This window comes from Lissotriton helveticus, chromosome 3_1, assembly GCF_964261635.1.
Source record: "Lissotriton helveticus chromosome 3_1, aLisHel1.1, whole genome shotgun sequence".
NCBI lineage: Eukaryota > Metazoa > Chordata > Amphibia > Caudata > Salamandridae > Lissotriton > Lissotriton helveticus.
In genome coordinates this window covers 2,012,937,654-2,013,081,832 of record NC_136061.1, presented here as the reverse complement: position 1 = coordinate 2,013,081,832, position 144,179 = coordinate 2,012,937,654, and positions in this window count along the sequence as shown.

Here is a 144,179-nt window from a genome sequence, read left to right as displayed (position 1 = left end):
TGATGAAGAATGTGATAATGTGGTGGTCAGACCAGTCACAGAGTTGGATTGACTCGAGTTGGATGGAGTCGTCTTTGGAAATGATTAGATCCAGGATAGAGCCTTTATCGTGGGTGGGGCTGTTGCAAATTTGGGTGAGTTCTAAGGCACTGAGGACGTTTTTGAGACTATTGACCACAGAGTCGTTGTGATCGTTCCAATGGAGATTGAAATCACCAAGGGATATTTGTGTGTGTTGTCGTCCAGAGTTCGTTGTGACCAGGTCCATGAGGTGTTCAGTAAAGGTTAGGTTGTCTCCTGGTGGGTGGTAGATAATATGTAGGGAGCATACAGGATTGCCTTCGCTGTTGATGTCAAGTCAGAAGTGTTCACAGGAGGAGAATATAGGGGATATGGCTCTAATTACTGAGAGGTTGCTCCGGTGAATACATGCGATTCCACCCCCTATCTTGCCAATCCCGTCCAATCTGATGATGTAGTAATTAGGGGGAATTAGAATGTCAATGAGTGGCGAGGAAGATTCTGTTTCCCAGGTTTCGGTGAGCATGGTCAGGTCTAGGTCATGTGCAATTATGAGGTTGGCAATGTCTGATGCATGTCTAGGGGCCGATCAACAGTTAAAAAGTGTGCATTTAAGCCTGGGAGTGATAAGGGAGGAGGAGGGATCAGGAGTGAGTGTGACTTTTTTAAGATTATTGGCAACGATACCTCTATCATTCTGTGTGGAGGACCTTTGAGGGTTGGGAAGGATAGTAGGGATGGGAAGGTGTGTGGGGGCTATGTGGGTCGAGAGTGCGAGATCATAGGAGTGCAGGAGGGAGCGTATGTCGTACGCCGAAAGTGGGTTAAAGCTCCGCAGAGGACGGGTGGCAGAATTAGAGGAGGGAATGGAGGTCCAGTAAGCAGGATTCTGTTTGTATGAAAGTGGAGGGTGGGTGGTGGGCTTGTTGGGTGAGAGGGTTCTGGGGGTGTGGGGTGCCTGGGTTGTTTCGAGATCAACTCTTTGAAAGTATGAAGTTCATCTTTAATTTGGAGAAGAGTGAACATAATCTTGTCCAAAGTGTTGTTTGGAACGGTAGTGGTGGTAGACCAAGGTATGAGTTGGGGAGGTTTGGCTCGGTTAGGTGTGAAATCTGATGAAGGCAAGGGAGGGGAAGGGGGGTGATGAGTAGAGTGTTGTGCACATAGTTGGCATGGATGTAAGGGAAGTGGGAATGGTTAGTGGTGGGAGAAGAGGTGTGGTAGGTATGTCCAGGAGTGTAGTATGCTCTGGTTTAGTAATTGGTGGAAACGTATGAGAGGGTGTAGCGTGTGTGATTAGAGGGGTTGTAAATGCAGCTAAATGGGTAGTGGGTGCATTAGGTAGGGGAAGGCAGGTGAGAGGAGTAATAGGGGGAGTGAAATGTTTTAAAGGCGAGTTAGAGGGGGGTGGGACGAACATTGAGTGGTCGTGGTGTGGAGACCTTTTATACACCACCTGGTGATCACAGGGGTGTTGAGTGGGATGGAGGGGATCAGAGTTCAAGGTGACCACGTGGAATATGGAAGGAGCAGGGGAAGGTGCAGGGGAAGAGAGAGTTAAGGTGGGAGAGTTGTTAGAAGGGGAGTGGTCTCTGAATGGAACCGGTGGGGTAACAACTTATATTGAGGGTGCGTGAGTGGTTTCATTACTGGGTTGAGGGAGGAAGAAGGTGTTGTTGTGGGGTAGGGGGGAGGTAGGGGGAAGGATGGTGATGGAGGAGGAGGGACTAGAGGTGGGGGGCTGTGGGCGTTACGGGGAACCTAACAGATTGGGTAAGAGGTGAGTTAGTTGTTACAGTCGAGCAAGTAGGAAGTATGTGAGGGTTAGGTGAAGAGAGGAGACGTGTGTTGGAGGGTAGGGTAGAACAGTTGAGGGAGGTGTAAGGCTCAGAGCTCCATGCTGGCAGGGGGTAGGGGGTGGGAGGGTGGCAAAAAGGGTAGGAGTTGCGGTATCCGGGGTGCTAGGTGTGAAGGTCAGTTGGGTGGAAATAGGTGGATTAGATACATGCTCTTTGATAATAGCGAAGATGTTATCAAATAGGTTTAGACTGCGGTCCTTGGACTGAATGAGAATAGTTCTGTTGTTGTAAATGGTGATGGTGGCTGTCGCTTGGAACAGTTGTGATGGTGCAGTGTAGATCATTAGACCATGTGCGGATTTCCTCGTGGAGGAAATCGCGAGTAAGGCTAAGAAGGCTTTCCTCCATTGAGCTCTACGTTTAGTGAAGAAAATGATGTCAGTGGTCGTGATCCCATTGTGTAGTGAGAAATATGGGTTAGCAAAGGGCGTTTCTGGGTGAGATTTTAAAAAGTTGTGTTTAAAGCGTTTGGCAGATTTTTTAGTGAGTTTGAGGGGGTAGATGATTTTGTAGGTGTGAGTGACTGTAGGTTCCATGCTGTGAGCTGTGGTGTAGGTGAGGGGAGTGTGTTGTGGTGTCAATTGTGGTGTAGGCTAGAGAGTCAAAGCTGGCTGGGGTAGGTGTTACGTCAGGGCTAAAGTAATAGGGCTGTTGAAGTGGTTGAGTCAGTCTGAAATAATAAGGGCATTCTTAAATACCAGCAGGGATAGGACGAGCCAAAAATAGGGGAGGCAATGCACTGAGGTTCTGATCTAAGGTGAGCAGGAGGTGAAGTCGGTAGCCGAAGAGCTGAAGAAGCTAAGATTTGGGGACTAGTCTAAAATGGCCGACTTCTTAGGAGAGCTAAGGAATGGCTGTGTAGTCCACTGTTTGTTTTCATGGATTACGAGATAGAGTATTGTCCTGATTCGCTTTCTATCCTGGGGCTGAGGGGATAAGTCCTGTTTCAGTTTGGATGATTAGGTCAAGAGGAAGAGGAGTCAAGACCTATTTCAGTATTGATGATTAAAGGTCAAAAAATATCTATAACACTGGCTTAGTAACAATCATTGTAGTTTATGATCCCAGCCATTTTGAGCCACTGCCATCGTGGAAAGTGCTTAGTCAAATGATTTTTTTTTTTTTTTAAACCTCTATGCAGTCCTCTTTCTATTTCCATTGACCATGTGAGACCCTGAGTAGTGCTGTTTCGATGAGCATGAAACAATGAGGGATTGTGGTCCTACTTCAGTTGTTCCGATTTGGGAGACAGAGGTTGTTAATGCAGTCCTCTTTCTATTTCCATTGATCATGTGAGACCCAGAGTAGTCCTGTTTTGATGAGCATGAAACAGTGAGGGATTGTGGTCATACTTCAGTTGTTCTGATTTGGGACAGAAGGTTGTTAATTATCCCTCAAAGGAATGCCCTGTGGCTGGAGATGGCCCCCTTGGCTTTGTTATACAAACAAGCGGCCATTTTGTGTGTGAATTGACCAAAAGTCACTGACCTCAAAAAGCGCAAAGTACAATAGGACAAAAGAGCAAACTAAAACAGTCACTAAGCAAAAAATAGACATGAACCAACAATGCAACCAAGATGTGCCCATCGTCGTCGCAGCCAGCACAGACCAATTGGGCCACTGGCTGCTTCCTGGCCACCCCCCTGGTGACCGAGGGTCAAGTACCCGAGGCGCCATGTTTGCCGTCAGCAAACAACTGTGCAGCAAAAACTTCGGGAAATGGATCCAAAAACAGACGCACTATCGGCGTCGTTGTGGAGGCGGGGCAGAGATGCGACTCGGCCCTGTGTCCACAATCGGCTGGCGCTCTATTAATTAGTGACTGCATGTATAAATAATTCTGTTGTTGAATGGGTAGTTGTGTGTGTCGACTTAGGAATCAGTGAGTGGGTATGTAGTAACTGGTATTAGTGTGTCAATGGTTTCAAATATGGTACTGTATTTTACAGTGAGTGATGAAAGGTTATACTAGTGTATGATGAGGTGTATCAGATTGTCACGTGGATGATGTCATCAGTGATGTCACTAACCATGTCTTGAATGATGCAATATGTGACATCATCAGCAGTGCATTGGGGCGCGCGAGTTATAGTTAGCTGTACTAACTATAACGGGGGGACATGTGAAGAAAGAAGAAAAAAACACAGAGAGAAGAAAAAGAAATGCAGAAAGAAGCAACAGAAGTCCACAAAGACGAAGAAAAGTGCAGGAAGAAGGAAGACGTGCAGAAAGAATAAACAGAGGAGCAAAAAGAAGCCTTGTTGCAAAATCATCCTGTACCTCAACTTTTTCAGTTGGATACTGGTGGTAACTACTCTGACTAACCAGTCCTAAAGCCAGTGCTATGCTAAAAGACACTTAGAATACAGTTAAAACACCTACATACACTAGGGAACAATATGCGTTGGAGTACCCCCTGTGATTACCATGGCCTCCTCTGTAAGCCCCTAGTACATAATAGGGCAGGGGGATTAAAACTACCTCTTAAAACGCGCCACAGGGCGCGTTTGCACACTGGTGAAGGGAGGGGGGGCTGAGCTGACATATGCAAACACACTCTGTGGCTGTTTTAATTGGGTGCATAAAGTCCCCTTGAATCCTGAGTCTTCCTTGGATACAACTAGCCCACCAGGTATTTCCAGTTAGCGCCATAGAGCTGAGTTGCAGAGAGGTGTAAAAAGGGGCACGGCCTGGACCACCTCTCTGCAACGCAGCGTAGTGGCGCTTACTGGAAGCATCTGGTGGGCTAGTTGGCCCCCCCATGGCCCCCTGGACTGAAGGGGAATTATTTCCCCAACTTAAAACACGCCACAGTGTGTGTTTGCACACATCACCTCAGGCCCGTCCCCTTTCTTCACCACTGTGTAAACACGCCCTGTGGCCATTTTAAGTTGGAAGATTAAGTCCTCTTGAATCCTGAAGGTCCCTAGGGTCAAACTACCCACTAGGTACCTCCAGTAAGCGCCGTTGCAGAGAGGTGTGAAAAGGGGTAAGGCCTGGACCACCTCTCTGCAACGCAGCGTACTGGTGCTTACTGGAATCACCTGGTGGGCTAGTTGGCTCCCAGGGGCACTCAGGATTGAAGGGTAATTATTTCCCCAACTTCAAAAACACGCGACACAGGGCGTGTTTGCACACGCCACCTCAGGCCCCTTTCCCTCCCTTCGCCCATGTGTAAACACACCCTGTGTCCATTTTAAGTTGGGAGATTAAGTCCCCTTGAACCCTGAGGGTCCCTAGCGTCAAACTAGCCCACTAGGTACCTCCAGTAAGTGCCACAGAGCTGCATTGCAGAGAGTTGTAAAAAGGCCGTGGCCTCTGAACACCTCTCTGCAACTCAGTTCCTGGGCGCATACTGGAGATACCTGGTGGGCTAGTTGGCCCTCAGGGACCCTCCGTTTTGAAGAGGAATCAATTCCCCAAATTTCAACTCGCCAAGGGGCGTGTTTTCACAATGGTGAAGGAAGGGGGCGGGCCTGAGGTGACATGTCTGCAAACACGCTTTGTGGCGTGTTTTAAGTTGGGGGATCAACTCCCCTTGAATCCTGAGGGTCCCAGGGGTGCAACTAGCCCACCGGGTACCTCCATTAAGCGCCACAGAGCTGCGTAGCAGAGAGGTGTAAAAAGGGATGTGGCCTCAGAACACCTCTCTGCAACGCAGCTCCCTGGCACATACTGGAGGGTACTGGTGGGCTAGTTGGCCCTCAGGGACCTCCAGTATTCAAGGGGGGAGGCAGGCAGTATTCAAGAGGGGAGGTGGGGTGGAAGCCGCGAGGCTCTCACCCTGCCATAGCAAGCAGCAGTGTCCCAAGGTGGGCACCCCGGGACACTGCAGGAGCCGACCCTAGGGAGTGGTGGTCCCCAGGACCGTGCGGCCTCCCTCCCAACATTCCTAAAGCCCCGGGGAGGTGGTGGTCCCCGGGGCTGGCGGGTCTGTCACAGACCCCAATATTTTAATATTTAGAGCCCCGGGGAGGTGGCAGTCCCTGGGCGTTTGGGGGGACTCAAGCCCCCACACAGGTTTTTTTTTTATGAAACACAAACCCCGGTGGGTGGCGGTCCCTGGGGCTGTGTGCCCCCCGCAAATATATTCTTAAAGCCCGGGGTGGCGGTCCCCAGGGGTTGGGGGGCCTTTGAGCCCCACACCTATGTTTTTGTGAAGCCCCGGGGGGTGGCGGTCCCCCGGGCCTGGTGGGGCCTTTAAGCCCCCCACCTATTTATTTTTGAAGACCCACGGGGTGGCGGTCTCCGGGGCTTTGGGGCCTCTCTGGGCCCCCCACTACAATTAAAATATTACCCCCGGGACTTGGCCCACCTGGGGGCTAAATAGCAACGAAGCGCAGGAGCCCGCTCTTCGGTTTTTTTTCCGCGGCCGGATCCATCGCGCATTTTGCCGATTTAAAAAAAAATAAAAACCATTTGGGCCCTGGGGGTCCTTGTGAGACATAGGGGGTCAGGGTGTTTCTACACTGCCCCCTTTTTGCGTTTTGCGCACATGTTTGACTGATTTCATGTGCCTCAGGTTCTACTGAGGCACAAGATGGCTACCAACACTTCCTGGTTTGGAGTGTTGACAGCCAATTAGCATAAAGCTCGTGATCAGGAGTGTGCGCGTATCCTGCGCGGCCATAGATATCGAAACTGTTTTAATTTTGATTTTCTCAGCAACTACTGAACAGATTTACACCATTTAACAAAAAGGCATCTTTCTGAACCAAGAGCTACCGTCTTGCCAAATTTGGTGTAATTCCGTTCAGCAGTTCGGGCTGTAGCTGTGTCTAAAGTTTCCATTTTTCTCGACCCCTGCTTGACGAATCACCCCGAGACTTTGAAGATAGGATCGGACCGGAACGCCCCACGAGTTTTGAAAATTTAGTGAAAATTCGTCAATTGGTGCTAAAGTTATTACCGCCAGTATGTGTTATATAAATATAAATATATATATATATATATTCACTGAAAAAACCATAGGTTATAGACCATATATAGTTAGGAATTTGCATTTACAAAACCTTGAAAATTCACTGAAAAAAACATAGGTTAGAGACCATATATAGTTAGCTGGACATTTTATTGACATAAAACCAATGAAATTCCATATATAGTTAGTTGCACTAACTATATATCGCGCACCCGCAATCCACTGCTGATGATGTCACATATTACATCATTCACGACATGGTCAGTGGCATCACTGATGACATCACTGATGACATCTCAAATGACATCACTGATGACATCACTGATGACATCTCAAATGACATCACTGATGACATCATCTAGTGTCTGTGTGTTTTTGTAAAGTTTAAATATGTTTTACATATTGAAGAATGAGTGGATGTATGGAAGACTGAGTGTGTGTGTGGCTGGCTGGGAGGTGTGTGACTCTGTGCATATCAATGTGTACTTGTATCAGTGATTGTATAAGAGAGTAAGTATGTGTTAGTATATGTGTGAAAAGTATGGTGTTCTGTGTTTAACTGTATAGATGAGGAAATCGAAGTGTGATTGATTCTTCACAGGACTGACTAGGTGTATGAGTGCATATGATAGTGTTGTAATAATGAGTAACTGTATGTATGAGTGATTGTATGGGTGAATGAGTGAATGTGTGTGTAGACGTAGGAATCAGTGAGTGCGTATGTAGTAACTGGTATTGGTGTGTCATGATGTCATCAGTGATGTCATTTGAGATGTCATCAGTGATGTCATTTGAGATGTCATCAGTGATGTCATCAGTGATGTCACTGAAGTATGGTGTTCTGTGTTTAACTGTATAGATGAAGAAATGGAAGTGTGATTGATTCTTTACAGGACTGACTAGGTGTGTGAGTAACTCCATGGATGAGTGGCAGTGTGTGAGTGTCTGCATAGGTGTATGAGTGCATATGATAGTGTTGTAATAATGAGTGACTGTATGTATGAGTGATTGTATGTGTGAATGAGTGAATGTGTGTGTAGACGTAGGAATCAGTGAGTGCGTATGTAGTAACTGGTATTGGTGTGTCATGATGTCATCAGTGATGTCATTTGAGATGTCATCAGTGATGTCATCAGTGATGTCATTTGAGATGTCATCAGTGATGTCATCAGTGATGTCACTGACCATGTCATGAATGATGTAATATGTGACATCATCAGCAGTGGATTGCGGGTGCGCGATATATAGTTAGTGCAACTAACTATATATGGAATTTCATTGGTTTTATGTCAATAAAATGTCCAGCTAACTATATATGGTCTCTAACCTATGGTTTTTTCAGTGAATTTTCAAGGTTTTGTAAATGCAAATTCCTAACTATATATGGTCTATAACCTATGGTTTTTTCAGTGAATTTCATTGGTTTTTTAAAAGCTAATATCTATAGCTGTAAAATATATTCTTTATTACGTGACGTATCACGTAGCCACGTGAGACGCCTCATGACGCGTCGCAACTCGCATAACCGTGACGTATCGGCTCTGCAGCGCAAACAAAACCCGTAACGTAAGCGTGCCGGAGCACGCTTACAGATATATATATTTCTGTTAACCTTAATTAGACAAAATCCACACGTGCACATATCTTGAGGCCTTGCAAAGGCACATCAAACAAACAGTCCCTACAATTTTGCCAAGTTTGCTGGAAATCTATTCCCTTACTTTTTTTTTTACTGTTTCTCTTGGTTTTCCCCTTGTTACGCTTACCGGGACGCTACCCGGTACGCGAACCGGACGCTCCAAAAACACAAGATGGCGGACTCCCGTTACGCTGCCGGTTAGCTGCCCGGTTCGCGTACCGGGAAGCGCCTCTACCGTGAAAAATCGCGGGGGACTTTAATATCCCCCTCATCAATCCTAGGGGGTCAGGAGGGGTTTACCTTGCCCCCTTTCCTTCATTTCCCCCTTCTTTTTTCACCACATCTTGTCTCTCGAACCTACCGAGAGACAAGATGGCGGCCACTCCGGACTGTTTACAATGTTGACAGCTACGCTGCCGGTTAGCTGCCCGGTTAGCTGCCCGGTGAGCTGCCCGGTGAGCTGCCCGGTTCACGTACCGGGACGCGCCTCTACGGCGTAAAATCGCAAAAAAAAAAGAAAATTTAATTTTTTGCCCTGCGGGGCACTTTAATATCCCCCTCATCAATCCTAGGGGGTCAGGAGTGGTCTACCTTGCCCCCTTTCCTTCATTTCCCCCTTCGTTTTTCACCACATCTTGTCTCTCGATCGTACCGAGAGACAAGATGGCGGCCGCTCCGGACTGTTTAGAATGTTGACAGACACCGGAGAGCCAATCAGCTTCGCTTCGCGAAGTTCCGTTACGCGTCAGGTACGCGAACCGGGGCGCTAACCGGAGCGCTGTCACAGATATATATATTTTTTTAAACGTTAATTTCTCAAAATCCACTGGAGCACATATATTGAGACATAGCAAAGGCACGTCGGGCAAACCATATCTACAATTTTGCCAAGTTTCATGTAAATCTATTCAGCCGTTCGAGCTAAAAGTGAGTCCAACCGCCCTATGGAAAAATGAATGGGAAAAACGCGTTTTGGGACCCCCCTTTTTTCTCGGCCCCCCCTTGGCAAAACCCCCCCAAATTTTCAGGGGCTGCTCAGAAACAAGATGTGCCATTTTCCTGAAAATTGCAGCCAATTCCGTCCACAAACGCCAAAGTTATTAGACATAGAATTTTCAGAAACCCCATAGAGAAAAAATCCTAACTATATATACCCACTGGCTATCGCCAGTAGGTAATATACATATATAAACATATATAATCTGCATATCTATATAAATATAAATGCATGCATACATATACATATATGCATACATATGCATGTTATTTACATGAAAGTTTTAAAAACACAAATAAAAGCAAAGCTAAAAAGCCACCTCATTACAAACAGAATGGCTTTAACTTAAATGAGGGCGAGATCTATTGCATTTTCAATGCTTGTTTACATTGGTTCTATCAAGAAGGCATTCAGATGTGTCACACATTTGCCATAAATTCTGAATGTTAGCACTCTGGTTGCTCATTAGATCACTGTAGTAAAGCTAGTGCTCACCAGGGAAGTCTGCTGCTAATCATGGTTTGCAGCCATTTTCCTGCATTTTTTATCCCGCAGACTTTCAGTCCGCATACCATTATCCCGCAAGGTCATTGACCTCGCATACCATTATCCCGCATTTTTTAAAAACGCATGTGCATTTATCGCGCATGCCTTTACAAAGAATTACGTTTTAAAGGCATGTATGGTAAATGCATTTGCGTTGTGAAAACCACGATGACGAGAGAGATAAGTGGGTTTGTGTTAATTTTTTCGTGGGTTAGTGATTGTGTAGTGTAGTGTAGTGTTGTGTAGTGTAGTGTTGTGTTAGTGTAGTGTAGAGTTGTGGTGGTTGTTTAGTGTAGGGTCATGCTGGGGGTAGTGTTTTAGGGTTTAGGGTTGTGTTGTAGTGTTTGCGTAGTGTAGGGTCATGCTGGGGGTAGTGTTTTAGGGTTTTGGGTAGTGTTGTAGTGTTTGCGTAGTGTAGGGTCATGCTGGGGGGTAGTGTTTTAGGGTTTTGGGTAGTGTTGTAGTGTTTGCGTAGTGTAGGGTCATGCTGGGGGTAGTGTTTTAGGGTTTTGGGTAGTGTTGTAGTGTTTGCGTAGTGTAGGGTCATGCTGGGGGTAGTGTTTTAGGGTTTAGGGTAGTGTTGTAGTGTTTGCGTAGTGTAGGGTCATGCTGGGGGTAGTGTTTTAGGGTTTAGGGTTGTGTTGTAGTGTTTGCGTAGTGTAGGGTCATGCTGGGGCTAGTGTTTTAGGGTTTAGGGTAGTGTTGTAGTGTTTGCGTAGTGTAGGGTCATGCTGGGCGTAGTGTTTTAGGGTTTAGGATAGTGTTGTTGTGTTTGCGTAGTGTAGGGTCATGCTGGGGGTAGTGTTTTAGGGTTTTGGGTAGTGTTGTAGTGTTTGCGTAGTGTAGGGTCATGCTGGGGTGTAGTATTTTAGGGTTTAGGGTAGTGTTGTAGTGTTTGCGTAGTGTAGGGTCATGCTGGGGGTAGTGTTTTAGGGTTTTGGGTAGTGTTGTAGTGTTTGCGTAGTGTAGGGTCATGCTGGGGGTAGTGTTTTAGGGTTTTGGGTAGTGTTGTAGTGTTTGCGTAGTGTAGGGTCATGCTGGGGTGTAGTGTTTTAGGGTTTTGGGTAGTGTTGTAGTGTTTGCGTAGTGTAGGGTCATGCTGGGGTGTAGTGTTTTAGGGTTTTGGGTAGTGTTGTAATGTTTGCGTAGTGTAGGGTCATGCTGGGGGTAGTGTTTTAGGGTTTTGGGTAGTGTTGTAGTGTTTGCGTAGTGTAGGGTCATGCTGGGGGTAGTGTTTTAGGGTTTTGGGTAGCGTTGTAGTGTTTGCGTAGTGTAGGGTCATGCTGGGGGTAGTGTTTTAGGGTTTAGGGTAGCGTTGTAGTGTTTGCGTAGTGTAGGGTCATGCTGGGGGTAGTGTTTTAGGGTTTAGGGTAGCGTTGTAGTGTTTGCGTAGTGTAGGGTCATGCTGGGGGTAGTGTTTTAGGGTTTAGGGTAGTGTTTTAGTGTTTGCGTAGTGTAGGGTCATGCTGGGGGTAGTGTTTTAGGGTTTAGGGTAGTGTTGTAGTGTTTGCGTAGTGTAGGGTCATGCTGGGGTGTAGTGTTTTAGGGTTTTGGGTAGTTTTGTAGTGTTTGCGTAGTGTAGGGTCATGCTGGGGGTAGTGTTTTAGGGTTTAGGGTAGTGTTGTAGTGTTTGCGTAGTGTAAGATCATGCTGGGGTGTAGTGTTTTAGGGTTTTGGGTAGTGTTGTAGTGTTTGCGTAGTGTAGGGTCATGCTGGGGGTAGTGTTTTAGGGTTTAGGGTAGTGTTGTAGTGTTTGCGTAGTGTAGGGTCATGCTGGGGGTAGTGTTTTAGGGTTTAGGGTTGTGTTGTAGTGTTTGCGTAGTGTAGGGTCATGCTGGGGGTAGTGTTTTAGGGTTTAGGGTTGTGTTGTAGTGTTTGTGTAGTGTAGGGTCATGCTGGGGGTAGTGTTTTAGGGTTTAGGGTAGTGTTGTAGTGTTTGCGTAGTGTAGGGTCATGCTGGGGTGTAGTGTTTTAGGGTTTTGGGTAGTGTTGTAGTGTTTGCGTAGTGTAGGGTCATGCTGGGGGTAGTGTTTTAGGGTTTAGGGTAGTGTTGTAGTGTTTGTGTAGTGTAGGGTCATGCTGGGGGTAGTGTTTTAGGGTTTAGGGTAGTGTTGTACTGTTTGTGTAGTGTAGGGTCATGCTGGGGGTAGTGTTTTAGGGTTTAGGGTAGTTTAGTTGTTTAGTGTATGCTAAAGGCATATTCATTCTAAAAGTTTTCGTTATTTTAATTTGCGGCCTAATAGTACATGCGGGATTTTTTTTGCGGACTGATGGTATGTGGGATTTCGTCATATATTCGCTAATCATACTTTCTATGGCAAAATGAACCCCCTCATTTTGTTCCTTTTTAAATTAAATGTTTTAAGAGTTACCACTTTATTCCAATCAAGATGGCTTCAGGTGTGCCATACCTTTGTAATAAGTAGGACTGTTAGCACTCTAGTTGTTCTTTAGAACACTCTGGGACATTCTGTCATTGGGCTATAGTTGGGCTACATCTGGCTGATATTTGGGCTACATTTGTTTTTTTTTGTCTCTGGTGGCCATCTTTGGGCTACATTGGGCTACATTGGGCTACATTGGGCTACATTTGGGCTCCAACATATATATAGCCCAATGTAGCCCAATATATATTTTTCAAAGTTGATTTTCGTAAAAACCACTGGAGCCTATATCTTGAGACATAGCAAAGGCACATCGGGCTACCAGTCCCTACAATTTTGCCAAGTTTGGTGTAAATCCATTCAGCCGTTCAGGCTAAAAGTGAGGCCAACCGCCCTATGGAAAATTGCATGGGAAAAACACGTTTTGGGACCCCCCTTTTTTCTCGGCCCCCCCTTGACGAAACCCCCCCAACTTTTCAGGGGCTGCTCAGAAACAAAATGTTCCATTTTCCTGAAAATTTCAGCCAATTCTGTCCTCAAACGCCAAAGTTATTCGACATAGAATTTTCAAAAATCCCATAGGAAAAAAATCCTAACTATATATACCTACTGGCTATCGCCAGTAGGTAATATATATATATAGATATATTACCTACTGGCGCTCGCCAGTAGGTATATATAGTTAGGATTTTTTCTCTATGGGATTTTTGAAAATTCTATGTCTAATAACTTTGGCGTTTGTGGACGGAATTGGCTGAAATTTTCAGGAACATGGCACATTTTGTTTCTGAGCAGCCCTTGAAAATTTGGGGGGGGTTCGTCAAGGGGGGCCGAGAAAAAAGGGGGGTCCCAAAACATGTTTTTAACATTGAGTTTTCCATAGGGCGGTTGGCCTCACTTTTAGCCCGAACGGCTGAATGGATTTGCACAAAACTTGGCAAAATTGTAGGGACTGGTAGCCCGATGTGCCTTTGCTAGGTCTCAATATATGTGCTCCAGTGGATTTTGAGAAATTAACGTTCAAAAAAAGATATATATCTGTAACAGCGGACCGGGCAGCGCTCCGGTTCGCGGACTTTTCGCGGTACGGAGCTTTGTGAAGCGGAGCTGATTGGTTCTCCGGCGTCTGTGAACATTCCAAACAGTCCGTAGCGGCCGCCATCTTGTCTCTCGGTAGGATCGAGAGACAAGAGGACGCCAAAGCGAAGGGTCAAATGACCATAAGGGGGCATAGTAGATCCTCGCTGACCCCCTAGGTTTGATGTGGAGGTTTTAAAAGGGTCCCGCGGGGCAAAAAAAAATAATAATAATAATAATCGAACGGCTGAATGGATTTGCACAAAACTTGGTAAAATATTAGGGACTGGTAGCCCGATGTGCCTTTGCTAGGTCTCAATATATGTGCTCCAGTGGATTTTGAGAAATTAACGTTCAAAAAAAGATATATATCTGTAACAGCGCTCCGCTTCGCGTAACGGAGGTTTGCGAACCTGATTGGTTCTCCGGCGGCTGTAAACATTGCAAACAGTCCGTAGCGGCCGCCATCTTGTCTCTCGGTAGGATCGAGAGACAAGAGGAGGCCAAAGCGAAGGGGCAAATGACCATAAGGGGGCATAGTAGATCCACCTTGACCTCTTAGGTTTGATGTGGAGGTTTTAAAAGGGCCCCGCGGGGCAAAAAAAATAATAATAATAATAATCGAACGGCTGAATGGATTTGCACGAAACTTGGCAAAATTGTAGGGACTGGTAGCTCGATGTGCCTTTGCTAGGTCTCAATATATGTGCTTCAGTGGATTTTGAGAAATTAACGTTCAAAAACAAGATATATATCTGTAACAGCGCTCCGCTTCGCGGAGATAAAATTATATCTGTATTACCTAGCTGTTGCTAACACCAGTTAGCGACGGCTAGTAGGAGATAGCGACCATCTTGGGCCCCACTTTGCATGTGAGTGATATTTATCACTAATGACATGCAAAGTGGGCATGCCAAGATGTTAGAGACTGGAAACAGTCGCTAACATCGCTATCTCCTATTATCAACTTTTGGAAATATTCGCGATAAGCGCGAATATCTCCAAAAGCTAGCACCTGCCCTGAGCAGTTCTTAGCCATGTTATCCAATGGGAGGTGGATAACATGGCTAAGAGCATTAGCTCGGTAATGCATGAATATCGCTGAGTTTTCAGCGATATTAATGCATTGCGGTCGTTTTTTATCGTATTTGCGATAAACCTTGATAATAGCAAGGTTTATCTGCGATAATTTCTGACGATGCTTAGCGGTAAAAAAATCGTTGCTAAGCATCGTTAGGGATAAATATCGCTTAACTTTGGTAATATGCCCCAACGTCTGTTAACGTTCGATTCGAAGGAAATCAGGAAGTGTTGAAAAACATTGTCTGCGCATCTTGTCTTTTTTCAAATGCCACACTTTTGTCGTGCACGGCAGTCATTTTAGATGCCTTGACCAGACCCACTCTGTGCACGCTGTCGATCCTTAGCATGGCTCCCCACCCTCGCAAGCATCTCCCCCAGGCAGTGGTCACCCCCGCTCTCTGTCTTATGCATGGGTAATAAACCTCCCTCCATCTGCGCTGCTCTTCCCTGAGAATCACACCCTGTGCCCGCCCGACACCTCCCTTTCGCCCTATTCACTACCGCACCCTCTGACACTCCTTTTCCTCTGTGTCCGATTGTCCAGGCCGGTGCTAGGGTATCAGCTAGCCCTGCAGATGTAGTTTATGGCCCCAGCTGTAAAGAATCACCCCTCTTCAAAGGAGTTATAGTAGATCAAGGCCCACACTCGATGAGATCTGTCACAGCAGACGCGTTCCTATTATCTGAAAACCATCCTGTATTGTGATTGGGGAGGGGACCGAGCCTGAAGCGGAAGATTCCAGGGATGACTCTTTGTACATCAAAGTTTTTACAATTATGTGTCACATTAAAAATATATAGCACTCCGACAAAGTAGTAAGATTATAAAACTTTAATAACTTATAAATATATACAAGAAAACAAAAACAGTAATAACATATAAACATTTTTAGGGAAAAACAACGAAGTAGCGGTCGGCTGTGCGAATAGTCCCAACGCAGCACAACGTCCAGATTTCTGGCGTGGGGCGTCGCGGGGGGTGGGTCATCAGTAGCAAACTGTTGTGCGAATAGTTCCAAGGCAGCAGAACGATGGCACCAAGGTGATGTCCAGTAAGTTGCCGCACTGGTTTTGGTATCCTACAATGCTGCTCCGAATAACGGCGTGGGGCGCCCCGGGGGAGGCGGCGTGAACGGGCCTCTCCAGGTGGAGTCTCATCTGTTGTAGTGGGGCGCCCCTTTACCGTTTCAGTTGCCATTCCGTCCGTTTTTGGTCCACTGTGTCAAAAGCCGCAATTCAGCTGAGTTGCGCCCACTCTTGCGGTGCAGCGATAGGCGGCTGTCACAGGACTCTCAAAATGGCGGCAGGCTGTTTCCTTTTTGGGCCTGGTCCACTGAAATGGCCCTGGGACACCTTGGAAATCGGACGCTTGTCTGCTAGGTCTTGGACCCCATTCTCGAAAGCGTCCCCTCTGCCTTGAGGATTCATCAAAAGTTTTGGGGGCCCCCGACTCCTGTAGGCTTCTGGTGGGGAGCGGCTGCCATGATTGCTCGCGGAATGACCACGACGGAGCTACGAGATGGTGGTGCTCTCATGCTGACGCCAGCTTCAGTCTGAAACATCCAGAAACAAAGTGGGGCTTTCATCGTTTGGGAAAAAAAAAAAGTTTTCATCCAATGAAAAGTGTTGTTTTTAGGTCACATGATCAAGCCTTCCATCATTAGGAAACCAAAAGTAAAATGAACCAATGAAAAGTTTTATAAACAAGTCACATGACCTGTTATGCGGCATAGGGTATAAAATGCGGAGAAAATACGTTGGCCTGTGAGTTTGCGTCAGTAGCGGACCGATGTGCGAATAGGCCGAAGGCAGCACAACGCGCCAAGATCCGGATGGCACCGAGGTTGTGTCTAGTAAGTTGCCGCACTGGTGTGGCCATCCTACAATGTTGAAAGTCGGCGTGGGGCGCCCCGTTGGCCTGTGAGATGGCGTCAGTAGCGGACCGATGTGCGAATGGGGCCAAAGGCAGCGCAACAATATTTTCGGAATAGAAGACACCACAAGGCGCTGAGATGCCAAGATCCGGATGGCACCGAGGTGGTGTCTAGCAAGTTGTGGCACTGGTGTGGCCATCCTACAATGGTAAAAGTCGGCGTGGGGCGCCCTGTTGGCCTGTGAGATGGTGTCAGTAGCGGACTGATGTGCGAATGGGGCCAAAGGCAGCGCAACAATATTTTCTGACTGACACCACAAGGCGCTGAGATGCCAAGATCCGGATGGCACCGAGGTGATGTCTAGGAAGTTGCTGTACTGGTGTGGCCATCCTACAATGGTAAAAGTCGGCGTGGGGCGCCCTGTTGGCCTGTGAGATGGTGTCAGTTGCGGACCGATGTGCGAATGGGGCCAAAGGCAGCGCAGCAATATTTTCTGTATGGAAGATACCACTAGGCGTTAAGATGCCAAGATCCGGATGGCACCGAGGTGATGTCTAGCAAGTTGCTGTACTGGTGTGGTCATCCTACAATGCTGAAACTCGGCGTGGGGCGCCCCATTAGCCTGTGAGATGGCGTCAGTAGCGGACCGATGTGTGAATAGGCCGGAACCAGCACAAGGCGCCAAGATCCGGATGTCACCGTGGTGGTTTCATAGTTGAGAGGCACTTCATCTGCAGTGGGGCGCCGAGATCCGGATGGCACCGAGGTGATGTCTAGCAAGTTGCTGTACTGGTGTGGTCATCCTACAATGCTGAAACTCTGCGTGGGGCGCCCCATTAGTCTGTGAGATGGCGTCAGTAGCGGACCGATGTGCGAATAGGCCGAAGGCAGCACAACGCGCCAAGATCCGGATGTCACCGTGGTGGTTTCATAGTTGAGAGGCACTTCATCTGCAGTGGGGCGCCGAGATCCGGATGGCACCGAGGTGATGTCTAGCAAGTTGCTGTACTGGTGTGGTCATCCTACAATGCTGAAACTCGGCGTGGGGCGCCCCATTAGCCTGTGAGATGGCGTCAGTAGCGGACCGATGTGCGAATAGGCCGAAGGCAGCACAACGCGCCAAGATCCGGATGTCACCGTGGTGGTTTCATAGTTGAGAGGCACTTCATCTGCAGTGGGGCGCCGAGATCCGGATGGCACCGAGGTGATGTCTAGCAAGTTGCTGTACTGGTGTGGTCATCCTACAATGCTGAAACTCGGCGTGGGGCACCCCATTAGCCTGTGAGTTCGCGTCAGTAGCGGACCGATGTGCGAATAGGCCGAAGGCAGCACAACGCGCCAAGATCCGGATGGCACCGAGGTGGTGTCTAGTAAGGTGCACTGGTGTGGACATCCTACAATGCTGAAAGTCGGCGTGGGGCGCCCCGTTGGCCTGTGAGATGTCGGCAGTAGCGGACCGATGTGCGAATGGGGCCAAAGGCAGCGCAACAATTTTTTGGAAATAGAAGAGACCACAAGGCGCTGAGATTCGGTTAGCACCGAGGTGGTGTCTAGCAAGCTATGCAGCTGAGTTGCGTGCGCACTTGCGGCGAATAGGTCGAAGGCAGCATAACAATGTTTTCTGAATAGAAGACACCACAAGGCGTTGAAATTCGGTTACCACCGAGGTGATGTCTAGCAAGTTGCCGCACTGGTGTGGCCATCCTACAATACTGCTCCGAATAACGGCGTGGGGTGCCCGAAGGGGGGGGGGGAGGCGGCGTGAACGGGCCTTCCTAGGTGGAGGCTTGTCTGCTGTAGTGGGGCGCCCCTTTACCGTTTCAGTTGCCATTCAGCTGAGTTTCGGCTGCTCTTGATGCTACAGCGACAGGCGGCTGCAACAGGACTCTCAAAATGGCGGCCTGTTCTTTGGATTTGGGCCTGGTCCACTAAAATGGCCCTGGGACACCTTAGAACTCGGACGCTCGATTTTTTTTTCCTTTCCTGTACATGCAAAAAAAGGTAAATGCCCGGTACGTTACACGCTTCATCTGCCACGATGAACTCTCCAGAGGAACCGAAAAAAAATATAGTTATGGTAACTATACCATGCATCGTCATATGGAGAGGTGGCACCAATTAATTATAGTGCTGCATAAAAGAGAGATTTGGAGGAGAACCCCTGACCTGCTAGTACATTCATCAAAGAAGTGGCACTGACAGCATCAGAGGCAAGGGAAACGGTCCCAAATATTTAGAAGAACTTTGGAAAGATTAAAATTACATGTTTAGATTGTGGCAAATTAATTTCATGTGGACAGATGAGTGTTACCCTAATAAATACAGCATATGAACATCATCATAGTCGATGGTTGGTAGAGACATTTTGACTATATCCTGGACCTGCCCGTCCTCGCCCAAAATGGCGCCGGAATAAATGGGACTCGTAACTCCTTGTTGTGTACTGGTTGCAGAACCTTGAAATCACGAGATACGTATGCAGTTTTGAAGCACATGGCGGGCGGGGACGAGAATTGATTGAATATTTCGACATCCCTATTGATATTAAGTTCTGATGTGTTATTGATTACTGTACTATTGAAAGTTCGAATTAACGTCACCCATGGTACTTGCCCGCAAATGTATATCTAGATAATTTTATTGTAACTGGCCCTGTCGTATTTTAATTATAAAATGTACGTCCACCGATTCCGTAACTGTTAGACACCTTAGTTCTTGCAACCTAATGGCCCGCCCGTTACGTTCCTCTACAGTGTAAATGTCTACTCATCATATACGATTACAGTTTGCTCCGTGGCCGGCCCACGTGGTTATAGGCTCGTATTTGTATAATGAAATTTTCACAATAAAGGTTTTTAAAAGAAAACATGGTAGTAGTATATACATTGGTAAAGTTTTTAATAATAGTCACTGTTTTAGAATCATTAAAAGGCAAGTGAAATAAAGCAGACCAATTACATGAAGGGTAAAAGGTATAATACGAAGGAACGCAGTAAAGATAAATGGTCAAGGGCTGTTGTGTTTTCTATTCCTGCAACATAAAGTGATCGATAAGAATCTCATATTCAGGCGTATCGGCGACTAAGACAGCAGGTCGACCCTCTTTTGCTCAACGGCTCCGTCATGGGACGAAGAAACGGTCTTTTTCTCGAAAAAAGAATATATTTTACTTGCAGGACAGTTGTAAATTTTCTGGGAAAGTACATTAGCCTGGAACATTATAACATATATTTAAGAAAAAATAATGTTCGGAAGTAATAAAAAGCGTAATTTTTAGGTCATATGACCAAGCCTTTCATCATTAGAATAAGAAAAGTAAAATGAACCAATGAAAAGTTTTATTAACAAGTCACATGACTTGTTATGCTTACGTTACACGCTGCGCGCCCCGGATGACTTCCGGATGCGCTAACGCGGCGCGTCATATGACGCATTACGCGACAACGCAGGTCCAGAATATAGTCAAAATGTCTCCACCAACCAGCGGTCGGAACACAACCCCTTTCAGCAGGCTAAATAGTTCTTTTAAATGACAACAGAAGGGACAGGCAACAAGAACCATTAGTCAAAGAGGGGAGGGCTAGTTCTTCTCTACCGGGTTACATTGGGGCGCTACCGGAACTGATCGAATTGGTAGTCTACAGTGTTTCTGGATGTTTCAGACTGAAGCTGGGGTTAGCATGAGAGCAGCACCATTTCGTAGCTCCGTCGTGGCCATTCCGCAACCAATCATGGCAGCCGCTCTTTATCGTTATTTTGGGCGGGGTGGGTGGCGGAGCCGAGCTGTTTTGCAGCCATCATTGTGTGGAGTTCAGTTCATTTCACTAGTTTTGTATTTGTCATGAGGGGTTGTTCCTAATGTTTCTATTTTAGCGAGGTCAAAAAGAGATCCCATTAGTGGCCTACTGATTTTGCTCGATTCCTTTTCTTTTTTTTTTACACGATTTTTCGTTATCTGCAAAGACTAAACAGAGTATTGCGACTCTGTGTTTGTTTGTAAATAGAGAATGAACCAAAGAGAACCAATTCTAAAACAGTAAATACTTGGATAACAATCAATCAAATGGAGAGAGAAGCAGGCACGACGTATTACAACGGGGGCAAAGGCCTGCGTTAACTACCCTTCACTATGTGCAAAGAGAGAGTACTCCTAATAGAAATGAGGGGGGGGGCACCATTCAAAGCAGATCAGTGTGCATAAACACGAAAATGTTTTCACTTACCACGTACTTGACATTCGACAGCTTATGATATTTGCTATTAAAAAACCATTGAAATTCTCTGAAAAAAACATAGGTTATAGACCATATATAGTTAGGAATTAGCATTTACAAAACCTTGAAAATTCACTGAAAAAACCATAGGTTATAGACCATATATAGTTAGGAATTAGCATTTAAAAAACCTTATTTTACTCACACAAAACCATTGAAATTCCATATATAGTTAGTTGCACTAACTATATATCGCACACCCGCAATCCACTGCTGATGATGTCACATATTACATCATTCATGACATGGTCAGTGACATCACTGATGACATCACTGATGACATCTCAAATGACATCACTGATGACATCACTGATGACATCTCATTTGACATCAATGACCACATCACTGATGATATCATTCATGTGACAATACAATGCATCTCCTCACATTTTAATATAACCTCTGTTTCACCCAGTGTTAAATACAGAGTATAATTTTTGAAACCATTGACACACCAATACTAGTTACTACATATGTACTCACTGATTCCTACGTCTACACACACATTCACTCATTCACCCATACAATCATTCATACATACAATCACTCATCTTTACAACACTATCATATGCACTCATACACCTATACAGACACTCACACTCTGCCACTCATCCATGGAGTTACTCACACACCTAGTCAGTCCTGTAAAGAATCAATCACACTTCCATTTTCTTGTCTATACAGTTAAACATAGAGCACCTTACATTTTCAAACATATACTAACACATACTTACCTTGTTATACAATCATTGATATAAGTACACATTGATCTGCACAGAGTCACACACTTCCCAGCCAGCCACACACACACTCAGTCTCCCATACAAATACTTGGACAATCAATCAGTAACCCATATAGTTAATCATATAGCTACTGATCAACACATGTAGCAGTTTACAGAACAACAGACATAATGATGCACAAATTAAGACACTTTAGTCACTAACCCATGCACTCAGTGAGACACATTTAATCACTCACTCATACATTCAGTCATGCACCTACTAAATCCTTTGTCCAGACACTTATACTTCCACTCATTCTTCAATATGTAAGACACATTTTAACTTTACAGAAACATACAGTCACTGGATGTTGTCATCAGTGATGTCATCAGTGATGTCATTTGAGATGTCATCAGTGATGTCATCAGTGATGTCACTGACCATGTCATGAATGATGTAATATGTGACATCATCAGCAGTGGATTGCGGGTGTGCGATATATAGTTAGTGCAACTAACTATATATGGAATTTCAATGGTTTTGTGTGAGTAAAATAAGGTTTTTTAAATGCTAATTCCTAACTATATATGGTCTATAACCTATGGTTTTTTCAGTGAATATATATATATATATATATATATATATATATATATATTCCCATAGCAGCCCAGGTTAACACCAGAACGTGGGCTGCTATGGGAATTCACAAGGACATATTATCAAGCCCATTATCGCAGTTCTTGATAATATGCCCCTCAGTGACTGGTTGGCAACATTTCAATCTCATTGTAGATGGAATTTTTGTGTGGAATCTTAATTTTCTTTTGTGCCAAGAAATGTGTCTAATGAGTCACTGTGCAAACATGGCGCCTAGAATGGTTTGCAGAATTCTTACCTCTTCAATATTATTAAGGACGTGTGTCCATTTGCAAATCCCTCCGAGAATGCAAGAACGGTGGCGTGGGAGGAACCGTTGACATTTTCAGAAGTCTGCCATTTCTCCATCAAGCATGAGAGAAGTCATGTACAAAAAACAAATGTGAATTCCTGCAAATGGACATGTGGGCGAGAATGCAACTGTCTGCAGTATGGCCCATATTATGATGCAAGCTGCGATTAACAGTGTGCATCACAAACTGCTTCCACTTTGTAAATCCCTACCACTTAATTTGACATGTTGGTAAAATGCCAATGGTTTCCTACTGCAAATGGTGCAACAAAGGTTCGACATTTGGCACAGGGAATTACAAGAAATGGGTGACACCTCTTTCACGAACCTTTATCTTTGCGAATCACATGGAGTTGAAATGTTTATACTGTCCGTCAGAAAGTCATTTCTGAATGACAATGGACTTTTGACACGTGGCAAATTGTCTTTTTGTGTACGCAAAGCTTCTGATTCTGTGAATCACAGGATGTAACTGTAAGAAGGCTTTTTACATCAGGTGCTATGTCAATTGCTTTCGACGTTCTCCTCACACGGAGCAAAAAAAGGAAAACAAATCACGAAAAGAATATTCCTTGCTGGACAACAGTGAGGCAGTTTGTTAGATGGACAACAAACCTAATGAGAAACACCTGCGGGAGCGGAGCAAAGGCTTGCCTGATCAGAAAGATGCCCATGACACTCCTCTGAAGTGGATGAAAAAGTAATATTATTCTGCATCATTCGCACACCAGCTGAATTCCAGGAACTCCAGATGTTGTCCAGGGCATATGAGGCTGGCTGAATGGAATTTCGTTTTGAAAAATGAAAAAATAAATCTGAGAGTTTGACAGAGTGTAAAGTTGGAAAACTCAAGATCAGAAAACATATGCAGCGCCTGTTTAACGGTTTTGTGAATTGGCCAGTTGCTCTATCGAAGATTTTAGATAGCAGGATAGAACAGATGAATTTTGCTACTGAAAAGAACAGAGATGGCCCATGGCAAATGCGTCTATGGCTGATGTTCAGCAGTTTTATATGTAAGTGCTAATTCATAACGTATAAAATATTATTTTTTTAGGTCGAAGATAAAGTTGTAGTATGAGCTAACTACCATTGAAAAGCCCACGCTTGTGGGTCTTTCTAAACTATGTATTGCTGTGAGGCTCACTGTCAAACCATAATTCTCATCCTACCATGTTATGTAGAAACAGAGATGTATCCCTTCTTATTGTTGCCTACACACGAAACATGGGTTACATTTAAACAACTGAAATTAAGGAGGGGTTTAAGCAATTAACATTATTTGCTGCAGGACAGTAGATAACTGAGACTGAAAATGCTTCTAACACTTGTTGTGTAGGTTAAATTAACTTTTGAATATTCGTGCAAATAAATTTTTAGCAATAGAGTTCATAAGTAAAGCTTGTACCCAGGAATAAATTATACTACTTATAAGAATCGAGAATATCACATCCCTTAATTTGAGGAAGTGACCTGCCAAAGTGCCTACAACCAGTTCACTTTTCAACCTCAATGTGACCATTTGTAAGTAGATGGCTGAAGCTCTATCTTTATGTAACCATACTGAACAATGCAAACATAAAAGACTCATGCAGCATTGAAGGATCACTTTATGTGACAGGTTTACCTAATTATAATGTAAGAATGTTATAGAGAAAAGAAAGACACAGTAAAGCAGATTCATTCACATCTTCGACCTCTGCTGTTTCATGTGCCTCACATGTGGGTGGTGGTGTTCTGTCCCCAGCACTGTGTGGCAGTGACACCACTAGGGCTGGAGGTGGAATGTCTGCCGCACTGTGTGGCACTGACACTTCAGGGGGCAGAGATGTGGATGGAGTGGTAGCAGCAACAGTCATCCGCTCCAGGCCTTGAGCCATTAATGCCATGAGGAGGGTCTGCAGGGCACGGAAGAATCCAGCTACCTCTCGCTGGTGTGCAGCCATGGCAGCCGTTCTTTCCACCTGCACCCGCTCCATATTCTCCATGATGCTCGGCATGTGTCCCAACTCCCGGGTGACATCGCTGGAGCCACTCTGACTAGACAGTTGTTCTTGTCTCAGAGTCAGGACTCAAGCGATGTCAGCCATGGATCATTGGAGAGCATGGAGGGACTTTGGGTGTCTGGTAGGGACTGTGAGTGGTCCCTGATGGGACTTAGACACCCACGTATGGCATCTAGTTTGGCTGCCATGTGGTCAAACTCCACCCGCACCTGTTCAGCCATCTGCTCCTGGCACCCCAACACATGGCGTTGAAAGGCTATGTGTTGTTTGTGGGGGTCCTGGGAGGCACCCGTGGTGGTGGGTGCTGCCTGCTGTGTGGTCCTCGCAGGGGATGGGGTCTCATCGATGCAGCTGGGCTGCCCTGCTCCTAGAGGTGGTTGACGTAGCTGTCAATGAACTCTTGGAGGGCGTCGGTGTCGAAGGTGTGGAGGTCCTCTTCGTCATTAGAGAAGAGAGGTTTGGGCTGCTTTGCAGGAGGAGTTGGGTTTCCCTCTGCAATGTGAAGGGGAGATGCAGTTTAACATTGTGTTCACATGTATGTTGACGCATTGCACATGTTCACATGCAGACTGCATGACATGGTACATTGTGACTGTTTGGGAGGAGCTGCCTATTTGATGCAGGAGAGTGGACATTTCGTAAACATCACGGATGTGTGTTTGTACATTATCAACTCACATTTCCCTGCTATGCCAAATGTGATTGGCCAGTTTCTACACACAAGCAGCAGCAGTTGTGCCCTCTGTTCTGTTGTGGACGTTTTGCAGTTTGTACCACATTGTTGTCAATGTTGATGTGCTCTGCATGTTATGTGTGTTTGCTGCTCTTTGGGACAGTCGACCCTGCAGCTCTGATTTTGCTGCCCCCTTTTTATTTTTTTTATTTTTATTGAAGTCCATTAGTAACATTATTGATCAAAAATACAGAAACAAAATTCATCATATAACGTCTGCATCCAGGAAAAACAATCATCAATTTACAGTTCACAAAAATCAATCAAAGTACCATCGCCAAATGCTATCAAATTTTCTTACCCCCCCTACCCTTAACACATACATTTGTTCACTTTTCCTAACTCTCCTCATTTTCTGTAGCCATTCAGGCATGGATGGGCTCTGTTCTGACCGCCAATTCTGCAAAAGCAAAGATCTGGCCACTGCCATTGCAATGTATAATAATTTAGCCAACGAGTCAGAGAGCTTGAGATCCGAATCAAAACCATAAAGCATTAGTTTTACATTTGAGGAAATCGCAATCTTACAATAAGTTGAAAAAAAAGCGAAAATATCATCCCAAACCACCCTGATTTTAGTGCAGTGGACCATTACATGGATCCAATTGGCGGGAGCATATTGTAAACATCTGAAACAGTTGGGTGAATGATTAACATGCATTTTAGCAATTACCGCGGGTGTACGATACAATAACCATTTACCAAAAAATAGCATTCTACGCCAGTTGGCCCCCCGCAATGTATTAAAATTTAATTTATTAATAGTCATCCAGGTGTGCAGGGATAATACATGATTTTCTTGATCATGCCATTTTCTAATTGCTTTATGGCCTAGATCCACCTCCCTGCTCTGTGCGAGGGAGCGCTTCCACTCCCCGGGTTTCCTTGACCCTTCATTCACAAAAAGGTTGTTGACCAGCTGGGCAGGCTGAATAAACTGTATGGGATCCAATTGCCCCAAACATTTATAAATCAAATTATAAGACCCGACCAATAAAAAATTCCCATGAATTAACCGTGCCATCTCTATCCGGGTTATCCATAATCTATTTCTTAAAACATCTATTCATTTAGTAAATCCTGCCCTAGTACAGTTATCAACTATCTCTGGCCCTACTTTAATCCCTATGAACGGAAATATACTAGATAACAGGGTTGTTGAGTTAAAGAGGGGAAGAGAATATATTTTGATCATAGCGCAACGTTTTTTTTAAAACCAGAGTAGTGTCTTATAACGCACTAATTTGGGAGATTTGAGTACCTGCAGTGGAGGAGGTATCTCAGTTTCAAGGCAAATTAAATCAAAGAAGAAATTTATAAATAAACTTTGACCATGAGTTTGATTTTTAAATCTAGACAAATACTGTGCAAAATATGCATTATAGTAATCCCTAAGATTTGGTAGAGAAAGACCTCCTTCATCTGATTCCTCATAAAGAGTGCTCATTGCGAATTGGGGAGTTTTTTTCGCTCAAACAAAAGATGAAAACAAAGATTCCACTTTAGAAAAGAAGACACCTGGCAAAAAGCAAGAAATAGCGGAAAACAAAAAATTGAATAAAGGGAGAATGGACATTCTTAGCAACGCGACCCTGCCAAGATTCGATAATGGCAATGCGTTCCACCGTGCGAGTATTATACGAATCTTTTGAAGAAGGGGGTCAAAATTAAGCTTATACAGATCATTAACTGAGGCTGAAAAAAAACCAAGGTATCTTTTAGGTTTAGTATTAATACAGCAGCTTTTGTCAGGATGCAATTCTGGATCTGTGCCTCCACATACCAGAATTTAGGTTTTCTTTTTATTGATCTGATATCCCCCAGAGCCTAAAATTCCTCAAAAATCTGAAGTACCCTTGTTTGTGATTGTAATTCGGGTTTGATAAACAACATAATATCATCAGCGTATAGCTTGATCTTAGCCATTAAAGGAACGGGAGGGAGGATACTCGCACAATTCCGGATTGCAACTGCTAAGGGTTCAATGAAAACGCAAAAAGAACAGGTGATAATGGGCAGCCTTACCTCGTGCCGCGCTTGACTAAAACTGACCCGACCATTACTGAATTAATAATGACATTGGCTTTGGCCCCAGTGTAGAGATTCCGGATGAGATTTATAATTTTATCTGGAATACCAAAATACTGCAAAATAATAAAAAGTGTCGCCCAAACCACCAAATCAAAAGCTTTTTCAGCATCTAATAACAAAACTAAAGCTGGAATCCCCCGTGTCTCAAAATAATCTAAAGCTTCAATTAAATAATGTGTCTTCGTGCTCAGTGCCTGCCTGCAATGAAACCATTCTGATCAGGATGGATCAAATCTATTGATATTTGGTTAAAGTGCATTGAAAGTAATTGTGTAGCAATTTTATAATCGGAATTTAATAAGGTGATGGGTCGATGCGAATTTGGATCTTTGGCGTCTTTCCCCTTCTTCAAAAAGCTCACCACCGTTCCTTCCCAAAAGGAATCTGGTATTGGGTCTCCTTCCAACATAGAGTTTAATAATTGCAAAACAATATCGGAAAAAGCAGAAAACAAAACTTTTAAAAACTCAGCCGGTAGACCGTCTGAGCCCCAGGCCTTGCCATTCGGGAGGTCTTTTACTACCAACTCTATTTCTTCCATAGAAAATGGATTTGCCATTATCAATTGTCGAGTTTCAGAGAGAGACGGCAATACGAACTTTTCTAAGAAGTTTATTAACTTTTGCTGGTCTATGCTATGTTGATGACTGTAAATATTGTTATAATGAGTGAGCATTATCTTCCCTATCTCAGCCGAGTCTACTGTATTAATATGTGTCACTGGGCACCTTAGACCTCTGATAAAGTTTGCGGCAGCTTGCTCTCTTACCTGCCAAGCTAAAACCTTCCCAGTAAAGTTGCTCTCTTCATAAATTTTCTGGGATTGAATCCGAAAAATCTCTTCACTCTGGGCACAGAAATTTTCACTAAGTTCCCGTTTTGCTTCATTTAGTTGATTTTGGATGCTACTAGAGGGGTTACGTTGCCTTCAATCGGTTAGAACTTGTATTCTTCGCCCCTTATCCCTTTCATGCGGTGTGCCTTTGACTTCTGTGCTTATACAGTGCTGAGATGTTGCAGACTTGGGTACATTGTTCTCTTGGTGGGAGTGTGGAGTCTGGGGAATGGTTTGTCCGCAGATGTATTGTTGATGTCAGGGGTTGTTTGTGCATGTGGATGTGTTAGAGTGTGACCTGCTCCTTTACGGATGTGGTCCACACTTAGTCACCTCAGTGTTATGGCGAGCAAAAATTTCATGATATATTGACTGCAGCAATGCTATTCATCATGCAGTGTCACTTGCATTGTCAGTGTTGCTCACAGACACGCCAATTTTTTGGATTTAGCACATGTGCATGGGTTGGTTGTGAGATTGGTGGTGTATTGGAAGTGCCCTCGCTGGTCACTTAGTCGACGGGGGCCTACTTGCTGTTTCTAGGTGTTCTGCAGTGTTCCATGGGGGGTCAGGGACATGATCCGGAGTCATTGTGGGTGTGCACTGTGCTATACTTACTTGTGCCATTGTGCCCATCTTCCGCTGTACCCTCAGTCTCTGGTCGTTACTCACCCTGTTGCTGTTGTGTCAGGTCATGTTGAGCAGTGTCTGGCCCCCCAACTCCTGCCACCATCTCCACACTAGTGACTGTGGACACCATTTCCTCCATCTCATCCAGCTCTTCCTGTGGCACTGGACTCCCACCTCCAGTCTGCATTGCTGCCTTCTGGTTGTTGGCGAGTTTCTGCTTGGTTCTGTGCTTCACATCATTCCAGCACCTCTTGACCTCTTCCAATGTCCTCATCAGCACTCCGACTGCATTCACCTTGGCCAAGATGGACTGCCTTATTCCATCTTTTGTTGACAATGACACAGTGGAGGTGACGAACAGTAGTTGATGGTGTTCTATCACCTCCGTTATCAGAATCTTGTTTCCTGCGGACTGAACTGTGTATTCCTCTTCTATTGTCCTTGCCCTTCCCTGACCCCGAGGTCCCAGGCTGGTCCTCCGTGGGGCTTGTGGGGTTCTGGTTCTCCTCTGTACTTCCTCCGGCTACCTCCATTGTGCTTCGAAGTTGTTTTGCTTCTGTTTGTATTTTTTTTCCTACTTTTATAGTGATTTTTCCCACCTGACTGTGTGACTTGCAGGCCTGGTGCAGCTTATCGCTGAATTTTTTATCACGGTTGGGCCCATCGCTACTATTTTTGCATTGGGGTTAAGATTTTTATTGCCGTCCCGATGACTTTATCGCGGACATTTGACACGTTATCTGGATAATATTGCATGTTACCGCCGTATTGTGAATAGGACGTTAACACAGAGTTATTTTCCCGCGATATGAAACATTGTGTTAATCGATTTTGGCAATGTTTATCGCACGTTCTTGAGAATATCCGCCAATGTATTTTAATGACATACTAATGTATAACACGCATTTGTTACATATATTCATGTATAATTTCATATTTAGACTGACCATAATGTGTGACCTTTACATTAATAATTAAGTGTAGTTAAAGTGTATTAATGCTAATTTAGCAGATATCATTGTCTCGTTCCAAGAGCTGCTGTCATCTTGTTAACAGTATTGTTATTGTTAGAATTCTGTGTGAAGGTCATGGCTGCTGCATTTTTAGGACCTTAACAGTGATTCGCAGCACCTTATTGAGAAGGGAGACAGAGAAAAATAATACTAACTATAATTTGAGATTTAGACTGAAATTCATGTGTGACTTTTACGTTTCTAGTTAACTGTAGTTAGAGTGTGTTCATGCTAGTCTAGCAGGAGTAATTGTAGGCCTGGAAGGACTGGCTCCATTTTAATTAAAATGTTCAATTTTTTTACTTGTTGTGCATAACTTTTTATAATTTCAGGCAGAGTTGCCATGATCTTGTTAATAGTATTGTTTTTTTAGAATTGTGTGGTTACAATGAAACACTGAATAGTTTAGAGGAGGACGTCTCTTTTGCTACTCTTAAGACGCCATGCATCTTTTAGCCCTGCTCATAGGGATAGTTTCTTGAGCAAGCCCATTTCTTCCTATTCTGCTTGGAACCTCAATTTGGTTCTATTTTAGATATTATATTTGCTGACACCTGCTGCTTATGAGTTTCCCGACTTTGGCCACCACTTTAGTTTAATACCACGGAGTATTCCATCAGGGGAACTGAATCTGTTATAATTTGCATATTCTATCTTCAAATAACTCAACTTTGCATTTCCTATTAGCCCATCTGGTTTATAGTCACAAACCCTGTATTCAGGTGATTATTGATTTACGACTACATTGATTTCATTTGAAACTGTAACTTTACTAATTCTTTAATAAAGCTTCTTGGTTTGCAAATGGACTTCTCTCTGTTGGTACTGTGGGGCAAAATAGGCTTCACTGTCAATATTATGTTGTTATATTTGATGCTTTAAGCCTCAGAGTGATATAAAGTTCCATCCAAGTAGGCATGCCCGAGTTTTGAATCTGCACCGAGTTTGGACAGTGTAAACACCATCTTTTCATTCCGTTATCAAGATGGTAGCAAAGAATGATTTTCAATGAGGTGTAGAGAGTTAGAATTTGCCACAGAAACATTTTGGATCTTCACCAACCCATGTGGTGTCCCTGAGGATTCCATGGTTCGGTTTGGAGAAGTGACAATGTTCTGGCATTCCTGAAGCAGTTGCGGTGTCGCAGGAGTGTGAGTATAGTAGGGTCATGCATCTTTGATTGTGTGTTTCGAGCATTACGGTGTTTGGAGGTTTTGATGAGTTAGTGTGTTGTGTGGTGTGGTCTACATTTTAAGTTTAGAATGGCTCTGTGGTATAGTGAGAGTTGTGATGCTGTCTGTTGCATATTGGTCTGCATATGAAGAGAAATGTGCTTGCTGCAAGAGTTGAAGTTTTGGTTATCAGACTTGTCGAAGTATAAAATCTCGGGAAAAAAAATTGAAGGACATATTTATGAAAATAGTGGTGGAGGGCAGTGCAGCAAGTCACCTTGCTGTGCTACCCTGCATCACTGCATCACTGGTAAAGGGCTGGAATGCGCTGTATTTATCCAATGCAGCACATTTCTCTCCACTCCCCTTGCACCCGTGGTATTTTGGCAACCTAGAGCCAAAGCAGGTACCTTGCATCATGGGGCAAGGGTGTCTCCGTTGCATGCAGGATGGTTTTTGGGCAAGAAGGGACCCGTCCTGCGCAAAAACAATCCTGAGAGGCATTTTCTTCTATGTGTGCTGACGAATAACTGTTGATACAAAGTGGATCATTGTGGAGTGGGAGCTACTGTGAGTAGCATCACAAGGTACCACGCTGTTATTGGTCTGTCAGTGTGTGTGCTTGGTTATTATGCCAGAGGGTGCCATGCTGTGAGTGGACAGTTCTGTGATGTCATGCTGAGATTAGAAGTTAGTGTTGATTCCTTTTATTTCGCTATTTGGTGAGGACCATCACGTTTTTCAATTGACGATCATTGCATTTGTGTTGTGTCAACTATGGAGAAAAGATAAAGTTTTTCAGGAAATGAAGAGCTTTACCTACTGATGATGCAAGAATGCCTTGCACTTGAAGGCAAGGATGCCCTTCCCAATGGCACACCTGCTCATTACATGACAACCAACATTGGGTTACATAATTTTATCTTATCACTGTGAACAAACGGTCCTTGCAGATTCCTCCTTATGGTACTTCCGTTTTGAGAATAATCGAACATTTGTGGCAAGTGTTGTATGAAATGAATCCACCACTTAGACCTGCCCAGTAAGAATCCTTGAATGCATGGGAGCACACAGTAGATGTGAAGGAGAATAACAAATATGAGAATAAGGTCAATAGGCAATTCTTTTTTGGGTGTATGCAAAGTGGGATAGAGAAAAGCAGTGATGGAGAGTAGATGAGATTGTGGGACTAGTTTGTACTCCATCCTAACTAGTGGAAGTCCTTGGAAAAAGAACACACAATAGGGGTTTGAGACAGAAGCAAAGAATGATAAAGTTTCCAACAGTGACCCTAGTGATGGCTGTTTGGATGGTTTGTCAGCTTCTCTTACCTAGTTTATAATGCTGCCCAGCTGGTAGGAGGAAATTAGCCACTTTTAGGTAATCAAACTGTGGTGGGACCTCTGCTCATTGTTGGCCTGGGTGTGAGTGCAGCAGCAGAATAAGTTCCCCTAGAGATAGGGTTGCCCATCGTTACAGATATGACTTTGGTTGCACCAGCCTCACAATAGTGCCTTCGACCACCGCTTTTGTCACCTTAGAAGGCATCCTCAGACCCTATCTCACCTCTCAGGTGAACTTACCTTCTGCTCCGATTCAATCTACCCTGCATCTTTCCGTCCTACTCCCCCCCTCCCTGCCCCAGAGGTCTCGCCTCCCCAAGCCCTGCTAGGATGCCCCCGGCCTCGCAATTGGACATGCATCTTTACCCCTCTCCTAACCACCTATCTCCTCAAGGGCAGAACTCCTTTGCCATAACATTCCCACCCACCCTCTCCTTCAAAGCCAAAAAACACTTCAAACAAAATGTAATCAGACAACACCCCGAAACGCTAGTTGTTGACACCTACCACTGCGCAACTAGAAGACAGAGGAAAATGGACTTCATTTTCCACACCAACAGACCTAACGTATGGGTTACGATCGTTAACTCATTCCTCCCCGTCTCCAAAACCACCTTCACTGAACTTAACCGCAAACTAACTATCGCCCCCCTGATCCAACAGTCACTGACAGGAGACATCTCCATCACCATTTATGCCAATGGCACCATTCTAATTCAGGCGAAAGACGAGAACCTAGAGTTCTTCGACTCTCTCTTCCCCTCACTCAAAATGGCTACTGCTCATTACCTGAGGAGGTCATAAATATTACCGTAGCCACAAGCACTAGTTCTATTGCAAATCTTGGAGAGAGGACACAAGTGGTGTAGCCCCAATTTCTAGTGTGCCTGTTATGGAGGTTGGTGAAAGCACCGAGTCAGACACTACGGAGGATGAAGAGACCCATTGAGGGTGTTAGATATTGTGAAAACAAAGATTGAGTTTGAAAAAATCTAAAGGGGTCGCTGAAGTTGGAATTTATAAATGGATATGCCAAGGAAGAAATATTGTTTATTTGCCAAGAGGCTGGTAGGCATGCAGGGGAGGATCACAAAGCTTTAGAACGAATAGCTGTAGAAGATGGGGTTGATTTGTCTAAGAGTCAAATTTTGCAGAAGAACGTAATATTGTTTATGACTGAGGACATTCTCAACAATATGCAAGTGATTCTCAATAGCTAAAAGAACTGTGGGATAATATGGTGAGGGTGAAGAAGGCCAATTACACTAAGGGGCTAAATGGTGATGATAGCAAAAGTGACTTAGCGGTTAGGACCTATCACTTGAGAGAGGTACATAGGAGTGACTATGTGCATATTCCTTGGAGTAGTGGTGATCTTTTCACATTTACAAATCAATTTCCAGAATTGAGAGAATACCCTGATTTGTGGTATTCAAATGTGGAAAGATGTGTGAAAACTTTGAAGGTGCTTGGAGGATCTGAATACCTTCTGTACAGTGGCTGAATGCAGAACCACTGAGGGATGCAGCACACATAGAAAAAGCAAAAACGAGTTGAAGTAAAGCATTTCGCCTCGTTTCGCCAAGTTAAGACCAGGTTTTCCCTGTACTTATGTTGATATTGCCAAAATATTGTCCATGTTATGCTGATAATAATTGTAACACATATTACATTACATTAGATTTCAGTTTATAAAGCGCTAGATTGCCGAGGCGTCTTGGCGCTAGGAGTGAGAAAGGAAGATCAAGCGTGATTACCACTAATCAGTTAAGCCCCCGGAAACAGCCAAGTTTTTAATTGCTTCTTAAAAACTAACAAATTTGGTTGAAGTCTAAGTGTAATGGGCAATTGGTTCCACAGCCTGGCAGCACAATATGACAAGGTTCTCCCTCCCCATCTGACTCTGCGGACTTTAGCGGTACAAATGAGGCCGGAGTTAGCCGATCTAAGATCTCTGTTGGGGATGTACCACTGAAAGATGTTTCGCAAATCGGCATCCCCTCCACCGTATAAAGTCTTCTGCACAAGGCATAAGGCCTTGAAGTCCATGCTTTGCTGTATTGGAAGCCAGTTTAATGCCTTAATGGCCGCCGAAGTAGGGTGCGCTTTTGGGATATTCAGGAGTATTCGTGCAGCCACATTTTGAATGGACTGCAATTTGTTCGTCTGTGCCTTGTAAATACCTACAAAATGCGCATTGCATTAATCTAGTTGAGTTAGCACTAAGGCCACAACGACAGTTTTACGAAGCTCCTGAGGAATAAAGGGGAACACCTCCCGTAGTAGCTTCAAAATGTAGAAGCAAGTGGAGGTTACATGGCTGATCTGCGCAGAGAACCACAGTTGATTGTAAAAGATAATCCCCAGAATCTTATCTTTCGTGGATGGTACTGGGCATACGCCTGCCTCAACCGGCCACCAAGTATGATCCCGCAGGGACGGACAGCCACCAAACTCCATGACCTCAGTCTTATCCTTATTGATCTTAAGGAAATTGTTACTCATCCAGCTCATGATGTTCCCCAGACACGAATGGAATAGAGCCACTGCCTGTTCCCCCTGTTTTGATACTGAGATGATGATTTGAGTATCATCGGAGTAGGACACAAACGAGAACCCATGCTGCCTATTGAGACTGGCGAAAGGGGTCACATAGATATTAAAGAGCATTGGTGACAGTGCCGAACCCTGTGGGACTCCACATGGCAGATGGAAGGTTTCTGACTGTAAACTCTCCCAGAGTAGAGTTTGTACTCTATCTACTAGGAAAGAGGAGAGGAGGGAAAGAGCAGCCTCCCCAATTCCCACCGCCTTCAGCCTTTGCACCAACACCGTATGATTTACGGTGTCGAATGCTGCTGATAGGTCGAGGAGGATGAGGATCACTCTCCTCACCCCATCTACCTGTCTACGGATCTCCTCCGTTGCCATAACCAGCGCCGTCTCGGTAGAGTGACCTGACCGGAACAATGCTGACTGCAATCCAGTAGGTTATTGCTGACTAGGTAAAATGTTAGCTCCTGGTTAATTGCCCTCTCCATGATTTTTGCAGCCATCGGTAGGCACGAGATAGGGCGATAGTTCTTAACCTCTAATGAGTCTAGTGTAGGTTTTTTCAAGATGGGTCTGATACGTGCTTTTTTCCAGACCATTGGATAACTCCCAGTAGTAATAGCCTGATTGAGAATTGGAGTTAGATGTATACTAATGGACTGGGACACCTCATGTATCACGGTCGGAGGACAGGGTGATCCCGACTTGGTGGCACATATGGATTTATTTACTTCACTAGGCAAGAGAGGGCGAAACGCATTCAACTGACAATACAATGGCGTATCCTCTGTGGCATCAGATGGACCAACAACGTCTACCTGCCTGTTATTCCGTAGTTTACCATAGATCAAAATGATCCTATTTTGAAAGAAATTAGCCAATTTGTTGCAAAAAGCAGAATCAGGACTAAAGCGGGTGCTCTGACGCGATTTCGATAGTACTTCTACATTATTTTTAAGTTGCTTGGTAGAGTTACTAACCTCTGCTATTTTTACTGAGTAATAAGCAGTTTTTGCTAAAACTATGTCTTCTTTATATTGTTGTAGCGTGGTATTGTAGGATATATTTTATGTTCCACCCTATATTCCGTTCTCCAGGTACGTTCGGCTTTCCTACATAGAACTTTCAGATTTTTCATTTCCGGACCGTACCATGGAGATGATGCCAGCACTCTTCTAGGTTTAATTTCTTTCAATGGGGCCACTTTATTTACCGCCTTTGCTCGCCAGCTGTAAAATTGGCTAGCAGCTGCGTTGTTATCAGGGACCTGATCTGGGGGGGGGGGCAACTATGCAGTGCCTGCTCAAATTCAGTGCCTACGATTTTATTCCACTGCCTGATCATTATGCTCGCTGGTTTTTTCCTATCTGGCTGAGCAGGATGTGAAAATGGGGGTTGAAATTAATTGCATACTGGTCCATCCAGGGAAGTGGAACGGGATTACTAAGTGTGACACCAAGATTAGTAGAAAAGATCCCATAAAGTGTATTGCCTGCCAGATGTGTGGGGCGCACCACTTTTTGATGGAGACAATAACCTGATAAATTATCAAGAAGCCGGCTGGTATCGGGATTATTGTTAAGTTCCAGATGGAAGTTGAAATCACCCAAAATAATGAGTGAATTGGAATCAGTACATGATTCAAGCAGAGTCTGTAAAGCCAGGGAGAAGGGGGCTCTAGGGCCCGGAGGTCTGTAAAGAAGTATCCCCTGTAATGAGGAAGCATTATTAATTTTCACCACAAAACGTAAGGCCTCAGCAGGCAGTTGTGTTATAGTTTCACTTTACACCTTCAGGTTATCACGGTGAATTATAGCTATCCCACTACCTGTACTCTCAATCCTGTCCTGACTGACTACCAAATATCTTGCCGGGAGGGTGCTATTCAAGTCCAGGTTAGAGGCCTGACTAGTCCAAGTCTCTGTGAGGAAGACTAAGTCTGGTGCAGAGACCTGGAGCAGGCATTCAAGATCATACTTATGCTTGCACAGCAATCTCATGTTAAGCAGTAAGCATTTTAACAGCTGTGCCTGCCCCCCTACCCCATAGCCGTCTACTAGACTATTGCTGCTGCTTGCAGATTTCCCAACAGAGAGAAAAGATGGCAGGAAGCCACAAACCCTACATGAGAACTCCTCACACTCCTTACTGAGATCCAGTTTATGGCCACAGCACTCCCAACTTCTAAGCGCCATAATCTGTGCTCTGACAGACAAATGGGATCCAAAACAGACAGGGGCTCTGGCGCTGGACGCGCTCTGGGCTCAGACAGGTTTGCCTTTAGCGCGCTTGCTGAGCACGTCCGCTGCTCAGTAAAACATAAAATATTGTTGTCAGCAGGGAATCAAGCAAACCCCACTTCCAATTCCAGCTTTCCCTGTTTACAAAAATGTGTGTACCTGCCTTCCTGGTCAAATTGCTTTCATGCAATTTGGGAAACACAGCTGGCTAAACTGTTAAGCGCCATGTGCAACAAAAGCAGACCATTCAATTCAGCGCACAGAATCACATTACTTCGTTTAGTTTTTGTAGGTAAGTGTGGCCATTCAAACACTGAAGGTATGCAGGCAGTGGAATGTCCAATGGGGATTAAACAGTCCAAGATGATGACTTTTTTTGTTTATTTCATAGTAAATTTATGAGCGTTTGTATTGCGACGTTTTAGCAGCAGTTTCCTGCCACTAAAACGGTGATAATTTTAATGAGGTTCTTGCTAATATGCCCCCATAATATTTAGTTCATTTCATTGAAAGTTTGTGTGTTTGGTAAAGCCCCACTTGCCAGCAAGGCTGCTTCCTAGTGATGAAGTGCCCTGGCTCAAATTAAGGAGAGAACACAACATGCACAAGGTAGGCATGGTGCAACACCGCCTCGTAGGAATACGCCTTCTGGTGCACAAAGTGTACCTCCTACAGGGGCATATTATCAACAGATGGCAATCGCTGGATGGCTATCGCTGGATGTTATCGCCCGGTTAGCGCGTTATTAACAACGCTAATCTCTGAGGAGATAATTAATCCAGTAAAAGCGGCGGAATGCGGGTATATTGCTGGAAATCCAGCGATGGGGAATTCCTTGTTGATAGGCCATGATGGACCTAGCCTGATGATCCACCTCCCTTTATACATATAGCTAAGTCTGAAATTTAGCAGACGTTAGCTTCCAGTGATAACCGCGGTTAGCGCAGCTTATAATATCGCTATGGGTGTCCAGGACCGGCATGTTAATACCGTGTAGTACAGTGAGCGATCTTTTGCATGTTGTTTTGTAAAGGAATGCCTACTTTGCATCTCATTAGCGATGCAAGGCGAGGAGTGGGGAAAACAGCTGCTAACATGCGCTAATGCATGTTAGAGCCGCCTTGTTAGTAGGACGATAATATTATCTCTGCTTTTTTGGCTTTTAAAGCCAAAAAAGCGGAGATATGGCCCTTGATAATATGCCCCTAAATGTATTTGTGTGCGAGGGTAGTCCACAGCATCTAGCAGCGCTTTTGGTGCTCTAAGCAGGCACATGAACTGACTTTGGAGAATTGCACTTGCCTAAGAATCAAATAAGTCAGGCAAACAGAACACTTTTGTTCATGGAAAATGGTGCTTCAAAGGGACTTAACAGTGCTGAAACCATTTCCTGCTGACTTATTACATTTGAATAAGATTTAACAAAACATACCTGATAAATCTCTTGAAGAGGGATATCATCATGACATGCATGCATGTAAATTCACAACTGGGATTCTGAAAGACAAATCTTCTTGCAAAAAAGGGCACAGAGCTATGCTGCACAGAGAAAGTATGTTATGTGTGATGGGAGCTTCCTAATTTAGTCATGAGACTGTGTACTGATTGTACTGGAAGCTAGAAACTGCTGAATCTCTGTGAGAAATGTACTGTTTGCATATAGAGTGCAGGCCGCATGAAGGATTTTTTAAAATAGCTCTCTTTAAACAATGTAAACAAGTTTATTACAACAGAAATATACTGTTTTGACCATCAATCCTGAGTAATTATGTTAGAACCATCAGAAGGCGGGGCAGAGGGGGCAATATTTGACCCAGAGCCCTGTGCTTTTTCAGAGCCCACACTCTGCTGCATGCAGCTCCCATTACCGCCCACTCTTAAGCCTGAGACAAAAAGCCTCTGCCATGCAAACTGTACATTGCAGGAGATCTTTTTGCATCCTGTGTGACGGTCCAGGACTGCAAGTCTTCCAATACAGTAAGTACTCACTGCCTTGATCCCAGAAAGCTGATGCTGAATGCAGATTCAGACAAAAAGTGGCAATAACTCACTACACGAAGCTCTGCTTCCCGCAGGTCCAAAGTGTTTGAGCAGGCAGTAGGGAGAATGCTGGGTGCACTTTCCACTTTAACCTTTCAGGGCATGTGCACCCATCTTATTGTGGACTTGAAATCAAAAACAAACCAATCCATCTTAAAAGAAGCAAAAACAAAAAGCACATCCTAACAAAGGAAGCGCAAGGTATGCCTGAATCCACAAAACTAGGGGTTTGGGGCCGATAAACTCAACCACACAGAGCTTATGAAGGAAGTGGCACAATTAGGGTGCCCGGGTCACTAATGACCACCTCTCGGGCCTTCCATACCAAATGAAGAGTTGGTCAGACAATAGAGAATACGAACCAATTTCTGTTATTCATATACACTCATAGTGGAGTCCAGCCTGCCCAGTCGCTAGGAGTGCTGCAGAGGGACTGAAATCAACAAGCATGAAGATACACTATTGTACATTTCGTAACTTGTCTAAAACACGCTCACAGTGGTGTTTTCCAGGAAGATGCAATTGAACAGTGAAATACAAAAAAAAAGGTTTCAGCACTCATATCTTACACAAAGTTACAGAGTCCAAGGTTGTTCCATTCGGTCCCGCCACCAGACAAGTGGGAGAGGGCCTCTATCTAGTGAGAAAGGTATGTGCTAATAGGAACAGTATACTCATTATCAGAACAGGTCTACATGGCAAAAAACTAAACCTATAATGGAACATTTCTCGGAATCAAACTAGATCAGTATCAAACAGCCTAAAAATTGTGCTGCAAAGAAAATGGCGCAGCAAATGCTATCTAACATAGGGCAATGTGCAAACGTGAACATTTCTAGTCTAACAGACCCTCATTTTAGCATGAGCTAAAGCATTTTCTAACGGCAACAAGGAAAACAGGAGACCATAAGCAATAAAACAAATTCAGACCAATAGTGCCTTATGAGCACTCCATGTTTTCAACCTCAGAAAAGGAAACAATGAAGCGAGAAGAATTCTCGAAAATGTCCTCATTGATATTCATGAGGTCCTCTATTTCTTTCTGTACCATTATTGCAGCATGGTATCATGAATTGATATTTACCATTTAGGGGCGAGAATAGTGGTGCAATAGGAGCAACAGGGAAGACACTGATTAAGAGCACAGCAAAGCACCAATATCACAAACATGTAAATCACCTTTACAAGAGTCCAGCCCCAACTATCAAAAAGAGGCCAACTCCTATTTCCACTTTCCATTCCCTTGACATTCTCGAGGATGTCGAGAATATGCTTGGTAATATTCTTTTCCATATTCTTTAGCCCGACCACACACTGATCTCCCATTACCACGCATACACCACCACTCTTAGCTAAGATACAATCAACTGCGTACCTAGTCTGTTCTGAATATATTCGCATACTCTCCAACTGTGTGGTGATGTCGCGTAAAGCTGCCACAGTAGTATTAGATAACATTTGGAATGTGCACCCAAAATATTCTCTCACTTTTTCATCCCAGGCCATTGAAGTGTCACCTAAAGTGAAAATAGAAGAAAGGATTTATCCGAAAGTGATCCTGTTACTATAATTATTAACTTCTACATCGGTCACTCCCTTACAGAATTCTTTGGTCAGAGTCCTATTAACCCAACAAACATTAGGCTTAGCATATTTACAGGGCACGCCTAAGGCTAACACCATCCGGAGAGCCACATCGTCTGTGCCATTATGAACATTGGAATATGTACCGTTAGAGTAAAAGTAAAACCTGGGTGTGCATAAATTGGTTCTTCAGAATCTACTGCAGCATATCTAGTGTTCATTCCGAAAGTACTTGGATCTTTGTCATTCACTTAAGGGATTGTATTTTTATACAACACTATTCCTGAGCAATTGATATACAAAGAAATGTCTGTGCTATTCCCAATAGGACAGCAAGCAGGATAAGAACCAGCCTCCTGGGTGACTATCGATTCCTTGTAATGCCAAGCCACCAGTGTGACATTCTGTTCTTCCATATAAAAGTTGTCCCAATATGTGTTCTTATCACAACCTGGCTAACCCATTCCCAGTGGCTTTCTATAATATAAACAAGGTCCTGGATCGCCAAAACCAAAAAATCCCTTCACATCTGTAAATTGCGGTGGACGAGTATATGTATAATTTACAAGTGATCACGGATATGCAGTCCATAAACTAGTGACAGATTCAGTGGGGTAGCAAGCGGTCTCTTCTCCAAAGAATCCTTTTCTTTCTTGTCGGAGGAATAACCTTACCCTTGTTACGTAAAGATACATCCTGATCTTTTTCCGAAACCCATAACACCCCACACAATATTATTAGCAACAGAACCACAAGAGTAACACATATTACTTTCTGTTTGCGTTTCCACACTATATTATGCTGGGTGACAAGAATCACTGGCTGCTCTTCCTCAGCAACCGGTCTACCAAATGGATGCATAACAAATAATGAAAAGGGGGCAAAATGCAAAGGAAATATGCAAGTTCCCAGTGTCCGTCAGAGCCTCACTGGCACAGGATCCTATTGTTCATCAATAAGTTGGTGCTCTTGAGCACCGGCGGTGGAGCTTGCTCAGTCCTAAGCTCTTTAATGGATCCCACGTCGATCAATATGGTATACCTCCAAAGTATACTTTGGTCTTCCCTAACTGTTCAAACAACTTGAATAAACCAAGCACAAATCCTTCACTAATCTCAACTAACTCTGTTGGTACCATAACTCGATACAACCTTTCTTACGCAGTCCATCCCTAATCTCTTTTCTCCTTAGACGCTATTTCCCTCAGATGAGGGCTCAAATTGTACCTGATACACCCAGGCACCGCGTAATCAGCTAACAAAGGCTCTTGGATAGCTCATTTTTCTGGGGGAACAGCCTCGTTCAGCACATTCTCATTTTCTTTATCCGTTTGCGTTCAAGTTAGCTGTGCATCTCTGAAAGATACAAACCTGGGCACCTGCTCGCACTCCGTGTCCCCAATGCCGTCTTTGACCCACTGATCATAGGGTAAGGGTAAAGGAATCCTCAGTGGGTCACAAGGACCCAGTTCTTATGGCAAGCAACCTTCCCAGCAGTATGTGTCACCAACAAAACCTGCTCAGGTCCTTTCTAGCCTGGCTCCAAACTTTTCTTCCTCTGGAAATTGCGCAAAAGGACAAAGTCACCAGGTTGGATATTGTGGCTGGGTCCCTCTGGTGTTGAAGGTAGGGACTCTCGCACCTGTTGTTGAATAAATCGCAAACTTTCTGTTAACTGGCAAGGTAATCAAGCAACACAGGGTTCTCAATATCAGAGAACCTACGGGACGCGGGATGCCGAAGACATTTGCCGGGAACCCAAACACGACCTCATAAGGAGACAATCCTCTCCTAGAAGTTGCTGTAGTTCTTGTTGACAAAAGTGTTAACGGTAAAGCATATGGCCACTTTAACTCTGTGGTCTCTTGAATTGTTGCCAATTTCAGTTTGAGAGTACCATTGTACTTTTCAACCAAACCCGCTAACTGTAGATGATTAGCAACATGGAATTTTTGTTTTACGTGGAGACTCTCACAAATTAATTGAAACAATTTTGCATTATAATGACTTCCGTTGTCACTCCAGATAACTCAGGGAAAGATGAAACTAGGAAAGAACTCCTACAGGAATACCTCTGCAGTCATAATGGCTTTATTATCTTTAGTGGGGTAAGTCTCAACCCATTTACTAAATGCACATACAACCACCAAACGTGCTTCAGATTATTGCATCCCTCCAATTCCATATAGTTCATTTGATGGACTTCAAAAGGAAAAGAGGGCGTTTCAAAATTACCAGGTGGTGTATGGGTACCCTTCCCTGGATTATGCCTAATACAAACCATGCAGTATTTCACAAAATGCGCGGCTGTCTTAGAGAGATTGTCATTCTGCCATACAGGGGCTAAGAGCTTTCAAATGCCTGTTGCACTAATATGAGCAGGACCATGTGCCATAGTAACCACAGGAAGAACATATGCATCCAGCAACATCCATCTCTGCTTCCCTGATTTATCAATCCAACATCCTTCCTCATTTAACTGTGCTGCACTTTCCTGCCACTCTGCTAATTCTTCCATGGTGGCTTCACTTTGTATCTTCTTTACACTTTCAAGGGTATTCTCAAACATGATAACTTCAGGGACCCACCTAGCTGGACCTGCTACAAACATGCGTTTCATCTTTGTGCGGGCCGTTTCCTCAGCTGTCTGATCTGTAAATGCATTTCCTCTACCCACGCCATCAGTAACCTTCCTGTGGGCACTACATTTAATTATTGCCAATTTCTTGGGTAGCGTTAAAGCTGACAAAAGCCTCAATATGAGGGGCCCCTACTGAATCTTGGTGCCATGGGAAGTAAGGAACCCTCTCTCTGCCCAGAGTCACCCAAAATGATGCGCGATCCTGAAGGCATACTTGCTGTCAGTATAGATGTTGACAACCAGTCCCTTGCTCAATTCACAATCTTGGATAAGAGCAGCGAGCTCAGCAGCTTGAGCTGACTGTTAGGGAACCTGTGATGTCTCTACCGTCATACGCAATGTAGTGACAGCATAGGCTGTTGTTGTGGTGCCATCTGGTAATTTAAAACAAGAGCCATCAACATATAGTTCTCCTTGGGAGTCAGATAAGGGAACATCAGTCAGGTCTACTCATCCCTTCGCCTCTTCTTCCATCCGGTAGATACGATCATGTTGATCAACTGCATCGTTCTCAGAAGGGAGGGGTAGTAATGTTGCCGGAATCAGAGTAGCACATCTTTTAACTGTAATATGCTTAGCAAAGAGGGTCAATTCATAGCCGGTATGACGTGCACTGGTGAGGTACTGTGTCTTTGTCTTATTCAAAAGTGTATCCACTGCTTGGGGTACCATAACTGTGCAGTATCAAGCATGAGCCCAGCCTATTGTCTTATTGATGTAGCCACAGCCGCGACCACTCTCAGGCAACTCTGGAGGGCCCTTGTGACGGTATCAAGCACAGCAGAGAAATAGGCACACAGCCATTGCGTATCCCCAAATTTTTGCATTAGAACAGATAGCACGCAGCTAGCCATCTTGTGGACATAGAGCACAAACGGTTTGCCATAGGAGCCGAACAAAGTGCGTTTTCAATTGCTCAAAAGACTGCTGGTATTCGGGCACTGAAGGCAAAGGCTCCTTCACTTTGTTAATGCAAGCAAAGGTTTAATTAGCAGGGAATAGTTAGCTATCCATTGACGGCAATAGGAAGTGATACTTATAAAAGCACGCACATCTTTCTGAGTTTGTGGAATGGCCATTTTAACAATGGTACTGATGCGCTCAGGGGTCAACCTCCTACCCTCCTTCGACAGTAGGTGACCTAAGTAGGTGAGCTCCTGTCAACAATACTGAAATTTAGAAAGGGAAACCTTATGCCCATGATGGGCCAAATGCAACAACAATTTTACTGTACTATGTGTACAACCCTGTTCCGTATCAGATGCAATAAGGAGGTCATCGACATACTGCACTAATACATTACCTGGAGGAAGCGATAGTGAATCCAATTAACCCTTTAATGCTTGACTATCAATACTAGGACTTGCCCTATAGCTCTGAGGAGCGCAACAGAATCTAAAACTCCTACAAGCCAGTGTGAACCCAAAGAAATATCTACTGTCTGGCTGGATAGGAATGCTAAAGGAAAACATTTTCAAATCAACAACAGAGAAAAATTTAGCGGTAGAAGGAATCATCATCAAAACTGCAGTAATATCAGGAACTATAGGGAACTGTGGAAACACTATTTTATTAACCAAGCGCAGATCAATCACAAATTGATAAACATCATTAGCATCCTCAGAGGACCCTGAGGGGGCCCTTTTAAGAATAGGTCTATTACAAATATTACCAGGTGTTTCCTCAACTACTCCTTTTTGTATCAAATCCTGAATAATCCGAAGAAGAGCCCGTTCTGCTGCCTGCGGTATCTTATACTGAGGAATACAAAGCAAAACAACATTCTCTTTAACATGTATAGAAACTGGTGGTATATGCAACAATCCTACATCCGTGTCACCATTGGCCCATAGAGTGAGTGGGACATCAACAAATTCGGCTGGGAGGGGTGCATCCTGAGACAAACACTTTTTAGTACTCACATTCGGAACCATAGTGATATAGACACCAGCAGGAAAGCAATAGATAGTAGCATGCAACTTCTTCAGCAAATCCAAATCCATCAAATTCTCACTACAGTTGGATGTCAACAAAAATGGAAATTCCAAAGTAAAAGGGCCAACAGTCAATGCAAGGGGGCGTGAAGTGAGGCTTACAACCGGTACACCTGAGAAACCTACCAAAACATTATAGTGGCCAGACAGGGCTGCCCCAGGAACCATATGTTGAGAAACAGAACTCTTTGTTGCACCGGTGTCCACCAAAAATTCCTTAGTCGAGCCTTGCAAATCTGCTGTGACATAAGGACCACACTGATCTACAGGTATCTGAACTGGTCCCTCTCCCTGTCCCTGGCTGTCCTAACTACAGGATATACCTGTCACCTCATCCATATCATAATCATCATGATAATACTGGCCATCATGAGGGTCATCAAAGAATTTATTATCAGAGCGACCCTGCAAAACTGTTGCATTCTGAGCTGTCTCAGTCCCACAACATCTCCCACTAGAACCTCGCCCTCTAGGAGCTGCAACTTTCTTTAAGGCACTGGCTATGCCAATGACCCTCCTCCTTATAATATACACACACTGATTTGACCCTAAAGGTGTTGTTGAAGGCTGCCTGCTAGTATGTGGAAGCTGTCTAGATGGATCCCCTGGTCCCCTATTATTTCCCCTAAATGCTTGTTGCAATTACACCTTTGTTTTCAACTGCTTGTTTTTCTAATCAGTCCTATCCTTTTCCTCCTGATCTCGGTGTTCATAATACTGGGCCATATTCAAAATAGCAGAGGGGCAAGAGGTGGAGCAAGTACTCTCAGACGCCTGTAAACAAATCGTAATTTTAGGAAGAAGGTTAGAAACAAATCTGTCAACAAACAATCAAACTCCTCCCTCGATAGACATATCCTGCCCACTATAGTCCAAAAACGTATCTTCAAACCAGGTAACGAAATCAGACACACTTCATCCTTCTTCTGTCGACGAGCCATCAATTTGATCCAGCTCACCTTCTTCAGCGGAATAAGGGAATGTATGTTTGTAATAATAGAACCTGGCAAAGCAAGTATCTCGGCTCGGGGTATCTAACCTGACTTCCTCTCCTGTTCCCAACCCTTAATCACATCCGTAGTACCACCCAATTCCGTGACATGATCTTAAGTATGAACCTTTCTCCAAACATCAATTGGAACAAGAAGATAAAAAAACATTTCAATATCAGAGTCATTATAGTAGAAGAGGCAGGCCCTGTTAATTCTTCATAATAAGCAGTAGGTTTTTTCCTAAGGTCAGGCAAATGAATCTTAAGGGCTACAACCTCCTTCCTTTTCCACAGAATATGAACCCATTGCTCCTGGAAATGGGCAGTGACAGCCGGCCTAGTAACGTTACCACGCTGATCCATTACCTCAGGTATTTCTGGGTGATATATGGGGTGAACCTCTCGCATTGGAAAATGAGTTATCTGGGTATGGCTCCTCCCATGCAGTCTACCCCTATAGGTAACTAAAGTTGTAACATTCCCAAATACTTGGCCTGGCTCCAAGTCAGTAGCAGACACACAATCTCTAATATCAAATATATTTTGTGGCGCTTCTGTCCCAATGTGTTTTTGCCAAAGACTAATCGATGTAGCAGACATATGCTTAACGGCATGTTGCTGTATAAAGGGTTCAAAATGTTGCATGACTTCCCAAACATCCTCTACACTATAGATCGCATTACGAGCCCACTGCGCAGCCTGGTCAGCTATAACTTGTTTTTCTTCATCCCTTACCCCAGACTGCGCTAACGGGCCAATTCGCTTCTTGAATTTCGTCCAATCTCTTTCCATAACCCACGTACTGGCATCTCAGCATTCAAAGGATGACCATAGTGTCGTGGCCAGGACTCCTCAGGATCATACGTTGCTCGAATGGTCAACCTCTTGACACCACCATGGTCTGAACGTAATTACACAGACTCAATGGAGTGGTCAAGCGGAGGAAGGGAAGGAAGAGGACAGCAGGGAGGGAGACCTTATAAGAGAACAAGACAGGTATAATCGAAAAGACAACCTTACAGTTTCTTCCTTTCCTACCCTGACCCCTCTTGGATGGTGTATAGAACACTAAGAGCTGCACCTGTAAAGAAAGAAAACCTTCTCTTCTTCTCTGCGATTCATATATGGTGGGTAGTGGCTCTCAGCTAGATCTGGAGATGAAATATAACAATCAGCAAGTTTGTCAGCACCACTTAAATCAATGTCTGAGGGTTCACAGAGGAGTAGTCCAACCTACAAAAATAGGCAATCCGATTTGCTGAGACAGGGGTGCGGAAGAGCCGTCCTCCTGCTCACTCTCTGTACCCCTGCTACTGGACACATAAAGAAACATACATGACTCAATTGACCCCTGTTGTATGAACACCATTTAATTCAGAAAGCAAATTCAGCCCTCTGCCTCAATACGTCTTGGATAGAGGCTGAGTTCACATGGGTACAATGAACAAGGAGTTCTCATAACAGTCTCACTCTCCTATGTTCTCCTATGAATGTGCCCCCTTCTGAGTTAAACACCTCTCTTGATGTTCACCTGACAACATAAATATGAAGTAAAGTGCCCAATGCTCCGGGCAGTAATATCGAAGGTAACTGAGCATTCCTTCTATGAAATCTCCAAGTCACATGATAAGGGCTATAGAAGAAAGGAACGCTTCCCCCACATGAACCGATGTCGATTCGCCAACAAGGGAAAATGTATCTGGACTCGCTTGCCCAGAAATCCTGTATTAGCCCGCTAGTTTAGTGCATTTCAGAGAAAGCCCCCCTTAACCCCTTGACCGCGGCGAAAATTCCGCCGTGGTGCGGGTGATTTACGACGTGGGCATGGTTCGGACGGCCCCCGGCCGTCCTCCGCACACGCCCACTGTGACGTCGGACGGCCGCCGGCCGTCCGACGCATGAAAGGGGTTAAGAATCCAGAACGGGTCTTTTCTCTATGCGAAACGCCGGAAAGAGGCTCTGCTGCAGAGTTGCTCCGCAAGGAACCTGCAATGTGGTTCCGCCAACGGAGCAACTTGACAAAGCAGCGCAAATGCCCCCACAATCGCCACTACAGGGAAATGAGCTCATGGTCTGCGACCCAGGAGTAATAGACGTTTTGGTACTCTAAACACCCTTACCAGCCTCCTCTTCTTCGCAGCAATGGCTCCTCATGGGAAAAGTAAGCGGCGTCTCTCTGATGCTTCAGGAGTTCTTTCAAGGAAACGCCTCAGGCGCGTGCTGACGTCACCGACATCAGTACCGCCAAGGCTCATGGCGTTTGTAGTTTTTGCTGCGGATCTCGCGCTCTAGCGTGCTGATGCAGTGTTATTTTGGTGCCCTTCGGGTGGGATGCATCAGTACATCCCTCTTCGGAAGAAACACTGACAGAGTCATGGTTTCTCGGGGAAGCGCTTGTTGAACAGTTTGACATAATGCGGTTCATGAACCTCTGCTGCAGGCTCCCAGTTGTTCTCCTCATCTCCGTATCCCTTCCAAGCTATTAGGTACCATAACCTGGTTCGGTATATCTTGGAATCTAGGATACCCCTCACCTCATGTTCCAGGTCCTCGTTTATCACCACCGGAGGCGGACCTCTTCTGGCAGCTGAACGAGAGGGTTTCAGAAGTGAGATGTGTAAAGATGGATGAATCCTCAGGGAGGAGGGCAAGGCCAATCTAACTGCTACTGGATTGATCTTCACCACCTTGTATAGACCGATGTATTTAGGATTGATAATGCTATGCCTCTTGAACCTTATGTTCTTGGTGGAGAGCCATACGTAATCCCCCAATTTATAGACGGGACCAGGACCCCTATGTTTGTCTGCGTATGCCTTGTAGTGCTATTTTGCCTCTCTCAACCTGTCCTCTGTTTCTTTCAGGGTTCTCTGGATGTGTAGCACTCTCTCCCTAACCTCTTGTAGGGCCTCAGTCTTCACTGGATGCAAAAAGGGATTGAGCCTAGGCTGGAAACCAAAAGTGCAGAAAAAAGGTTAGTGTGTAGTGAAGCTGTGTGTAGCACTGTTGTAGGCAATCTCTGCTAACCATAAACCGTCTACCCAGACTTTGGTGGTGTTATCCACATTGCACTTTAGGTACTGCTTTAAGGATTGGTTCACCCTCTCAGTTTGACCATCTGTTTGTGTGTGAAAACTTGTAGACGTGTTAGGTGTTATCTTGAGGGCTGCACACCACGCCGTCCAAAATCTGGCTGTGAACTGAGGTCCACGGTCTGAAACTACCACTTGCGGGAGCCCATGCAACCTCAACACATGCACCAGTAGCAGTTGGGCTAACTGGTCTGCAGTGGGCATGGTTTTGCAGGTGATAAAATGTGCCATTTTAGTTAGGTAGTCTACTACAACCAGGATTGTCGTGTAGCCTTTGTCTGACGGCATTCCCACAATGAAGTCCAGGGATATGTTTTCCCATGGAAGGTCCAGGGTTGGCAAATATTGCAGAAGTCCTGCCTTTCTGGCATGCGAGGTCTTCATTTGATTACACGTTACACTCTCCATGACCAAAGGACAGATGTCTGTTCTCACGGTGGGCCACCAAAACTGGCGCAACACTCTCTCAGTGGTTTTCTCTATCCCGTTATGTCCTGCGCTTGGAAGGGTATGACACCGGGTAAAAACACGTCTCTGTAATGAATAGATAGGGATCAACAGCTGTTTCCGTTGTATCAGAAGGCCTTCTTTTAGCTTCCACTCTGGATGTCTCGCCCACCACGTTTTCCATTCTGTAGTGCGAACTTTCTGCGCAACGCTTTTGAGGAAGTGCTCCGTTACTGTAGTGAAATTATGTGTTGAGGCTCAATAATGGCTTTCTCTGCCTGTTCTTCCAAAGGTTGAGTGTGTGTTTGACGCGTTATGGCGTTGGCTTTCTTGTTGTCTTTTCCGGGTCGATACGAGACCAGAAAGTTATACTCAGCAAAGAACAGGGTCCATCTCAGTTGCCGTGGGGAGAGATGGCGGGCACCCGTCATAAACTGGAGATTACGGTGGTCCATGTAAACCATGATAATGTGTCTAGCTCCTTTCAGGAAGTGTTGCCACTCTTGGAAGGCATCTTTAATAGCAAGAAGCTCCTTTTCGGCTATCGTGTAGTTGTGCTCTGCTGATTTTAGTTTCCTTGACCTGTATGCCACCAGATGTAACTGGCCCGTCTCGCAATGGCGTTGTGACAGCACTGCTCCCTGACGCATGCGCCTCCAGGATGTAGGGTTGGTCAGGATCAGCGTGCACTAAGACTGGGGCAGATGCAAATGCCTCCTTCAAGGCCTAAAACCCTTTTTGTGTCTCCTTGGTTCATTGAAAGGAAACTTTTTCTGTAGCAAGCGTGTCAGGGGAACCACCAGTGATGAAAAGTGGCAGTTGAATCAGCGGTAGAAATTGGCGAAGCCTAGAAAGCATTGGATGTCTCTGACATTTGCTGGTGTTGGCCAGTCTTTTACTGCGGATATCTTCTTTTCTGCTATTTCTTGTCCCCTAGGGGTCAGCATCACACCTAGAAATTCCACAGTGATGACTCCAAACTCACACTTACTGATTTTACAGTAGAGATGATGTTCCTGCAGGGTGCGTAGGATGGCACGCACATGAGTGGTGTGGCTCTCGATGGTAGGTGAGTAGATAAGAATATCATCGATGTACACCACAACAAAGTGATCCAAGTATTCGCGCAGTACATCGTTCAGGAAAAACTGGAAGGCAGCGAGCAAGTTGCATAGACCAAAGGGCATGACAAGGTATTCATACAGGCCATATTGTGTCTTAAAGGCTGTTTTCCACTCATCTCCCTTGCGCATCCTCACCAGATGGTAGGCCCCTTTTAGATCCAGCCGCGTATATATGACAGCCCTTTTTACCTGCTCCAGTCAGACCGGGATCAGTTGTAAAGGATACCGGTTCTTCACTGTAAGGGCGTTTAACGCCCAGAAATCTATGCAGGCACGCAGATCGCCATTAGCTTTGGGGATAAAAACTGTGGGGAAGCCGGGAGACATGGAATTGTGGATAAACCCCAACGCCAAATACTTGTCCAGATATGCCCTTAGGTGGTTGTTCTCGGGTTCAGTCAAAGCGTATACCCGTCCTGTGGGAACGAAAACCCCTGGTATCAAATCGATCTGGCAATCATATTGCCTATGGGGCGGGAGTCCCTCGGGTTTGGCATCGTTGAATACATCGGCATAATCCTGATATTTACTGGGTAGCATTACCGGGAGTTCAGCCGCGGTGGCTATGTGGTGAAGCGTAGCTATCACTTGAGACGGGCTGTGGGTTGGGGGAACACAATGGGTTGAACAAAATACGCAGGTAAATCGTACCGTCTTCTCCACCCAATCCAACTGACGGTTGTGCAGCCTTAACCCCTTCACTGCTAGGCCTTTTCCCCTCCTGTGCTAAGCCTTTTTTTGGCTATTTGGGGTAGTGCGCCCTTAGGCCCCTGTAACTTTTTGACCACATAAGGTATCCTCACCAATTTTGTGTCCTTTTCTTCCAACATCATGGGAATTCTAAAGGTTCCCAAGGTTTGTGGATTCCTTTGGAGGGGTCCCAGAAATTAGCCAAAATACTGTAACATTTTTGTTTTTTTCAGAAAAATGGGAAAAACGGGCTACAAATGAAAGCGTCTGCGTTTTTTCCTGCAAATGTTATCAAGACAGGGTTGGGGGGCTGAAATCACCATTTTCTCACCTTTTACAGAATGACAGTCTTTTGTCAGAGAACCATAATTTTTTTGACAGTTTTGGAATTTTTCTGGGACATAGCCTATTTTTACTATTTTAAGTGATTTCAACCTTCTTCCTGATAATGGTAAAAATGAGTATGAAAGCAATAATGGATCCTGGACAGCTATACATTTTAGAAAAGTAGATACAATTCTGAATTCAGAAAGGGGTCATTTGTGTAGATCCATCAGGGTTTCTTTATAGAAACTAACAGTTAAATATTGGAAAAATTGAAAATTAGTTGTAAACAACAGCCTTTTGTGTCAACGTTTTCACATGTAACTTCTTGTAATTATGACATTTCTTTGAAAGAAATATACCGTTCCATCCGCTGGACCTTCCTGGTTGTGAGGATATATAGGTTCACCAAGAACCAGACGAACCCAGAGTCAAAAACTGAGTAGCAATTTGAAAAGGCTTTTTATTATGTACCGGGTCTATAGCAATTATTGTGTGAAAATGTATACATGGAAAAATCGGTATGAAAGACACCTATGTATTTCTGAAATGGGTTTAAATTATAGAGTTTAGAAAAAGTATATATTTGCACATTTCCAAAATCGGGAATACTCATACTAGCATGGGAATTATTGGTCATTTTTCAAAATGACTTCTTTTCTACACAATGTCTTTCATTTGGAAGGCAGAAATGCATCAAAACTCAATAGATAATAACAGTTACTTTACAAATCTGAATTACCCTAAGTCTCCTGATAAAAATGGTACCTCACTTGTGTGGGTAGGCATAGTGTCCACGACCGGAAAGGGCTCAAAACCCAAAGTGAACACACTACATTTTCACAATGAAAATGTACTCTTTTTTTGTGAAGTGTGTAGCTGTCGTTTTTGAACCCTAGCTCTGCCAGCACCTAGGGAAACCTAGCACACCCATACATTTTTGAAAACTGGACACACAGGGGAATCCAGGATGGTGTAATTTGACTACCTGCCACCAGGTTCTGTTACCTAGAATCTCTTGCAAACCTAAAAAATTGTCAAAAAAGCCACATTTTCCCCAAATTTCTGTTGTGGAAAAGTTTTGGAATCTGCGTGGATCCACACATTTCTACCCACTCTGCGTTTCTCAAAGTCTTACGAGAAAAACAGTACCTCACTTGTGTGGGTTGGCCTAATGCCCGCGACAGGAAATGGCGCAAAACGCAACGTGGACACACCTCAATCTCGCAGTGAAAAATGACCCTTTTTTGGCGAAGTGTCTAGCTGTAGTTTTTGTACCCTAGCTCTGCCGCCACCTAGGGAAACCTAGCAAACCTATACATTCTTGAAAACTAGGCACCGAGGGGGATCCAATATGGGGGGACTTGACTGCCTCCCACTAGGTTCTGTTACCGAGAATCCCATGCAAACCTAAAAAATTGTCCAAAAAAACACATTTCTCCTACATTTCTTTGATGGAAAGTACTGGAATCTGTGGGGATCCACAAATTTCCTTCCACCCTGCGTTCTCCAAAGCCTTCCGAGAAAAATGGCACCTCACTTGTGTGGGGCGGCCTAGTGCCCGCAACAGGAAACGGCGTAAAACGTAACATGGTCACATCTCAATTTCGCAGTGAAAAATGACCCTTTTTTGGCAAAGTGCCTAGCTGTAGTTTTTGAACCCTAGCTCTGCCGGCACCTAAGGAAGCCTAGCAAACATATACATTTTTGAAAACTAGACACCCAGGATGGGGTGACTTGACTGCCTGCCACCAGGTTATGTTACCCAGAAACCCTTGCAAACCTAAAAAATTGTCAAACAAAACACATTTTCTCCACATTTCTGTGGTGGAAAGTTCTGGAATCTGTGTGGATCCACAAATGTCCTTCAACCTCGCGTCCCCCAAAGTCTTCCGAGAAAAACGGTACCCCACTTGTGTGGATCAGCCCAGTGCCTGCGACAGGAAACGGCGCAAAACACAACATGGTCACACCTCAATTTCGCAGTGAAAAATTACCCTTTTTTGGCAAAGTGCCTAGCTGTAGTTTTTTAACCCTAGCTCTGCCGGCACCTAAGGTGACCTAGAAAACCTATACATTTTTAAAAACTAGACACCCAGGGAAATCCAGGATGGGGTGACTTGACTGCCACCCACCAGGTTCTGTTACCCCAAATCCCTTGTAAACCTAAACTATTGACAAAACAAAACACATTTTCCCCACATTTCTGTGGTGGAAAGTTCTGGAATCTGTGTGGATCCACAAATTTTCACCTACCCCGCGTTCCCCAAAGTCTTTTGAGAAAAATGGTACCTCACTTGTGTGAGTGGGCCTAGTACCTGCGATAAGAAACTGCACAAAACACAACGTGGTCACACCTCAATTTCATAGTTAAAAATGACCCTTTTTTGGCAAAGTCCCTAGCTGTAGTTTTTTAACCCTAGCTCTGCCGGCACCTAGAGAAACCTAGCAAACCTATACATTTTTAAAAACTAGACACCCAGGGAAATCCAGGATGGGGTGACTTGACTGCCACCCACCAGGTTCTGTTACCCAGAAAAAATTTGTGAATCCACATAGATTCCAGAACTTTCCCACACAGAAATTTGAGAAGTGTTTTTTTTCAGCTAAATTTGAGGTTTGCAGGGGATTCTGGGTAGGAAAACGTTGGGAGACCCATGCAAGCCATACCTCACTGGACTCTCCCGGGAATTAAGTTTTCAGAAATGTGTAGGTTTGGTAGGTTTCCCTAGATGGCCGCCAAGCCCGGGGCCAAAAACTCATGAGAACCCCCTTGCAAAACCAGGGTGTTTTGTTATAGGTAATTTTGATGTCGCCTCAATAGGTTTTGGGCCCTTGCCTGTCGCAGGCACTAGGTCTACCCTCACAAGTGAGGTTACATTTTTCTCGGTAGGCTTTGGGGGACGTGGGGTGGGTGGAAATTTGTGGATCCACGCAGATTCCAGAACTTTCCACCACAGAAATGTGAGGAAAATGTGTTTTTTGGGACACATTTTTAGGTATGCAAGGGATTCTGGGTAACAGAACCTGGTGAGAGCCAGTCAAGTTACCCCATCCTGGATTGTCCTGGGTGTCTAGTTTGTACACATGTACAGGTTTGCTAGGTTTTCCTATGTGCCTGCTGCGCTAGGGCCCAAAATCCACAGGTAAGCATATTGCTAAAAACAAATCAGTGCCTAGTCGGCTTTCTGCTGCCCTGGTGGGGGGGATATCGGGGTGGGGTTGCCCGATAATCCCCCAAGGGGGGCAGAAACACTGTGGCTAGTTTTTCTGGGGGGTGGGGGCATTGGTATGCCCTTTCTGGGCAGGCCGCACCCCTACACATAAAAAAGCCAGGGTAATCGTTGGTGCCTAGTGGACTTTTCACCCCCAGGGGGGCAGATCGGGGGCTACTGGCCCCATCTGCCCTCAGGGGGGGCAGGAAGGCTTTTATTTTTTCAGGGGAGGGGGTGGGGGGCATGGGCATGCCCATTTTTGGAGCCCCCACCATAATTCAAATTTGCCTCAACAAAATCCCTGGCTTTTTGCACCCCCCCAGGGGGGGGGCAGATTGGGGGGCTATTTCCCCATCTTCCCCCCAGGGGTGACAGGAAGGTTTTTATTTTTACAGGGGAGAGGATGGGGGCATGGGCATGCCCATTTTGGGAGCCCCCACCCTAATTCAAATTTGCCCCCAAAAAACCGTGGCGTCTAGTGGGCTCTTTGCCCCCCCCAGCAGGGCAGATTAGGGGCTAATGCCCCCATCTGCCCCCCAAGGGGGTAGAAATTCCACTAGACTGCAGGGAGTTTTTTGGGCACATTTTAATTAGGGTGGGGCTTCCCAAAACGGGCATGTCAATGCCCCCACCCTAATTAAAATTTGCCCCAAAAAATACCCGGCGTCTAGTGGCCTTTTTGCCCCCCCGTGGGGGCAGATTGGGGGATACTGCCCCATCTGCCATCCAGGTGGGGCAGGAAGGCTCTCCATTTTGGGAGCCCCCACCCTATTTCAAATTTGCGCCAAAACTTCCCTGGCGTCTTGTGGGCTTTATGCCCCCCCTCCCGGTAGGGCAGATTAGGGGCTAATGCCCCCATCTGCCTCCCAGGGGGGGGGCAGAAAGTCCACTAGATGCCAGGGAGTTTTTTGGGCAAATTTGAATTAGGGTGGGGGCTGCCCAAAACAGGCATGACAATGCCCCCTGCCTAATTAAAATGTGCCCCCAAAAAATCCCTGGCCTTTTTGCCCCCCGGGGTGGCTCATTGGAGGCTACTGCCCCATCTGCCATCCGGCGGGGCAGGAAGGCTGTTATTTTTGCGGGGGTGGAGTGGGGGCATGGGCATGCCCGTTTTGGGAGCCCCCACCCTAAATCAAATTTGCCTCAAAAAAATCCCTGGCATCTAGTGGGCTTTATGCTCCCCCCACCCCGCCCCCCGGCGGAGCAGATTGGGGAATAATACCCCCATCTGCCCGGGCAGAAAGTCCACTAGACGTCCAGGAATTTTTTGGGCAAAATTTAAGCTTGTCATGAGCACCCAAGGGGTTAACCAGGGTAACCCCAATATAACCCCGTATTTAGGGGCTTGAATTACGTTGAAGGCGAGCCTTTCCACGTGGTCGTGCCCTTGGCGTACTTCCATGGCATCAGTTTGGAACCGGATAGGACCAGCTTCTAGACATCTCCCATCCACTGCGAACACTATTTCTGGTGTGTCTTTTTCATGCAGAACCAACCCTAATGATAATGCCTGTTCTTGGTCCATAAAACACCCAGTAGCACCAGAGTCCAACATGGCTGATACCGGACACCACTCCCCTTTCACCAGCAGGGAAAGGTCTATGAAGAAGTGTTGTCTGGTACACGGGGTGTCTCCAATCAATGAAGGTATGTATGTCTCCCTTGAAGAAATCCCTTCCCTTGTCCTCAAGCTCGGTCGTTCCCACTGTACCCTCGGATTTAGCTGCCAATTGTTTGCGCCGTTCCGTGCGTGGGTATCTCGTTCTCAGGGTGCACTCTTTGATGAAGTGGTCTTTCTTTCCACAGTAGATACAAAGACCTTTCTTTCACCTCTATTCTTGTTACTCGTGGGTAAGGTTGGAACAGACTGCTCCTATTTCCATAGGCTCATGTTTGTGTGCTGACAGGCTTTCAGAGGTCTTTGGTTGGTCCATTCGCTGGAGGTTCGTTCCCTCCGTTTGTTTTATCCCCGTCTCTCGCTGAGGCGATGGTCCAAACGGAGAACCAGGCTGATCAGGTCTTCGCAGGTCACAGGCTGTGGTTTGATTTGGGCCAAGACGTCCTTCATCTCTTCTCGAAGACCCCGATGAAAGATGGTGGCCTGTTTGGCCTCAGGCCATTCGGTCCCAGTAATGAGCCGGCGGAAGTCATTGAGAAAAGCTATGAGATTCCTATTCCTCTGTCGAAGCTCCAACATGTCTTTGTCTGCAAAGAGTGTGGCTGTCTGACGGTTGAAAGTTCTTTCGAAGTCCTGGATGAATGAATCCCAATCATAGAGCAAGGGATCGTCCCTCTGTACGAAAGGAACCGCCCATTGTGCCGCGTCCCCGGCTAGATAAGAAATCAAGAAGGCTACTCTTGCATGGTTGGTAGTAAACGCTTTGGGTTTACATGAGAAGTGTAGTAGCACCTGAGTAAGGAAGACCTGTACCTTACTGCTCTCCCCATCGATCCTCTCGGGGGTGGCTAAAGGAACGGGGGTTGGTATCTCCACCACCATAGGGGCAGAATGGGATGCTAGAGGCATGCCTGTGTTGAAAGGGTTTCTTTGCATTCTGTCTACTGTGGCGTGTAGTGGCTGTTTCTGCATTGTGGCTGCCAACTCTGTCTGTACTACCTGTACCGCAGCGATCACGTTGTCTAAGGTGGCCATATCTAACGTACGACCGGGAGGAGTACAATCCTTGGGCCGCTTACTCTGTCGTGGCCGGGACTCCTCAGGATCCTAGGTTGCTCGAATGGTCCAGCTCTTGACGCCACCACGGTATGAACGTAATTACACAGACTCAATGGAGTGGTCAAGCCGGGGAAGGGAAGGAAGGAAGCAGCAAGGAGGGAGACCTGTAAGAGAACAAGACAGGTATAAACGAAAAGAAAACCTTACAGTTTCTTCCTTTCCTACCTTGACCTCTCTTGAATGGTGTTTAGGACACTCAGAGATGTACCTGTAAAGAAAGAAAACCTTCTCTTCTGCTCTGCGATTCACATATGGCGGGTAGTGGATCTCAGCTAGATCTGGAGGTGAAATATAACAATCAGTAAGTTTATCAGCACCACTTAAATCAATGTCTGAGGGTTCACAGAGGAGTAGTCCAGCCTACCAAAATAGTCAATCCGATTTGCTGAGACAGGGGTGCGGAAGAGCCGTCCACCTGCTCACTCTCTGTACCCCTACTACTGGACACATAAAGAAACATACATGACTCAATTAACCACTGTTGCATGAACAACATTTAATTCAGGAAGCAAATTCCGCCATCTGCGTCAATACGTCTTGGATAGAGGCTGAGTTCACATGGGTACAATGAACAAGGAGTTCTCATAACAGTCTCACTCTCCTATGTTCTCCTATGAATTAGCCCCCTTCTGAGGAATAGTTAAACACCACTCTTGATGTTCACCAGACAACATAAACATGAAGTAAAGTGCCCAATGCTCCGGGCAGTAATATCGAAGGTAACTGAGTGTTCATTCTACGAAATCTCCAAGTCACATGATGAGGGCTATAGAAGAAAGGAACATTTTTCCTGCATGAACCAATGCCGGTTTGCCAATGAGAGAAAATACATCTGGACTCGCTTGCCCAGAAATCCTGTATTAGCCCGCTAGTTTAGTGCATTTCAGAGAAAGCCCCCTTAAGAATTCACAACGGGTCTTTTCTCTATGTGAAACACGGAAAGAGGCTCCACTGCAGAGTTGCTCCGTAAGGAACCTGCAAAGTGGTTCCGCCAATGGAGCAACTTGACAAAGCAGCGCAAATGCCCCCACAATCGCCACTACAGGGAAATGAGCTCACGGTCTGCGACCCAGGAGTAATAGAAGTTTTGGTGCTCTAAGCACCCTTACCAGCCTCCTCTTCTTCACAGAGATGGCTCCTCACAGGAAAAGTAAGCAGCGTGTCTCCGTTGCCCCAGGAGTTCTTTCAAGGAAACGCCTCAGGCGCATGCTGACCTCACCGACGTCAGTACTGCTGAGGCTCAGGGGGTTAGTAGTTTTTGCTGCGGATCTCGGGCTCTAGCACGCCGATGCAGTTTTCTTTTGGTGCCCTTCGGGTGGGACGCAACACATAGAGGGAGAAGCAACAGATGTAAGAGGCATAATCATTAACGCTTGCACCGGAGAAGAAAGGACGTTAAATAGAGGAGTTAAAACAGTAGAGGTGCTAGTGTCATAGTTGTCAAAGATGGCGAGGGCAAAGAAGAAGCGGGAGGTACCCTAGGCAAAGACATCGAAACAAGAGCCGGAGATACGGTAACATCCGCAGCAGACTTAACAGGCTGCTGTGACTCTAGGGAAATGGCGGGATATATCTTCTGCGGGCATAAAGAGTCAGGGGTTGAGTATCTAGCAACTCCTCTACAAAGGTATTGTCTTCTTCTTTGGCCAAAAAAGACTTATCAATATGCAACTGAAATCTCCTATCTTCACATTCAATTCCAGACTCTTGTTTTTCTCTATCATATGCCAAAGCTTTCTGTGTCAATGTTTGCATTTTCCCTTTCCATGCATCTCTGTCTAGCCTCCTTCTGCCAGGTCCTGAGGGAGTCAAACATGGACTATCTACTTCTTTTCTTAAATAATTGCTCCGTAAAAACTCAACATTTTTTCATCACATTTGGCCATCAACGGCCACTGCAACTCGGCATTGTCCCTCGTATATTTGTGCCATAATGTGCTCAACATAATAGGGCCAAGACCATGCTTCACATTCATATCAAAATTAGGGCTGCCTTCAGGAGGCGCTGGCTGAGCTTCTTCCAATCGAGCATCTGCAGGACAACAGCAACAACACGAATACAAGATTTTACTAAGACCAGGCATTTTAAAAGGAAAACAAGTTCATTATTTTTACCTGGCAAAGTACTTGCAGATACTTTTATCAAAAAAGTCCTCAGACAGTACCAAACACAAACCTCAATGGTACCATATCCACAAAGAACCAAAACAATATCACCTGATATCAGTAGCAAAAGTGAATAAGTTCCCCACTGCCAACTCTTCAGACCAAATGGTCAGCTCCAAGGTTTTTGCCATTTATGACTCCAGTGGGTATGACCACTGGCTGAGGCACCGTCTGGCAGGACAGAAGGGGCAGCCTCGAGTAACAGAAAGTCTTCATGCAGGGATCCCTGAACCGCCAGTCTGACCCGACAATCCCCTTGGCCTCCCCCGTCTGTGGAAAGGGGATGGATCAATCTCCAGAAGGAGTCGCTGTTCGGGCGCCAACTAAAGGAAGTGGCTCAATTAGTGTCCCCCGGGTCACTAATGACCACCTCGCAGCCTTCCATACCAAATGAAGAGTCGGTCAGACAGTAGAGAAAGTTATGTCAAGACAAATTTGTAAAGCGCACATACACCGAGGTGGTTTCTTGGCGCTACCATGTCTTCAGGACCCAAGTTCGAGAGCAAAATTAAAAAGCTTGGCGAAATAGCCAGGTTTAAAGACAGCTTCTAAATTTAGAAAGAGTATGACAGAAGCGTATGTCAGAGGGGAGAGAGTTCCATAGCATGGGCGCCAGGACAGTAAACCTGGCACCGCCAGTACGTTTCAGTCTGTAGGAAGGTGACGATAGCAAAAGTTTGTCGGCTGAGCGGAGGTTGAGGGAAGGTGCATGCCTATGAATCAGTTTTTTCACAAATTTAGGACTTTTCTCATTAAGGGTCTTGTAAATGAGGCAACCAATCTTAAAGGCACAGCACTGGATTATAGGTACCCAGTGAAGTTGTTTCAGGAGAGGGGTGATATGGAGATGTCTGGGGTGACAAGTAATCAGGCGAGCCGCCTGATTCTGAACCATTCGGAGGCGGTTGGAAAGATAAATGGGAATGCCATGATATAAAGAATTAGCATAATCAACAAGAGACATGATCATAGCAAGAATCACCTGGATTCGTGCTTCATAGGTGAGAAACCTGCAGATCTTTTTTAGTTTCCTGAGTTGGAAAAAGCAGGTGGAAATCACTGAGCCGATCTGGGGCTTCAGCGTGAGATCCTGGCAGATATTGACCCCTAGGCTTTTGGCCGTGGACGATGAGGATGGAGCTTGGCCAAGTTCCCTGGGCCAAAAATGAGGGCCCCAGGGGTTCTTGATGATACCTCCTGTAAGGACAAGCTCTGTCTTATCCGGGTTGAGCTTAAGATGATTACTGTTCATCCACTGACTGATGAACAGCATAGTGGACTGAAAAGTGAAGGCAGATTCCGGGGAGTTGCTGATGGGAAAGATGAGTTGGAAGTCGTCTGCATAGATGAAGGTGCAGACTTCACGTTCTCTCAACGCTCGGATGAGCGGAAGAAGGTATAGATTAAATAACACGGGAGAGAGTGAGGAACCCTGAGGGACCCCACAGGAAATGCTCACTCTAGGAGCAGTAAAGGGTGTGGTGCTGACTGCCTGGAATTGATTCTCCAAAAAAGAGTTAATCCAGTTAAGGGCAGGTCCCGTGATTCCCGCGTCTCTGACACGGTCAATCAAAAAATGATGGTCGCCCGTGTCAAAGGCCGCGGAGAGGTCAAACAGGACCAGGGCCTGCGGAGAGCCGGAGTCAACCTTGTCACGCAGATGGTCTAGAACTGAGAGGATCCCAGCTAAGCATGGGCGGATTTTGCGGATCCACGATTCGCGGATTTAGCGGATCCACGGATCGTGGATCCGCAAAATCCGCGGATTTAGCGGATTTGCGGATTTGGGGGCGGGGCTTCATCGAGTGTGTGGGCGGGGCCAAACGGACGGGGCTTCCACGCGAGCGCACATGCCTCTTGTGTGTCTAAAAGGTCAGAGACCGATCAGAGCAGCATCACAGCGGATTTTCGATGATATATTTGGGAAGAAGGCACATCTGCCCAGCCTCCCAACGCTCACGATTTTTTTTGGGCTGATTAATGAGTCACTGCATTTGCGCTTCAACTAGTTCCAGCGACCAAGTGTGTGTTACTATGCAATCGCGCCGAAGTGCGCAGGGGTCCCTTGAGTGAAATGTCCATCATAGTGGGTAAATGGCGGGAAGACGGTGCACACCTCGAGTGTGTGGGCGGGGCCAAACGGACGGGGCGTCCATGCGAGCATGCCTCTTGTGTGTATAAAAGGGCAGAGACCGATCAGAGCAGCAGATTAATTTTTGGGCTGATGAATGAGTCACTGAATTTAAGCTTCAACTAGGGCACATGCTTTATTGATATCTGCAAGTGTTTCCTGTTGAGGTTTATTTTTTTGTGCCAGGACCGTCGTGCCCGAATGAACCCTGCCCTTCATATTTATTCAAGAAGACACCACCGTTGAAATAATTTACGATGGCGCCGGCAAGCTGCCAGCGCCATCCTGCAATAGTTACTTAATTAGCTTCAACAGGAAGCTCCAACTGTTAAAATAAAGCAGGCGCTCGAGCCCCTGCTGTATCTTATCTATTAGAGCTTCCTGTTGAAGCTAATTAAGTAACTATTGCAGGATGGCGCTGGCAGCTTGCCGGCGCCATCGTTAATTAGGCTCGCTTGAACTTTTGACCACAAAATCCGCTCCGATCGCGGATTGCGGATTTTCGGTAAATCCGCGAGAGTTCGCGGATCGCGGATTCACCGAAAATCCGCAAAATCCGCGATCGGAGCGGATTTTGCGCTCATGCTTAATCCCAGCCTCATTAGAGTGAGCCGGGAGAAACCTAGCTTGGTTGGAATCAAGAAAATCACAATCTTCCAGAAACTCAGTGAGACATCTTGTGACATGCGTTTCCAGGACCTTGGCAAGAAAGGGTAAGAGGGAGATCGGGCGATAATTTGTTAATAGTTGGGGGTCAGCCCCGGGGCTTCTTCAGAAGGGGAATGACAATGGCCTCCTTAAAGGTGGTAGGGACGACACCCTGAGTGAGTGATAAGTTTAAAAGATGAAGTGCAGGGCTAGGAAGGGTAGTGAAGATTTCTTTCAGGATGCTAGCAGGGCAGCAGTCTGTAGGAGAGCCTGACTTGACTTTAGAGAGTAGGTCCAAGAAAGCCAGCTCGGTGATGCTGGGAAATTGCGAAATGGTGGAATGGTTTTGGACCACGATGGGACAGAGCGGGGTGTTAATGTGAGAAGGAATGCTAGCCTTTATCAATGCCATTTTTTTGATAAAAAAGGAGTTCAGGGAGTTACAGAACTTTTGCGAAGGGACGGGTCTAATGGAGACTCTGTCAGGGTTGGACAACTCATTTACTATAGAAAAGATCTCTTTAGTACGTTTGGAGGTGGACAACATTTTGGAGAAATAAGTGGGTTTGGCAGTCAAGATGGATTTTTTATAGAATAGATAGTTGATATATAAGTATTTGTCTTCAGGAAGATACTTGCGTCTCCAAGTTCTTTCTAATTGCCTTAAGCCTAATTTCTGAGTTTTTAATTCATCAGAAAACTACTTATGAGCGTCATGACGACGAGGGGCAAGTGCTTTCTTGAGGGGCGCAAATTGATTGCTAGTGGCAAGCAGCCAGCCGGTGAGCTGTTCGGCAGCTAGATTGAGAGAGGAATTAAGAGAAGGAAGGGAGTTGGTAAGAAAGCTATGAAAGGATGTTTTATCATTTATCTTCCAGTTTCTGTAAGTGCCTCCTCCAGGGCGAGATGATTTGACCGAGAAATTGTCAAAAATTGTGAATTTAATAATATAGTGGTCGGACCAAGTGCAGGGGAATACAGACACAGGCAACAAGGCTAAATTAACAGACCAAACTTGGTCAAGAATCTGCCCCTTCATGTGGGTGGCCGTGGTCACTTGTTGTGTCGTGTATTTCTATAGGTTCTGAATCAGTCCCCCTATTCCTGACCCTATTCTGGTTAAACTAACTATCAAGTTAACTAACAGTCAGCCCATGAGGCAAGAAATCCCCCATGATGCAGATACCGTTATCTGACGCAGTCACACTACGGCACAGGAACGTGTTATCTGATTAGGTCATAACGCTTGAGATCTAATTAGACAAGCGACATTCCTCCAGCCCCTGATAAGGCATACGACGTTCTCATAACAAATCAAACCTATGACAACCTGGAAAATCCGTGCGGCCATTGTTTTGATTTCACAGAGAACTTTTGCAAAAGAATGTGCTAACGAGCAAGTCGTATGACATCTTTATTGACGTACCTATGTCCATCCGTACGTCAATCTCGGCACCTTTAAGGTATAAATATTGCCGACCTTGCCCTATGCAAGCAACACGCGTGGTGACAAGACGGAGCAGCCATACTTGCCGAAGCCGAGAGCAGAAGCAGACCCCGCTGGCGCAGCCCCGCCTTCCTGACGCGCTGAGAGACGCGCTGCTATCTCAAGCCGAGAGACCCAGCACCGGCGCTTCTGGGTAGCCCTCGCAGGCAGCCTGGAATATCGAGAGCAGAGAAAGAGATACCATTCCTCATTCATCCTAAATTCCAGGTACAGAACTGAATAACCCCTCACAGAGAATTCTTTAGTTATTCACTTGGCAAAAACAAACTTAACTTAAACTGTAACTTTCTATTCCCGCCCACGCATTAGACTTAGGTCAGGTACACGGGGTAGGCGTATTTAGAAACACCAGTTGAGTACGTTTAGTCAAATGTATATGTGTATGTAAATATATTTTAATCATTTTTAACATCATATGGCTCAGAAACCATATCAATGTTTTTACAGTATTATTTTATACTATAGCTTTTAATGTATGCACTTTACTTAACTATAAGTATTGCAATAATATCGATCCATTTCTCATGTATGAGAAAAGAGACTGATCAATAAATAACATCTTTTATTGAACACGCCCGTCTCTTCCTTTTCTCTACATTCTGATGAGACTAAGAATGCACGTACTGACTGAGTAAAATAATTGCCTTGTGCTCACACGACTCTTGAGATTGACTCTTGATTAGGGGAGAGCAAAGTTGTCATGTTCTATGGTTGTCAGAAACTAAATCCCTTCTTGTCTAATCAGGGGAGTTAATTCCTTCCTTGAACATTCGAGAAAGTTTCTAGCGAACTCTGAGCTTAGCTGGCAAACCCAAAAATTAAGTCTAGCATCGACAGTAGTAGACCTAGTTAACGTCTGGCCTAGGCCTTTACTGCTGTAGGTACTATTCCAATGCGCAGAGCCTATTGGGAAAATAGGAGCTACACTACATGGCGCCCAACGTGTTTGGAAAGGGCGATAAAACTAACGTAAGACATTTAGAGTAACTCAGTCGTGCTCTCTCACTCAGACCCCTTTTCCCAAATACTCCAAAGACGTCTGGAGTGGGTGAAAGGTTATATCCTCCAAAACCTCGCAGGAGGGAACTCCGATGTATGGTTCTTGGTCAAGTCAACGTTGAAGGATAAACAGTTCCAAAATATTGTGCATCAAATCTTTGTTCCATAAAGAAACCTGATCTGCAAATAGACATAATATCATCCTGTCTGTAAAATGGGAGACAGTGATGAAGAAAGAGAGGCAGTTAGATTAGCAGCTGAAATAGCAGCAGCAGATACTGCACTAAAGGATGCAGACGCGGATATAATACTCATTCCGGTCAGCAAAAGAAGATCTATAACCTTAAAACTTATAGAAAATGGACTGACACCTAGAGGTGGCACAGTCATATTCGTAATCGAGGCACATGAATATCGGCAGACAGAGGTATACTATACATGGATACATTTTCCAGCAGCAAATGCTGTAACAAAGTACTTCCACTATTACAAAATAGAGGTTCCACCCGACATTTACACTCCTTTCGAGGAGGTGGAAGTACCACTCAAATTCCAAGAGCATTTGCTCTTATTTGATGGCGCCCTAATACATAACAATCACATTACAAGGCTCGGTCCTTTAGGAAGACCAGGAGCAACGTGGCCGGTCTTAGCCGGATACACACCACGCCCAGACATCGAAGGAATGTCTACAGCAGAGCTGTTAATACAGCTAAAACAACTACTAAAAATTCATAGACAATTAGTTCAGTATGTAATGCGGACTTCAACAATTCAGCCAGCGATTAAACTTCCACAGCTGACCCCTCACCAGGGGAACACAAATAAAATTACACCACAGAACATCCAATCCTGCCTAGGTAAAGTTCCAGCTAAACGGGAACAAATACCATTCTGGTTGGCACAGAAAATCACCCAAATAGAGGCGGTGTTTCCTGACACCACCCCGCTGGAAAAACACAGGATTCTGACTATATGTCTCCCAATGGGAATCGCACCACACATTGAGGACTGTGACACTTGGGGTACAGTCTTTGCTTCCATCTACACAAAAACGCACGGTGTTCCATCCATTTCGGTAATACCAGATGTGCTAAAACAAATTCAAGATGAATACGGTCCAGAACCTGCTTTAACTCTTGGTATGAAATTACTAAAAGACTTCAAACAGGTCTCGGCTATATTACTAGCCAACATAAAAGGTGAAGCAGCAAACGTGGCGATCCGCCAGAGGTTAAAAGAGACAGATATAGCAGACCAACCAGCTGAAATTGCCAGAATCATAGAAAAATCCTATGAAGAACTAGGCAGAGATAGTCTAGGTGGAATACCAGTAAAACCGCAACTGACTACAAGTCCAGAAAAAATATGTTTTAATAATAATAATTCACCAAAAAAAAACTGGGATGGAAACAAACAATCCAATCCTAAAGAAAAGAAATTCCAGTCCAGAGGAAGGTCTCCTAGGCGAAGAGAGAAATCTCCAAACCAAAGACAGAGGTCACCGCAGAGTGACCCCTCTGGGAATAGATATAACCTTAGAAATAGGGATAATATTAAAAAACCTGATAGATATCAAGACATTGATACACGTCCCTCTCAATCTTTTCAGACTTCCTCGCAGAAATCGGAAAGAAGAGGACGATCAGAAGAGCACGCCAAGTCCAAAGACAAGGAACCTGCTCAACTTAAAAAGAAATTACAATTTCCAAAAAAGAAGGTAGCCAGTATCAAGGTAGTTAAAATGCCGAGAATACTGAGGACACAACTGAAAAACGGAGAGTGGGCTCAGACAATGCTAGACAGCGCAGCAGAGGTGAGCATAGCTCGCAAAGTCCTTATGAATCATCTGGAGACAGTGGACACGAATGAATACCTTCAAGTGGAAACTGCAGACACCAGAGTTAGCAAGCCCCACAAGATATACGAGATAACATTACGTATAGAGGGAGATAAGACTAGGAAAATAAGGGGAATATTTTGGGATAACCTCTCAAAGGGTTATGACATCCTTCTAGCTGAAAAAGACTGGCCACCAGAGTTTGTCAGGGAGTGCCCTCATGGCGAAGAAGTAATTATGCCTGCCTTCTCGAATCAAATACCGATTCATAAAAAATACACACTTGCTAGAAAGTGGGCAGTGGCCTTAGCACCTGCTTTATATAAAAATCATGTAGGATGGGATGAGGATTCTTCTCCTCACAAAATCCAGTTAAAATCACAACCAACTGCACAAAGGCAGTATCCAATTAAGCAAGAAGCTAAAAAAAAAGTAAATGAAATACTAGATCAGCTAGAATACCAGGGGGTGATTGAAACTTGCACCTCACAAATGAACAATCCTTTGTTTCCGGTCTCCAAACCAGACAATTCATATCGTCTAGTTTTGGATTACCGACACCTTAACACATGTTGCAAAACCTTTGCAGTGCAAAACTCACACAGTGCTGCACTAATGAATAACATAGTGCGCAAAAAATACAAAACTACCTTGGACATTTCCAATGGATTCTTTTGTCAAAACATAGCACCAGAGAGCAGATCTTTAACTGCATTCTCAGTAAATGGCACTCAAAAACAATTCTGTCGGTTAGCCCAGGGGTACAAGAACAGCCCGGGGGTATTCTCAGCGAGAGTAACAGAATTACTACAACTATATGATGATGAAGCATTATCTTATGTCGATGACATTTACTTAACAGATGATGACTTGGAGACTCACTTGAAAAGGGTGAACACCATAATACTTGGGTTCGCTGCAGAGGGTTACAAATTCAACTTCAAAAAGTCCAGAATTGCCCATCTGACGGTCCTATTCTTAGGATATGAGTTATCAAGTAAAGGTAAAAGCCTGGCAGACAATTTCCTAGAGAAATGTGCCGTAATCCAAGCTCCTAAAACACTAAAAAACCTACAGTCAATTCTAGGCTTCCTAAATTTCGGAAGAACATACATTGCAAATTACGCAGAAAGGGTCAAACCCCTTTATGATCTAATTAAACCAGACTTTAAAAGATCCAGTTGGACTCAAACACACACAGAAATTTTGAGATCCTTACAAACAGACATGCTAATTAAAACAAAATTAGAAACACGTGATAACACACGCAACCTTGTGATCCGAGTCATCCCAGGGAGATGCGGATTCACATACCTGACTTCTAATGAAGGAGAAAAGGTACCAATTGCATTCAAATCACACTTGTATACAGAAGCTGAACAGAAATTCAGTAATACAGAAAAAATAATTCGTGCAGTTCAAACCGCAATAGCTAGAGAAAAAGACATAGCTGACGGTAGACATATCACAGTCAGAACAGCAGAATCAGCCTTTGAGGCACTAACAACACTGTGTAATTTACCAACAACAACATTGAATCCGGAATGGATACAATGGGTGAATTCAATCACAACGGACAAAGTATACTACTACTTTGATCCAGAACTAGAAGAATTGAAAAATCTAAAATATGAAAAGACGTATCCTCTGCCAATCGACATTCTGCCTCTACGACATTACGCCTGTGTAATCTATACAGACGGACATGCTCAACCCTCCGTTTGGGGAGAACATGCATACAATCCCACATGTGAGATTACAAAAGAAGTGTGGCGCGGAGGTAAACTAAGACCTCTATTAACAAAATCACACTCAGTAGAAACTAATTCAGAACTACAAACTGAAATAATAGCTTTGAAAATGGCGCTAGATAATGCGGATCGCGAATTCCCGACACTTATAGTGTCAGATTCATATTACTGCGTCAAAGCATATAATAAGGATTTGCAGACATGGATTCAGAACGGTTACAAAGATGACACAGATGCACCAATAAAGCAGAGACTACTCTGGGAACAAGTAGCTCTTTTGAAAAAAGAACTACCAAAGACTCACGTGACACACTCACTGAGTCATCAGCGTGATGGCGTTCACGTTGTGGGGAATTCATTGGCTGAAGCAGCCGCAGCGGCAGCCACTAAATCGGCTCCCGTAGATCGAAAAAAGCGTACATTAAAATACATTGACGGTGAAACATTGCTGGCAGTGAAAACGTCATCAAACGGCGACTGCTCAGCACTACAGATCAACTATCCACTCAATTATACATACATAATCGATGCAAACTCCGTCCCTTTTGCTCGAATCCCTGGAGTGGGGGATAGAGTGATTCCAAACATGGACAGGAGAAACTTGTTAATCGCAGACGCACACATGGGCGAGGGTCACAGACACCTTAAATTAAAAGATTCTCTGGAAGAATTACAATCACGGTACTGGTGGCCAGGCATGAGCCTGCACTACACCATGTTTGTAAAAAACTGCCCAAACTGCAACAGAGATCGCAGTGGGGAGAGAAGCAGTTTAATACCTCGTCGAATCAAGGCAGATAATATTACCCGCAAAAAGAATGGCTTGCGATTAACATATACAGGCTAGTTTCCACTTATAATGTAGATCCACAGCACTCGGCTGACGTCCGTACTATTATACAAGATTTGCGAGTCTAAATGGCATATACGCTAAGAGCATGCTACGTTCGACCATTGTTTTCACTCAGGCAATCCAGTCTGGGGGGGAAACATGGCCAAATGAGCACAGCCCAGCGGGAATCTTATCACTTCCTTCCTGAGGGTATGGGATGGTGTAAAGAAAAAACCAAGGCAGAAAGCAATCTATAATAGAAAGGATATTAGGTTCGGGAGCTGGGTGGGTCAAACATCTAATAAGTGTCCAACGTAGTCTAAATAACTTGCCAAGAAATTCTCTGAAGGGATTCAGTCCGTACGAATTATTATTCGGAACTAGGATGTTGATCTCTGACCTTGATAGTCAGACTTCAGTGGTAATAGAAAAAACCTTTGATGTCAAAGACCGTTTGGCTATTTTGCAGGACTTAAACAAAACAAGAAAAGACCTGAGCAACATACAGTTGAAACAACAGCCAACAACCACTGAAGAATCACCACCTGTCCCAGCAAGACCTGTCTGGATTCCAAAAGTCGGGGATCTAGTCAGGGAGAAGATCGCGGTAAAGAAGGAATTTGGGCCTTCTTACAGAAAAGCAGTTCCTGTCTTGTCTGTCAACGGGACAAGATCAGTTGTACTACCGCCACTTGCTGGTAAAAAGGAGAACCGAGTTGTATCCATCGACCTGGTAAAACCACAACATGTGGGCGATAACAAACAGTAGGCCAAGTGGACTCCCAATAAGTAGTAGAACACCAAGGTTTGCTACCAGTACAGAGGTCCTATCAAAGAGGCTCATCACATTCGAAACGCCTACAGAAGAACAACAAGGACTATGCAACAATGCAATAGAACTAAGACCTCTGAAAACCCAAATAAAAACATTTAGCAGAGACACACCAATCTATACTGAAGTACCAAGTGACAATGCAAAAAACAAAAATCCTGAACCAATTGGAACAATTGACAGAACTGCATCTGGTTACTTCATCAACTTCGATGATTCCTCTGAAGGCTTCAGTGAACCAAAGACACAGCCATCATCAAAATCCTTTAAAGACAAAGCTAAGGAACTTTTGAAACAACTGAAAGAAACATATCTGGTTTCTCCATGGATTGAATTTTGGGTGGGTTTTGGTGCATTTATCCTCATACTTTGGCTCATCATGGTATTTACTTTGGGACGCTTCATTGAGGGAAAATATGCTAAAATGGACACAGCAAGTCAGAACATCAACTTGGTCCTCAAACCACACACATCTTCACACGTCGAGAAAAGAGAACTTTCTCCAGAACTTTCTTCAGCCAACTTCACAGCCAATCCGATACCTGGTGGGGTAGCCTGGGACAACACTGACTATGAAATTTATGGTCCGGTCGAGATCCTGAAATATCCACACCAAATCAAGATCTCCTTGAGTGACTTTGCAAAACCAAACTCATTTGCTGATGATTGGGACTTTGAAAGTATTAACAATATGATGTCTGACTTAGTAATGTCTGCTAAATTTACAAAACATGATTATTTGCAAGGTTCTACAAATTATGATAGTATGTATTGCTATAACCATTATGGTAACCATTTCTTGCATAAATCTGCACAACCTAGAAATGTTTTAAATTATAATCAATGGGAACATTGTGCTACACCTCCAAAAGGGAGCTCTAGAACCGTTTATGACAAATATTCATATTTTTCAGGTTTTAACATAACTAATGCTGAAACATTTTATTACAAATTGTCAAACAAGACAGGGATGAAAACCATGATAACCAACACAAAATTGATATATTCAGATTCATTCTTTGAAAAAATGAATACTTTTGGATTTGATTATTGGGACAAAAATGTTGATTTGAAAAGTGTTTGGGGTACAAAAGAATGGCAAGTACAGGGTTTAGAAGCTTTGTTTAGAGCCTGCATGATCCCAGAACAAATGATATTTTTAAATGACACTGTTCAACAAACCACCTGTCTTGGCTTAGCCAAAATCAAAGATTTAATTAAACCGTCTATTCCAAAGCCAACAATGTTTAGCAATAGCTCTGATACAGATGAAGAGATAGACGTAAACCATATACTAAACCAAAACAGAACACATCCTGATTGGAAACAATGGTTGATCTGGCCCACAGATACAAATAACTGTCAAGATAGATTCCTGAATAAAACACAGGGTTTCAAAATGACCAGGCCAGACCCTAGATATCCCCAAAGACATCACCCAGGGATAATAACAACCTACAGTGTGGGCAAATTATGCCTTCAATGGCTACAGACTTCCACACTGCCTGAAATTAAGCAACACCTAACTTTACTTACTGATGGTGCTGACTTGCGTGATTTCATACTGGGACCACGCAAACAGCGTCAAAAGCGTTTCATAGCAGCCTCTGTATATGCAGCATACAATGAGGCCTGGAAGGTTACTCAAATTGAGACAGCAGAAAGAATACGGGAAATTGACCGTATCAATTTGGAAAAATCACTTTCTGTAGTGGACAATGGGTTAATGACTCTGTCCTCCAGAATTTTTTCATTGGACAGCATTGTGTCTTCAGCAATCGATATATTATCGCAAGACTTACTGTTATTACAACATGGTCAGTCACAATTGCGTTCCATTGTACAGCTTGGCTGGACGTTACAAAATCTGCGTTCAGGCTATGTGCCTTGGCGTTTAATCAACACAACGTCACTATTCCAAATCTTTAACCTTACTGATAGACAAATCGGTATGGCGCAAAAGGGTGCTGATTATACAATCTTGAGCATTGAAAAACTAGAAAGATTACCAATGACAATGTCAGAACGACCTGTCAGTGAATGGATAATACACGGAATCATAAATATTCCAATCTCAACCTTCAGGTTTCAATACTGCCAAAAATATATACAGGCTGGCATGTACGAGAAATTGGGAAAGGGGTACCTTAAAACAACTTGGAACCTGCCCTATTCACATGCATGTGTCAGTAATAAAGGACAGAAAGTGTTTCTTAGTGGCAACAATTGTGCTATGTCACTAAGCGGCACGCTTCTGTGTAACGGAATTAGTTTGCATGGAGCCTGTGAAGGGAATTCATACAACCTTTCATGTCACCAGCAAGGCGCACCTGCAACTGAAATAGAACCATTCTTTCAAAGACTCTATAATGGGAGTTACATTCTTATTGTAGACCGCAGATGTTGCAGTCTTATGCCCGGGACTCCTTATCAAGTAACTACAACAGCGAAGGTCAAGTGCTGTGGACGTTCTTTGTTCCCCAGCTCCTTTCCAGACAGGGAGGCAAGGGCATGGCCCAGTTTGAAAATTACTTCTATTCGAATAGACACTTTAAGCAGAATGAAAACAGTGCTTCTTCAGACGCCTACAAGGCTCACGTCATCAAAAGAAACGTATGATCTACAAGTCGCAAGGACGACTGCAGAGATACATACATTTTTATCAACTAATTCCCCCGTACATTTCGCGGAAATCCTGAGCGAAATCTTAAATATTTCTGATACCACTGGGGTCTCAAAGGTATTTAAGACAGTATTTTCGATGGCATTAACACCATTCAAAGCCATACTGGGTATTTTTCCAGATTTCGTCCATTCGATTTTTGGCGGACTTCTCCTGATCCTGGGACTAATTGCAGGAATCCTATTCCTAGTCCTTATTTTTCGTTATGGCAACCCATGTCACAGATCAAACTCTCGCGACAATGGAAGATACGATCCTAGCCATTGGATACCGGGACCGGATATCAAAAATCCTGGGACTTTCCCGGCTTAGAGACCTAAACATGACTTGGTTTCTATCATTTCGACCAATGTGGCAAAGGTGTGTTTTACCTGTACTAAGGTGTCTGCTATGCGGAGAAGAATGCGTGTTAGACACCTGTCTGACGCTACAATCGGATGCGCCGGTGGATGCAGATACACTGTTGGTTCCTACCAAGGTTCACGCTTTGTGCTGCCCTCAAAGGCTGCCAATCCTGATGACGGCATTCCTGGAATCTTCACCACTACGATTGAAGAGTAGTGAAGTTCAAGATGAAAGCAACATCGAACAGGTACGACCTTCTGTCAGCAATGCAAATCAGAATGTCAATGGAGACAATCATGCGCACGAATGCATGGTTACCCCTATTTCCGACTTAGTGGAACTTTCCCATGAAGCTGTTGACAGTTTTTTCGAAAGCCTGAATGATATGATGTTCTCTCCGGAACAGAAATAGAGACTTTTGAGTAAACTCGCACACGGCGTTCCCTGAATTCGGCCTTCAACTTTAAAAATAAAGTCACATGAACAATTACCATCCAGTTCACGGACAGCAATTTTTTCAGCATGCCCCTTAAAATATTTTTCTACATATTTTTTCCCGGGACACTGATCTTCTGCTTAAAGTAAGAAACTATTCCTAGAGAAATAAGATTTCTATTTTTAGATACTTTATATAGACTTTAGCTGCCCGCTGGTAGGTTCACAAATATTTTATTATGTGATGAAATGGTCTCGGACTTCCTTTCTGTATAGCCATATTAAGAGCCATTTCATGTGTATTCCTCATATACCAAAAGCAATAATGCATAACAATGCGTGTTTACTTTTGCATTTAATTCATAGCTTAAGTGCATACAATATATATGACTGCAATTTTTCAGTATATTTGAAAATTTCGAAATGCATTTATGTATTTTGGGGTGGTAAGGTATACACTATACTCTATAGTATGTTGTACTATGTTATACTATGCATAGATTAGTAGATATGACCATAGTTAGCGTGGAGTGGGTGTCGTGTATTTCTATAGGTTCTGAATCAGTCCCCCTATTCCTGACCCTATTCTGGTTAAACTAACTATCAAGTTAACTAACAGTCAGCCCATGAGGCAAGAAATCCCCCATGATGCAGATACCGTTATCTGACGCAGTCACACTACGGCACAGGAACGTGTTATCTGATTAGGTCATAACGCTTGAGATCTAATTAGACAAGCGACATTCCTCCAGCCCCTGATAAGGCATACGACGTTCTCATAACAAATCAAACCTATGACAACCTGGAAAATCCGTGCGGCCATTGTTTTGATTTCACAGAGAACTTTTGCAAAAGAATGTGCTAACGAGCAAGTCGTATGACATCTTTATTGACGTACCTATGTCCATCCTTACGTCAATCTCGGCACCTTTAAGGTATAAATATTGCCGACCTTGCCCTATGCAAGCAACACGCGTGGTGACAAGATGGAGCAGCCATACTTGCCGAAGCCGAGAGCAGAAGCAGACCCTGCTGGCGCAGCCCCGCCTTCCTGACGCGCTGAGAGACGCGCTGCTATCTCAAGCCGAGAGACCCAGCACCGGCGCTTCTGGGTAGCCCTCGCAGGCAGCCTGGAATATCGAGAGCAGAGAAAGAGATACCATTCCTCATTCATCCTAAATTCCAGGTACAGAACTGAATAACCCCTCACAGAGAATTCTTTAGTTATTCACTTGGCAAAAACAAACTTAACTTAAACTGTAACTTTCTATTCCCGCCCACGCATTAGACTTAGGTCAGGTACACGGGGTAGGCGTATTTAGAAACACCAGTTGAGTACGTTTAGTCAAATGTATATGTGTATGTAAATATATTTTAATCATTTTTAACATCATATGGCTCAGAAACCATATCAATGTTTTTACAGTATTATTTTATACTATAGCTTTTAATGTATGCACTTTACTTAACTATAAGTATTGCAATAATATCGATCCATTTCTCATGTATGAGAAAAGAGACTGATCAATAAATAACATCTTTTATTGAACACGCCCGTCTCTTCCTTTTCTCTACATTCTGATGAGACTAAGAATGCACGTACTGACTGAGTAAAATAATTGCCTTGTGCTCACACGACTCTTGAGATTGACTCTTGATTAGGGGGGAGCAAAGTTGTCATGTTCTATGGTTGTCAGAAACTAAATCCCTTCTTGTCTAATCAGGGGAGTTAATTCCTTCCTTGAACATTCGAGAAAGTTTCTAGCGAACTCTGAGCTTAGCTGGCAAACCCAAAAATTAAGTCTAGTATCGACAGTAGTAGACCTAGTTAACGTCTGGCCTAGGCCTTTACTGCTGTAGGTACTATTCCAATGCGCAGAGCCTATTGGGAAAATAGGAGCTACACTACAGTTGCACCAGATTGAGTCCAGAAAGTACCTCACTGAGTTCGATTGATTGGGGGTCACCCGAAGGGTCATTGGCCCAATAATTAAAGTGGGATGGGTATGCTCAGAAGTGAGTCCCATGCTCTCCACACCACTGGAGTCAAGCTATCCTGGCTGAAGACGGTTGATAGCCAGAACCCGGTCCTAGGATGCTTGATTCCGGTCCAGGAAAGACATGGCTTGGCAGTTCGGGCTGGACTGTTCCCATGAGGCACAGGGTCAAGGCTGATTTGCATATGGCAATGTCTGAACTGGGGTGGTGTGGAGTGCAAAAAAACGATGGATTTAGGCCCAGATCTCTGTACTGGGGTGAATGTATGACATTGTTCTGCATTCTGTCCATCAACTGTTGTTTTTCCAATAATTAAAGTCACCAATGAGCATGACTTTCCCATGAGTGGTAACTAAGTGTGCAACTTGTTCGCCCAGGGAATGGGGGAACAAGGGCGGCATCCTTTGGGGGGGCCTATAAAGCAGGACACATACCAGGGGTGTCGTGGTCGATTCGCATTCGAATTTAAACACTAGATTGTCCACCGAGGGCAGGGCAAGGGGAGGGAGCATGGAGTATTTACAGTTACAATGGGTGATATGGCTACTCCTCCTCCCACTTCCCCCTGAGGGCGATTGGCTTGAGTGATGACATAGTCAGAGGGGAGGGCAGCTAAGATGTCGGTGCAGATATAGCCGCTGGTGGCCTAGGCTCCGCCCCACCTGCACTGCGATTGGCTGAGGGGGTCAGCTGTCAGTGGCAGGTCCTGCCTTGCTAGTAGATCAGCGAGTAGCAGGGGATTTTAGCCCAAAGTACATAAGTTCCCCAGCACAGATAATTTTTAAAAAAGCAGAGGTTTTTTAAAAGCACAACACAGATTTTAACACACGATCTTGGCGGTCTAGAAAACAAAGTAACCGTTCCCGCGCTAGGATCGGTGCAGATATAGCCGCTGGTGGCCTAGGCTCCGCCCCGCCTGCACTGCGAGTGGCTGAGGGGGTCAGCTGTCAGTGTCAGGTCCTGCCTCGCTAGTAGATCAGCAAGTAGCAGGAGATTTTAGCCCAAAGTACATAAGTTCCCCAGCCCAGATAATTTAAAAAAAAAGCAGAAGTTTTTAAAAGCACAACACAGATTTTAACACACGATCTTGGCAGTCTAGAAAACAAAGTAACCATTCCCGTGCTAGGATCGGTGCAGATATAGCCGCTGGTGGCCTAGGCTCCGCCCCTCTTGCACCCGCCTGCACTGCGATTGGCTGAGGGCGTCAGCTGTCAGTGTCAGGTCCTGCCTCGCTAGCAGATCAGTGAGTAGCAAGAGATTTTAGCCCAAAGTACATAAATTCCCCAGCACAGATAAAAGCAGAAGTTTTTAAAAGCACAACGCAGATTTTAACACACGATCTTGGCGGTCTAGAAAACAAAGTAACCGTTCCCGCGCTAGGATCGGTGCAGATATAGCCGCTGGTGGCCTAGGCTCCGCCCCACCTGCACTGCGATTGGCTGAGGGGGTCAGATGTCAGTGTCAGGTCCTGCCTCGCTAGTAGATCAGCGAGTAGCAGGAGATTTTAGCCCAAAGTACATAAGTTCCCCAGCCCAGATAATTTTAAAAAAAGCAGAAGTTTTTAAAAGCACAACACAGATTTTAACACACGATCTTGGCAGTCTAGAAAACAAAGTAACCGTTCCCGTGCTAGGATCGGTGCAGATATAGCCGCTGGTGGCCTAGGCTCCGCCCCTTCTGCACCCGCCTGCACTGCAATTGGCTGAGGGGGTCAGCTGTCAGTGTCAGGTCCTGCCTCGCTAGCAGATCAGCGAGTAACAGGAGATTTTAGCCCAAAGTACATAAATTCCCCAGCACAGATAATTTTTAAAAAAGCAGAAGTTTTTAAAAGCACAACACAGATTTTAACACACGATCTTGGCGGTCTAGAAAACAAAGTAACCGTTCCCGCGCTAGGATCGGTGCAGATATAGCCGCTGGTGGCCTAGGCTCCGCCCCACCTGCACTGCGATTGGCTGAGGGGGTCAGCTGTCAGTGGCAGGTCCTGCCTCGCTAGTGGATCAGCGAGTAGCAGGAGATTTTAGCCCAAAGTACATAAGTTCCCCAGCACAGATAATTTAAAAAAAAGCAGAAGTTTTTTAAAAGCACAACACAGATTTTAACACACGATCTTGGCGGTCTAGAAAACAAAGTAACCGTTCCCGCGCTAGGATCGGTGCAGATATAGCCGCTGGTGGCCTAGGCTCCGCTCCGCGTGCACTGCGATTGGCTGAGGGGGTCAGCTGTCAGTGTCAGGTCCTGCCTCGCTACTAGATCAGCAAGTAGCAGGAGATTTTAGCCCAAAGTACATAAGTTCCCCAGCACAGATAATTTTAAAAAAAATCAAAAGTTTTTAAAAGCACAACACATATTTTAACACACGATCTTGGCGGTCTAGAAAACAAAGTAACCGTTCCCGCGCTAGGATCTGTGCAGATATAGCCGCTGGTGGCCTAGGCTCCGCCCCGCCTGCACCCACCTGCACTGCGATTGGCGGAGGGGGTCAGCTGTCAGTGTCAGGTCCTGCCTCGCTAGTAGATCAGCGAGTAGCAGGAGATTTTAGCCCAAAGTACATAAGTTCCCCAGCTCAGATAATTTAAAAAAAGCTGAAGTTTTTAAAAGCACAACACAGATTTTAACACACGATCTTGGCGGTCTAGAAAACAAAGTAACCGTTCCCGCGCTAGGATCTGTGCAGATATAGCCGCTGGTGGCCTAGGCTCCGCCCCGCCTGCACCCACCTGCACTGCGATTGGCTGAGGGGGTCAGCTGTCAGTGTCAGGTCCTGCCTCGCTAGTAGATCAGCGAGTAGCACTAGATTTTAGCCCAAAGTACATAAGTTCCCCAGCACAGATAATTTTAAAAAAGCAGAAGTTTTTTAAAAGCACAACACAGATTTTAACACACGATCTTGGCGGTCTGGAAAACAAAGTAACCGTTCCCGCGCTAGGATCGATGCAGATATAGCCGCTGGTGGTCTAGGCTCCGAACCGCCTGCACTGCGATTGGCTGAGGGGGTCAGCTGTCAGTGTCAGGTCCTGCCTCGCTAGTAGATCAGCAAGTAGCAGGAGATTTTAGCCCAAAGTACAGAAGTTCCCCAGCACAGATAATTTTTTAAAAAGCAGAAGTTTTTAAAAGCACAACACAGATTTTAACACACGATCTTGGCGGTCTAGAAAACAAACCAATAACTGTTTATTCATATACACTCAGAGTGGAGCCCAGTCTGCCCAGTTGCTAAGAGTGCTGCAGAGGGACTGAAATCAACAAGCATGAATATGCATTATTGTACATTTCATAACTGGGCTAAAACACGTCCACAGTGAAATTTTCCAGGCAGGTGCAGCTGAACAGTCAAATACAAAAAAAATGGTTTCAGCGCTCATATCTTACACAGAGTCCAAGGTTGTTCCATTCGAACCCGCCACCAGACAAGCGGGAGAGGTCCTCTATCTAGTGAGAAATGTATGTGCTAATAGGAACAGTGTACTCATTACGCGAACAGGACTACATGGCAAAAAACTTAACCTGTAATGTAACATTTCTTGGGAACAAACTAGATCAGTTTCGAACAGCCTATTCTCCCTCTTTCTTCTAGTTTCTGACCTTTATTCTTCCTAATTATGCTCGCGTCTGATCTCTATTTTTGCCTGTTTCTGCTTGTTTCTAACCTTTATTAAGCCTCTTTCTGTTTGTTTCTGACCTTGAATTTGCCTCTGTCTGCTCGTTTCTGACCTTTATCTTGCACCTTTCTGCTCGTTGCAGACCTTTATTTTGCCGCTTTATGCTCATTGCAGACCTTTTTTCTGCCTGTTTCTGGCAATTTCTCCCTTTATTCTGCCTCCTTCTGCTCTTTTCCGACCTTAAATTTGCCTCTTTCTGCACGTTTCTGATCTTTATCTTGCCCCTTTCTGCTCTTTACAGACCTTTATTGTGCCTCTTTCAGCTCGTTTCTGACCTTAAACTTGCCTCTTTCTACTCGTTTTTTACTTTTTTCTTCCCCCTTTCTGTTTGTTGCAGACCTTTATTCAGCCTCTTTCTGCTTGTTTCTCACCTTTATTCTGCCACTTGCTGCCTCATTTCCGACCTATATGTGTGTGTGTGTGTGTATATTACCTACTGGCGGTCGCCAGTAGGTATATATAGTTAGGATTTTTTCTCTATGGGATTTTTGAAAATTCTATGTCTAATAACTTTGGCGTTTGTGGACGGAATTGGCTGAAATTTTCAGGAAAATGGAACATTTTGTTTCTGGGCAGGCCCTGAAAATTTGGGGGGGGGGTTTGTCAAGGGGGGGCCGAGAAAAAAGGGGGGTCCCAAAACGCGTTTTTCCCATGTTAATTTCCATATGGCGGTTGGCCTCACTTTTAGCCCGAACGGCTGAATGGATTTGCACGAAACTTGGCAAAATTGTAGGGACTGTTAGCCCGATGTGCCTTTAAAAAATTTTGCGCGGTTAGCTTCCGGTTCGCGTACCGGGTAGCGCTCCGGGGAGCGTACTTTGTTGAAAATTAGTAAAAAAAGTTAGAGTAAAATAATAATTGTGAGTGATCAGATGTAGGGTAGCTCTGAGAAGAGCTTTTGGGTTTATGGTACATTTAGGTACTTATAAGTAGGTACCAATGCACATTTTTAAATTCAGAATGAAAACTCTGTTCCCTTCATCTGAGAAGTGAACTCCATCTCCTCTGTAGATATCTTGCATGTAGTAACGCAAGGTATTGTTGTACACGGAGCCCATTCCATGGTCTCTCATGTAAGCTGAAACAGATTTGTTTACATGCTTCCTCGACTTCTCAATTTGTGGACAAAATTGGTTCGACCACCTCCATTTCTGTCTTTGGCATATATTTGAATATACCAAGGCAGTTTGAGGAAAAAGTGCCATTAATTGCTCAAAGGTGTCCTTTAAAAGCATTTCCAGACCTACTCCAGTCAAAGTGCCCAAATCATTACCTCCACAGTGCACAATTAACAGGTCAGGTTTTGGCAAATGCATAAAGGTTTTCACCAATGGTATCAATTGGTGACATTTTAATCCTCTGTGGCCAAACCACTTAATTTCCACATCTTGTAAATTGAGGTTAGGTAAATTTCTGTTCTCAGCATACCTCTGAGCCCAATAGATGTAACTATGTCCAACAATCCAGACAGAAAACATGGTGAGAGAAGGTTCTGCTGCAGTCAGATGAAGTGTGGTAATGAAATGGCAGTTGAAAAAATAAGAGTTTAAAATGAAAAAAACTGTGGAGTTTCTGTGTTAATGAAGCAGTAACAGTGATTGGTGGATTTTGATTGCTGAAAACAGAAAGTTAGGGTGCATGGATGAGTTCTTTGAAAGATGTAATTTGAATGGTCAAAAAAAATCATTTAATGAAAGATTGCACTGGATACGCAGGTGCACTGAGAGTTCAGAGTTCAATTGAAACATTGTTGTGTGAACTTGCAAACACCAGAGGTCTTCCAGGAGGTGGTTGCTATGTAAAAAAGGCATAGAGGGCAGAGGGGGGAAGGGTTTTGATTTGAAAAAAGTGAGGGAAGAGTTTTGATTGGGTGACATGAGAGATATGTGTGATGAATTACAGCATTTCTGTGCTTTCTATAGCTGCAGCCTCTGGAGTGCATACCCTTTGTTCTGCTGAAGACAAATTGGTGTATTTCTGAGACTGTTCTGAAACTCATAAAGTATTTGCTAAGGTGAGAAAAGATTTATTTAATTTAGATAGAGAATAGTGTGTTTTAAGGAGAAAATTATGAAGAAAGTTGTGTTTTTAAAATGTTGCTTTGTCTCAAGTGTTTTACAAATAGATTATGTTTCTTTGAGAAATTGTAATTGGAGAAAATGTGAAGTATTAGTACTGACAGGGTGTTTTTGTGCATAGGAGCTTGTAGCATCCTGCTACAATAAACACAGACACTTATTGCCATATAACTTAGAGCTTTATTTTAGTACATCCAACCTGTCTCCTGTCCCTACTCTAACTGCCTCTTCCTCGTGAGTTCCCTCCTCTTCCTGTCCACCCCCTAAGCTCCACCCATAACCACTAGCCTGCTAACTTCACTACATCTCTCCCCTTTGTAACAAAACAAGCAACATACTTACTGTCTAGTCCATTTCTTCAATAAGTCTTTTGGGTGGACGTATGTCACGATGAGGTCGTGGTGACCTCATTCCCAGATTGGTATCACTCCTTGTTTCATTGATTGGACTAGTGTTCTCACGACTGACTGAAGGTGGTTCTTCCGAACCGGGAGTGTCCATTTCACTCATTGGGATATCAGTGGCATCGTGTGGCAATTTCTTGAAATGCGAAATATTTCTCGTGATTCGTCTCTGTTCTGATTCAGCAGTCACCATAGTTCCTTTCTTTTTCGTAACCAGTAACGGTTCGTCCTTGAATAGGCAGTCGGTCTTTTTCTGTTGTTCTTGCTTGACAAGCACCCGATCTCCTTCATGTAACGAGAGTGATCTCGCTCTTCTCCTGTGATCTGCATATGACTTCATTTTGTCTTTTCGGCGCTGGTCTGTCTTCATCATTTCTTGATGATCTCGAGTGGGTGACAATGATGGTCGTAATGCCCCTTCCCACGTTGGGATGCAATTCCTCATAGGACGCCCCAGCATGAGTGTTGCCGGGCATTTTCCTGTGGTAGCGTGAGGAGTTGTTCGGTAAGCTCAAAGGACCTCGTTGAGGGCAACTTGTAGATCTTTCCCTTCCGCTGTCGCATGTTGAAAAGTCTTTTTGAGCGTGGCCATGAATCTTTCAATTGTTCCATTGGCCTGTGGCCAGAGGGGTGTAATTTTACGATGATGGAAATCCAGGTGTTTCGCAAATGCTGCAAAGTCATTTCCATTAAATGAAGGTCCGTTGTCTGTCTTAACCGTGGAGGGAACGCCCCAGGCCGCAAAGACTTCGTCTAATACCTTGAGAGTGCTGACGGCATTTGTAGATGACACAAAACGTGCAATGGGGTACCTAGAGTGTTCATCGATGATGGCCAGCACATACTTGCCCGATGCCAAGGGTCCATAGAAATCAATGGCAATTTCTTGCCACACACCAGGTGGAAGAGGGGTCATGTTTAGGGGTGCTGGAGGATCACTTTTGCTCGTAAGTTGACAAAGATGACAGTCCTTCAAGGTAGCTTCAACCATTTGGTCGAGATATGGAAACCACACTCGTTCTCTCAATGCTCGCTTGGTTGACACAATACCCCTATGTCCTTCATGGGCAAGGGCAACCACTCCTTGTCTCAGTTGAGTGGGAATCACGATTCTCTAGTCTCGCAGTATTATGCCATCCGTGGTGGCTGACAGCTCACTGCACACATGCCGGAAGGCTTGCATTTCTTGTTTAAGGACCGGATCAGTCTCTGCATCCTGAGAATCATGCCTCCATCTGTTATGTCGAATCCTGCGCAGGACCTTCTGCAGGATGATGTCTTGTGCTGTGCTTTCTCTGATGGTGTCCATTGGGATAGCGGGAGGAAGAGCCTGATCGGTCACAAAGTGTATGTACTCTTCCGCAATGGACGATTTAGAGGCTGAAGATGTGGCCGGGTGTCTGGACATATAGTCAGCTGGGTTTTCTGACTTCCCTGGCTTGTGGATGATGGTGAATGTGTACTCCTGTAGTCGCAAACCCCACCTTTCGATTCTTGGGGGCATCTTGGATCGTGGGTTTCCGTAAATGGTAACAAGAGCCTGGTGATCCGTAATCAAAGTGAAATGTTTTCCATATATGAACGATTCAGAAAAGGGGGTGATGATGAACAGAGTGTCTGAATTAAGCAGACCACTCTTACCCAGTCCAAAGATCAGGGCTTGATCCATCACCGTTATTTATCTCACTGCCCCATCCCAGCTCAGAACCTGGCTATATGCAAATTAGTCTGTCCCTGGCCCAGTGCATCATGGGAACAGGGCAGACCAAACTACCAAGCCAATTCTTCACCAGAAAGGAGACAAGCTACCGGGGACCGGTTTCTGGCATTTCAGCCTCTTCGGCCCGGCTTGCTTGAATCCTGATGGAGCAGTGAGAAAGGGACTCATGTCTGAGTATACCCTGCCACACCTATAGTGGCCAAAAACGATTCAGAAAAGGGGGTGGTGATGAACAGAGTGTCTGAATTAAGCAGACCACTCTTACCCAGTCCAAAGATCAGGGCTTGATCCATCACCGTTATTTATCTCACTGCCCCATCCCAGCTCAGAACCTGGCTATATGCAAATTAGTCTGTCCCTGGCCCAGTGCATCATGGGAACAGGGCAGACCAAACTACCAAGCCAATTCTTCACCAGAAAGGAGACAAGCTACCGGGGACCGGTTTCTGGCATTTCAGCCTCTTCGGCCCGGCTTGCTTGAATCCTGATGGAGCAGTGAGAAAGGGACTCATGTCTGAGTATACCCTGCCACACCTATAGTGGCCAAAAACGATTCAGAAAAGGGGGTGGTGATGAACAGAGTGTCTGAATTAAGCAGACCACTCTTACCCAGTCCAAAGATCAGGGCTTGATCCATCACCGTTATTTATCTCACTGCCCCATCCCAGCTCAGAACCTGGCTATATGCAAATTAGTCTGTCCCTGGCCCAGTGCATCATGTGAACAGGGCAGACCAAACTACCAAGCCAATTCTTCACCAGAAAGGAGACAAGCTACTGGGGACCGGTTTCTGGCATTTCAGCCTCTTCGGCCCGGCTTGCTTGAATCCTGATGGAGCAGTGAGAAAGGGACTCATGTCTGAGTATACCCTGCCACACCTATAGTGGCCAAAAACGATTCAGAAAAGGGGGTGGTGATGAACAGAGTGTCTGAAATAAGCAGACCACTCTTACCCAGTCCAAAGATCAGGGCTTGATCCATCACCGTTATTTATCTCACTGCCCCATCCCAGCTCAGAACCTGGCTATATGCAAATTAGTCTGTCCCTGGCCCAGTGCATCATGGGAACAGGGCAGACCAAACTACCAAGCCAATTCTTCACCAGAAAGGAGACAAGCTACCGGGGACCGGTTTCTGGCATTTCAGCCTCTTCGGCCCGGCTTGCTTGAATCCTGATGGAGCAGTGAGAAAGGGACTCATGTCTGAGTATACCCTGCCACACCTATAGTGGCCAAAAACGATTCAGAAAAGGGGGTGGTGATGAACAGAGTGTCTGAATTAAGCAGACCACTCTTACCCAGTCCAAAGATCAGGCCTTGATCCATCACCGTTATTTATCTCACTGTCCCATCCCAGCTCAGAACCTGGCTATATGCAAATTAGTCTGTCCCTGGCCCAGTGCATCATGGGAACAGGGCAGACCAAACTACCAAGCCAATTCTTCACCAGAAAGGAGACAAGCTACCGGGGACCGGTTTCTGGCATTTCAGCCTCTTCGGCCCGGCTTGCTTGAATCCTGATGGAGCAGTGAGAAAGGGACTCATGTCTGAGTATACCCTGCCACACCTATAGTGGCCAAAAACGATTCAGAAAAGGGGGTGGTGATGAACAGAGTGTCTGAATTAAGCAGACCACTCTTACCCAGTCCAAAGATCAGGGCTTGATCCATCACCGTTATTTATCTCACTGCCCCATCCCAGCTCAGAACCTGGCTATATGCAAATTAGTCTGTCCCTGGCCCAGTGCATCATGGGAACAGGGCAGACCAAACTACCAAGCCAATTCTTCACCAGAAAGGAGACAAGCTACCGGGGACCGGTTTCTGGCATTTCAGCCTCTTCGGCCCGGCTTGCTTCCATATATGAAGACATGAAAATGTTCACATGCCCACACTACGGCAAGACTTTCTTTTTCTGGCTGCGAGTATGCCCGCTCCGGGTCAGTCAAGCTACGACTCGCATATGCAATTATCCGACGTGGGTCTGAGTCATTGTCATACTGTGCCAAGATTGCACCAAGACCAACGGGGCTGGCATCCACAGTAATTTCCGTTTTCCTCTTTGGGTTGAAATAGGATAAGTGATCCGCAGATGCTACCGCCTTCTTGATTTCCTTGAAGGATTTTTCACATTGGGGAGTCCACTCAAACGGCTGGCCTTGTTTGGTCAACAGGCGAAGGGGATGGCTGATTGTTGTGTAGTCCCTGATATAGCGAGCACAGTAACTGGCCATGCCGAGGAACGACCTGAGCTCACTGACGTCTTGGGGGCTCTTGGTGTTGTTCAGAGTCCCAATCTTGTCGGGGTCAGGTTTCGTGCCAGCGCCTGAGAAGATATGACCAAAGAATTTTAGTGTGTCCTGATGGAATTCGCATTTCTCTTTGTTGAGGGTCAGGTTTGCTTCTAGTAGTGCGTGGCAAACACGATTGAGTGCGATATCATGTTCTCGCAGATCTGAGCCATAGACAAGGATGTCGTCGCTGTAGTTGAAGGCATTGGGAATATTCTGAATGACCTGTTGAATGGCTTCCTGGAATATTTCAGCTGCAGAGGAAACCCCAAAGCTTAGTCTCTTGTATCTGAACAACCCCAGGTGGGTTGCAAATGTGGTGATATATCTCGACTTTGCCTCCAATTCTAACTAGTGGTACCCCTTGTTTAAGTCCAACTTGGAAAATATTTTCGCTCCATTCAGGGCCGAAATCATATCACTCAAGTGCGGCCCCGGGTGTCGCTCCCTTTCAATTACAGTGTTGGGCAGGCGCATATCTACACAGAGTCTGACTTTGTTGGCCGTGCCCTTTTTGGGAACAATAACTACTGGGGACACCCATGGTGTTGGACCCTCGGTGCGCTCGATGATGTCAGCAGCTAGCAAGTCCTGGAGTTCTTCTTCTACAGCAGTCTGGAGGTGAAATGGTACCCGTCGAGGGTGTTGAGCGACAGGTCTGATTTGTTCATTAATGTGTAATCATACTTGGCAGTTCTTTAGCTTGCCTAGTCCTTGGAATAGTCTGGGAAACTGGCGGGTCATATCTTGATTTCCGCTGACCTTGAAAAGGATTTCCACTAGATGAAGGCGTTCAGCTGTCGGGAGGCTCAGTAGACAGTCTGCTTCCGGGCCCCTAATGACGTGGATTACTGCTGGGATGGTTGTGTCCTCATGTTGGAGGGTCGTTGAAAACTTCCCGAGGCAGGGGAGTGGCTTCTTAGCCATCCATGTAAAGACTCTGATTGGTGCAAAGGTCAGTGGAGGACGTGGCTTCATTCTTTCATATTCGGTGACTGGAATATAGTGCAGAGATGCACCTGAGTCTAGTACAAATTGCGTGTCATGATTGCCAACTTTGATATCCAGTCTGGGATATGTCTTGAGCTGGTCTTGATCTACAGCTAAGTTCAGATATTCCATGGTGTAAGTTGAGTCTCTGGATGACGGTCTCGATTCCTGGGATGGTGATCTCCGTTCCCACCTGGACCGACGTGACTCTCGGCTGGAGTGTGATGACCCAGAAGACTGTTCAGCTTGGTCTTGGACAGCTCGGGCATGATGCCTTCGAGTACCAGATCGGGACGTTCTCGGGGTACCTCTTCGTGAGTCGGGCTGAGCTGTCTTTGTGGCACCACTTCTTCTCTCCTTGTTGTATTCCCCACACATCGCTTCAAAGTGATTAGTTCGACCACACTTCCGACATCTTTGGCCCATGGCAGGACAGCTGTCTACATGGGGGTAATCGTACCCACAACGGAAACACTTCCTCACGTTCTCTGATCTCCTTTCCTTCTTCCACGGTTCTCGCCGCTGATGTCCTGATTGCTCTCGACGTGATGACGGACGTGATCTCCAGTGTTTGTCACTCGAGCGTCTTCGACTTTCATTCTTGGCGTGCACGCGTCGCACTTGTTCGCGACTTCCTTTGTGTCCCGTTTCGATGTCTGCTGCATATTCTTCTGCTTGATCAAATATTCGTGTCATCTCCTCTATATCATCAAGGCTATGTTCCTTTCTCAATAGTCGTCTCCTCAATTGGTCGGAGTGACATCCATCAATTATTTGTGACTTAATTGCGGCAACTGTCGAGAAATTGTCAAATGCACAATGCTCAGCTAGTCTTCTCAGTCGCATCATAAAAGCACTCATTGGTTACTCTTTCCCTTGACGAGCCGAGTGAAATGTATGGCGTTCATAGTCAACATTCTTTTTGTGAAGGAATCTCTTGTTTAATGCGTCACGCACTTTGTCATAGGTGTCCGCCTCAGCGTCAGGAAGGTCTTTGATTATTTTGACTATCTCCCGGCCCGCCAAGTTAAGCAGGGCAATCAACTTCTTTTTATCCTCAGTCACTTCTGATCCTTCAATATAATCCTCGAATTCTTTGAACCATTCTTGCCATTTGGGACCCCTGGTTCCCCCAGTGGTCACTTTTAGGGGTTCAGGCGCTCGCAGGTGCGACCCACCTGGAACCTTAGGCTTGGCATCTGCCGGTGGCGGCTGATTTCTATCAACATCGTACATCTTTGCAGTGTTTGTTTGTGTCTTTGTCACACTCACTTGGTTTCACCAATGCTTGTCTCTTTACCAATGTTTGTCTGTTTTCGGGAACCAATGCTTGTTTCTTTTGCCAATGTTTGTTTGTTTTCGGGTACCAATGCTTGTTTCTTTGCCAATGTTTGCTTATTCCTGAGTACCAATGCTTGTTTATTTGCCAATGCTTGTTTCTTTCATCAATGCCTGACTTCAAAATGGCCGCTGTGTAACAGTCAAGGGGTTTGTCTTGAAACTTGCCTGACTTAAAGATGGCCGCCGCATCAACAGGCACGCAAGGCACACGAGGTTCTCTCTCTTCACTTCAGGACTCACATTTGCTCCCAGGGTCAGCATACTCCTGATTTGGCTCTCTCTGGTCAAGGCTGTAGTCAGGTGAGGTTGGGGTGTGCTCCCGCCTTACTTTGCAGAGTCCTTCGTCAGCGGCGTGCCAAAACCCACGCATCCGGCGTGAGGTTTTCCGACGCCGGGCAAAAATTCACCGCGCTCAGCAGCACTTGACAGTGGACATTCACGGGGGCAGTCCACACCAGGAGGCACTCTCTTTCGGCCACAGCAGGCCACAGCAGTCCTCAGGTGAGCTTGGGGTGGGCTCCCAGCTCACTGTCACAGTTCCCGCTCTCCCTTACGCCGACCGCATGCCAATCCTCACGCATCGGGCGTGAGGTTTTACTTTCACCGGTGTTTAAGCTCCGGTTTGGCGCGTTTAGCCGCACTTGGCTGCAAGGTTATCGGGGCAGCGTCCTCTCCTCCAGGACACCTCTTCACTCGCCGTGTGCACGGGACAGGGTCGGAGTGGGCTCCCGACTCGTGTCTCTTCACGGTTGCTGGGTCACAGTCACTTGCTCTCGGCCACAAACACCAGGCCTTAGCTTTACTCGGCAGCGGAGCTCTTCCCTCGACGCTGCAGGAGACAGGGTGCCTTTCTGTGATCCTGTGGGCTGCGGTCAGTGCAATCCCACCCTCGTCGCCAGTTGTAGCATCCTGCTACAATAAACACAGACACTTATTGCCATATAACTTAGAGCTTTATTTTAGTACATCCAACCTGTCTCCTGTCCCTACTCTAGCCTCTTCCTCGTGAGTTCCCTCCTCTTCCTGTCCACCCCCTAAGCTCCACCCATAACCACTAGCCTGCTAACTTCACTACAGAGCTGTGCAGTGTTTTCAATTTATGACTTGAAAATCGTTTTTGAGGAAAAGGAATGCTTTTAAAATTTATGACAAGGAAATAATGGTGTCTGCTTCTTTCTAAGGCATTTGAGTGTCTCTGATGTTATTTTTTCCATTTTAATTTAAGACCTTTCTCCGTGGGGCAAGTTCCTTGGAAATATGCTCCCACCTGTGCTTGGCAAATTTAGATTTTGAGTCTTTAAGTTACATAGCCATGTTAAAAGTGACCCAAAAATGCTGCAAAGGCAATCAAAAAACGCTTTCATGTGTCTTAAGGACATTTTCAGTCATTTCCCCATGTGCAGTGTTTTCAAATTATGACTTGAAAATCGTTTTTGAGGAAAAGGAATGCTTTTAAAATTTATGACAAGGAAATAATGGTGTCTGCTTCTTTATAATGCATTTGAGTGTCTCTGATGTTATTTTTCCCATTTTAATTTAAGACCTTTCTCCGTGGGGCAAGTTCCTTGGAAATATGCTCCCACCTGTGCTTGGCAAATTTAGATTTTGAGTCTTTAAGTTACATAGCCATGTTAAAAGTGACCCAAAAATGCTGCAAAGGCAATCAAAAAACGCTTTCATGTGTCTTAAGGACATTTTCAGTCATTTCCCCATGTGCAGTGTTTTCAAATTATGACTTGAAAATCGTTTTTGAGGAAAAGGAATGCTTTTAAAATTTATGACAAGGAAATAATGGTGTCCGCTTCTTTATAAGGCATTTGAGTGTCTCTGATGTTATTTTTCCCATTTTAATTTAAGACCTTTCTCCGTGGGGCAAGTTCCTTGTAAATATGCTCCAACCTGTGCTTGGCAAATTTAGATTTTGAGTCTTTGAGTTACATAGCCATGTTAAAAGTGACCCAAAAATGCTGCAAAGGCAATCAAAAAACGCTTTCATGTGTCTTAAGGACATTTTCAGTCATTTCCCCATGTGCAGTGTTTTCAAATTATGACTTGAAAATCGTTTTTGAGGAAAAGGAATGCTTTTAAAATTTATGACAAGGACATAATGGTGTCTGCTTCTTTATAAGGCATTTGAGTGTCTCTGATGTTATTTTTCCCATTTTAATTTAAGACCTTTCTCCGTGGGGCAAGTTCCTTGTAAATATGCTCCCACCTGTGCTTGGCAAATTTAGATTTTGAGTCTTTGAGTTACATAGCCATGTTAAAAGTGACCCAAAAATGCTGCAAAGGCAATCAAAAAACGCTTTCATGTGTCTTAAGGACATTTTCAGTCATTTCCCCATGTGCAGTGTTTTTAAATTATGACTTGAAAATCGTTTTTGAGGAAAAGGAATGCTTTTAAAATTTATGACAAGGACATAATGGTGTCTGCTTCATGTTAAAAGTGACCCAAAAATGCTGAAGAGAAATGAAATGAAGAAGCAGACACCATTATTTCATTGCCATACATTTTAAAAGCATTCCTTTTCCTCACAAAGTCATTTCCCCATGAATGTAGGTATACAATTGATTTATATGTTGTGTTTAAAAACGTTTTTTGAAATCAATTACATTTCTGGATATGTACTACTAGAGCTTCATGCACCTTAAACAATCCTCTGGATAGGCTACACCTTATCGTCATCCTGAATTAATCATTTAAAATGCTAGGGACAGATTTATGATAGGTGTATGCCTCTTTTGCGCCACTGTGCGTCACTTTTGTGACGCAGTGGCGGTGCAAAAGATTTGCTATGTGGCGACAAAATTACAAATTGATGCATCTAGGCAGATGTGTCATGCTGTAAAAAACCTGTGCCACATGAAACCGATGCAGCAGTGATGCAAAAGATGCACCATGTTGCAAGACAGGCCTCACTTCATCTCCAACAAGATAAGAAGCTGAGTCTTCTGTAAATGTGAAAATTATTGTATACACTGCTCAACTTCTGTGTACTCTTTGATATGCTAGACTCCATCTGCACTATGAGGTACCTAAGCAAAGGAAACACAGGTGATGTAATTGTAAAATGAGGAAAAGAAACTCCACATTTTTCAATTACATCACCTGTGTTTCTTAAGTTTACGAATGACATTGTGCAGATGAAGTTAAGGTCTGTCCACGGACACAAAAGAGGTCTGGCCTTTGTTCAAGAGTGAAGTGCACATGACTTACTTCATTAGTATGCCTTCACATGTATTATCTCCTCTGTATTCTTCAACAAGCGTAAATTTGATCTGCAACCCTGAGTAGGCCTCACCTTAAACAAACCTCTGGATAGGCCACACCTTATCGTCATCCTGAATCAATCATTTAACATGTTAGGGACAGATTTATGATAGCCGTGTGCCTCTTTTGCGCTGCTGTGCGTCACTTTTGTGACGCAGCGGTGGTGCAAAAGATTTGCTATGTGGCGACATATTTAAAAATTGATGCATCTAGGCAGATGTGTCATGCTGTAAAGTCCTGTGCCACATGAAACCTGCGTCAGTTTTCATGTAGGTGTTTTGTTGCAAGGTATGCATTAATTTGCAAGAAAGCCCTGTAAAACTAACACAGTGAAATTTAGAAGATTTCACTGAGTCAGCTTTATAGCATTGCTGAATCAAATCCTTATGCCTGTTTGAAACAGGCATAAGAAGTGATGCACCATGCAATGTGAGGGTTCCTCCTGTGCATTGCAGTAGACATGTCGCGCTTATGACGTGATTCCTGCAATGTGCTGCTTTTGCGGCACAGATGCGTGACGCATCTGTGCTGTTTTTGCTCAATGGTGCTCCACATTGTAAATGCGGCACACTATGGGTGGCAGAGCAGCGGTGCACATTAACTGGTGCATCCGTGGGGATGCGCCACTTAGCATAAATCTGCCCCTGTACATTTAAGTATGAGCAGGGGACACAGAGTCGGTGAGGCTTATCCAATGTTAAGAAGAGATGAGTCCTGTTCACTGAAAACTTGGATATAGGCCTCACCTCCTCAGCATCGCTGGACATGGCTAAATAATAGCTGCAAAATGTTACTCTTGTTAAACAATTTTACTATTATAATCTCTGAGATTTGTCTCTTACTCTGCAACATCTCATTGTTGTTATCTTTCTTTAAAGATAACGACAACATCAACATGAGCGACAATCAGCAATCAGTTGATCTTGACCTCATCATTGAACTCGTAATTGAAACGTCAGTAGAAGTAGATCCCTTGGATGATTTAAATCCTGAGGATGAAGAAGAACATGATGAGGATGCAGATTTGTCAGAATTGTATGACATAGGGTGGGAAGCTGACCTGCTTGAGCCTATGGAACTATAAACATTTATTTTTAAAATTTAGAATAAATGAAAAGTAAAAACGTAAACTGTTAATTTTAAATTAAACACACCTTCAAAAACAGGTTATGTGTAGTGTCTTCAATAAAATATTAAAATATGCTCATAAAATTAGATCAGATTCACATATAAAACAGCACAGGTAAAATGAATATGAATTCCATTTCTTTTCTGCTATTTCTGTATTCTAAATTTGCCAAGCACTAAAAAATATTCTATGTAAAAATGTGAAGTAGTGTGTTAAGTTTTTGATGACTGTTATTGATTTACTGTTTGGTAATAGTGGTTAATAACATTTTTTATTATATTTTACCACAGATTCAACTGCAGATCATTTCAAGATTTCAGCATGCCAACCAAGGATAGACTTAGAAAGGCTGCAAAACGTCAAAGACAGCAGGTCCATGAAATAATGCAGCAGTCCTCTAGCAAAAAAACTTGTCAAGTCACCAAGAAAGCACCGGGTAAGACCACAAAAACATTCATAAGAAATATTTGTAGTAAAAAAAGTATTACTACAGAAAATGTTTCAGTCCAGAAAAAGAGAAGCAATTTAAACGGAAAGGAAAGGCCAATCAAAAATGTTACTGCTAGAGCAAGAGATAACTCTGTGCATGATAGTAGAAGGAAACAACAGTTTAGGGACATTCGTAAACGAATGTTCCGCAACAGGATAATTGGCAATTTGTTAAAAAATATTAAGAAAGGTCAACAGAAAGTGGTTTTTTATAAGAGAAAAAAAAAAGTTGAGAAAGTTATTGATCAGACATTTGAAATTAAACGTAAGTTATTTATTTTGATAATCAATAGAATTAGGAAGCTAAACAAGGCAATATATGATTTCAAAACAAATAGTAGATGGAAGAGAATAGTTAATCGTAGTAATTTTTGTGAAGTTTTTTCCGGAGAATGGATGCATAGTTCAAGTTGTGAGGCATTTTTTAATGAGGAGAGTTATTTCCAGGATAATGATTTGGTGCATGCAGTTGACACCAGTGGTCGAGCTTATGAAGTGAAAGATGGTTGTCCAGTTGAAAAAGAAAAACTTGTGACAACAGAGGCAGAAGAGATGTTAGGTAATGAGGTTTTAGGAAGACGTCCTAAGGGACCTGTGTACACCTGGAAGTGTAGTAGTATTTGCAGTGTGCGACAGGATTCCATCAATTTGCTTTGTGATTTTGTACGGACATTTAATAAGAAAAGTTTGAAGCAGAAAATGAAGTTGTTGCAAGAATTAGATCCTTGCAGAGTGAGAGAAGTGACAGGTTTGCATGGTCATTCACTGGCTTGTCTTTCCAGGAGAGTATGCCAGAGTGTTTTTCATCATTTCAGGATGCTAGCAGTGCATCATAATAAAGAGAGGAAATTAGTTAGAATGTTGTATTATGCTAAGAGTCCAGCAGTTATGCTTAAACAATTATGCACTGCTCTTTTGCATGGTTCTGAAATAGATGTGAAGAATATTTGTGAAGAAATTGAGTTTTGTTACTTTGGAAGTAAAGAGGAGAATGTTGAAATTGACCAAGAAGAAGAGGGTAATGTGGAAGATAGTGTACAGGTTTCCAGTACAGATAATTTTCAGAGGGAAATTGCGACGTTTCAGGTGAAATCAAGTGAGAGGACTAATTTCACTTGTGTGTGTTGTCGACGCACTTATTATAAGAATCAGACTAAGTTAGTGGATTTATATGCAAAAAGTGAAAGGGAAAATAATAGTGAATGGAAGGATTTCACAACATACTTGATGGTAGAAAATTGTTTTGATTTGGGATCGGATCAACGTGTGTGTACTTATTGTTGTAGCAAATTAAATCAAAACCAGATGCCTGCTAGAGCAATTCATAATAATCTGGAATTGGTTGAGATTCCTTCTGAATTGAAGGATTTAAATACTTATGAATCTATTTTGATTCAAAGTATCCATCCCTTTCAGGCTATTGTAAGAATGGAGCCAAAGACAGGGAAATTGCCTCCATCAGATTTACAGAGAGGATTAAAGGGAAGAGTTGTTTATTTGCCTCTAGATTTGAAGAAAAACATTAACACAATTGGAGTAGAAAAAGTGGAAGAGGACCCTCTGGTTATCTTAGTTAATGGGGTTCCGACAAAGAATAAGAAAATATGGCAAGATTTAGTGGATGTTAGGAAAGTCGAAAAGGCAACATTGTATTTGAAAAAAAATAATAAGTACTATAAGAATATATATGTTGCAGAAGAGGAAGTAAGTGAGGAAGAGGATAGCGATTTGTGTGCTGGTCAAATTGAGAAAGTAGAACCCTCTAAAAGTGAAGAAATATATGAACATTATAGTGTTCATCCTTTGCATTCCAAGGAAGTCATGGGGAATGCTATTGAGTTGTTTCAAATGAAACAAGCCAAAGGGAGTCCCATTAGTGTTTGGGAGGAAAGTTTGGAAGCTCGGTGTTTCCCACAGCTTTTTCCAACAGGTCAGGGAGGAAGATATGATGAGCGACCTCATCAAATTCCTGCTTCTGAATACCGGACTTTGCGATTGTATGCAGGAGATGCTAGGTTTTGACAATGTATTCCCTATTTGTTTTATCTCCTGTTTGAAAGCGATCTGTCTGGACTGTCATATGCAGTGAACCACATCTTGAAAAGTGGTATACACATGCAAAACATCTCGGCAAGTGACTTTATGGATAAAGTCAATGTCCAAGACAGTATTTTGGATTCTCACCTGATTAATCTCATGGCGTGTCAGCGTGGTACTAATGAGTACTGGTACCGTCGTCATGGTGATTTAAAATGTATGCTGAGGAACTTAGGAACTCCCACATGGTTCCTCACTCTGAGCTGTGCCGAGTATGGCTGGGAAGACTTACTTGAATTTCTACGAGAGGCAAATGGAAACATCGAAAACATCGAATTCAAGACACCCGGAGAACTGTGCTCTTTGGATCCAGTCAATGTATGCCGGTACTTCAATCATAGATTTGAAGCTATGATGTCTTTCATCATGAATAAGAAGAATCCACCTCTTGGAGAGGTGTTGGATTTCTTCTGGAGAAAGGAGTACCAAGCAAGAGGTGCTCCTCACATACATATGCTGTTGTGGATCAAGGATGCACCTAAATTTGGAACAGATCCAGAAGACTCAGTGATGAGTTTCATACAACAGTATTCTACGTGTGCTGTTCCAAACGCAAAGGAGAAGAAAAGCCTACGAGAAAAAGTTCTACGTTTCCAAAGCCATCGTTGTGGAAAGTACTGTCGTCGTAAATTCCGAAACAAGGACAAGTTCTACACCAAATGTCGTTTCGGCTTTCCACGACCGGTGATTTCTAAAGGAAGAGTAAACAGTTTGATGTCTTCGCTGCGACATAATGTGATGAAGAAATCACCTAAAAACACATAAAATTTGAAGAGGAACGAAGAGTCCAAGTACATCAACGACTACAACCCAGTGATTTTGTCCATGTGGAATGCTAACATGGATATACAGTTTGTGGCTGATAACTGTATGGCTGTGGCTCGGTATGTGACATCTTACATCACCAAAAAAGAAAAGACAGAATTGAAGGATATGTGGGAGGACATTTGCCATGAAAAGAGCCTCAGTAAGAAGTTGTACAGTTTCAGTCTGAAGATGTTGTCGCATCGAGAAATCGGAGCTTACGAATGTTCTGACCGGTTGTCTTCAGCAAGTCTCTATGCCAAATCTAGGAGTATCGTTTGGGCGAGTCTTGGTCTTGCTGCAACACGTAATCGAGTTCTGAAACCTGTGCGGGGAAATTGAGTATTTGGCGGAAAAGGAGCCAAACAGTACCGACATTTTGAAGAGCAACATGTTGGATACATATTATCCAAATCGAAGCAGTCACCTCGAGAATGTTTGTCTGTATGAGGTTCTTCAAAATTACATATTCAAGAGGAACATCAAAGAAGATACTGAGAAAGGAGTGTATGCTGTAATTGGAAGTGAGGGATGTCTGCTCAAGCAAAGAAAATGCCACTTGGTAAACCATCGAAAATTGAGTGGCGAATCTCCTGAAAAAAAGGAGTTTTTCTATTTAGCACTTTTGCAACTTTTCAAGCCTTGGCGTGCAGAAGAGGAACTGCTTGGAGATTTCCTCTGTTACGAAGACTCTTTCACTGCCGCCAAGGAGACCATAGAATGTCCTGCTTTTCCTAAATATGTAAAATGTTGAATGCGGAAATCGAGCAGGAAGCAACGATTGCAGCCGAGATTGCCAGAGACAGTTCTCAGGACAGTCAGAGTTCTGCTTCATTGAGTCAGGATCCACTAGGAGGACCTGTTATCGAAAATGAAGCTGCCACTGCCATGAATGAAGTGGAAAGAGCCATGGCACATGCTCAGGAGGATGCAGTTAACTTAGAAGACTTGGAAAGACAACTCAACGTTGAGCAGAGGAAAATATATGACGAAGTTACCAAGCAAATTGATCATGGATTAAGTCATGAGAAGAAAGAGTGCTCATGTACGTCGTTGAAGCCTGTCCGACTGTACGTGAGTGGAGAAGCGGGAACTGGAAAAAGTTTCCTCATTAAAGCAATTTCATGTTATTTGCAGGAAAGGACTGAGTCATCGCTGTCTTGTGTTGTCACCGCTCCAACTGGACTGGCAGCACATAACATTAAAGGGATTACTTTACATCGTTTACTGATGCGGCCAGTGGAGCATGACAACAAATTACAATATCACAAGTTATCTGGAGATGCTTGTTGTGAAGTTTCAAGAATCTTGAGGAAAATGAAACTTCTTATCATTGACGAAGTATGCATGGTTTCCAATGTCATGCTTGCCTTTGTACATTTGAGAATGCAAGAAGTTCTCAAAACAGAGTATGATGTGTTATTTGGTGGCAAACACATCATTGTTTTCGGAGATCTTCTGCAGCTGACACCAGTGAAAGGACAACCTGTGTTCAAAATGCTCACGCATGAAGATACCAGGAAGTGCCTAGGGAGCATTGGCAACGTCAATATATGGTTAAACTTCAATTATGCTGAACTGCATGAAAATATGCGTCAGGCGAAGGATGAAGTTTACAAGAATATTCTACAAGATGTTAGAATTGGAAAAGTGACCGAGCATGGAAAAGAAGCTTTACATGCACGATTACTGTCAAATTTACATCCAGAACAAGATGTTGTGCCTGAGAATATTTTTCAGAAAATTACTGAGAAGAAATCTGGAATATGTTTGATGCCAACTCTTGCAGAATGTGCCATCTTCAACAACAAAATGTTGCATTTAGAAAAGCAAGAGATTGTGAAACTGGAAGCTATTGACAGAGTAGAGCATATGGGATCAACAATTATTTTGTCTGAGAATTTGAAAACAAAATTGGATTCATTAGAGAAGACTATATCTAAAACTGCAGGTTTTGAAAAGACTCTGAATGTGTGCTTAAACTGCCGTATAATTTTAACAAGGAATTTACATGTTGAAAGAGGTCTGGTAAATGGATCAATGGGTAATGTTGTTGATTTTGTGAAATACAGAAATAGAGATGGAATTGAATTTTTAAAAATTAAATTTGATGGCATTGAGGAAGTACAGCTAATTGGTCGTTGTTCTGCTAGATTTTTGCTTGTAAAAGGCTTATATGTTCGCCGTAAGCAGTTTCCTGTTTGCTTGGCATATGCGGTGACAATCCATAAATCGCAAGGTTTAAGTGTAGACAGTGCATTGGTGAATATTGGCAGTTCTGTGTTCAAGGAGGGTATGGCATATGTGGCATTGTCACGAGTTAGAACTTTATCGGGATTGTACTTCATTGAGTGTGATGTCACAAACATTTGTGCGGATCTAGATTGTGTTAAGGAATACAATAGGTTAAGAAGAGAGTATGCGCCACATTTGCCTCAATATCCTTTGTTTGAGAAACGTGTGGTAGGCCGGAAACGAAGAAATGTGACCAATACTAGGGAGGTTGTAGCAAAAAGACGAAAAGTCGATGAACCTGAAATTATAAGCAGAAACAAAAAGGATTCTGTTGAAGATGTTGTTGGTTTTCAATTTGAAAACAGTTCTGGTGTCAACTGCTATGCTAATGTAGTGGTTAATGTTTTGTTTTCTCTAGAAAATGTAAAAGAAGAGATTGTGGTCAATTCTGATCAAAGATTTTGCAGTTTGTTAAATTCTGTGTTAGAGAAATGTAGCACTGATAGAACAAAAATAGAAAGTGTGTCTGAAATTCGAAATCTGTTAGACAGATGTTCAGGTCAAACACAATTCTCTCAAAATATTCAGCAAGATTGTCAGGAGTTTTTAATGTATATACTTGATGTATTGCATGCTGAAGGTGTAGATGTAGATCACCTGTTTTGGCTTTCTTATCAATGGCATTATTTACAACAAGGGGTGGTGATGGACAGAGTCTCTGAATTAAGCAGAGTACTCTCACCCAGTCAAGAGATCAGGGCTAGATCCAACACCGTTTTTTAGCTCATTGCACCATCCCAGTTTCAGAACCTGGCTGTATGCAAATTAGTCTGTCCCTGGCCCAGTGCATCATGGGAACAGGGCAGACCAGACTACAAAAGCCAATTCTTACACTGGGAAGGAAACAAGCTTCCGGGGACCGGTTTCTGCCATTTCAGGCGTCTTCGGCCCGGCTTGCTTGAATCCTGATGGTGCAATGAGCAAGGGACTCACATCTGAGTATACCCTTCCACGCTTAGGGTGGACAAAATTATTTACAACAAGGGGTGGTGATGGACAGAGTCTCTGAATTAAGCAGAGTACTCTCACCCAGTCAAGAGATCAGGGCTAGATCCAACACCGTTTTTTAGCTCATTGCACCATCCCAGTTTCAGAACCTGGCTGTATGCAAATTAGTCTGTCCCTGGCCCAGTGCATCATGGGAACAGGGCAGACCAGACTACAAAAGCCAATTCTTACACTGGGAAGGAAACAAGCTTCCGGGGGCCGGTTTCTGCCATTTCAGGCGTCTTCGGCCCGGCTTGCTTCAATCCTGATGGTGCAATGAGCAAGGGACTCACATCTGAGTATACCCTTCCACGCTTAGGGTGGACAAAATTATTTACAACAAGGGGTGGTGATGGACAGAGTCTCTGAATTAAGCAGAGTACTCTCACCCAGTCAAGAGATCAGGGCTAGATCCAACACCGTTTTTTAGCTCATTGCACCAACCCAGTTTCAGAACCTGGCTGTATGCAAATTAGTCTGTCCCTGGCCCAGTGCATCATGGGAACAGGGCAGGCCAGACTACAAAAGCCAATTCTTACACTGGGAAGGAAACAAGCTTCCGGGGACCGGTTTCTGCCATTCAGGCGTCTTCGGCCCGGCTTGCTTGAATCCTGATGGTGCAATGAGCAAGGGACTCACATCTGAGTATACCCTTCCACGCTTAGGGTGGACAAAATTATTTACAACAAGGGGTGGTGATGGACAGAGTCTCTGAATTAAGCAGAGTACTCTCACCCAGTCAAGAGATCAGGGCTAGATCCAACACAGTTTTTTAGCTGATTGCACCATCCCAGTTTCAGAACCTGGCTGTATGCAAATTAGTCTGTCCCTGGCCCAGTGCATCATGGGAACAGGGCAGACCAGACTACAAAAGCCAATTCTTACACTGGGAAGGGAACAAGCTTCCGGGGACCGGTTTCTGCCATTTCAGGCGTCTTCGGCCCGGCTTGCTTGAATCCTGATGGTGCAATGAGCAAGGGACTCACATCTGAGTATACCCTTCCACGCCTTGTTGTAAATATTCTTATCAATGGCAGCATGACTGCGAGAACTGTAGGGTATCAAGTACTACTAGTGTAGACTCAGAAAGATTTATATATTTAACTTTGCCAGACAGTAAATCAGTCTCTTTTAATAAGCTAGTAAAAGCAGCTGATCACAACATGGAGTGTAGCCAATGTAAATCTGAAATGATGTCAACATTATTTATACGAACATATGGCCAGTATGTCATTTTAATGTTCCAACGATGTAGGCCTGATGGAACAAAATTGACAACTTTAATTAAAAATGTTGTGGCTTCACAGTTGTCAATATCAGGAAGGACTTTTGTAACTGCAGCAATTATATATCATGACGGTCCTTCAATAACATCAGGACATTACACAGCTTATTTAAAGTCTAGAAATGGCTGGTCATTCTGCAACGATTCTGTTTTAATTTTCAAAAAAAAATTGCCGTATGACCTTAAAAATTCTTACCTGGTGTTTTTAAAACCAAAATTTTAGGGAAAGAATCTCGGGATGTGCTCTGAGGAATTTCAAGAGGTTCTAATGGCTCCTAAACGATTTGGCCTTTAGGATAAGTGTAGTACAGAGACATAACTTCTTACCATAACAGTTGACGTCATGGGAAAATAACTGCACTTTGAATGAGTTCAGAAAAACTGTTTCTTTTTATAAGCTAATTGAAGCAGCCAATCAAAACATGGAGTAGAGGGAATGTAAGTCTGCAATGCTGTCTACTGTTTTATATTGCTTTGTGATTAAAAGTGATGTAGAGAATTAAATAATTGTAGTAGTCATAGAGGTAGTGTAAGTCTGCTTCATAGTAAGCAGTATCAGTGTCATAGGAAATGTAGAACATGAGTGAGCAAGAAGGGTAAGATATTACTAGTCCAGGATTGTGAAAATGGTCTTCAACATTTTAATTCTGAAAGTTGCGGAAATACAAAATGACGGGATTGGCTTACAAGAATTTCAAGAGTTATAAATGGCTCTTACATGATTTGGCCTTGTGGAAACGTGTGGTAGAGAGCGAGAAGTCATTTATTGTATGTAACATATTTTTCAAAACGATGGAGGTTTTCTTTCAGAAAGTGGCGGGCTGAAAGTAATAACAGCACAACAGAGTGTAAGCTGTTCATAGGACATCCTTCGACGTCATGGAAAGTAAGTTAATTTTAAGGAGTTCTGAATTCTGATTTGTTATGTTGTATGGGTTTTTTAAACACAATCATTTTGATTGTGTTTTTTTTTCCCCGCTGTTATATGATGAATACCTTCAAGTCACTGTTTTAGTGAAATTTGATACATTCTGAGAACAGCAAAAATAAACCATTTAACATGTATAATTAATTCTGTACTGTTTGTATTTATGATGTACATTTAGAACTGTGTAGGAGGCATGGAGAAGGAGAGGCTTCTGTAAGTGTCAAAGTTGTTGCATACAGTGCTCACATTCTACGTAGTCTTTCATATGATAGACTACATTTCCACAATGAGATACCTAAGCAAAGGAAACACAGGTGATATGATTGTGGAATGAGCAAAAAAAATTGCACGTTTTTCAATTATATTACCTGTGTTTCCTAACTTACACATCACATTGTGTAGATGAGGTTTAGGCCTGTTCCAGGAGACAGAGGAGGTCTGACATTTGTTCAAGAGTGCAGTGGACATGACTCACTTCGTTGGTAGGTCTGCACATGTATTATCTCCTCTGTATTCTTCAACAAACCTAAATTTCATCTGCAACCCTGAGTAGGACTTACCTGAAACAAATCTGTGGATATGTTACACCTTATCGGCATCTTGAAACAATCATTTAAAATGTTAGGATCAGATTTATGATGGCCGTGCGCCTCTTTTGCGCCGCTGTGGGTCAGTTTTGTGTAAAAGATGCACCATGTTGCAAGATAGGTTTTAGTTCATCTCCAGCAAGATACCATCAGTTTGAAATGTATATAATTAGCACTGTGTAGGGGGCATGCAGAAGCTAAAGCTTTTGTAAGTGTCAATGTTCTTGCATGCAGTGTGCATTTCTGGGTACTGTTTCATATGCTGGACTACATCTGCACTATGAGATACCTAAGCAAAGGCAACACAGGTGATGTGATTGTGAAATGAGGAAAAGAAACTCCACATTTTTCAATTACATCACCTGTGTTTCCTAAGTTTACGAATGACATTGTGCAGATGAAGTTTAGGTCTGTCCACGGACACAGAAGAGGTCTGGCCTTTGTTCAAGAGTGAAGTGGACATGACTTACTTCATTGGTAGGCTTTCACATGTATTATGTCCTTTGTATTCTTCAAAAAGCGTAAATTTGATCTGCAACCCTGAGTAGGCCTCACCTTAAACAAACTTCTGGAGAGGCCACACCTTATCGTCATCCTGAAGTAATCTTTTAAAATGTTAGGGACAGATTTATGATAGGTGTATGCCTCTTTTGCGACACTGTGCGTCACTTTTGTGACGCATTGGCGGTGGAAAAGATTTGCTATGAGGCGACAAAATTACAAATTGATGCATCTAGGCAGATGTGTCATGCTGTAAAAAAACCCGTGCCACATGAAACGATGTAGCAGTGATGCAAAAGATGCACCATGTTGCAAGACAGGCCTCACTTCATCTCCAACAAGATAAGAAGCTGAGTCTTCTGTAAATGTCAAAATTGTTGTATACACTGCTCAACTTCTGTGTACTCTTTGATATGCTAGACTCCATCTGCACTATGAGATACCTAAGCAAAGGAAACACAGGTGATGTGATTGTGAAATGAGGAAAAGAAACTCCACATTTTTCAATTACATCACCTGTGTTTCCTAAGTTTACGAATGACATTGTGCAGATTAAGTTTAGGTCTGTCCACAGACACAAAAGAGGTCTGGCCTTTGTTCAAGAGTGAAGTGTACATGACTTACTTCATTGGTAGGCCTTCACATGTATTATCTCCTCTGTACTCTTCAACAACTCGAAATTTCATTTGGAACCCTGAGTAGGCCTCACCTGAAAGAAACCTCTGGATAGGACACATCTTATTGGCATCCTGAAGCAATTATTTAAAATGTTAAGGGCAATTTTATGATGGCTTTGCACCTCTTTTGCGCTGCCATTGCATCACTGTTGTGAGACAGCAGCAGTGCAAAAGATGCACCATATTGCAAGATAGGCCTCACTTCATCTGCATCAAGATACTGTTAGTTTAAAATGTATATTTTTAGGACTGTGTAGGGGCATGGAGAAGCAGAGGCTTCTGTAAGTGTCAAAGTTATTGAAAAACTGTTTGTCCTTCAATCTTTTCCCTTGTCTTTTCTAATTTTTAAATACATGTTTTAATATTTTTCAAATGTTTGTTCTCTCTTTCACAGATTGAAAGTATAAAAATTACAAGTGACTAAGTTAACGACAATTATAAGGTAAATGTTTTGTACTCTTTTCGTTACATTTCTATCACATTTAACTTCTATTAGTTTCACTACTTCATTTCTTTAACCCTCACTTTCCTGCCTTTGCTACTTCCCTCAATCCTTTCTCTATTACTTACTTACTCTACTTCTTCCACTATTTTTGTCAGTCCCTCTCTTCTCATAGTTCGTCACTCTTGTTCACTCACTCTGTCTCTATTACTCTCACTGTTTCTGACTGATCACTCTTTCACTACTTGTTCATTATGCTTTCTCTCTGTAGTTCAAGCACAGTAAGGGGCATATTATCAACACAGGCAATACATTTATCAGTGTTTTTATCGGCAGAAAACTGCCGCAAAAGTGGCTTTAGCAGCAGTTTTCTTCCGGAAAAGCGGCTTTAGCGGCAGTTTTCTGCCGATAAAAGCAGTAATTATTGGCAAAAAACTGTCGCAAAAGCGTCTTTAGTGTCAGATTTCTGCTGATAAAAGCAGCAAAATTTTTATCGCCTATGTTGATAATATGCCCCTATGTTATTTACATTTCTTTGCTGTTTCAATCATTCCTTTTCTGTTACTTCTTCTTTTCTGCATTGTGTTTTTTCTCTCTGTTATTCCGATGTTTTAATCTTAATTTGATTATTCATTCACATTCTCTAAGAAACTCTTGTTTGTTATTCTTCTACTCTCTTTTTTTTTTCTCACTTCCTTATCTATTTTGTTTTTCACAATTATACTCTCTTAAATCTTTTCTTCAGTAAATAGATCTATTAAACAGTATCTCTACTTTACTCCCTATAGCTGTCTTTCTTTTAACATAACTGTCTGTTTCCTTCCCTTATAATTACTCTTCTTTTTTTTTTTTTTTTTTTTTTTGGTTCGCTCCCGGTTCGCGTACCGGAGAGCGAACGGGGAAGCGAACCAAAAGAAATAGAGGTTGGCAGAGTTCCAAATATTCTACCAATTTTTTTATAACGGGGAGGTAGTTCTGAAAATAACTTTTTTTTATTGTTTTTGTTGTTTTATATTTTTTTTATTATTTTTCTGAACATTTTTTTACTTTTTTTGTATTTTCTGAACAGTTTTATATTTTTTTTGGGTTTTTTGGGGGCGGGGGAAACGAAAACGATTCATTGTAAAGGGCTCAACAGGAGCAACAAAAAAAAAAGAATTTATTCTCTGGGGCGTTTCGGACAATCATGATTGTCGATAGCTCTGTTGATCAGAGTGATGCTACTTTCTCTGTAGCAAATGAACCCATTGCAATGCACGCACACTTGTTTCACTTCCCCGAATCTCATCTGTATATTTGGGACCAACTCCCTCGCCTCTGGTCCCGTCACTTCCTGCACAACTGATCTTCTGGCCATAGAAGGAGGATTATCTTGCTGGTCACGTACCTGCGCAGCACTGTAGTTGTTAGGATGCCACCTACTCATATGGCGATGCATCGTGTAATTGCCGTAACTGTACTTCTTCTCGGTGCCTCTGGACAGGCTTTCTTTACATATAAGGCAAGTTACGTACCGTGCATTGACTTTTTTTTGGCCCTGGGGATAAGTAAAAAATTGCCAAATATAATTTACTTTCACATGAGACCTCCTGGGCTCCTCACGCAAAAATTGCCTCTCTTGCTGCTCTTCCTCTTCTTCCTCTTCTTCCTCCTCTTGCTGAATAATAACTTCAGCAGGTGGTCCTCTCTTCTTTGGATGTGGTGGAGGTGGTGGGGAAGCACCAGCTGAAGCTACTAATGAAGCCATTGCTCACTAATCACAAAGGGTCTTTCTCTCACAAAGATGAAAGTCAGAGTGAGGAAAGAAGGAGGGGTTTTCATCATTTGGGAAAAACAATAGTTCTAAACCAATGAAAAGTGTTACTTTTAGGTCACATGACCTAGTCTTACATCATTAGGAAACCAAAAGTGAAATGAACCAATAATAAGTGTTATTACCGAGTCACATGACTTGTTGTGTTTACGTTACGCGCTTTGGGCCGCGTCCCGGATCGCTTCCGGGAAGCAGCGTTTCGCGCCTCGGTTCGCGTACCAGTTCGCTTCCGGGTACGCTACCTTGGCGCGTCATATGACGTATTACGCGACAACGCGATACGTCACGCTGACGCGACGCGTCACGATGTTGTTTTCTAACGCAGCAGTTGCGGAAACGGAACGTTTACTGGTTCGCGGATCGGGTCGCGGCACCAAATTGCGCTAACGGGAAGCTAACCGGTTCGCGTACCGGGAGCGAAACAAAAAATATAATAAAAAAAAAAAGTATTAAAAACATGTAAAATATATTTTTTGATTTAAAGAAAAATACATTTGAAAGCTTTTGTTATTTGCTATTAAAAAACCATTGAAATTCACTGAAAAAACCATAGGTTATAGACCATATATAGTTAGGAATTAGCATTTAAAAAACCTTTTTTTACTCACACAAAACCATTGAAATTCCATATATAGTTAGTTGTACTAACTATATATCGCGCACCCGCAATCCACTGCTGATCATGTCACATATTACATCATTCATGACATGGTCAGTGACATCACTGATGACATCACTGATGACATCTCAAATGACATCACTGATGACATCACTGATGACATCTCAAATGACATCACTGATGACAACATCCAGTGACTGTATGTTTCTGTAAAGTTAAAATATGTCTTACATATTGAAGAATGAGTGGATGTATAAGTGTCTGGATGAAGGATTTAGTAGGTGCATGACTGACTGTATGAGTGAGTGATTAAATGTGTCTCACTGAGTGCATGGGTTAGTGACTAAACTGTCTTAATTTGTGCATCATTATGTCTGTTGTTATGTAAACTGCTGCATGTGTTGATCAGTAGCTATATGAGTAAGTATATGGGTTATTGATTGGTTGCCCAAGTATTTGTATGGGAGACTGAGTGTGTGTGTGTGGGTGGCTGGGAGGTGTATGACTCTGTGCATAGATGTGTTAGCAGTTAATTCAATAGATGTATGGGTTCAAAAGTGCATGTGGAAACACCTGTATGGGCGGTTGACTGAGTGCATTGGTGAGTGAATGGATATCTCAGTGCTACATGTCAAAGTAAGTACATATGTAAAACACAGTACATGTGACAGTTGACATATATAAATAACTGTGCATAAGAGCCAGTGAATGTGTGAGTGGCTGTATGGATCATTGTGTACTTGTATCAGGCAATGTAAAAGAGAGTAAATATGTGTTAGTATATGTTTGAATAAGTAAGGTGTGTATAACTGTATAGTTGAGGAAATGGAGGTGTGATTGATTCTTTGCATGACTGACTAAGTGTCTGAGTAACTCCATGGATGAGTGACAGTCTGTGAGTGTCTGTTTACACTGAGTGTATCTAAGGTTATATTAGAGTCTGAAGAGGTTCATCGTATTATCACATGAATGATGTCATCAGTGATGTGATCAGTAATGTCAAATGAGATGTCATCAGTGATGTCATCAGTGATGTCATTTGAGATGTCATCAGTGATGTCATCAGTGATGTCATCAGTGATGTCATCAGTGATGTCATTTGAGATGTCATCAGTGATGTCATCAGTGATGTCTTTTGAGATGTGATCAGTGATGTCATCAGTGATGTCATCTGTGATGTCATTTGAGATGCCATCAATGATGTCATCAGTGATGTCATTTGAGATGTCATCAGTGATGTCATCAGTGATGTCACTGACCATGTCATGAATGATGTAATATGTGACATGATCAGCAGTGGATTGCGGGTGCGCGATATATAGTTAGTACAACTAACTATATATGGAATTTCAATGGTTTTGTGTGAGTAAAAAAAGGTTTTTTAAATGCTAATTCCTAACTATATATGGTCTATAACCTATGGTTTTTTCAGTGAATATATATATATATATATATATGTGACATCCGGGCCAGCTTGCGGGACGGGGCCTCTGTGACGCGTCTCTGGTTGAGGCGGGTAATTAATACAGCAAAACTCCTTACAAAAAGAGCAGAGGCCACACAGGGGATTCCAGAGAAACTCCTTTAATGAAAAAACGGCATGATGCATTTCGGCCCCATCGGCCTTCTTCTGATGCCAGATAATGTTCAGGCGGCCTCTCACACCTGTGAATAAATCAGTCCTGCCTCATTCCCATGGGTGGGAACTCGCTCCACCCCAAAGTTCAATCTCTGCTCACCACAGGTAGTCCATCAGAACTACGAGTCCCAGAATTCCACTGCTGCCGGGTAGGTGCTGCATGGGGATGTATTGTGCCCGTGTGGGCTCGGGGAGCAGGGCTGTCATCGATGTAGAAAAAGCCTATGTCCTGTCGCGATGAAATCTCAGAGCCTCCTCTGGTCCCCAACCGTTCCAGCCACCCATTCCAGGACTCCAGCGGGCAAGGGCAGGAGTGACAGTGCACCCTGTCCTCCGTGTAGTCACGTACCGCACTGCAGCCGCCCTTGCTTTGCCTGGTCAAAGTGGCGGGCCTGGACCATTCCAGTATCTTGGATGAAAAAGAAATTCCTACCGAGGCAGGTACCAGTGACATCCGGGACAGCTTGCGGGACGGGGGCCTCTGTGACGCGTCTCTGGTTGACGCGGGTAATTAATACAGCAAAACTCCTTACAAAAAGAGCAGAGGCCACACAGGGGATTCCAGAGAACCTCCTTTAATGAAAAAACGGCATGATGCATTTCGGCCCCATCGGCCTTCTTCTGATGCCAGATAATGTTCAGGCGGCCTCTCACACCTGTGAATAAATCAGTCCTCCCTCATTCCCATTGGTGGGAACTCGCTCCACCCCAAAGTTCAATCTCTGCTCACCACAGGTAGTCCATCTGAACTACGAGTCCCAGAATTCCACTGCTGCCGGTTAGGTGCTGCATGGGGATGTATTGTGCCCGTGTGGGCTCGGGGAGCAGGGCTGTCAGCGATGTAGAAAAAGCCTATGTCCTGTCCCGATGAAATCTCAGAGCCTCATCTGGTCCCCAACCGTTCCAGCCACCCATTCCAGGACTCCACCGGGCAGGGGCAGGAGTGACAGTGCACCCTGTCCTCCGTGATGTCACGTACCGCACTGCAGCCGTCCTTGCTTCGCCTGGTCAAAGTGGCGGGCCCGGACCATTCCAGTATCCTGGACGAAAAAGAAATTCCAGTGACCTCCGGGCCAGCTTGCGGGACGGGGGCCTCTGTGACGCGTCTCTTGTTGCCGCGGGTAATTAATACAGCAAAACTCCTTACAAAAAGAGCAGAGGCCACACAGGGGATTCCAGAGAAACTCCTTTAATGAAAAAACGGCATGATGCATTTCGGCCCCATCGGCCTTCTTCTGATGCCAGATAATGTTCAGGCGGCCTCTCACACCTGTGAATAAATCAGTCCTGCCTCATTCCCATTGGTGGGAATTTGCTCCACCCCAAAGTTCAATCTCTGCTCACCACAGGAAGTCCATCGGAACTACGAGTCCCAGAATTCCACTGCTGCGGGGTAGGTGCTGCATGGGGATGTATTGTGCCCGTGTGGGCTCGGGGAGCAGGGCTGTCAGCGATGTAAAAAAACCCTATGTCCTGTCGCAATGAAATCTGAGAGCCTCCTCTGGTCCCCAACAGTTCCAGCCACCCATTCCAGGACTCCACCGGGCAGGGGCAGGAGTGACAGTGCATCCTGTCCTCCGTGTAGTCACGTACCGCACTGCAGCCGCCCTTGCTTCGCCTGGTCAAAGTGGCGGGCCCGGACCATTCCAGTATCCTGGATGAAAAAGAAATTCATGCCGAGGCAGGCTCCAGTGACATCCGGGCCAGCTTGCGGGACGGGGGCCTCTGTGACGTGTCACTGGTTGACGCGGGTAATTAATATAGCAAAACACCTTACAAAAAGAGCAGAGGCCACACAGGGTATTCCAGAGAAACTCCTTTAATGAAAAAACGGCATGATGCATTTCGGCCCCATCGGCCTTCTTCTGATGCCAGATAATGTTCAGGCGGCCTCTCACACCTGTGAATAAATCAGTCCTGCCTCATTCCCATTGGTGGGAACTCGCTCCACCCCAAAGTTCAATCTCTGCTCACCACAGGTAGTCCATCGGAACTACGAGTCCCAGAATTCCACTGCTGCCGGTTAGGTGCTGCATGGGGATGTATTGTGCCCGTGTGGGCTCGGGGAGCAGGGCTGTCAGCGATGTAAAAAAACCCTATGTCCTGTCGCAATGAAATCTGAGAGCCTCCTCTGGTCCCCAACAGTTCCAGCCACCCATTCCAGGACTCCACCGGGCAGGGGCAGGAGTGACAGTGCATCCTGTCCTCCGTGTAGTCACGTACCGCACTGCAGCCGCCCTTGCTTCGCCTGGTCAAAGTGGCGGGCCCGGACCATTCCAGTATCCTGGATGAAAAAGAAATTCATGCCGAGGCAGGCTCCAGTGACATCCGGGCCAGCTTGCGGGACGGGGGCCTCTGTGACGTGTCACTGGTTGACGCGGGTAATTAATATAGCAAAACACCTTACAAAAAGAGCAGAGGCCACACAGGGGATTCCAGAGAAACTCCTTTAATGAAAAAACGGCATGATGCATTTCGGCCCCATCGGCCTTCTTCTGATGCCAGATAATGTTCAGGCGGCCTCTCACACCTGTGAATAAATCAGTCCTGCCTCATTCCCATTGGTGGGAACTCGCTCCACCCCAAAGTTCAATCTCTGCTCACCACAGGTAGTCCATCGGAACTACGAGTCCCAGAATTCCACTGCTGCCGGTTAGGTGCTGCATGGGGATGTATTGTGCCCGTGTGGGCTCGGGGAGCAGGGCTGTCAGCGATGTAGAAAAAGCCTATGTCCTGTCGCGATGAAATCTGAGAGCCTCCTCTGGTCCCCAACCGTTCCAGCCACCCATTCCAGGACTCCACCGGGCAGGGGCAGGAGTGACAGTGCACCCTGTCCTCCGTGATGTCACGTACCGCACTGCAGCCGCCCTTGCTTCGCCTGGTCAAAGTGGCGGGCCCGGACCATTCCAGTATCCTGGACGAAAAAGAAATTCCAGTGACATCAGGGCCAGCTTGCGGGACGGGGGCCTCCGTGACGCGTCTCTTGTTGACGCGGGTAATTAATACAGCAAAACTCCTTACAAAAAGAGCAGAGGCCACACAGGGGATTCCAGAGAAACTCCTTTAATGAAAAAACGGCATGATGCATTTCGGCCCCATCGGCCTTCTTCTGATGCCAGATAATGTTCAGGCGGCCTCTCACACCTGTGAATAAATCAGTCCTGCCTCATTCCCATTGGTGGGAATTTGCTCCACCCCAAAGTTCAATCTCTGCTCACCACAGGAAGTCCATCGGAACTACGAGTCCCAGAATTCCACTGCTGCTGGGTAGGTGCTGCATGGAGATGTATTGTGCCCGTGTGGGTTCGGGGAGCAGGGCTGTCAGCGATGTAGAAAAACCCTATGTCCTGTCGCGATGAAATCTGAGAGCCTCCCCTGGTCCCCAACAGTTCCAGCCACCCATTCCAGGACTCCACCGGGCAGGGGCAGGAGTGACAGTGCACCCTGTCCTCCGTGTAGTCACGTACCGCACTGCAGCCGCCCTTGCTTCGCCTGGTCAAAGTGGCGGGCCCGGACCATTCCAGTATCCTGGACGAAAAAGAAATTCATGCCGAGGCAGGCTCCAGTGACATCCGGGCCAGCTTGCGGGACGGGGGCCTCTGTGACGTGTCACTGTTTGACGCGGGTAATTAATACAGCAAAACACCTTACAAAAAGAGCAGAGGCCACACAGGGGATTCCAGAGAAACTCCTTTAATGAAAAAACGGCATGATGCATTTCGGCCCCATCGGCCTTCTTCTGATGCCAGATAATGTTCAGGCGGCCTCTCACACCTGTGAATAAATCAGTCCTGCCTCATTCCCATTGGTGGGAACTCGCTCCACCCCAAAGTTCAATCTCTGCTCACCACAGGTAGTCCATCGGAACTACGAGTGCCAGAATTCCACTGCTTCCGGGTAGGTGCTGCATGGGGATGTATTGTGCCCGTGTGGGCTCGGGGAGCAGGGCTGTCAGCAATGTAGAAAAAGCCTATGTCCTGTTGCGATGAAATCTCAGAGCCTCCTCTGGTCCCAAACCATTCCAGCCACCCATTCCAGTTCTCCACCGGGCAGGGGAAGGAGTGACAGTGCACCCTGTCCTCCGTGTAGTCACGTACCGCACTGCAGCCGCCCTTGCTTCGCCTGGTTAAAGTGGCGGGCCCGGACCATTCCAGTATCCTGGACGAAAAAGAACTTCCTGCCGAGGCAGGCACCAGTGACATCCGGGCCAGCTTGCGGGACGGGGGCCTCTGTGACGCGTCTCTGGTTGACACGGGTAATTAATACAGCAAAACTCCTTACAAAAAGAGCAGAGGCCACACAGGGGATTCCAGAGAAACTCCTTTAATGAAAAAACTGCATGATGCATTTCGGCCCCATCGGCCTTCTTCTGATGCCAGATAATGTTCAGGCGGCCTCTCACACCTGTGAATAAATCAGTCCTGCCTCATTCCCATTGGTGGGAACTCGCTCCATCCCAAAGTTCAATCTCTGCTCACTACAGGTAGTCCATCGGAACTACGAGTCCCAGAATTCCACTGCTGCCGGGTATACTCACTAAAAAAACAAAGGATACAGGGAAGTTATATAGAGAATTGAGCTGACAATATCTTACGCCCCCGCAAGGCACTGCTACATTTCTCATGACATCGTATGTGTAAGTGAATGGTTGTGTGAGTGGCTGTATGAGTGAGTGAGTGGGTGTGTGATTGGCTCTATGGAAGTGTGAGTGGGTATGTGAGTACTGGTATAGGTCTGTGAATGGGTATGTCAGTGGTTGCATGGGTGTGTGAGTGGGCATAAGAGAGGTTTTATGGGATGAGAGCAGGTGTGTGAGTGGTTCTGTGAATGATATCATCAGTAATGTCATTTGAGATGTCATGAGTGATGTCACTGACCATGTCATGAATGAAGTAATATGTGAGGTCATAGGCAGTGCTTTGCTGGGGCATAAGTTACAGTTAGCTCAGGTAATTTCTGAATTTCTCTGGTTTTGTACAAATGAAATCTGACCCTAACTATTATGTCCCTGTAACCTTTGTTTTCTTCAGTCAATTTCTAAGGTATTTAAATTCTATTTGCTAACTATGACATCCCTGTAACCTTTGTTTTTTTACAGTGAATTTTTAAGGTTTTTTAAAATGATAATTCCTAACTATAATGTCCCTGTAAACTTTGTTTTGTCAGTGAATTTCTATGGTTGTTTAACTAGTAGTCACGTTTGCAGAGTGGTGGAGAAAGGGGGCTGAGCTTCCGACTGGCTCTCAGGAATCCCACTGTGTAGGACTTATAGGAGTTGTCAGGAGGGCCTTCTGTGTGGGACTTACTGGAGATAACAGGAGGGGCATTTAGTTCCCAAGGACACCCTTATACTCCTCCTGTTAACCCCAGGAAGTCCCACAGAGTGGGACTGTTGAGACCTGGTAGAAGGCCCCACCCCCTTTCTCTACCAAACAGACCTCCTGGCACTCTACTGGTAGGGAAACGGATTCCCCTTGGCTAATGAGGGTTTTTGGGGACCAAATCCCCTTCCTGTTACCTCCAACAAGTCCGACACAGTGGGTTTGCTGAAATGTTTTTAGTGGCCACGCCCCCTTTCACCACCCCTCTGCAAATGTACTTCCTGGCTCACTACGAGTTGGGGGATGAAGTCCCCTTGGCTCTTGAGGGTCCTTGGGGGTCAACTAGCCCCCTGTTACCTTCAATAAAACCCACACAGTGGGATTGACGAGAGGTCTCCAAGGCCAATACCTCTTTCTGCACCACTCTGCCAATGTGCCCATTTATTTGGACTCTGGGGTGGCCTGTGGGACCTCCCACAGAGGCTTAGAAGTTCAGGGTGATTTGACCCTGCCCCCTTTTCTTTTTTTATGTTTTTTCTTGTGAATCAGTTCTACGAGTCACAAAATGGCTGCCAACACTTTCTGGTTTGAAGTGTTGCCAGCGAATCAGATCTTAGCAGAAGATCGGGAGTGGTCACGGATCCACTGCATCCCTATATATTCAACTGTGAATTTCTTTCAATTTATCAGCAACTACTGAATGGATTTACACCAAATGACCAAAAGGCACTTTCTTGAGCCAACATATACCTTCCTGCCAAATTTGGTGTAATTCCGTTCAGCAGTTCGGGCTGTAGCTTTGTCTAAATGTCCTATGGGAATTAACATGGGGAAAATGCACTTTTCAGCACCCCCGGTTCTTTGCCCCGCTTGACAGATCACCCCAAATCTTTCAAGATAGCAGCTGTAGTGAGCAATATATTCGTTTTAAAAATTTCGTGAAGATTCGTTAAGAGCCAGCAAAGTTATTGGCAAAAAAAACTAGGAGGGGTTGTTGGCCCCCAAGCACATACTTGAGGGCGAACTACCCCTCTTGATAACTCCAGTACGTCCAACACAGCAGGACTGTTGATGCCTGGTAGGAGGTCTCACCCCCTTTCTCAACCACTCTGCAAACACACATTTGGCACACTACTGGGAGGAAGTCCCTTTGGCCATTGAGGGTCATTGGGGGCCAACTACCCCTCCTGTTACCTCCAGCAAGTCTCACACAGTTGGTTTGCTTAAAGGTTTTTGGTAGCCATACCTAGATTTGCCACCCCTCTGCAAATGTGCTTCCTGGCACACTACTAGTTGGGGGATGAAGTCCCCTTGGCTCATGAGGGTCTGTGGGAGTCAACTAGCCCTCTTGTTATGTTGAGTAAGACCCACACAGTGGGATTGCTGAGAGATCTCTAAGGCCACCCCCCATTCTTCACCATTCTGCTAATGTGCCTCCTAACACACTGCTGCTTGGGAGAAGAAGTCTGCTTTAGTCCTGAGCCCTTCAAAAAGCAAGGAGAGCTCATCCCCCCACCAGCAGTGTGGTGAGAAGCCCATTTTCACAGTGGTAGAGAAAGGGGGCATTACCCCCTGCATTTCAATATGTCTAACCGCTGGGAGGTGACGGTCCCTGGGACTGCGGGGGGCCACGTGGGCCCCTGCATCATTGTTTACTCATGCCCCCAGGACGTGGCTCACCCGGGGGCTTATATTTATGAAGCACTGCACCCGCACTTCTTCTTTCTTTTTATTTTCAGTGGGAGGCACGGATCCAGCACGACTCTTGCTGAAATTATTTTTTTAAGTGGTGTTTTTGCCCGGGGGGGCCTGTGAGATCTCCCCAAGTGGCCTAGGGGGTCAGGGTGATTCTACCCTGCCCCCTCTTCCTTTTTTACGTTATTGCTTGTGACTCAGTTCTACTGAGTCAGGCTTCCAATACTTCATGGTTTGAAGTGTTGGCAGCCAATCAGATCTCAGCATGAGATAGGGAGGGGTCACAGATCCACTGCGCCCCTATGTATAAAACTGTGAATTTCGTTAAATTTATCAGCAACTATGAATGTATATACCCCAAAAGACAAGAAGGCACTTCCTTGAACCAAAATCTACCTTCCTGCCAAATCTGGTGTAATTCTGTTCAGCAGTTCGTGCTGTAGCTGTGCCTAAATGTCCTATGGGAATCAACATGGGGAAAACGCGCTCTTAAGCACCCCTGGTTCTTTGCCCCCGCTTGACGGATCACCCTGATATTTTCTAGATAGCAGCTGAAGTGGGAGTTGTATTAGTTCGAAAAACTTCATGAAGATTCGTATATATATATATATATATATATATATATTACCTACTGGCGATAGCCAGTAGGTATATATAGTTAGGATTTTTTTCCTATGGGATTTTTGAAACTTCTATGTCGAATAACTTTGGCGTTTGAGGACAGAATTGGCTGAAATTTTCAGGTAAATGGAACATTTTGTTTCTGAGCAGCCCCTGAAAATTTGGGGGGGGTTCGTCAAGGGGGGGCCGAGAAAAAAGGGGGGTCCCAAAACGTGTTTTTCCCATGCAATTTTCCATAGGGCGGTTGGCCTCACTTTTAGCCTGAACGGCTGAATGGATTTACACCAAACTTGGCAAAATTGTAGGGACTGGTAGCCCGATGTGCCTTTGCTATGTCTCAAGATATAGGCTCCAGTGGTTTTTACGAAAATTAACTTTGAAAAATATATATTGGGCTACATTGGGCTATATATATGTTGGAGCCCAAATGTAGCCCAATGTAGCCCAATGTAGCCCAATGTAGCCCAAAGATGGCCCTACACTACACAAACAGTACAACACTACCCTAAACCCTAGAACACTACCCCCAGCTTGACCCTACACTACACAAACACTACAACACTACCCTAAACCCTAAAACACTACCCCCAGCATGACCCTACACTACGCAAACACTACAACACTACCCAAAACCCTAAAACACTACCCCCAGCATGACCCTACACTACGCAAACACTACAACACTACCCAAAACCCTAAAACACTACCCCCAGCATGACCCTACACTACACAAACACTACAACACAACCCTAAACTCTAAAACACTACCCCCAGCATGACCCTACACTATGCAAACACTACAACACTACCCTAAACCCTAAAACACTACCCCCAGCATGACCCTACACTATGCAAACACTACAACACTACCCTAAACCCTAAAACACTACCCCCAGCATGACCCTACACTACACAAACACTACAACACTACCCTAAACCCTAAAACACTACCCCCAGCATGACCCTACACTACGCAAACACTACAACACTACCCTAAACCCTAAAACACTACCCCCAGCATGACCCTACACTACGCAAACACTACAACACTACCCAAAACCCTAAAACACTACCCCCAGCATGACCCTACACTACGCAAACACTACAACACTACCCAAAACCCTAAAACACTACCCCCCAGCATGACCCTACACTACGCAAACACTATAACACTACCCAAAACCCTAAAACACTACCCCCAGCATGACCCTACACTACGCAAACACTACAACACTACCCAAAACCCTAAAACACTACCCCCAGCATGACTCTACACTACGCAAACACTACAACACTACCCAAAACCCTAAAACACTACACCCCAGCATGACCCTACACTACGCAAACACTACAACACTACCCAAAACCCTAAAACACTACACCCCAGCATGACCCTACACTACGCAAACACTACAACACTACCCAAAACCCTAAAACACTACCCCCAGCATGACCCTACACTACGCAAACACTACAACACTACCCAAAACCCTAAAACACTACCCCCAGCATGACCCTACACTACGCAAACACTACAACACTACCCTAAACCATAAAATACTACACCCCAGCATGACCCTACACTACGCAAACACTACAACACTACCCAAAACCCGAAAACACTACCCCCAGCATGACCCTACACTACGCAAACACTACAACACTATCCTAAACCCTAAAACACTATGCCCAGCATGACCCTACACTACGCAAACACTACAACACTACCCTAAACCCTAAAATACTAGCCCCAGCATGACCCTACACTACGCAAACACTACAACACAACCCTAAACCCTAAAACACTACCCCCAGCATGACCCTACACTACGCAAACACTACAACACTACCATAAACCCTAAAACACTACCCCCAGCATGACCCTACACTACGCAAACACTACAACACAACCCTAAACCCTAAAACACTACCCCCAGCATGACCCTACACTAAACAACCACCACAACTCTACACTACACTAACACAACACTACACTACACAACACTACTTTACACTACACAATCACTAACCCACGAAAAAATTAACACAAACCCACTTACCTCTCTCGTCATCGTGGTTTTCACAACGCAAATGCATTTACCATACATGCCTTCAAAACGTAATTCTTTGTAAAGGCATGCGCGATAAATGCACATGCGTTTTAAAAAAATGCGGGATAATGGTATGCGAGGTCAATGACCTTGCGGGATAATGGTATGCGGACTGAAAGTCTGCGGGATAAAAAATGCGGGAAAATGGCTGCAAACCATGATTAGCAGCAGACTTCCCTGGTGAGCACTAGCTTTACTACAGTGATCTAATGAGCAACTAGAGTGCTAACATTCAGAATTTATGGCAAATGTGTGACACATCTGAATGCCTTCTTGATAGAACCAAAGTAAACAAGCATTGAAAATGCAATAGATCTCGCCCTCGTTTAAGTTAAAGCCATTCTGTTTGTAATGAGGTGGCTTTTTAGCTTTGCTTTTATTAGTGTTTTTAAAACTTTCCTGTAAATAACATGCATATGTATGCATATATGTATATGTATGCATGCATTTATATTTATATAGATATGCAGATTATATATGTTTATATAGGTATATTACCTACTGGCGATAGCCAGTGGGTGTATATAGTTAGGATTTTTTCTCTATGGGATTTCTGAAAATTCTATGTCTAATAACTTTGGCGTTTGTGGACGGAATTGGCTGACATTTTCAGGAAAATGGCACATGTTGTTTCTGAGCAGCCCCTGGAAATTTGGGGGGGTTTCGTCAAGGGGGGGCCGAGAAAAAGGGGGGTCCCAAAACGCGTTTTTCCCATTCATTTTTCCATAGGGCGGTTGGACTCACTTTTAGCTCGAACTGCTGAATAGATTTACATGAAACTTGGCAAAATTGTAGATATGGTTTGCCCGACGTGCCTTTGCTATGTCTCAATATATGTGCTCCAGTGGATTTTGAGAAATTAACGTTTAAAAAAATATATATAACTGTGACAGCGCTCCGGTTAACGCCCCGGTTCGCGTAACGGAACTTCGCGAAGCGAAGCTGATTGGCTCTCCGGTGTCTGTCAACATTCTAAACAGTCCGGAGCGGCCGCCATCTTGTCTCTCGGTACGATCGAGAGACAAGATGTGGTGAAAAACGAAGGGGGAAATGAAGGAAAGGGGGCAAGGTAGACCACTCCTGACCCCCTAGGATTGATGAGGGGGATATTAAAGTGCCCCGCGGGGCAAAAAATAAAAAAAATTTTTTTTTGCGATTTTACGCCGATGAGGCGCGTCCCGGTACGCGAACCGGGCAGCTCACCGGGCAGCTCACCGGGCAGCTAACCGGGCAGCTAACCGGCAGCGTAGCTGTCAACATTGTAAACAGTCCGGAGCGGCCGCCATCTTGTCTCTCGGTAGGTTCGAGAGACAAGATGTGGTGAAAAAAGAAGGGGGAAATGAAGGAAAGGGGGCAAGGTAAACCCCTCCCGACCCCCTAGGATTGATGAGGGGGATATTAAAGTCCCCCGCGATTTTTCGCCGTAGAGGCGCTTCCCGGTACGCGAACCGGGCAGCTAACCGGCAGCGTAACGGGAGTCCGCCATCTTGTGTTTTTGGAGCGTCCGGTTCGCGTACCGGGTAGCGTCCCGGTAAGCGTAACAAGGGGAAAACCAAGAGAAACAGTAAAAAAAAAATTAAGGGAATAGATTTCCAGCAAACTTGGCAAAATTGTAGGGACTGTTTGTTTGATGTGCCTTTGCAAGGCCTTAAGATATGTGCACGTGTGGATTTTGTCTAATTAAGGTTAAAAAAAATATATATATCTGTAAGCGTGCTCCGGCACGCTTACGTTACGGGTTTGGTTTGCGCTGCAGAGCCGATACGTCACGGTTATGCGACGCGTCATGAGGCGTCTCACGTGGCTACGTGATACGTCACGTAATAAAGAATATATTTTACAGCAGTAGATATTAGCTTTTAAAAAACCAATGAAATTCACTGAAAAAAACATAGGTTATAGACCATATATAGTTAGGAATTTGCATTTACAAAACCTTGAAAATTCACTGAAAAAACCATAGGTTAGAGACCATATATAGTTAGCTGGACATTTTATTGACATAAAACCAATGAAATTCCATATATAGTTAGTTGCACTAACTATATATCGCACACCCGCAATCCACTGCTGATGATGTCACATATTACATCATTCATGACATGGTCAGTGACATCACTGATGACATCACTGATGACATCTCAAATGACATCACTGATGACATCACTGATGACATCTCAAATGACATCACTGATGACATCATGACACACCAATACCAGTTACTACATACGCACTCACTGATTCCTACGTCTACACACACATTCACTCATTCACCCATACAATCACTCATACATACAGTCACTCATTATTACAACACTATCATATGCACTCATACACCTATGCAGACACTCACACACTGCCACTCATCCATGGAGTTACTCACACACCTAGTCAGTCCTGTAAAGAATCAATCACACTTCCATTTCCTCATCTATACAGTTAAACACAGAACACCATACTTCAGTGACATCACTGATGACATCACTGATGACATCTCAAATGACATCACTGATGACATCTCAAATGACATCACAGATGACATCATGACACACCAATACCAGTTACTACATACGCACTCACTGATTCCTACGTCTACACACACATTCACTCATTCACCCATAAAATCACTCATACATACAGTCACTCATTATTACAACACTATCATATGCACTCATACACCTAGTCAGTCCTGTGAAGAATCAATCACACTTCGATTTCCTCATCTATACAGTTAAACACAGAACACCATACTTTTCACACATATACTAACACATACTTACTCTCTTATACAATCACTGATACAAGTACACATTGATATGCACAGAGTCACACACCTCCCAGCCAGCCACACACACACTCAGTCTTCCATACATCCACTCATTCTTCAATATGTAAAACATATTTAAACTTTACAAAAACACACAGACACTAGATGATGTCATCAGTGATGTCATTTGAGATGTCATCAGTGATGTCATCAGTGATGTCATTTGAGATGTCATCAGTGATGTCATCAGTGATGTCACTGACCATGTCATGAATGATGTAATATGTGACATCATCAGCAGTGGATTGCGGGTGCGCGATATATAGTTAGTGCAACTAACTATATATGGAATTTCATTGGTTTTATGTCAATAAAATGTCCAGCTAACTATATATGGTCTCTAACCTATGGTTTTTTCAGTGAATATATATATATATATATATATATATATATATATATATATATAGAGAGAGAGAGAGAGAGAGAGAGAGAAATATATATATATATATATATATATATATATATATATATATATATATATATATACACATACACATATAAAGAGAGGGATATAGAGAGAGTTATAGATATAGATATATTAACCAGGTAGTATAGTTAGGACATAGTTTCCATAGGAAAAGCATTTTTTGTTTTCCAAATAACTTAAGAGTCGTTTGACGAATCTTCACGAAATTTTCAAAACTAGTGGGGCGCTCGATCAGCTCCTGTCTTGAAAGTTTCGGGTTGATTCATCAAGTGGGGGCTGAGAAAAAAGGGGGGTCCCAAAATGTATTTTCCCCATGTTAATTTCCATAGGAAACTTTAGACAAAGCTACAGCCTGAACTGCTGCACGGAATTACACCAAATTTGGCAAAAGGTAGGTCGTGGTAAAAAAAGCGACCATTTTTTTAAATGGTGTAAATCCGTTCAGTAGTCCCTGAGAAATTAGAAAAAGAATGGGTTTGATATCTGTCCTCCATAGGAAACTTGGGACAAAGCTACAGCCCGAACTGCTGAACGAAATGATACCAATTTTGGCAAAAAAGGTAGCCCTTGGTGCAGAAAGAACGCTTTTTTAAATGGTGTAAATCCGTTCAGTAGTTCCTGAGAAATTAGAAATAGAATGTTTCAATATTTATGGCCACGGTGGGTTCGCGAACCCTCCTGACCACGAGGTTCATTCTAATTTGCTGCCAACACTCCAAACCAGGAAGTGTTGGCAGCCATCTTGTGACTCAGTAGAACCTAATCACAAGAAAACTGAAAAAGGGAGGTTAAAAAATAAGAAAAGGGGGCAGGGTAGAAACACTCTGACCCCCTAGGCCTGCATAGGGGTCCCACAAGGACTCCCAGGGCCAACAAAAGCATTTAAACATCTTTTATTTCAGTGGAAATCACGATGGAGTCGCAAATCCCGCTGAAATTATATTAAAAGAAAACCAAAGTGCGGTCTCCGGCGCTTCGTTTTCAAAAAGCCCCCGGGTGGACCAGGTCCCAGGGATACTGCCAATTAATTAGAGGGGGACCGTGGGTCCGTGGACCGCCACCACCCCGGGGCTGTGAAAAAAATGTGTGGGGGGTCCCAATCCCCCCACTCTGCCCCGGGGACCACCACCTTCCCACGACTCTATTTTTAAAAAAACCTGTGTGTGGGAGGCTCGAGCCCCCCACATGCCCCGGGGATCACCACCTTCACAGGGCACTAAATATGTGCCCGAGCCCCAGGAACCACCACCTCCCCAGGGCTTTACAGCCCTTGATGGCACTGGAGACTGCCATCCCCAGGGCCGGCTCCGGCAGTGTTTCGGGGTGCCCACCCCCGGGACAGTGCTGTTTGTTATTGCAGGGCGGGAGCCATGCGGCTCCTGCCCTGGCATAGCAAACCCTGGTTTGGATTTTTGAATCGAGAGCAGGTTTCCTGCTCTCGCTTCCAAAATCCAAAGCAGATTGCTTTTCTACAAGGGGACCTGCATGCTAGCAAATAAAAAACAAAAGTTCCCATATAGCATTTAATTTTATCATAGAATGGACACCCCTAGTCTTTGCCAATGCATATTCCATTTCATATATTTCCCTACCTAACTAAATTCCACCAATCGCTTATAGAAGGAGGATTCGGGCTACTCCAAACCCGGGCAATTACCAGCCTGGCAGCAACAAGTAAGATCAGGAATAGACGAGCAAGTCTATAGCTCATATTCTCTGGACCAATCATAATTTCCCTAATCAAAACATTGGAATCTATCCCCAATCTCTGAGAACAAACTTGACCCACCTGCTGCCAAAATAAACCCAATTTCGGACATGTTGCAAACATGTGTGTTATATTTGCTGCATACAAATCACATCTGGAGCATTTTGTCCAAGTACTGACTGAACCAAGTACCACCCAGTTAGCTATTTTCTACGGTGTGTAATACAGCAGGCATAGCGTACGAAGTTGTTGTAAATGCAAATTGATAGAATGAACGGAATCGCCAATAACGCTTAAAGGTTGTTCCAGAACACCTGCCGTGATAACTGTTCCAAAGTTCCTACTCCACACTTCTGACAGTTTTTCACTGTTCCCTTGCCTATGACAAATAAAGCATTTATACATGTGACTTATAAGGGATTTTGTCTTCGCCCTATGTAATTAATCCCAGATCTCCGAGTTAGATGCTTTTGTCAAAATTAAATGTTTTGATAGATAATCCCTAATTTGAAGATATTTAAAAAACATGTGATCTGGTTGCTTAAATTGTAGCGGTAAATTCTCAAAAGATTCAAAACCACTATGATCATAAAGATCCCCAAGAGAGGCAATCCCATACTTAGCCCATCGATTACTAGCAGTAATCTGAAATACTTCTGGGAGTATTGGATTACCCCATAAGGGAAGTCTATCATGATAAAATGAAAGCTTACAACTTGAACAAATAGTACGCCATATAAACGTGCTATCCCATATGGTCTTAAACTTTGCTCCTTTAAAATAATTTGGGTCGTTAATTCTATACAAATACATACAACTGTCCTTCACTAGCATAAATTGATGAAAGAAAGTGGTATGCATAGGGTTTAGGAGTCTACGTAAATGACTAGCAAAGGCGGATCAAAAATACATTTTAAAGTTGGGGAAATCACTCCCTCTCTGTTTATAGGGAAGTTTTAACAAATCAATAGCTCTCCGAGGTTTTTTGTAACCCCAAATAAAACTACTTAAGACACACTCTAATCTCTTTAAAAAAGTATTGGGAACCCGCAAAGGGATAGATCTAAATAAATACAGAAATGTGGGTAATATCTTGATTTTAATAATGTTAGCGCGTCCAATAATGCCAATGGGTAGTTTATGCCAGCTCTTCAATAATGCAGCTATATCTTTAATTAAGGATTCGTAATTCAGGGTAAATATCTTATCTATCCATGGAGAGAGTTTAACTCCCACATAAGAAGCCACAGAGCAGGTCCCATGAATTGATTCCCTTGATTTAAAATTAAGAATTATTTGTGTTTTCCTAATATTTAACTTGTAACCTGATAAAGAGCCAAAATTAGCCGCTTCGTCTTCAATTAGCTTAATCGCTCTAGCTGGCTCTGTTGTGAAGACCGCAATATCATCTGCATAGGCAATGACTTAGCACCGGACATCATTGGCATAATTTTAGAATTAGATTGTAAAGCACAAATAAATGGTTCAATATATAAGGCGAATAACAGGGTTTAAAGGGGACATCCCTGCCATGTACCGCGAAAAATTGGAAAAACTGGTGATTGTAAACCAAAATATATTAATTTAGCTTGGGGTTTATTGTATAGAGCCTGAATCCATTGTTTGTATATCCCCTTAACCCCAACCATTGTGAGTATACACCATAGAAAATCCCAACCCACCGTATCAAACGCTTTTTCAGCATCGAATAATATCATACCAAGAGGAGTTGACGTTTTCCCTGCCATATCAAAGGCACAAATTGCTTTGTTAATATGTTCAGTAGTATCTCTACCTTGAATAAAGCCATGTTGATGTAGAGATACTACCCTTGACATGGCAGGAGCAAAACGATTAGCAAGTATTTTTGAGAAAACATTAGCATCGGCATTGATAAGTGAGATTGGTCTATATGAGCCACACTCGTCAGGGGGTTTGTCTTTTTTTAAGAAGAAAACTATCTGAGTCGTGTACCATGTTGCATGACTCAGGTACCTTACCATAAATCCCAATACGTTTTACAACCAGTCTAAAGGGTTCTATTAGAAGATCTTTAAAAACCTTTTAGAATTCAAGGGGTAAAGAATCTTCCCCATTAACCTTCCCAGATGGCACGGTCGATATTGCAAGATCGATCTCTTGTAATTTCCATTTCCATTAATAATGCAGTCTCCTCACTCAGAATAGATATGTTTCTGTCCTGAACATACCACTGTATATCTTCCTCTTTCGGTGCTATAGTTGAGGTATTTAGCTCCTGATAGTATACGGAAAATTGTTCTAATATCTCCTGTGGTTGTGCATAAAATTGACCATTAACCCCTTTTATTCTTTTAATATAAGTATTGGCCCGATCATCTGCAACCTTACGAACTAAAATCCTACCTATTTGCTCACCATTTTCGTATTGTGAAAAATAATACTTTCTACCCGCTATTCTTTCCCTGAATATCGGGGTGACGATTTCATGGAAGAACGTGAGGCACATAAAGGCAGAGGTGCATATGAGGCAGGGGAACTTTAGTCCCCATGAGGCTAAGGATGCAGTTACAAGCGTGAGGGGAAGAAACTCCAATCCCCATGAGGGCAGAGCGGGCACAGCGCCATGCAGTCAGAGTATTAGAACAGGTAATGGTAGGGCGGTACTTCCCATTTAAGCTCGATTTAACCCCACTGCGATGCTGATTATTTCCAGAAGTAGCCTGTGAGGAAGAGGACCGTATTTCCATCTCTTTGCCCTTGCTTAATTTGGTAAGGGTGCTCTTGCACTAAAACTTTACACTGTGAGCAGATTGTTGACCTCTTTGCTTATTCAGAGGAGGAGGATTGTAATTGGTGAGCACAAAGGATTCTTCTGCTGCCATTCTTTTCTCCTTTAATCTCAGAAAGGCAGGGAAGGACCTCCTGCCTGCTACACTTTGAGATAACAAGCTAGGAAACATCCTTAACAATGAAGTATGAATAACAAATAACCTGAACCACGAATCCCAAACAACGACCAAACACTTTACCACAAGTTCATTATCAGCGAGCTTCATTAACAACGAATTCCTTTACAACGACTTACATCACTCATCTCCGTCCCCCCACCTCGACAAGAAATAAGACGAATGCTTTTACAAGGTAATTGAGGGTAGATAGGGGGTTTGGGGGGTTTCCCCCACAATACACATGCTAGAAAAACGTTTAAATGGGTTGATGGGTGTTGTGGGGGTCTCCCCCCACAAATACCATTAAAAAAATATATATATTTAGAAATATAACGTGATGATTAAATTCCTAATAGTTAAGTTTCAAATACAGCTAAGGTTGTTGAAGAAATTGGCTTACATTTAATTTACCGGCTTATGTCAGGAGATGTCAGTGTTGCTTTAATTTTCTCAATTGTAAATGCTTTCGATTCACGAACAGAATATGATCAGTGTGCTCATTTTTGTAAATAGATCTTAACTAGTATTTTAGAAAAAAAAATGGCATAAATTGAAAAAGTGTCATTAAATCTAATTTTTTTCGTGGTTTAGGAAGTAGTGGTTTAAAATGTGGTGGTTAAGTAATGGTTGTGGTTTAGCCTTCGTTGTTCCAGAAGTCGTGGTTTAGGCAGTAGTTGTTAAGTCATACAATCAACAGGCTAACTAAATCTTGTCTGCCAGTGTTTTGGAGGTTTTCTACAAGTGTTCTGGCAAGCACAGGAGCACTGCAAACTGTGATTTGTTTGTAACAATGGTGAAGAACACTGAGGTAACATCGTCCTAGTTTTGACAGGAGTATATTTTCTTTTGGGGAATCCTTAGAATGCAAGATTGAGCACTATGACAATAATAAGCGCTGGGGCCATACTGATGAAATAATATACTTGGAAAGTTTCTTTGTCATTTTAACAGGGGATTCAAAAGAGTCAAAAGGACTGACGCTTGCCCTGTGATGTAAGGCTTCATGATTTCTGTGGTGGGTATTTGCAGTTTCTTAAACCTGTTGTTTGTTCATAATGGGCTATAGTTACATTCCGTTAGCTATACAGATATATCATTAGTCTATGCTTGTTTTCATACAAGAAATCCTCCACAGGAGTGTTTATGAGTGCGTCAGAAGTAACCCCAGGTGGATTTTGGGTAGCGCTGCTACGTGAAAGTCCACGCAGTTGGGGAAAAACTCTGTGGAACTACACTCCGCCACCTGTCTCCACCCCCCTAATGAAAAATACTTCAAAAATAATCTAAAAAGAAATAAAGTCACTTACCTGTACTGCGGCGCACCCGGGCTGCCCTCCTCCTCCTTGCCGTACATCTTGCGAGAACTGGAGGAGGGCAGCCTGGGGACAACTGCAGTACAGGTAAGTGACTTTATTTCTTTTTAAGTTACTTTTTAAGTATTTTTTATTAGGGGGGTGTAGGCGGGGAGCTAATTTAGTGGGGGGAGGCTGGCTAACTCCGCTCCGCTGTCGGAGTTTTGCCCTATACTCTGCGTTCTCAGCGGAGCACGAAGTTGGCAAATCTCTGCACACTCCGCTGGCGGAGGGGAGTTCTCTGCCCGCTCTTGGTCAGGAATCCCATTTTACACTGCACTTTGGGATACATTAACTGGTCTTTTCTTTTACAGGTATTTTCTTAATTTTTTTGTCAATTAAGGAAAATAGTGAGAAATCATTTCACGATATCGTATTGTTTCTGTGGTGCCGTAATGTACTGTATTGTTGTCACACTATGACATCAGTCAGTTCTAGGGTGGAATCTGAAGGAGTAGAGAATGTTGGGGCAGGACCATTGAGGGACGCAGTTGAAGGAGATCTTATTGAAGTATACATGGTTTTCCTACTCTCCCCATGCATGGTACAAACGTACATGAAATCACATCAATGAGCGTACTTTCATCATTACAGTTTCTTCTGCAGGACTTCATTCCAGCTGGACCCTTCCCACTTCCTTCCCTCGCTTGATCATCCCAATATTCTGCACTGTATTAACATTACAGAATTGGAGATGTGGACCTATATGAGCATCTAACAAATACAGTGGAATTGTCTGGCTGACACTCAGCCCCCTATCCTCAAAAACAATTTAAAAACTATATAGGAGAGCAGGGTATGAATACCCTGACTATGTGTCAAAAACATAACTCTTGGCTGCGAAGGATCCGTGGTACTGATAAAATAAATTTAAGCAGCCCTGGTTGGGCCCAGGGCAGGCCCAGGGTCTGGAAGTTCACAGGAATGCAGTATTATAAGGCCTTCTTCTCCTGAGCTACAAAATGGCTCTGGAGACCTGGTGCATGGCCGCCGATCCACCCTCTCCAAGGTGACTCAGAGCTAGGTTCACAGAGCTGCTGGTTCTCATCAGCAGAACAAAGAACAGCAAACACCCAGTGCCTCAAAGAAGCGTATTGTAATCCCAGATCATCCCTACTGCCTGAGAATGCTACACTGGCTCCCCTCCAGTCGCCTCTCTGAGACCAGGGTCCTGATGTTTCTTCCAGGATTTTTGGCACTGTGCTTTTTAACCAACTTTAGAGCTGGTGACAACTAGAACTAGCTACTGAGCCATGGAGACTAATAGACTCGACGTGCCTGACTCTAAGATGGCTGCCAAAACAACACTCCTTCTCCTACTTTACCATTCTCGCCAGCGCCTACCACCCGTCTTTGATTTTTAGCCTTCTGATCCCCTCCTGATCCTCACTCTTCTCTGGTGGAACCCTAAAAGCTTAAATGGCCGCTTCCCAGTGGAGCTGCACCAACAGCTATAGGGGGAGATTGGCCCTGGCACACAGCTATGGCCGTCACCTACCCAGCCGGATCACGGACATTTGTCTCGGTTTCTTCCCCGCTGCTGTCTCCTCCCTGTGGATTACCTGCTGTCCCTGGTCTTTCCTATCCTGACGTTCGTGTTCGCTAATTTACTCCTGTATTGTTTATTTATCCATTATGTAACTACTGTAAAACTTTTGTGACTTGTAACTCGCTGTGTCCTTATGTAAAGTGCTCTGATACCTCCGGGTCTAGCCAGCGCTATATAAAACTCAAGTAAATAATTAAATCCCCGAGCCTGATTTCAATATTCAAGGGGAGCGGAATGCAGCTCCCCTCTCTGAGCCACAGAATGGCTCTAGGGACTACAACACCCAGGAAAGAAGCTTTTTTTGGGGGATGGGGTTGTGGCGATCCCCTACCCAAGGTTCGGCAGGGCACAAGCAACTCCATCTCACAGGGCCTGATAGCAGCAGTGTACCGGGGACACCATCCCACTGGAAACTGCTGTTCCCTGCCCACAAGAGCGCTGGTCGAAAGAACTTCAACTCCATGCCCACGCTTTTGCAGGCAGGAAACGTAGGTTTGCTCCCAACTGGTAGGAGCAGAAACAAAAGCTGATCCCATTGGCACTCAATATGGTTGCTGCCTGGTGAGCCATCAGGGGCTGTGTTGGGGCCACGGGGCTCCCCCTGCAGTCCCCAACTGTGGGTATCCTCGGTGAGATGGGCACACCCAACATATCAGCTTAAAAAAGAGTAATAAATGAGAAGGCCCTCATTTATTATTCTCTGCTTCCAGTCAGGAACACCTCATAATGCCCCTCAAGGGCTGATTTGCATATTTTCTTCCTGTTTAGTGGTGCCCCAAAATGGCCAGAGGCACCACCAAGTTGTTATAAAGTGTTCTAGGGGGATGCAGGTAGCTCATCAGGCCCTCAGGAAATACAAAATAAATAAGGACGTCTTCTAGGACATTAAATGCATGACCTCAGGAAAGCTTGTAATTATTTTTAAAACTCTCTGCGATGGAGTGGCAGACACTTCAGTTGGAGTATGGGGGCCACTTGTGGTTAGTTCTATGTCTTTGGTTAGTTCTATGATATGTGGCTAGTTCTATAGCTGCATTTTGTGGCTTGCAAAAAGTCTCAACAGATGTTTATGGTTGTTTTGAATAAGAATGTTGTATAATGTGATAGTTATTATTATTAATCATTGCTATTCATATATATACAGGGGTTGCTTTTATTCATTTCAGGTTGGCTTGGATGGAATTTTACCAATCCAAAGCTGTAATACTGTGCCTGGAGTGGTAAAAGGCTTTTGTCATTTTGCAGCTCAGCATGGATAGCACTGTGCTAATCCTATGCTTAAAGACTTTGCTGTAGAAATGGCAAAATACTTTGCGCCTGTCTATCTAGGCGTGGATAGCACTGTGCTGATCCTATGCTTAAAAACTTTGATAGCAAAGCAGACACTTGAGGTGAGCAAATAAAGCATGTCGCTGGTGTTGAAGGTGCTCTATACAGGAGCTGCCTTCTAACAAAACTTGGCACCTACCCAGAGTTCTCTGCTTGTTTTTTGCATATATATTAATATATATATATATATATATACATATATATATATATATATATATATATTCACTGAAAAAACCATAGGTTTCAGGCCTTATATAGTTAGGAATTAGCATTTAAAAAACCTTTGAAATTCACTGAAAAAAACATAGGTTTCAGACCTCATATAGTTAGGAATTAGCATTTAAAAAAACCTTTGAAAATCACTGAAAAAACCATAGGTTTCAGGCCTTATATAGTTAGGAATTAGCATTTAAAAAAACCTTTGAAATTCACTGAAAAAACCATAGGTTTCAGGAGTTATATAGTTAGGAATTAGCTTTTACAAAACCTTTGAAATTCACTCAAAAAACTATAAGTTTTAGTGGTGTTATTGTTAGCTGGACATTTTACTCATACAAAACCATTGAAATTGCTCCTATATAGTTAGTTGTACTAAGTATATATCGCGCATCCGCAATCCACTGCTGATGATGTCACATATTACATCATTCATGACATGGTCAGTGACATCACTGATGACATCTCAAATGGCATCACTGATGACATCACTGATGACATCATCCAGTGAATGTGGTTTGCTTCGTTATTTAAATATGCATTATATATATAGCAATTTGCATTGAAGAATGAGTGGATATATAAATAAATAAATATTTGGATGGAGGATTTAGTAGCAGTGTAATTGACTGTTTACTTGACCAATTTATAATGTCTCACTAAATATAGTGGATAGTGACTAAACTGTGTGAATATCTGTATCACTTTGTCAGTTGTTGTGTAAACTGATTCTACAGTTGGTTACTAGCTATGTGAAAGTCTATATTTGTTATTGATTAGTTAACTGAGTATTTGTATGGGAGTGTGAAAGTGTGTGTGGTTCGGGGAGGGTGTGTGACTATCCAAAGATGTGTGAATAGTTTATTCAGTACTGTTAAAACTACATGTTCTAACAGTTTGGGTGAGGGAATCTCTTTATGGGTGTGGTGATGAGCAAATATATTTCTCAAAGGTACAGGTCCAACAAACTAGAAAAATAAAAGGCAGTGTACGTGTCAGTTGTTGTATATAAATAAGTATGCATAAGACACAATGATTGTGTGAGTGACTGTATGGATAACTGTATACTTGTAATAATGATTTTATAATTCACTAAGTATGACTTACTATCTAAATGATTAGAAGAAGTGGTGTTTGTATAAGTGTTTTGCTAAGTAAATATGTAAGTATGATCCATTGTTTGCATAAGTGAGTAGGATGACTTCATATGTGAATAGGATGCGTGCTGTTGTTTAATGTCGATATAGATGTATAAGTATTTTTGATAGTGTTCTATTGTTCATTGACAGCATGTATGAGTGAATCCATAGGTAAGGGATTAGATGTGTGTATACATGTATGAATCACTGAGTGGATTTTTAGATACTTGTATTGCTGTGACAATGGATTAAATATGATACTCTGTATTTTACAAAGAGTGATGAAAAATTGTAATAGTGTATGAAAAGGTGTATGTGATTGTCACGTGGATGATGTCATCAGTGTTGTCATTTGAGATGTCATCAGTGATGTCACTGACCATGTCATGAATGATATAATATGTGACATCATCAGCAGTGGATTGCGGGTGCGCGATATATACTTAGTACAACTAACTATATAGGAGCAATTTCAATGGTTTTGTATGAGTAAAATGGCCAGCTAACTATAACACCACTAAAACTTATAGTTTTTGAGTGAATTTCAAAGGTTTTGTAAAAGCTCATTCCTAACTATATAACTCCTGAAACCTATGGTTTGTTCAGTGAATTTCAAAGGTTTTTTTAAATGCTAATTCCTAACTATATAAGGCCTGAAACCTATGGTTTTTTCATTGAATTTCAAAGGTTTTTTTAAATGCTAATTCCTAACTATATAAGGTCTGAAACCTATGTTTTTTTCAGTGAATTTCAAAGGTTTTTTAAATGCTAATTCCTAACTATATAAGGCCTGAAACCTATGGTTTTTTCAGTGAATTTCAAAGGTTTTTTAAATGCTAATTCCTAACTATATAAGGCCTGAAACCTATGTTTTTTTCAGTGAATTTCAAAGTTTTTTTTAATGCTAATTCCTAACTATATGAGACCTGAAAGCCCACCAGGAATCTCCAGTATGCACCAGGGGACTGCATTGCAGAGAGGTGTAATTAAGCCACAGCCCTTTTTACACCTCTCTGCAACGCAGCCCCCGTGCATGTTTGAAGAGGGGGAACTCATTCCCCCTGCATACTGGGGGCCCCTGGGGCCAACTAGCCCACCTGGAACCTCCAGTATGCGCCAGGGGGCTGCATTGCAGAGGTGTAATGAGGCTATGCCCCTTGTTACACCTCTCTGCAACGCAGCCCCCGTGCATGTTTGAAGAGGGGGAACTAATTCCCCTTGCATACTGGGTGTCCCTGGCAGCCATCTTGTGCCTTGTTCGAACCAAGGCACAAGAAAGCAGTGAAACAAAGGTGTGAAACTCGCAAAGGGGCCAGAGTAGAAACACCCTGACCCCCTAGGCCTGCTCAGGGGGTCCTACAAGGACCCCTAAGGCAAAAAAAATAATATTTTTTTTTATTAAAAAGTCGCGGGGTACAAAAAAGCAATAAAAAAAATATAAAACAACAATAAGAATAAAAAAACAGTTCTTTTCAGAACTACCTCCAATTTATATAAAAATGCTACATTTTTAAAAAACTCTGTCTTTCTTTTTTTCTCCAGGGTACGCGTACCGGTACGTGTACCTATACGTGTACTGGGGCGCGCACCCCCTCAAAAAAATAAAAAAAATAATGAGTGTGTGTGTGAGTGGTGTGTGTGTGTGGGGGGGTGGGTGTGGGGTGTGTGTGTGGGGGGTATGTGTGTGGGGTGTGTGTGTGTAGGATGTGTGGGTGTGTGTGTGGGGTGTGTGTGTGGGTGTGTGTGTGGGGGTGTGTGTGTGGGTGTGTGTGTGTGAGAGGAGTGTGTAGGTGTGTGTGTGTGTGTGTGAGGTGTGTGTGGTGTGTGTGTGTGAGGTGTGTGTCAGAGGTGTGTGTGTGTGGGGAAGGGGTGAGTGTTTGTGGGGGATGTGTGGGGTGTGTCTGTGAGGTGTGTGTGTGTGCGTGTGTCTGAGGGGGGATTAGGTGTATAGGTGTGTGTAGGTGTGTGGGGTATGTGGGTGTAGGTGGGGATGTGGATGTGTAAGGTGTGTGTGTGGGTGTGGGTGTGTGGGGTGTTTGGGTGTAGGTGGGGGTGTGGGGGTGTGAGGTGTGTGTGGGGTGTGTGTGGGTGTGGGGGGTATGTGTGTAGGATGTGTGTGTATGTGTGGGATGTGTGGGTGTGTCTGTGAGGTGTGCGTGTGTGTGTGTGTGGGGGGAGGTGTGTGTGTGGGATGTGTGAGGTGTGTCTTTGAGGTATCTGTGTGTGCGTGTTGGGGGGGTGAGGTGTGTGAGTGAGTGTGTGTGGGATGTGTGGGTGTGGGTGTGGATGTGTAAGGTGTCGGTTTGGGGGTGTGGGGTGTTTGGGTGTGGGGGGAGGTGTGCGTGTGTGAGGTGTGTGTGGGGAGTGTGTGGGTGTGGAGGTGTGGGGTTGTGTGCGTGTGGGTGTGTGTGGGACATACTTGTAGGTACCTAAAACAGCCACAGAACCAAAAGCTCTTTTCAGAGCTACCCTACCTGTAATCACTCAAAATGATTATTTTATTATTTATTATTATAATTATATAATTTTTTTCACTATTTTTCCCCATGGTACGCTCCCCGGTACGCTCCCCGGTGCGCGTACCGGGAGCTCCCCCCGCGAAAAACGAAAAAAAAAATGTTATTTTGCCCCGCGGGACCCTTTAATGGCCCCCACATCAAACCTAGGGGGTCAGGGGGGGTCTACCCTGCCCCCTTTTGGTCATTTCCCCCTTTGATTTTTGCCACCTCTTGTGTCTCAATCCTACCGAGACACAAGATGGCAGCCGCTGCGGACTGTTTCGAATGTTTACAGACACCCGAGAACCAATCAGCTTCCCGTGCGCAAGTCGCGTGGCGCGCCCGGAGCGCTCCCCGGTGCGCGTACCGGGGCACGGCCATAGATATATAATTTTTTTAACCTAAATTACTCAGAATCCTCTGGAGCACATATCTTGAGACATAGCAAAGGCACATCGGGCTACCAGTCCCTACAATTCTGCCAAGTTTGGTGAAAATCCATTCAGCCGTTCGAGCTAAAAGTGCGACAGACTGCCCTATGGAAATTAGCATGGGGAAAACACGTTTTGGGACCCCCTTTTATCTCGGCCCCCGCTTGACGAATCCCCCCCAAACTTTCAGGGAAGGACCGGAGCGCCGCGAGGCAAAGTTGCTGACAAATTCAGGCAGATTCCTCAACCGGGGCCAAAGTTATTCCCAATAGAATGTTGCGATTTCCCTATGGAAATCAATCCTAACTATATATACCTACTGGCGACTGCCAGTAGGTAATATATATACATATATATATATTCACTGAAAAAACCATAGGTTATAGACCATATATAGTTAGGAATTAGCATTTAAAAAACCTTATTTTACTCACACAAAACCATTGAAATTCCATATATAGTTAGTTGCACTAACTATATATCGCGCACCCGCAATCCACTGCTGATCATGTCACATATTACATCATTCATGACATGGTCAGTGACATCACTGATGACATCACTGATGACAACATCCAGTGATTATGTGTTTCTGTAAAGTTTAAATATGTTTTACATATTGAAGAATGAGTGGATGTATAAGTGTCTGAATAAATGTTTTAGTAGGTGCGTGATTGACTGTATGAGTGAGTGATTAAATGCGTCTTACTGAATGCACGGGTTAGTGACTAAACTGTCTAAAAGTGTGCATCAGTATGTCTGTTGTTGTGCAAGCTGCTGCACGTGTTAATCAGTAGCTATATAAGTAGCTATATGGGTTATTGATTGGTTGCACAAGTATTTGTATGGGAGACTGAGTGTGTGTATGGCTGGCTGGGAGGTGTGTGACTCTGTGCAGATCAATGTGTACTTGTATCAGTGATTCTATAAGAGAGTAACTATGTGTTAGTATATGTTTCAAAAATGTAAGGTGTTCTGTGTTTAACTGTATAGATGAGAAAATGGAAGTGTGATTGATTCTTTTCAGGACTGACTAGGTGTGTGAGTAACTCCATGGATGAGTGGCAGAGTGTGAGTGTCTGTATAGGTGTATGAGTGCATATGATAGTGTTGTAAAGATGAGTGATTGTATGTATGAATGATTGTATGAGTGAATGTGTGTGTAGACATAGGAATCAGTGAGTGCGTATGTAGTAACTAGTATTGGTGTGTCAATGGTTTCAAAAATGATACTCTCTATTTAACACTGGGTGTAACGGAGGTTATATTAGAGTGTGAGGAGATGCATTGTATTATCACATGAATGATATCATCAGTGATGTGATCATTGATGTCAAGTGAGATGTCATCAGTGATGTCATTTGAGATGTCATCAGTGATGTCATCAGTGATGTCACTGACCATGTCATGAATGATGTAATATGTGACATGATCAGCAGTGGATTGCGGGTGCGCGATATATAGTTAGTGCAACTAACTATATATGGAATTTCAATGGTTTTGTGTGAGTAAAATAAGGTTTTTTAAATGCTAATTCCTAACTATATATGGTCTATAACCTATGGTTTTTTCAGTGAATTTTCAAGGTTTTGTAAATGCTAATTCCTAACTATATATGGTCTATAACCTATGGTTTTTTCAGTGAATTTCATTGGTTTTTTAACAGCTAATATCTGTAGCTGTAAAATGTATTCTTCTTTAAATCCAAAAATATATTTTATATGTTTATTAATAACTTTTTTTTTTAATATTTTTTTTTCTTCGTTCCCGCTTCGCGAATCGGGAAGCTTCCCGTTAGCTGACCTTGATGCCGCGAAATAGACCGCGAGCCGGTAAACGTTTCTTTATCGCAACTGCCGCGTTAGAAAACAACATCGTGACGCCTCCCGTCCGCATGACGTTTCGCGTTGTCGCGTGATACGTCATATGACGTGCTACGTTAGCGAACTCGTACGCTTACCGAGTCGCAAAGCACAGGTTTCTGGAAGCAAACCGGGAGGCCCTGCAAAGCGCGTAACATACACACAGTGTACACATGTGACTTGGTAATAACACTTTTCATTGGTTCATTTCACTTTCGGTTTCCTAATAATGTAAGACTAGGTCATATGATCTAAAATGAACACTTTTCATTGGTTGAGAACTATTTTTTTTCCCAAATGGTGAAAATCCCTCCTTCTTTCCTCACTCTGACTTTCATCATTGTGAGAGAAAGACCCTTTGTTACCAGTGAGCAATGGCTTCTTTACTAGCTTCAGCTGGTGCTTCCCCACCACCTCCACCACATCCAAGGAAGAGTGGACCACCTGCTAAAGTTATAATTCAGCAAGAAGAGGAAGAAGAGGAACAGGACGACCTAGATAATCTCCCTATTATGGCCAGAAGATCTGTTGTACCGGAAGTAACGGGACCAGAGGGCAGGGAGATGGTGCCAAATATACAAACGAGATTTCGTGAAGTAAAACAAGTCTGCGTACATTGCAGTGGATTCATTTGCTACGCAGAAAGTAGCATCACTCTGATCAACAGAGCTATTGACAATCATGCTCATGTTTGTCCGACACTCCCCAAACAATAAATTCTTTTTTTTTGTTTTCTTGCTCCTGTTGAGCCCTTTACAATGAATCGTTTTCGTTGCCCCCTCCGAAAAAAAAAAAAAAAAAATATAAAACTGTTCAGAAAAATTCAAAAAAAGTAAAAAAATGTTCAGAAAAATAATAAAAAAAATATAAAACAACAAAAACAATTTAAAAAAAAGTTCTTTTCAGAACTACCTCCCCGTTATTAAAAAATTGGTACAATATTTGCAACTGTGCCAACCTCTATTTCTCTTAGTTCGCTTCCCAGTTCGCTCCCCGGTACGCGAACCGGAAGCGAACCCAAACATTTTTTTTTAAAAAAAGAACAGTAAGTATAAGGGAAGGAAACAGACACTTATGTTAAAAGAAAGACAGCTATAAGGGAGTAAACTAGAGATACTATTACCCGTAATCCACTGCTGATGATGTCACATATTACATCATTCATGACATGCTCAGTGACATCATCAGCAGAGGATTGCGGGTAACAGTATCCCTAGTTTATTCCCTATAGCTGTGTTTCTTTTAACATAACTGTCTGTTTCCTTCCCTTATACTTACTGTTCTTTTTAAAAAAAATTTTTTAGATCAGTCAGAAACAGTGAAAGTAATGAAATATAAAAGACTACGTAGAATATGAGCACTGTATGCAACAACTTTGACACTTACAGAAGCCTCACCTTCTCCATGCCTCCTACACAGTTCTACATGTACATCATAAATGCAAACAGAACAGAATTAATTATACATGTTAAATGGTTTATTTTTGCTGTTCTCAGAATGTATCAAATTTCACTAAAACAGTGACTTGAAGGTATTCATCATATAACAGCGGGGGAAAAAAAACACAATCAAAATGATTGTGTTTAAAAAACCCATACAACATTAGAAATCAGAATTCAGAACTCCTTAAAGTTAACTTACTTTCCATGACGGCCAAGGATGTTCTATGAACAGCTTACACTCTGTTGTGCTGTTATTACTTTCAACCCGCCACTTTCTGAAAGAAAACCTCCATCGTTTTCAAAAACATGTTACATACAATAAATGACTTCTTGCTCTCTACCACAAGATTCCACAAGGCCAAATCTTGTCAGAGCCATGTATAACTCTTGGATTTCTTGTTAGCCAATCCCGTCTTTTCGCATTTCCACAACTTTCAGAATTAAAATGTTGAAGATCATTTACACAATCCTGGACTAGTAATATCTTCCCCTTCTTGCTCAATCATGTTCTACATTTCCTATCACACTGATACTGCTTACTATGAAGCAGACTTACACTACCTTTATGACTAGTACAATTATTTAATTCTCTACATCACTTTTAATCACAAAGCAATGTAAAACAGTAGACAGCATTGCAGACTTACATTCCCTCTACTCCATGTTTTGATTCGCTGCTTCAATTAGCTTATAAAAAGAAATAGTTTTTCTGAACTCATTCAAAGTGCACATATTTCTCAATAACGTCCAGTGTTATGGTAAAATGTTATGTCTCTGTACTACACTTATCTTCAAGGCCAAATAGTGTAGGAGCCATGAGAACTTCTTGAAATTCCTCAGAGCACATCCCGAGATTCTTTCCCTAAAATTTTGGTTTTAAAAACACCAGGTAAGAGTTTTTAAGGTCATATGGCAATTTTTTTTTTAAAATTAAAACAGAATCATTGCAGAATGACCAGCCATTTCTACACTTTAAATAAGCTGTATAATGTCCTGATGTTATTGAAGAACCATCATGATATATAATTGCTACAGTTACAAAAGTCCTTCCTGATATTGACAACTGTGAAGCCACAAAATTTTTAATTAAAGTTGTCAATTTTGTTCCATCAGGCCTACATCGTTGGAACATTAAAATGACATACTGGCCATATGTTCGTATAAATAATGTGGACATCATTTCAGATTTACATTGCCTACACTCCATATTGTGATCAGCTGCTTTTACTAGCTTATTAAAAGAGACTGATTTACTGTCTGGCAAAGTTAAATATATAAATCTTTCTGAGTCTACACTAGTACTACTTGATACCCTACAGTTCTCGCAGTCATGCTGCCATTGATAAGAAAGCCCAAACAGATGATCTACATCTACACCTTCAGCATACAATACATCAAGCATATACATTAAAAACTCCTGACAATCTTGCTGACTATTTTGAGAGAATTGTGTTTGGCCTGAACATCTGTCTAACAGATTTCGAATTTCAGACACACTTTCTATGTTTGTTCTATCAGTGCTACATTTCTCTAACACAGAATTTAACAAACTGCAAAATCTTTGATCAGAATTGACCACAATCTCTTCTTTTACATTTTGTAGAGAAAACAAAACATTAATCACTACATTAGCATAGCAGTTGACACCAGAACTGTTTTCAAATTGAAAACCAACAACATCTTCAACAGAATCCTTTTTGTTTCTGCTTATAATTTCAGGTTCATCGACTTTTCGTCTTTTTGCTACAACCTCCCCAGTATTGGTCACATTTCTTCGTTTCCGGCCTACCACACGTTTCTCAAACAAAGGATACTGAGGCAAATGTGGCGCATACTCTCTTCTCAACCTATTGTATTCCTTAACACAATCTAGATCCGCACAAATGTTTGTGACATCACACTCAATCAAGTACAATCCCGATAAAGTCCTAACTCGTGACAATGCCACATATGCCATACCCTCCTTGAACACAGAACTGCCAATATTCACCAATGCACAGTCTACACTTAAACCTTGCGATTTATGGATTGTCACCGCATATGCCAAGCAAACAGGAAACTGCTTACGACGAACATATAAGTCTTTTACAAGCAAAAATCTAGCAGAACAACGAGCAATTAGCTGTACTTCCTCAATGCCATCAAATTTAATTTTTAAAAATTCAGGGGTATATTATCAAGGGGTTTATCTCCGCTTTTTTGGCTTTAAAAGCCAAGAAAGCGGAGATAAAATTATCTCCCTATTACCAAGCTGTCGCTAACACCAGTTAGTGACAGCTAATAGGAGATAGCGACCATCTTGGGCCCCGCTTTGCATGTCAGTGATATTTATCACTAATGACATGCAAAGTGGGCGTGCCAAGATGTTAGCGACTGAAAACAGTCGCTAACATCGCTATCTCCTATTACCAACTTTTGGAGATATTCGCGCTAAGCGCGAATATCTCCAAAAGCTAACACCTGCCCTGAGCAGTTCTTCACCATGTTATCCAATGGGAGGTGGATAACATGGCTAAGAGCATTTGCTCGATAATGCATGAATATCGCTGACTTTTCAGCGATATTCATGCATTGCGGCCGTTTTTTATCGCATTTGCGGTAAACCTTGCTAATAGCAAGGTTTATCTGCGATAAAAATCGCGGATGTGCGGCGATAATTTTTGTCTCTAAACAAGTTAGAGACAAAAATTATCGCTAGTTGTTGGTAATATACCCCTCAATTCCATCTCTATTTCTGTATTTCACAAAATCAACAACATTACCCATTGATCCATTTACCAGACCTCTTTCAACATGTAAATTCCTTCTTAAAATTATACGGCAGTTCAAGCACACATTCAGAGTCTTTTCAAAACCTGCAGTTTTAGATATAGTCTTCTCTAATGAATCCAATTTTGTTTTCAAATTCTCAGACAAAATAATTGTTGATCCCATATGCTCTACTCTGTCAATAGCTTCCAGTTTCACAATCTCTTGCTTTTCTAAATGCAATATTTTGTTGTTGAATTTGGCACATTCTGCAAGAGTTGGCATCAAACATATTCCAGATTTTTTCTCAGTAACTTTCTGAAAAATATTCTCAGGCACAACATCTTCGTCTGGATATAAATTTGTCAGTAATCGTGCATGTAAAGCTTCTTTCCCATGCTCGGTCACTTTTCCAATTCTAACATCTTGTAGAATAGTCTTGTAAACTTCATCCTTTGCCTGACGCATATTTTCATGCAGTTCAGCATAATTGAAGTTTAACCATATATTGACGTTGCCAATACTCCCTAAGCACTTCCTGGTATCTTCATGCGTGAGCATTTTGAACACAGGTTGCCCTTTCACTGGTGTCAGCTGCAGAAGATCTCCGAAAACAATGATGTGTTTGCCACCAAATAACACATCATACTCTGTTTTGAGAACTTCTTGCATTCTCAAATGCACAAAGGCAAGCATGACATTGGAAACCATGCTTACTTCGTCAATGATAAGAAGTTTCATTTTCCTCAAGACTCTTGAAACTTCAAAACAAGCATCTCCAGATAGCTTGTGATATTCTAATTTGTTGTCATGCTCCACTGGCAGCATCAGTAAACGATGTAAAGTAATCCCTTTAATGTTATGTGCTGCCAGTCCAGTTGGAGCGGTGACAACACAAGACAGCGATGACTCTGTCCTTTCCTGCAAATAACATGAAATTGCTTTAATAAGGAAACTTTTTCCAGTTCCCGCTTCTCCACTCACGTACAGTCGGACAGGCTTCAACGACGTACATGAGCACTCTTTCTTGTCATGACTTAATCCATGATCAATTTGCATGGTAAGTTCGTCATATATTTTCCTCTGCTCAACGTTGAGTTGTCTTTCCAACTCTTCTAAGTTAACCGCATCCTCCTGAGCATGTGCCATGGCTCTTTCCACTTCATTCATAGCAGTGGCAGCTTCATTTTCGATAAGAGGTCCTCCTAGTGGATCCTGACTCAATGAAGCAGAACTCTGACTGTCCTGAGAACTGTCTCTGGCAATCTCGGCTGCAATCGTTGCTTCCTGCTCAATTTCCACATTCAACATTTCTACATATTTGGGAAAAGCAGGACATTCTATGGTCTCCTTGGCAGCATTGAATGAGTCTTCGTAACAAAGGAAATCTCCAAGCAGTTCCTCTTCTGCACGCCAAGGCTTAAAAAGTTGCAAAAGTGCTAAATAGAAAAACTCCTTTTTTTCAGGAGATTCGCCACTCAATTTTCGATGGTTTATCAAGTGGCATTTTCTTTGCTTGACCAGACATCCCTCACTTCCTATTACAGCATACACTCCTTTCTCAGTATCTTCTTTGATGTTCCTCTTGAATATGTAATTTTGCAGAACCTCATACAGACAAACATTCTCGAGGTGACTGCTTCGATTTGGATAATATGTATCCAACATGTTGCTCTTCAAAATGTCGGTACTGTTTGGCTCCTTTTCCGCCAAATACTCAATTTCCCGCACAGGTTTCAGAACTCGATTACGCGTTGCAGCAAGACCAACACTCGCCCAAACGATACTCCTGGACTTGGCATAGAGACTTGCTGAAGACAACCGGTCAGAACATTCGTAAGCTCCGATTTCTCGATGCGACAACATCTTCAGACTGAAACTGTACAACTTCTTGCTGAGGCTCTTTTCATGGGAAATGTCCTCCCACATATCCTTCAATTCTGTCTTCTCTTTTTTGGTGATGTAAGATGTCACATACCGAGCCACAGCCATACAGTTATCAGCCACAAACTGTATATCCATGTTAGCATTCCACATGGACAAAATCACCGGGTTGTAGTCGTTAATGTACTTAGACTCTTCGTTCCTCTTCAAATTGTATGTGTTTTTAGGTGATTTCTTCATCACATTATGTCGCAGCGAAGACATCAAACTGTTCACTCTTCCTTTAGAAATCACCGATCGTGGAAAGCCGAAACGACATTTGGTGTAGAACTTGTCTTTGTTCCGGAATTTACGACGACAGTACTTTCCACATCGATGGCTTTGGAAACGTAGAACTTTTTCTCTTAGGCTTTTTTTCTCCTTTGCGTTTGGAACAGCACACGTAGAATACTGTTCTATGAAACTCATCACTGAGTCGTCTGCATCCGTTCCAAATTTAGGTGCATCCTTGATCCACAGCAACATATGTATATGAGGAGCACCTCTTGCTTGGTACTCCTTCCTCCAGAAGAAATCCAACACCTCTCCAAGAGGTGGATTCTTCTTATTCATGATGAAAGACATCATACCTTCAAATCTATGATTGAAGTACCTACATACATTGACTGGATCCAAAGAGCACAGTTCTCCGGGTGTCTTGAATTCGATGTTTTCTACGTTAGCATTTGCCTCTCGTAGAAATTCAAGTAAGTCTTCCCAGCCATACTCAGCACAGCTCAAAGTGAGGAACCATGTGGGAGTTCCTAAGTTCCTCAGCATACATTTTAAATCACCATGACGACGGTACCAGTACTCATTAGTACCACGCTGACACGCCATGAGATTAATCAGGTGAGAATCCAAAATACTGTCTTGGACATTGACTTTATCCATAAAGTCACTTGCCGAGATGTTTTGCATGTGTATACCACTTTTCAAGATGTGGTTCACTGCATATGACAGTCCAGACAGATCGCTTTCAAACAGGAGATGAAACAAATAAGGAATGCATTGTCGAAACCTAGGATCTCCTGCATACAATCGCAAAGTCCGGTATTCAGAAGCAGGAATTTGATGAGGTCGCTCATCATATCTTCCTCCCTGACCTGTTGGAAAAAGCTGTGGGAAACACCGAGCTTCCAAACTTTCCTCCCAAACACTAATGGGACTCCCTTTCGCTTGTTTCATTTGAAACAACTCAATAGCATTCCCCATGACTTCCTTGGAATGCAAAGGATGAACACTATAATGTTCATATATTTCTTCACTAGTACAGGGTTCTACTTTCTCAATTTGACCAGCACACAAATCGCTATCCTCTTCCTCACTTACTTCCTCTTCTGCAACATATACATTTTTATAGTATTTATTATATTTTTTCAAATACAATGTTGCCCTTTTGACTTTCCTAACATCTACTAAATCTTGCCATATTTTCTTATTCTTTGTCGGAACCCCATTAACTAAGATAACAAGAGGTTCCTCTTCCACTTTTTCTACTCCAATTGTATTAATGTTTTTCTTCAAATCTAGAGGCAAATAAACAACTCTTCCCTTTAATCCTCTCTGTAAATCTGATGGAGGCAATTTCCCTGTCTTTGGCTCCATTCTTACAATAGCCTGAAAGGGATGGATACTTTGAATCAAAATAGATTCATAAGTATTTAAATCCTTCAATTCAGAAGGAATCTCAACCAATTCCAGATTATTATGAACTGCTCTAGCAGGCATCTGGTTTTGATTTAATTTGTTACAACAATAAGTACACACACGTTGATCCAATCCCAAATCAAAACAATTTTCTACCATCAAGTATGTTGTAAAATCCTTCCATTCACTATTATTTTCCCTTTCACTTTTTCCATATAAATCCACTAACTTAGTCTGATTCTTATAATAAGTGCGTCGACAACACACACAAGTGAAATTTGGCCTCTCACTTGATTTCACCTCAAACGTCGCAATTTCCCTCTGGAAATTATCTGTACTGGA